The sequence below is a fragment of the Phocoena sinus genome, chromosome 16 (assembly GCF_008692025.1).
Source record: "Phocoena sinus isolate mPhoSin1 chromosome 16, mPhoSin1.pri, whole genome shotgun sequence".
Taxonomy (NCBI): Eukaryota; Metazoa; Chordata; class Mammalia; order Artiodactyla; family Phocoenidae; genus Phocoena; species Phocoena sinus.
This window is the reverse complement of record NC_045778.1, coordinates 50240028-50370084: the sequence shown is the minus strand read 5'-3', so window position 1 is coordinate 50370084 and position 130057 is coordinate 50240028. Positions and strand designations below refer to the sequence as shown.

General features: G+C 38.1%; 1 protein-coding gene across 1 annotated transcript; it reads right to left on the bottom strand.

Moving 5' to 3' along the window:
* Nucleotides 1–8685: 8685 nt before the first annotated feature.
* Nucleotides 8686–74956, bottom strand: TNKS2 (tankyrase 2). The gene is made up of 27 exons (XM_032608064.1): nucleotides 74467–74956; nucleotides 61844–62068; nucleotides 59342–59437; nucleotides 57190–57226; nucleotides 56936–57011; nucleotides 56464–56558; nucleotides 54405–54471; nucleotides 51667–51853; nucleotides 50470–50591; nucleotides 47818–47909; nucleotides 47652–47730; nucleotides 44535–44706; nucleotides 42190–42269; nucleotides 38118–38263; nucleotides 36936–37101; nucleotides 35958–36177; nucleotides 32885–32994; nucleotides 31992–32180; nucleotides 29862–30114; nucleotides 28775–28857; nucleotides 27574–27694; nucleotides 24491–24588; nucleotides 23567–23641; nucleotides 20629–20734; nucleotides 18385–18571; nucleotides 14985–15141; nucleotides 8686–14162 (listed from the first exon to the last, which is right to left on the bottom strand). Exons 1-27 carry the CDS (start codon nucleotides 74663–74665, stop codon nucleotides 14100–14102), a joined length of 3501 nt encoding a protein of 1166 aa, XP_032463955.1. The 5' UTR covers nucleotides 74666–74956; the 3' UTR covers nucleotides 8686–14099.
* Nucleotides 74957–130057: the final 55101 nt, after the last annotated feature.

Sequence of the window (130057 nt, the reverse complement as noted above, 5' to 3'; positions counted from 1 at the left end):
ACATGGGAATTAGTGTCAGAACAATGAAATACATACAGCTGACAAATATATATATATATATTTTTTTAAATTAATTAATTAATTATATTTTGGCTGTATCGGGTCTTCGTTGCTGCGCGCAGGCTTTCTCTAGTTGCGGCGAGTGGGGGCTACTCTTCGTTGCGGTGCGCGGGCTTCTCATTGCGGTGGCTTCTCTTGTTGTGGAGCACGGGCTCTAGGCGCGTGGGCTTCAGTAGTTGTGGCACGAGGGCTCAGTACTTATGGCTCACGGGCTCCAGAGTGCAGGCTCAGCAGCTGTGGCGCACGGGCTTAGCTGCTCTGCGCCATGTGGGATCTACCCAGACCAGGGCTCGAACCCGTGTCCCCCGCACTGGCAGGCAGATTCTCAACCACTGCGCGACCAGGGAAGTCCCCAGCTGACAAATATTTAACCCCCATTTTTCTCATCTATAAATTGGGCATCATTATAGATAAAACCTCATAGATCTGCTATGAAAATTAATGGTTATCATTTAGGTAAGGAGTCTGATATGTAACACTTCACAGTAGGTGGTATTTATTTCTTTTAATCTCTGAAAAGGAAGGCTGGAAAATGCTGTTTTATGATTTACAGATTTACAAATGAATCTACAAAGGGGTTACACCAATACACATTCCCACCAGCAGCTTAAAAAAATACTCATTTTTAGCACCTCCACCACAGAGTATCATTCTTAAAAAAAAAAAGTTGTCAATTTGATAGATAAAACTGGTATAAGTTATTTTAACTTTCATTCATCTTATTAGTTCTAGTGTTGAACTTTTTTTCCTGTCATATTTCTGATCTATTTTGTGTTCCTTTTTTTGTATCTATGTATTTTTTACATATCAAATTTAAATTTAAAAATGCAATCACATCTCAATCTTTTGATTTACAACTTTTGCTTTTATGCTTCTTCATCTTGAGATTATATATTCACCTTTATCATCTTTTAGTTCTATTTAAAAAAATATTTGACTTTTAGATCCACTTGGAATTTATTTTAGACTATGATGTAAAGATTTAACTTTAATTTTTCCTAAACAATTAATTACTTCTATTAGGAACACTTATATAATTCATTATTTCCCTATTGATTGGAAATATCATTTTTATTCTCTTTCAATAACTTTCATGGTCCCTTCTTATAATAATAGCACATATTTTAATTATTATCGCCTTGTAATATGTTTTAGAATCAGGTAGTGCAAATTCGGGGGGAGAGTCTTGACACTGCATCTTGCTGTGTGTCACACACTTATTCATGCACATTGTCCCCTGAATTAAAACGTATTACTCTGGGTAATGCAACCTAAGTTGAGATACTTTACATGGTAGAACAGGATGCAGTGATTAAAAAGAAGCTTTTCCAAAAGGAGATATTTAGCAACATGGGAAAATGCTCTGCATATAATATTAAAAGATTCAGGTTAAACAATATGATCTGGCTTTGTTACAACCAACAAATTTCCTGTCTATATGCATAGAAAACAGATTGTAAATAAATACACAAAAATGTTAATGGTAAGCTGTTTCTAAGTAATGGGATGGATGATGGGTGATTTTTACTGTTGAATGTGTAAATGTGAAAGCACAGCGAATGTGCTTTACTGTTATAAGCACAACAATCAGTAATTAATATTACTGAAATGGATGTTTTAAGGGCCACCCCCAGTACTTGTCAGGACGGTGGGAGGAGTCAATCCCACCCCAGAGAAGAGACTGGCTCTTTCTCTCCAGAGGGAGTCATGGACGGGTATCCAGCCCTGAAAGAGTTCAGTCCTTTTGATTGAGAGATGCTGCCATTAGAACACGTTAAATGCCAAATAACATCATCTGTAATCTCCTGGTGACCCTCTGTGTTGCCAGCTGGGAGAGGGCTGTGGGTGTCACCTCCTGCTCGCCCTCTCCAAACCCCACCCAGGAGGGCTGGGAAGACACAAAGATGGTGTGCTGCATCAGGGTGGTATACAAATGCTGGCATACCTCCGACCTTCTAATTCTATCAGGAATGCTTAGGGTGTGAATTTGACCATCTTTCTCAGCTCATAAATCTACTTGGGGGCACAACTGAGCTGTCAGATGCCATCAAGCAAAGCTCCTTCTGAGGTTGGCAGTTTGAGTAAAACAGCCAGGATCATGCCTCAGTAAAGTCCAGTAAAGAGCTTTGTATGTGGGGGCCTGGAAAGCAGCTTCTCACATTTTGATACAATAGAACAAAACAGTGGGAAATGTGAATGTCTGATTATCTGGACTGGTGGTCTCCCCTATGCCCCGCCTGCCCACTGAGCCATGGATCTTTATTCATTCACAATTCTTTGCATGCAGATGGATCTACCTTATTCCCAAACAACTGCTTGCAGAGAATCCCGTCAGATTGGTTTATTTAATCCCTGTCTATAAATACAAATCGCCTACATTCGCTTCCACTGGAATCTGCTAGCCTTTTTATAATGAAATCTACTAAACTTCAGGCAGGTCATTTCTGCCTAGATTAATTCTCCCTTTATTCAGTGGTCAGAACAGAAACATTCTCCTCTTTCTGGGACAGAACACTCTCCCAGAAGAGTTCCCACTATTTCCTCTTGACAAAAATGTAGGGTTGAAACTATCAAAAGAAATCAGTTTCCACTCTCCCAGAAGAGTTCCCACTATTTCCTCTTGACAAAAATGTAGGGTTGAAACTATCAAAAGAACACTCTCCCAGAAGAGTTCCCACTATTTCCTCTTGACAAAAATGTACGGTTGAAACTATCAAAAGAAATCAGTTTCCACCTCTAGGTTACAGCTCCATCCAGAATCCATCTGTTCCTCCAATTGTTCAGTTTACAACTCAGCTGATAAGAAGTTCTAAGTAAAAGCATACTTTCCAGCATCTGCTTCAAAAGGGGAGGCACTGAGGCAGGCAGTTAGATTTTCATCAACTTCCTTTTCGGGTCAAGCCTCCAAGCATGGTGGTGGTTTTCTGCCTTTAGAGTCATAAAGCTCCTCTGACAGATTCTGCACATCCATTGAGGTGAGGAGGAGTGCTGGCTCCAGGACAGGCACGCGGCCGTTAATTCCCCTGATCTGAGACTGGACGTCCCAGGAAAGACCTACCCACCCTGAATCTCCATATGGTAGAGGCAACCAGTGACACTCCCAAAGAGCCTACATGAAAGACTCCTGTCTCCCCAGGGCTGATTTACTGCTCGGAGCACAGCACCACTTAGGAGGGCTGAGAAACACAGGCAAAAGGGAATCGGAAAAGACTTACCAGCCTTGGCTTTGGGGAAGTTTCTTTAACTCTGGAGCTCCAGTTCCCTTCATGTGGGATTATCTGGTTTATGATGCAGGCATTTAATACATGGTAATTATGATTACTGATCCAACTGATAGTGAATTGAGAACTGTGATTATTGATATTATTATTACCAGCAGTGAATTTAAAAAATGATAGCTATGATTATTGGTGTTACTGCTGGTAGCGGATTTGATAAACAACTTTTTACTGTTGCTGCTGGTAATGCCAGTACTAACCATTTCTCCATATAATGGTGAGTAGACTTTAAAAGGACAGAGTGAAGATCATATAAGCCCACTCACTCACTTAACAATTGTTTATCGAGCACCACCTATGTGCCAGACACTGTTCCAGGCACTGGGGCTACATCAGTGGAATCCACCCTTGTGAAGTTTACCTTTTAGTGTGGAGAGACCGAGAATAAATATGTTAATTATATGAATTTAGAACTTTTTAGTTTAATAGGGAAAAACAGAGCAGGGTAGGGAGGACTGGGAGTGAGTTAAGGGAGATGGGGAGTATGCAATGGCATTTAAAATAAGGTAGTTTTGGGGCTTCCCTGGTGGCGCAGTGGTTGACAGTCCGCCTGCCAATGAGGGGGACACGGGTTCGTGCCCCGGTCCGGGAAGATCCCACATGCCGCGGAGCGGCTGGGCCCGTGAGCCGTTGCCACTGAGCCTGCGCGTCCGGAGCCTGTGCTCCGCAACGGGACAGCCCACAACAGTGAGAGGCCCGCGTACCGCAAAAAAAAAAAAAAAAAAAAAAAAAAAAAAATAAGGTAGTTCTGGAGAACCTTCCTGAGAAGGTGATACCTGAACAACCAGGAAGGAAGGTGGGGAACGAATTACAGAGAATGCTGGGGAAGAGCATTCTAGCTGCAGAAACAGCCCCTGCAAAGGCCCTGAGGGTGCAGGCATGCCCATGCTAAGGCTGGAGTGGCCAGGGGTCGAGTGAGAAATGGCATCACAGGGGTGCAGTGGCAGATCGAGTAGGGTCAACCTGGGTATTTTAAGCTTTTTACTCTAAGTGAAATGGGGAGTCACTACAGGGTTTTGTGACATAGTTGACTTATGCTTCAAAAGGATCACTCTGGCCCCTGAGTTGAAAGTAGACTAAGGGACCTGGGCGTGGGGTTGGGGAGGGGTCGGTAGTGGACAAGGGTGAAAGCAGGAAGGCCAGGTGAGCTGATGTAGGCTGTGAGGGAAAGAGGACGCTGACTTTCAAGGTTTTTGTCTTGAACAACTGGACGGATGGAGAGGTCTTTCACTACGAAGAGGAAGACTGAAGGCACAGCAGCATTGGGGGATTTCTTTTTTTTTAAAAATTAATTTTTATTGGAATATAGTTGCTTTACAATGTTGTGTTTCTGCTGTACAGCAAAAGTGAATCAGCTATACGTATACATATATCCCCTCTCTTTTGGATTTCCTTCCCATTTAGGTCACCACAGAGCACTGAGTAGAGCTCCCTGTGCTATACAGTAGGTTCTCATTAGTTACGAATTTATACATCGTAGTGTATATATGTCAATCCCAATCTCCCAAATCATCCCACCCCCCAACCCCCCTTGGGGGATTTCTCAGTTCAGTTTTGGCCACACTTTTCCAGACTTACAGCTTAAAAAAACCTCTTAGATATTACCTAACTCAAATCTCATCTTTAGACAAATATTTTTAAATGAGTGCACAAAGTACAAAATTCTAAGTATAACAGATACAAAACAGAAAGTTGGCTTTCATTCCACCCCTATGTCTCCTGCCACCTGGATCTCTTCCTCAGCATAAGTTATGCCTGTGTGTTCGTATTTCCTCTCTATATTTTACAATGGTAACTGACTCTACACACAGTTCTGAACCTTGCTTTTGTCTTTTCCACTCAATAATCTATCTCGATCAGTACATGAACGACTGGCTCATTCTCTTCATGGTTCCAGACTTTCTGGTGTATAAATACGCTGTAATTTATTTAACCAGTCCCCTATTGATGGAGAGACGTGCTGCTTATAACTCTGTCTTTCCAAATAATGCTGTAATGTATTTCCTTACCACAGGTCCTCTTCCTCAGAGGGTATCCCCATTTAAAATTTGGACAAGTACTGCTCGGTTTTCCTTCTAGAGGCTGTTTCTCGATGAAGCAAGAGAGGTATTTTCCTCCACCAGTGGGACTGTACTGGCTGTTAAATTTCGGCATGCTTCTGTGCCCGCTGGTAACTACCTGCCGCCCCCAGTCCTGAGTGCTCCTCTCTGCTATCTACAGCCTCCGAGACAGCCCAGAGGCCCTACTTCCCCCACAATCTCCCACCATTCCTCAACTAAAGGGTTAACACCAGGCAGAAGAGGCGGTCTTCAGTCTCTTCTGACTGGTCAGTGCCTGGGTGTTAAATATTCTGAATATCACTCCATCTTTTCTTTACTAGGAGGAGAAGCGGGAAATGGCACCACGGTACATAGTTAAGCTGCATTTCTCCTCTTTAAATGCCATTTAAAAAAATTTCCTTCTCTGTATACTGCTCATTTTCTATTGGGTTGTTGGTGTTTTGATTCCTGATTCTGAAGAGCTTTTAATGTTAAAAAAATAAATCCTTCGTTTACGTGCTGCAAATATTCCTTACAGTTTGCCATTTTTAACTTTGCAGACAAAATTTTTGTGAAGTTGGATTTATCAATCTCTGTTCAAAGTTTCTGGGTTTTGTTATAATCAGAAAGGTCTTTGCTATACCAATATTGGTAACATTGTTCTGTTTTTCTTCTTGTAATTTTGTAGTTTCACTTTCTATCATTACATACTTGACTCAACTGAAGTATTCTGATGTATGAAACAAGGGTCCAACTTTATTTTGTCCTGATGGCTCCTCAGTTGTTGCAAGACCATTATCTTCCCCACAGTTTCATAATATCCTACCTTTCCTACCGTAGATCTGAGACCATTTCTGGACTCCCTATTCCATTCCAGTAATTAGCTTATGTGCCAGTATTACTGTTTAATAGTTTAAAAATTTTTTTAATATGTGATATGGCTAGTAGCCCTTCAGTACTTTTTTCTCAGAAACGTTTTATAAGAATCCTTGTACATCTATTTTTCCACAGTAGCTTTAGAATCAGTTTGCATAGGTTCCCACCCCTTCCCTCAAAAGGGTTGGTATTTTTTGTTTAAATTAATTTTTATTGGAGTATAGTTGATTTACAAAGTTGTGTTAGTTTCTGCTGCACAGCAAAGTGACTCAGTTATACATATACATATATCCACTCTTTTTTAGATTCTATTGCCATATAGGTCATTACAGAGCACTGAGTAGAGTTCCCTGTGCTGTACAGTAGGTTCTTATTAGTTACCTATTTTATGTACAGTAGTGTGTATATGTCAATCCAGTATGTTACTAGGTCATGGCAAATTTATATACTTAAGGAGAACCAAAATCATTATAATACTGAACTTTTCTATCCAAGAATAGCATATAGTATCCTATTTGTGCCAGTCTTATTTTGTTTCTACGTGACATTATTTTCATTGCTTCCTCTTTATACACCCAGAAGTAGGCTCTTACATTTTACTGGTAATGTCAAATTGTTTTCCAAAGCACTTAGACCCACAGCAATGTGTAAGAGATCCACATCCTCTAATAGTTTGCATTGTCTCAAGTTTTTTACTTTTGTCAATTCCAGCAGGTGTAAAATGGTATTACCATGTTACCTAATTTGAATTTCCCTGATTACCAATACGGCTGAGCATTTTTTGGAATGCTTAGTGGTCACTGGGGTCTCCCATTTTGAGAAATGCCTGTTTATTTTTTTACTCATTTTTCCCCTTAGTTTAATATATCCTGGATATGAATCCTTTGCCCTTTAAATGTGTTGCGAATATTTTCTCCCACTTTGTGACCTGCCTCTTTACTTTCTTTACAAAGGTCGTTTGATGAACAGATGTTCTTAATTTTAATACAAATTTATCAATCTTTTCTTTTAGGGTTAAGTGTTCTTTGAAGCTCAGTTAAAAGCTCTTTCTTATCCCCAAATCAGAAAGTCTTCTTCTGTATTTTCTTAATATTTAAAATATTTTGATTTTCAAAAAAAAAAATTTTATTTTGATTTTCATATTAAGTCCCATATAAAATCCATCTGGAAGTGATTTTTGTGTATGCATCAGATATACAAATTTTTCCCATATGCATAACCAGTTGTTTCCTGACAATTTATTGAACAGCTCCTTCTTCCCACATGATCTGCAGTGCTACCTCTGGTGTATATAAAAATCCCATTTATACTCTGTTCAGTTGGTCAGATGAATCCATCCCTGCACCAATATTACTACTTAGTTACTGGCGCCTTAATGCTATTCTTGACGTCTGGTCCTCTCGTTGACGCCCCCGCCCCCACCATTCCAGGAATGTCCAGCCTGTTCTTACCCCTTTACAGATAATTTCTGACTTGTTTAGGATTCTTTCATACCTTTTGGGAGAAAAAAAGTACATGAGTCACCTCTGATCCCCACTTTTGCTGGAGTGTTCTTTTACCTTTTTTCATCTTTACAGTTCTATTTCTACTCTTTTAGTGATTATTCTTAAATTTTTAATATGCATACTTAAACTCTGAAGCTCATCAACACTTTTAAAGTTTCTCCTATCTCCCACATTATTGTCAAGTAGTACTTTAAATTCCACCTTGTTTTTATTTATTTATTTTTTTTAACATCTTTATTGGGGTATAATTGCTTTACAATGGTGTGTAAGTTTCTGCTTTATAACAAAGTGAATCAGCTATACATATACTCCACCTTGTTTTAAAAATCTCATATCTATTTATTACTCCGACGGTATTTTTATAGACAACGCTTATTTTATTATAGTTTAGTTTAAATAGATAAAATACTCCTGCTAGGGACTTCCCTGGTGGTGCAGTGGTTAAGAATCCAACTGCCAATGCAGGGGACACGGTTCGAGCCCTGGTCCGAGAAGATCCCACATGCCATGGAGCAACTAAGCCCATGCACCACAACTAATGAGCCTCTGCTCTAGAGCCCGTGAGCCACAACTACTGAAGCCTGCGCACCTAGAGCCCGTGCTCCGCAACAAGAGAAGCCACCACAGTGAGAAGCCTGTGCACCACAACAAAGAGTAGCCCCTGCTCGCCGCAACTAGAGAAAGCCCGCGCACAGCAACGAAGACGCAATGCAGCCAAAAATAAATATAAAAAAATAGTCCTGCTATAAAATTCAAAAGGAATAAAAGACTATACAGTGAAAAGTCTCTTCAACACCTCTGTACCCTGGCACCTAGGTGTCCTCCCAATAGTTTGTGTGTATCCCGGAGGTGTCTTACGCATAAAGAAGCAAATGTATATTGTACTTTTTCCTGTTTTATACAAATAGAGTACCAAATCATACATAGTCATCAACCTCTTACTTTTTTCATTTATTGTATCTTGAAGATGATTCCTTATGAGTTAGTACTTATTCTTTTTTTTACACGAGTATAATTTCAGTCTGTTTACCAACACGTTTACCAATTCTTTTGTTCGCCACGCTTCTTGCAGTCCACTCCTTCCTTCTGGATTCAACTGTCTTCTTTCTGGAATAAATCCTATGAGTTCTTTCAGGAAAATCTGAAAATGTGTTTTTCATCCTCTCTTTTGAATGTTAATTTGTCTCTGTATAGATTTCAAGGCTAACATCCTTTTTTCTTTTTTTTTTAACATCAATGCTTTTCAACACTTACAACTTATTTTATTGTCTTCTGGCCTATACTGCTGCCATTGAAAAGCCTGCTACCAGCATAGTCATTCCTTTGCAGGTAACTTTTCTTCTTAGTCCCTTTTAGATTTTTCTCTTTTCTTTTGTAGTTGTACTATATGTCTAGAAACAGACTTGTTTTTATTCACTCTCCTAGATATTTGTTACACTTTCTTAACTTGAGGATCCATACCTCCTTTAAAATTCTGGAAAAATCTTCAAATATCTTCCTTCCCCTATTCTTTATGTTGGATCTTCTCATTCTATTCTCCATGTTTCTTAGCCTTTTCCTATTTCCCATCCCTTCCTCTGCTATAACCAGGGTATCTTCCTGATTTATCTTCTAGTTCACCAATTCTCTCCTCATATATGCCCAATCTGTGGTTTAATCTGTCTACGGGGCTCTTAATTTCATTAACTATACATTTTTTTAGTTCCCCAGAAGAGTTAGCTTCTCAAATCTACTTTGCCTTTTTCAGCGTCATCTTTTCTAATGGTTTTTATGCTTTCCTCCCCTAGCCAATCATTTTAAATATTCTTATTCCATAGTTATCATCCTACATTAAGTTTGTGAGGGTGCTAAAGCTCTAAGGTTGTGTCTACTGACATGCTCACAGTGGATTGTTTTGGACGTTTGATCATGAGTTCATTTGAGTGGAGTTTGTTTCTTCTGTACTGTAGGAATATGATGCAGGCTTGGGTTATGGGTATGTCTTCCTTCCCCAACCAGGTTGCCATAATGTCTATGTGCTTTTGTCAGTCTTTTTCAAACTGAGATCCTCAGCCTCCTAGGGACATACATACCTCATATTTGAGCTTATTAAGGTTTCATTGGAACAAAGGGAGCAGTCCAGTGGCAAATAAATTTTGCTGTTTTAAAATTCTATGTTCTATATCTCCATGACAAGTGAGAAAACTCAACCACTCGTCCTGGGGATTCAGGGAAATAATAATATAATTACAATAACCAGTTTTTGCCAAGTACAGCACTTAGTGGCACATACAGAAGATCATTTAGTTCCCTCAACAAACCTATGAGATAAGTATTGTAAGGCTTATAAAGGTTATGTAATATCTTCAAGGCTGTAAAACTGGTGTGGGATAAGGTAAAATTCAAATCCAGATCCATCTAGAGCCCAATCACTTAATCACTATTCACTCAACAAAAATTTACTGAGGAATTACTATGTGTCAGCCTGTGCTAAGTGATGGGTCTAGTGGTAAAAAAAAAACAGATATCTTTCTTCTACCTTTCAAATTATCTGTGAGGGACTACTGTTTCTGTTTTCCTCTTAATTTCCAATTTGTTGCAGACCAATATTTTAGTTAAAGAAATTTAAGAGGACTTCCCTGCCAGGCCGGTGGTTAAAACTCCATGCTCCCAATGCAGGAGGCATGGGTTTGATCCCTGGTTGGGGAACTAAGATCCCACGTGCTGCACGGCACGGCCTTAAAAAAAAAAAGAAAAGAGAAATTTAAAACACTGCATCAATGTCAAACTGCTATAAAAGTTTCCTCTCAATTTTTGTTTTCATCTCTCCACGGGCTGGTAACAAATAGGCTGCAGACCAGCCCCATCTGCAGGCCACTTGTGCGTAGCACCGCTCCACAGTGTATTGGCAGGCCATCTGAGGGGCTTTGTGCAGATTTTTGTGATGATGATGACAACTGTGGGTGAATAACAAAGTGGAGAAGACACTTCTGACAATGGTGGCTTGTATATGGAGAGCAAGAACCTTCTAAGAAGGTATCATTAAGTATTTTATGTCAGTCTTCCTCAGCTAGTAAGCATGAAAAGGAGGAGGCGATAGAGATTCAGCAGATAGCGAAAAGGCCACATTACAGTCTAACTCTACACAAATCAGGCAGTTCTCCTGGTGAAGAATGTATATGACAACTTGCTTCCTCTGTTACTCTAGTCCTCTAATAGGACAGGACAGTAGGTAAAGGGCCAGTCAGGAATACTAATCACAAAAGCTTAGGGAAATTTATTTGCAAGTTTTCTTTCCTCATTACCCTGCAAACAACTGGATCACATCATACAATGGCATGCATGCTTAGGAACTAGCAAGCGAACACTTTAATATTATACCAAATCAAGCAGTAAGATAAAGCTGCTGAAAAATACTTCAAAGCCAGATGACTTACGGATTATTTGCACCATCATTCTCCTATTATGGAAAGCAGGGACCTGATCACACACACAGACACTTAGCATATTGAAACCTAAAATACATGTATCTTACTATACTTTCTTTTAAGAATACTAAATACTACTAACTTTAAGATTTGTAAAGTTATAAAGAAATTTTCTATGACATAGAATGCAAAAATATATTCTTATTCCTCTTTATAAGTTAAGATAGATTTCCCAGGGGAATTCCCTGGCGGTCCAGCGGTCAGGACTCCAAGCTCTCATTGCCGAGGACCTGGGTTTGATCCCTGGTCGGGGAACTAAAACCCTGCAAACTGTGTGGTGTGGCCAAAAAAAAAAAAAAAAAAAGATAGATTTCCCAGGAAACAGCTTTAAGGTTTGCCAAAACTTGTGTAGGACAGACTAAATGTCTAAAAGTGTCTGACAGCTACTTTCATCTTAAAGCATCTGAGCAGGTATGGTCACGACATTCAGTATTTCAAATTTTAAACTGCAGTCTTTATCACTATTAGACTCAGAACTACATTATTTTCCTGAAATTGTGGTTTATTGTAATCTTAATCCATTTTCTCAAAGACCATTCAACAACACATTTATGCTATTCCAGTAATTACCATGCTACCCAGAAAAACAAGTGAACAGTTTATTAAGAATTAAATGAGGGTATGGAATGTGATACAAGTAAGACACTCAAGATGGATATAATAGTACTACTCACACAAAAATTTAAATCTCTTAAAAAAAAATCACAAGACAAAAGAAAAAGCAATTCCATCATCATAAAGTAAGGTATTTCATGCAAAAACTTCAAAGAAATCCCCAATCACCCCCAACCCCCCCCAAGCTCCTAACAAAAAACTATCTGAAATAGTGCCATGCTAACATATTAACCACAATATAATCATTCATAGAAAAGCAACACACTAATTAAGCAATGGATTAGATGAAACAACACAGGCTGCAATATCGTAAACTCATAGACCATGATGATTTTACATGATAAGCAATTCCAGAGTCACTCATAGGGTGAGCAATATGGGCTAAATGTTGAGAGATAAGGTATGTAAATATAAACTCCATTAACTCATCTCATTATCTTCTAATTATAAAACCTAGAAGCTTCCAGAACCTGAAAAATTACATAAAATTTGGCATACTCCATTTGTGTTCCAAGAATGAAGTTAGGATATCTGCCATTATTAGAGAGCTGTATAAAGCACTTCATGGTCAGGAATTGACCTCTTAAATGATCACAATTTACATCATAGAAACACAACTCCAGATATGCAATACATTTACTGTGATTAACTCTTACTCAAGACAAGAAACATGATTTTCTAGCACTTTATGTACAAGTTACTGCAAAAGCCCAGTTAATTTAGAGACCGAATAAAATGTAAAACAAATGTGAACTGGTACAGAGTGAAGGGAAACAGCCTCATTAACAAAGATTTAATGGTTAACAATCTTGCGTTGACTTCTGAGAGAACTACAGTCAACAAACAGACTGCCAAGCTGTAACTCATGTCTCTGTACCAAGATGCTTTAGCATATTTCATGGAAAATATAGTTTTATGTTAAAAATAGGAATGGCATTTTATGGGATAGCATTCCCCTCCACAGCTGCCCAACAAGCCTGGTCACCAGGTGGTGCATAAACAAAGCGTTATTTCCAAGTGGGTGTACCATGTCATGATGAGGCAACCCAGGAGCGGAAGCACCATTTCACGGCACCTGCCTATTCAGGAGGCCAGGAGAGAACTGGGACACCTACATTTCATGGTTTTGGGTTGAGCTTACCTATGGTGTACAGACTGGCTATAAGTAAAACAGTAAGGCCAAAGAAAAAGAACAGGAGAAAAATAACTTCGGAGAAAAAACTACCCACTCCCATCTGCTACATTTTTCCGTTTAGATTTAAGCTAATTAGAACAGGCTGGAAAAATTTCAGGATTACCCTTCCCACATCTGAAAATTCAACTTCCTATTTACATTCCATGAAAAGAACACTATAATTGTTCAGTGGCAGGATTTAGCCTCTCTAAAAAATAGAAGCTCTTGCTCTAATTTTCACAAAATGACATGAGAAAATTTTCCAATGTGAAACCCAGAGTTTGAGGCTAGTAAAGAAGTGTCTTTAATAATCAGGACCATCATAGTTAGAGCTCTTTGGAATGTGTGTTATACGTACAAAGTTATCACAAATTAAACTCCCAGAGTATTTATGAAACAAGCTCTTAAATGGGAAAGACTTCTAATGAGACATAAATGCTTCCATCAGCAAATTAAATCTGATGAATCAATCCTTCCCAAGTGACAAGGTCTCTGCTAACGACTCAACATAGCCTCTGGAATCAAAGGTAAAAGATCATTCAATCATGATGATGCAAGATGAAGTACAGATGAGCAGTACATATGAAAAAAACCTGTAAACCGCTGCAGTTCTAAAACAGTAGATTTATATTACAAAGCAATGTAAATAAATATGGGGCTAATACAAAAGCTCTTATTTACAGTTTTACAAATGAAACTGTATTCAGTGTAAATGCTGTGTTTTAAAGAACACAGTACTATATTAGTAAAATGAGTTCTGTTGAGGGGAATTACAGTTTCTGTTAGAATCAATGTATAACGTATAAAAGATTCAAGTTAACTCTGTTTATAATTTAGTACAGACAAACCCAGTTTAACCTGGAATGGCATCTGTTAAAGTGCTGAAAAACAGGAAATATTTAGAAAACACTGTACATTATTAAAGCTTTATCAAGTCAGAATGTTAAAATCCTTTCACATTTTTAACCTTTTGCCACAGGCTTGTGGACAAGATGATTTTTCTCAGCAAAGGAGTAAAACTTACGAGGCCACCAGCTGCTTAGATGATTTTAGGTTCAGTGTTGCTAGTTTCCTAAAACAACTATTTATCCATCAACCATACCTTCAGGCCTTACAATCTGGTAAGTAATTAAATATTCAGGATAAGCCTAGAAGAGAAAGATTAATTCAAATATTGGTAAACAAATTTTTTGAAAGGAGACTTATTATAAGGATTCCTAGGGAAGAGGTTCTAAATTAGTGCTGTGGATCAGAATCATCAAAGGGGATTTTCCCAAAACAGCCTTACCTTGACTCCAATCCCTTAGACTCTCAATCAGCAGGTCTAGGATGAGTATTAAGCATGTGTTTGTTTTTAATAACTGAGGTGATCCTGATATGTATCCCCAGTACACAACGCTCTAGAGATGCTTTTGACTGGATCTATGTCACTAAGAGCAAGAGGGAATTATACATTTCTTTGCTACAGAGAGGTTAACTATTAAATATAGGAGTCTAATTATATTTTACAGAAGCTAAAAAAAAAGTATGGTTGACAAAATCTGAATAAGGTCTGTAGGTTAGATATATTACATTAATGATATTTTCCTGATTTTGACAATTTTAAGGGACTGTCCTTGTTTTTAGGAAATACACACTGAAGAATTTAAGGGTAAAGAAAGATGCCTATTACCTACTTCCAAGCAGCTCAGAAAAAAAAAAAAGTATACACACATACAGTAGGGAGAGCATGATAAAGGAGAAAGAGAGAATGCTAAAATGTTAACATTTGGAAGATCTGGGTAAAGGTTATAAGGGAATTCTCTTTATTATTTTTGCAATTTTTCTTTAAGCCTGAAATAATTTCCAAATATGAGTTAAAAAGAAATCCAGCTCTTAAGGCAATATGCCTTGTCAATTTAAAAGATTAGTAAGAGGTTAAAGTATGGCTCTAAAGCATTTTTGAAGATGAGCAAATAAAACTGAATTACCTGTTCTCCTCTGTAAATTACATATTCAGCTAATGCTAGTCCATTTACACTGGGTCGACCAGTGACTGAGTGATGTCCTGGAGGAGAATGTGCCATTTTCATTGCACTGAACTGCAGGAAAGACTTTCCCAAGGTTACCCGGCAAAAGAGCAGCTGCCTGTAACATGTGAAAAGGAAAAGATCTCCCTGAAGACAAGTCGTACATGACAATTTTATTTATGTACACTACATAAGCTTTTTAATGCATTTATACATGAACACTTATGGTTGTTTCTATCATTTTACCCTTTAAAGAACTTTGTAAGAATGTCTTCTACTACTCTCACTAATGAAAGAATTTGTCACTTTAATTAATCCTTATTTTAACTATAAAATGATATCTTATAGCGATTGTAATAATCTTAAAGTGATATAGACTCTGCCATCCTGTTTGTATCCCAGCAAAAGCACAAATCATAGCCCAAGTGGGAAGGAGGAGGAGGTTTTAAGGGGCTTCCATGAAGTGCCTTACAAAGTTGAACATTTACCCAGGTAAGTCCTGTGGATTCCACTTTCAAAATGTATTGAAATCCATTCTCTTCTCTTAACTCTACTGTCACTATTGAGTCCAAATCACCAAAATTTTCACCTGGACTGTAACAATGGCCTTTGAACTAGTCTTTCTGTTTCTACTGTAATTCTTTTTTTTTTGCGGTACGCGGGCCTCTCACTGCTGTGGCCTCTCCTGTTGTGGAGCACAGGCTCCGGATGCGCAGGCCCAGCGGCCACGGCTCACGGGCCCAGCCGCTCCGTGGCACGTGGGATCTTCCCGGACCGGGGCACGAACCCGTGTCTCCTGCATCGGCAGGCGGACCGTCAACCACTGCACCACCAGGGAAGTCCTCTACTCTAATTCTTGTCTAAATTATTTTCCATCCAAGCAACCAGTGATTTAGGGGAAAAAAACAACAAACAACAAAAACCATAAATCAGATTGCATCGCTTTTCTGCTTAAAACCTTTTAGAGGCTACTAACTGTGCCTAGAAGAAAATCCAAATTCCTTTTAATGGCTCTAAATTCTTGAATTTTACTCTGGTTCACTATGCCCAGGAGCATTAGTTTTTCTTCCCACAGGCCAAACTTTCTTGCCCTATGGCCATCAGACATACTGTTTCCTCTATCATCTAGAATGATATTATTCTACCACTCTTCTACTGGCTAATATTCATTTTTCAAGTTTCAGCTGAAATGTCACATCTCCAAATAGGTCTTCCCTCACCAGAAGTTTTAAGTATTACTTTCCCACTCCCCACAGGCATGATTGGCCTTCCTTAGATCCAATGAACTTTTTATTACTTCATTGTTTCTCTCTCTAATTTCCTTTTTTCTACATAGGAGAAGAGGAGATTTGATGGACTAATTGATGATTCTGTCTCCAAAGAAGACGGGCTATGTACTTTTTATTCTAAATATGCCCTATGGAAACCTTCTTAGAGCGGGGGTTACTCTTCGTTGCGGTGCGCAGGCCTCTCATTAAGGTGGCTTCTCTTATGGAGCACAGGCTCTAGGTGCATGGGCTTCGGTAGTTGTGGCTTGTGGGCTCTAGAGAGCAGGCTCAGTAGTTGTGGTGCACGGGCTTAGATGCTCCGTGGCATGTGGGATCTTCCCGGACCAGGGCTCAAACCCGTGTCCTTTGCATTGGCAGGCGGATTCTTAACCACTGTGCCACCAGGGAAGCCCTTCTTAGCATTTCTAATAGATTTTCTATTATAGTCACAATCAGTCCCATGATAATCCAGCATACAGAAATCTTAAGTTAATAAATAAACTTATTTCCAGACATACAAGCATTCTACTCCAAAGACAGCTGAGAAGAGGTACTCGAACAATGCTTACTACTAATATTAATAATCAGAACTATTTAGCCTCCAGATAATATATGACAAGTAAAAGTAGCAATGTTCAATTTACAGAATCTCAAGAAATTACAAGTCTCCTAACCATTCCAACTTATGATCTAAAATAGAAATGGGTGGGAGGTCATACCCAAGAGGACTGACTGTAGATACCTATGTGAGTCTAAATTTAGGGGGCAAACAACAAGAACAAAACATAAACAGTCTTTGTTTCCCTTCAGGACTACAGTCCTTTACCCTCGGTAACCTTTCAATGTCAGCTGGGAAGGTTTTAAAAATCCCATGCACAGACCAGACCCCAGACCAATTAAGTGAAAATCTCTTGAGGGTGGGACACAGGCATTAGTTTTTAAAGCCCCTTAGGTAACTCCAATGTGCTGCCAAAGCTGAGAACTACTGCTCTAGGGTTTCTACATCAGTGATCAGAAGCTTCAGCATCAGCTAGGAACTTGGTAGAAACTGGCAGAAATTCAAGTTCTAGGGCTCCACCTACTAAATCAACAACTCAGGACGCGTGGCACCGGAATCTTTGTTTTTTTTTTTTTTTTTTTTTTTTTTTTTTTTGCGGTACGCGGGCCCCCCACCGTTGTGGCCTCTCCCGCTGCAGAGCACAGGCTCCGGACGCGCAGGCCCAGCGGCCATGGCTCACGGGCCCAGCCGCTCCGCGGCACGTGGGATCCTCCCGGACCGGGGCACGAACCCGCGTCCCCTGCATCGGCAGGCGGACTCCCAACCACTGCGCCACCAGGGAAGCCCGGAATCTTTGTTTTTACTATAGCTGTCTAGGTGATTCTGAGCTTGCTCATGTTTGATAGTTACTGTTTTAGGTCTTCATAAGCAGTGTCCTAACTATAGAATAAACCTCAGTAATTAATCTTACTTGATTTTTCAAATGGTGAAAGATAATTTATTTACCTATAAGGATTTTATCAATTACCCAAGTCATTTGAATGATTTTAACAACTGAGTTAGACCAGGGTAACTGAAAGTAGGAAAAAAGTACAAAGTAGTTCTTTGATAATGTGCTTTCTAAAGGGGCTGATGTATTTTATTGTAACTTTTTGAGTAGTAACATCACAGATTGAGGATTAAGATCACTATCACACTGGAAGAGAGGCTCCCTCACACACTGCCATGAAATGATTAGGTGTTAACAAGTAATGCCATTTTAGCCTTTGAATACTAGATTTTTAAACAGTCCACAATAAAATCTCCTTCATGCCCAGTGATATCTTCTATTCCATATTCTAAAAGCACCATATGCTCTAATGATTGAATGAGTTGAAGAGGTCAAGTGTGTAGAACTGTGCTTGGTCCATACAGATCATTTAATAAATATTAACCATTACTAGAACTGGTGAGAGGACCAAAAGCAACCTGAAATATGACTAGCTTGGATTCCTAAAGTTGTCCGAGATAATGTTGTGCCCCCCAAATTTCTCAAATTTGAAACCAGTTCTTATCTGATTCTTATCAAAATAAAGAAGAACGAGTGATCTCTTACCTGTGGCAAATGTAACAAGATCTGTCTTTGTGTACTGGACACCCAGTACCTCCTCCGATTCCATACACATACTGATTGCTTTTGGAAGAGTTTTCAGCAAAATAGATCCCAGCTCCAAACATGCCACCTATGTAGGCATGCCTTTCGTCAAAGCCTTTATGAATAATTGCATTCACAAAGGGAGACCCTAAAATACATATAAATACATAACATTTTAAAATTATCTTAGAAGAAAAAGAACAAAAGCTAAAGCCTCTTAGAAGTTAAATTCTTAAACATATATACACCACCACCACAATAAAGCAAATTCAAAACACAAGGGTTAACAAGTTAACTGTCAGCTAGCTCACCACTTTAGAATAAATAGTTATTTTTGAAGAATTGCTAATATGAATGAATGTTTCTAACAGGGTGGTGGTTCAGATGCCAAAGTAAGGACACATACAGATTCAACTAGAAAAACAAACAGATCACCTGAAATATCAATGCTAGAGTTATCAAATTCCAGGCCCCAAATTCATACATATCCAGAACCAAGAGTCTCATAATTCACCTCTTATGGCAAGGCTGAATGCAATTAGGTCATGCAATGATGCCCACATCTGTGTACTTTTTCTAGATATCAAAAGTGGCCAAAGTGATCTTTTCATGTTCATTTTCTTCTTTACACCTCTTCTCTCCTATCCTTCTACTTCTCTGCCTTTTATCACTTGCTAGTACCAGATTTCAACTGTAAATGTGGTGTGTTCCTTCATTCCCTACATATTGACTTCTTTCTCCTCCTTCCTTGCACGTGTGCCAAGAAGGAGCTTAGCCAAAGGAGAGGAGGTACTAAGCATGGGTACCAGGCCAGGGAGTGGAGTGAGGCTGGGGGTTGGGAAAAGCCAGTATAACACAACTAACTGATCCATCAAGATCAGTGTCCCTGTTCACAAAGGGACAGGAAAATACACTGAATTCCACTTTACAGAAATACTGAAGAATACAATAACTTATTTGAATTTGGAAAACCCAAAACCATTTCTATTATAAAACAGAAAAAATTATTCATTACAACCATCAAGTCAATACATAAATAAATATGCTCTGTGCCAAGAAATTATCATGATGATTTTTAGGGTTTTGGAATGAGAAGTACCATTTAGATATTATATACCAATTCAGTCTGCTATAGCCATTCTTCCAGGGGACTGTGAAATTTAAATGTTGTGTTTTATAGAACTTTACCAGTCCCTAAAAATTTTCTGCAATCAAAGCCAACTGAAGGAACAGACTGGACCAATCATGGATAATGTGCTTGAAGACTTGATAAACACTACATTAATATCTATATTAATCTTTGCTATAAACACGAAACACCAATCATCAACACCTACTAACTTGCAACATAAACAGGAAATTTCAAGAATGACAAGTAATGGTGCTTGCAATTCAACAAAAGTTCTCATTGAACTCCATAGGTTCAATGACAGCGGCTCTTTTCGCTGAAGTTAAATGTGGCCTTGACACTTAGAATCAGTCAGAACAGGATGCATATATTCTTCCGAGGCAATTTTCAGATCTTATTTTAATTTTAATTCACCCAACCAGTTAAAAGTAAAACACCATTTTTCAGAGTAATCATCACACAAAATCAACTATATTAAAATAAAAGGGAAAATATGAATAGTCAACATTCTCATTTCTATACTTTTTCTGTTATAGTAATCCTATTTATACACGACCCACTGTAAAACATACAAACTCAAAAGACGTTAAAAATACAGGGACTTCCCTGGTGGCGCAGTGGTTAAGAATCCGCCTGCAAATGCAAGGACACGGGTTGGATCCCTGGTCTGGAAGATCCCACATGCCACAGAGCAAAAAAGCCCGTGCACCACAACTACTGAGCCTGTGCTCTAGAGCCTGCGAGCCACAACTACTGAGCCCATGCGCCACAACTATTGAAGCTCACATGCCTAGAGCCTGTGCTTCTCAACAAGAGAAGCCACTGCAGTGAGAAGCCCGCGCACTGCAACGAAGAGTAGACCCTGCTCGCCGCAACTGGAGAAAAGCCCATGCACAGCAACGTAGACCCAACACAGCCAAAAAAAAAAATCACAAAAAAATATAAATTTAAAGATTTACAGAAATACTATTTATTTTTTAAAAATAACATGAGGAATATACAGATTCATTATTATTTCAAACCTGACAAAAAATGCGGAGGAGGATGGTGGTAGGGTTGGGGGAGAGGAATCTTACCATGAAATAGCATTCTTTCATTTGCATGGTTGTGGTTTTCTTCAGAAACTTCTTTCCTCCTGTGAGTATATCTTTCCCATAGTTTCTTGTTACAAACTTTCTGAATCTTTAAAAAGAAACCAGAAAAATAAAATCTCTAGATCATAATAATTAATCTTATCCAAAAATGGGCCACATAGGGCCAGAAGAGAGGCAAAACTTTTCTCTGAAATATAAATTATGTGTTATTTTTAGTCAGCTAAAAAACTTTAACCCAACCATAAAAATGGAAATATAGGTACATTTTGGAAATCAAAAAACTACAAAGGGGAAAAAAGCTACATGTAAAGGTCAAGAGTACTGTTAATTGATTAAAATACTTCCATTCTCATTACTTTAGAATTATTACTAAAACATCTCCAAATCAGACATGCTGAGTTCTGTATGGAAGTATAAGAAAGAGAATACTATCCTTTCCCCCCTGCTTTATCTGGCTCAAAGTACCATCTTTATCTGTTTTTAATTAAAAATATTTGAAATACACAAGTCAGAATGGTCATCATCAGAAAATCTACAAACAATAAATGCTGGAGAAGGTGTGGAGAAAAGGGAACCCTTTTGCACTGCTGGTGGGAATGTGAATTGGTACAGCCACTACGGAGAACAGTATGGAGGTTCCTTAAAAAACTAAAAATAGAACTACCATATGACCCAGCAATCCCAGTACTGGGCATATACCCTGAGAAAACCATAATTCAAGAAGAGTCATGTACCAAAATGTTCACTGCAGCTCTATTTACAATAGCCCAGAGATGGAAACAACCTAAGTGTCCATCATCGGATGAATGGATAAAGAAGATGTGACACATATATACAATGGAATATTACTCAGCCATAAAAAGAAACGCAATTGAGTTATTTGTAGTGAGGTGGATTGACCTGGAGTCTGTCATACAGAGTGAAGCAAGTCAGAAAGAGAAAAACAAATACCATATGCTAACACATATATATGGAATTTTAAAAAAAAGGTTATGAAGAACCTAGGGGCAGGACAGGAATAAAGATGCAGACGTAGAGAATGGACTGAGGACACGGGGAGGGGGAAGGGTAAGCTGGGACGAAGTGAGAGAGTGGCATGGACATATATACACTACCAAATGTAAAACAGATAGCTAGTGGGAAGCAGCTGCGTAGCACAGCAAGATCAGCTCGGGGCTTTGTGACCACCTAGAGGGGTGGGATAGGGAGGGTGGGAGGGAGACGCAAGAGGGAGGGGATATGGGGATATACGTATATGTATAGCTGATTCACTTTGTTATAAAGCAAAAACTAACACACCATTGTAAAGCAATTATACTCCAATAAAGATGTTAAAAAAAATTGAAATAGCCACACCAAACACACACACACACACACACACACACACAAACACATACACCTACCTAGTACTCCCTCTATCCCTCCCTACCCCTCCAATTCCTAAAATTTGTCTGGAGAAGAGTTAAAGATGGATACTGGTTTCATTAGGAGTACTGTCAAAATTTACAATCCTAGTTCTGTTTCTTAGCTGTATTTAAGGGTGCTACAGCCCCCTGCTGGTCCTAGAACACATCTGGGAGCTGGTGGTTTTAGTCTTGGTTCAAATTAACTCAAAATACCATCACAGACATAATCAAGGCACACAACTGGCATAAACAGAGCTCATTAATGTTTAAAAATAAAAGGGAACAAAGTTTTATCAATGAAAAAACTTTTATTAGATATTACATTAAAATACCTTTATAGAGGAAGAAAACAGCATACCTCCCAAATTCAGTAACTTTGGAAATCAAACACATATTCTCTTCCCTGCCTGCACCCTTAACAAACCTCTACACATTCTGTTACTGCTTGCACACAAAAGGGACTTGACTGAAATTTGCCTGTAGTAGGAATAATTATTTGTCTTATTAAAAATTACTATATATATATCCATGAATAGAAATCTCAAGATGTCACTCAGGTCATACTATGATATGAACTAATAAAATACAGCTCCCAGAAGAATAACCGTTTCACCTGAATAATGTGTGCTTGTTTATATCATCTTATTTCTAAATAGTATGAACAGAGCAATCTCAACGAATAATTTTAGTATTCACTAATTCTAAAATATGACATCTATTAGTATACTCATAATAGTATATTATTGTGAAACAGTAATACAACACAGCTGAAAGATTTGATACTGTTCACCTTTGAGTTTAAAATTTAGGTATTAGAAAGATACTTGCCACAGTTTAATTATAACTCTAACTCTTATAATGATTAAGAATATATCAATGTAGTTAATAGAAAATCACTATGCATCTCAAGTAGAGTATGCAGTTTGGTTGCTATATAGCTTAAACAACAACAACACAAACTAGCAAAGCTGAAAAAGGTCCTGAGAAGAAGAAATGATATCAATAACAGTCAGGACTCTCTTTAAAACACTTTTTTTAAAGACTATTTTTGGAAAGATGGAAGGTATAGAAGGAGTACTATTAAAATTACCAAAAATTGGTGTATGTGGGGACTCACAGAAACCTGGAGTAGTCACAGTTAGGACAAACAAACCATGGTGCAATTATAAAGATGGGAGTCCTTCCGTGAGTCACAAAAAAATTCAACTTTGTTACAACAGAGTACCTTAATAGTAGTTTACATATTTAAAGTCCTAAACCTGCAGGATTTACCTTTACCCCAAGATAAAGCATAATCCCTAAACTTAAATATGTTCAACAGAGGCTGAACTAGTGTTTAGTACAGAGATTTGAGGATCTTAACCTTCCAAGGACATATTCTTTCCCAAAATATCCCCATATGCCCTGTGAAAGACTTATTGGGCTGGACAGATTACATTCTTGTGAAAGTTAATCATGGCTTCAGGCTTTGAAAACTATGGTCTCAGCAAACTTTATTTCCACTAAGTTATTACCTTGAGAATATTGTATCTGTTGAAGATTCCACCTGCATGACCTCCATCTCTGTGCTCTCGGACTGTACTCTGCATCTGACGGAAAAATATTCCAAATATACGTGCATTAGCTTTTGTGTTTTTTTTTGATTTAGGGAACACGGTTCTTGACTCATAGGATTCTATTTTTGAGAATACAAAATGGGTTTTTAACATTTTTGTTGTTTAAGGAATGAATTCTATAAGTTCACACATACTATTTTTCAGGGATAGCAGATAGCTAATACAATCAATCTAAAAATACATATAGGTGAAAATTATATAATGCAAACTACAGGAAGAAAAAGAAACAAGCAGATGCATAGGTGAGCTAAACATACAAAGCCAACCACTTCACATACCAAAAAAAACCCCAATGATTTGTTCCCATTTGTTTTGCTCTAATAAAGCACAATTTGTATTTCATTGAGAGTTGGAGTTTCCTGAGCTTTAGAACTAAGTCTCACTCAACTTTGTATCTCTGTGCTCAGCTCACACATTTAGGGTATGATGTTCTTCAAAGTGCAAGGCCGTATTCTAAGATTTTGGTGGATCCAAGAGTTTTATGGAAAGAAAGCTAGAAAAAAATTTCCTAGATAAGTAGCATTCACATGTTCTGGGTCTTGTCTAAGATACTGGGCTTTGCAATTGCCTTCATGAAGGAACAAAGTATTAGCAACCTCTTCTTCAACAGAATTCTGTGTATTAATTGTAGTGCTAAACCAAGTTATTAGAATTAAGGTTTACTGAGATAGTGTACTTCAAATGCTGATTTCAGAAGTTTTCCAGGTGGTAAAGAGTTAGGGACATTAAAAAACCCTGCTACATACATGTTCAAGTAGATCTGGAAACTTCTGGGAAATTTAGCCTACTGAACCAACATTTATTTAAGGTATATGAACATACCTCTTCCTCCACAGACTGAAACTCTTTATCATCAGGAGACAGATCTATGAGAATTGTTCCACTTCCAGAGGTGTTCAGAGTTAAGTATGGGTTAAGACCTATCAAATGAAATTTAAAGGTAAAAAAAAATTTGCCAAAAAAAACCCCCAATAAACATCAACCCAAAACAACCACCTAATTTATCTGATGCTTACTACCAATTTTAAAAAACTTTTTATTTTAGGATAATTTAGATTTACAGGAAGGCTGAGAGCACTGAGAGTTCCTGTGTGCTCTCACTCCACTTCCTAATGTTACCATCAGGAACATTAATGTTTCCTTAATGTTACCATTTTACACAATCATAGTACACCTGTCAAAAATTAAGTAAAGTTCAGATTTTATTCGGATTTCACCAGTTTTCCCCACTAATGTCCTTTTACTTTACCAGGATCCAAACCAGAATATCACACTGCATTTAGATGACTGTTTTTTTTAATCTTACAAGTCATAAGGGTTTTGTTCAGAAAATCTTTCTATTCTTTATTTACTATTTGTCACATGTTTTCTTCTTCAAATTATTTCCTTTATTAACTAGGCAGCCCTTTCAGCATTTGGTCCCTTTATTTTTTGTGAAACTGAGGAAGAAACTTGCGTGGCCTTAGGTAATTTTAAATCATCCAAAAATGAGAAGTCATAAAGTCTACTAACGATGGAATGCTTATTCTAACCCATGGTAGATTCTTTTAATTCAGCAATGAATTTGTCATATTTTCTGAATGTCAACAGTCAAGATAATCATATATATTTTTGTATCTTTACTCTCACAAAAGCTTTTTAAATGGAATCTTAAAACAGAATTTTCTAATTTCTTTGTTACAACTGTAACACAACTCTCCTTTAATCTCTACAAGATCTCCAGAGCTCCACTGTTTTCTGAGTTAGGGCTCAGATCCTTTACTGCTGGGTTAATGCATGATGGTTTGCCTCTGGAGACTAAGAGCACTGTTCTGGTCTGAGTAACAGCACTACCACCAACATGCCAAACTCTGATAAAGATGTATAGATATGGCTGAATTACAATGTCTACAGGAAGTATGGAAACTATACAGAGAAGGTATTTTATAGAAAAAAATACTTAATAAAGTCTGTGACAAACACTTGACTAGGCCATCTTCTAATGGCCTCAAGAAGACATTTATCAGTGCTGAAAGATGAGAACAAGTAATCTATTTAAAAAAAAAAAAATTTTATTTATTTATTTTTGGCTGCATTGGGTCTTTGTTGCTGCGCGTAGGCTTTTGCTAGTTGCAGCGAGCGGGGGTTGCTCTTTGTTGCGGTGTGTGGGCTTCTCACTGTGGTGGCTTCTCTTGTTGTGGAGCATGGACTCTAGATGCGTGGGCTTCAGCAGTTGCTGCGCGTGGGCTCAGTAGTTGTGGCTCGCGGGCTCTAGAGTACAGGCTCGGCAGTTGTGGTGCAAGGGCTTAGCTGCTCCACGGCATGTGGGATCTTCCCGGACCAGGGCTCAAACCTGTGTCCCCTGTATTGGCAGGAGGATTATTAACCACTGCACCACCAGGTAAGTCCCAGAAAAAGTAATCTACTGACTTGATGCACTGAATGATAGCTAAGGCTGTTAAGTCAGCGAGATGAGAGAGTGTCAGAAGCTTGCCACTGGTTCCATGTTGCAAATTGGGTATAATATAGGTATAGAATCTTGGCTTCAAATGAAAATGAGGAAGGTGGTAACTTTATGTAGGAAAGTGACCCTGATGTGCTAGATCAGACAGAGTCATTCTGTGTCATGATGTTTCTCCTCCATGTAGGAATGAATGTTCCTACTAAATTGTAGCTGGATGCTATCAGAATGACCAGAGGCAGCATGGAGGTACGTACCTGACACTTGAAGGCGGTGGTGTATCTGTTTCCATCATTGTTTCCTGAGCCTTTCAACAATCTTAACTTCTATCCTACCAGATCCAGTGTTTTCTAGTAGAGTCATGATGCCAGTCCACAACTGAGGGTTCTAGCTCCTCTTCATACTAACATTCCAGGGAGCCATGAATCTTCCCTCTTCTTTATCTCATAAAATTTTGTCTTCTATACTAGAAATATCCAAGACTATCTCGCATTTTAAATATTTTGCCCCAGTTCCTATCAGGCAAGTAAAGTGCATCTACCTTTAATCAATTCTATTCCAGAATTCCAGTTTAAAACATTCTTTAGCTTGAATCACCTGATTTTCAAAGCTCTCTTTTTTCTTCTTCAAGAGATGGACCTATCCTGGCTAGCATACATCCTTCCCTAAAAATGCTCTCATTTTTGCTAATGGGGGTTTGTCTTTAACCACAGTTGTACAGCCAGGTCTTCAATTACAGGATGTTTCTGACCCTGGGGTACATCACTCCCTCAGTTTAACAATGAACTTAAAATGTGGTTCGGACACCTAAAATAATTCATCTTTTATACTCAAGACCTGATATACAGGAAGTGTGAATATCTACTGAACAAATGCAATTTGCATTTTCCTAACACATCAACATTCAAGAGAAATAAAATATTATTCAACTTTGTTTTGCTAAGTTTCTTTAGTTGCAACATTACTATTCCCCAATATTTTTCTTTTTGTTTTTCTTTTGTTCCCCAATATTTTTACTGCAAGTGTTTAGAATTTAACTACAACAAAAGAGATTCACAACATTATTTTATGGGCAGGCCTGAACACCTAGTCATTACCTATTATATTACCATAAGATATTAGATATCCAAGTTTCAGATCTTTTAGAACCATACAATTTTTGAGCTACAATAACTTCAGAAATAAGTGAATGGAAATAACGGGAAAAACTTCAGAGATAAAGCAACACCCACATTTCTCAATGGCCCAGACACTTCACTTAGGTTCACAGAGTTAAAGGCAGCAGCTCAGGAAGCTTAACAGTGGCAGATTTAAGATTTGATCCCAGGTTTCTGGAATCCTACTCAGTACGCTTCTTATTAAGTAGACTCTCTGTTACAGATTTTAAAATTATCATTTACTAAGTTGAGGGCTGCCTTTGTGCAAGCTGTTAAACTGATGATAGCAATGACTTAAAATGAAATACCTTGTTGCCCAGAGATAAGTCTCTCAACTCCTTTAATTAGTTTGTGTCTATGTCCATAAGCATTGATTCCAATCTCCTTCAGCTCCTTGTGCCCCATCTCAACTAATACATCCAAAGTGATCTTACAAAAGAGAATGAAACTGTTTAGAAGACTTGTTTGGAAGACAGTCATATATTGGTGTTCTCACAATGTATTAGATTTATCCATTTATTTCAAATTATTCTAAACAGATTAGAAATGAAAGCATACCAGCTGTTAAACTGAAACTGAAAAGTTGCAGATAATTAAATAGAAAGTTGAGTCATGAACTACCAAAAATATCATTATTTTCATTTAATGTAAGAACCTGAGCAGAACTAAACTGTAAAACAAAAATGCATTTTCAAATTAGCCACATTTAGGCACACTATTTTACCATCACTCTGCAGCCAACCTATTTACACAACGTCTTAATGTAATGTTCCTACAGACTCTGGACTATGCTAACTGATAACTTGAGCATCATTGTTCAAACTAAGCCTTTTACCTCAAATATATTATTCCCATTTTGTGAAACTGAAGACATTCTTTAAAATCCTGTATTTTTTTTTACAAATCTTCCATGAAGCTTTCCCTGAACAGTCCAGCTTGTAGTAACCCTTTTTTTCTTATAATTTCTATGCCAAAAACTTGACTCTTTATATGTTCTTGGTATAGCTCACTAACTAGATCGGAAGTTCCTTAGGGGTGCAAGTCTATAATAATTATATTTTCTGGACTCAAAAAATCAGTGACTGTATTCTGACAGAACACTTTAAATTAGGACTGTTCTAGAAACGCCCAGATATATAGTTTGTGTGTCTATGTGTCTCCCCATAGTGGCTAGCAAAGTGTCAGGCTTAGAGTGGGTAGTGACTGACACAACAGAATTGAACAAACTGAGCTCAAGGATAACTTACTTTTAAGAAATGAACACGCTAAACTTACTCAAGAAAGCTATTTTACTGCTACTACATAAGAAACAATTTTTATGTGCTAATAAACTAAATGGATATTCCAAGAACAAACCAAATTAGAAGACTGACTGATTTCCAGTCTCTTAAGAAAACACCCTTTTCACTCCTCAATAGGCTGAATGGTTCAGGGCATTTCAAGTATGTTCTATTTTTCCCTTGAGGTTCCCCCAAACACCAAACCAAGCAAAACAACTCATGTACTTACCTGTTCTCTCTCAAATATATCCATTAGGTGTTCAAGTCCAAGGTTCCTTACAAACTGAGTTATGCTAAAATCTACTCCTGGAACTAGAAAATAAAAAAAATCACAGTACACAAAATTTCATATCAGAATAACGTGTATCAACATTATAACAGCCAAGTTTTGTGACATTATTACATGCATGAAGAATGTAAAGATGAAGCAAAATATTAATAGCCGTTTGGGATATAATATTAAACTTAACATCAAAAATTGCAAGGAGAAAGCTATAAAATTTCAACATTATTAGAAGAGAAGAGTTAACCAATGGGGAACTCTCATGTTACAAAGATATCTTTTATCTTTCCTTTTTAAGAAATTTTATTTTTAATTGTATCTTTAAAATACGTTTCCATACAGCTTAAACTAATAAAATGTTATATGTCAATTATATCTCAATTAAAAAAGCAAAGTCTCCCTATCTTTGAAGAGGTAAGCTATTTTACAAAAAAAGTTTATGAAAATAAGTTCCAGTGTTGCATAGGGTGAGATCAATTTTGACAGGTAAAAGGTAAAGAGACTGTAGGTATGTGTCTTTTTTTCTTTTCTTTTTTTTTTTGGCTGTGCCACATGGCTTGTGGGATCTTAGGTACCCAACCAGGGACTGAACCTAGGCCCACGGCAGTGAGAGCGCTGAGTCCTACCCACTGGACCGCCAGGGAATTCCATTTCTTTTCTTTTTAAAAAATGATATTCAAAATTAGGTATTTTGATGTGGGGTTAAAAGTATTTCATAATTCTGTAATAGTACACTGGAAGAGATAAATAAAGGCATAAGTACTCAACCAAAAGGACTTCTATACCTTTCAAAAAGTATGTTTACATCTAAAGAGTAGGTTAGCAGCAGAACGCTCATCAAGTCTCATCGCAGAGGGAGAAAGTTTCATTAGGAATTCTAATACTAATGTAAAGAAAACAATAAAAGGCTAAAACTTTTAGGCTATGTTAATCTGATACTAACAGTTGTATCTAAGGTTAAAAAAATGGCTTTTTAGTAATCCAAATGACGATATGTGGCTACAAGACCAGTTATTTTGGCTGAATGTCTCACCTTCCTTTTTCTCCAAACTGGAAGCACCCTCTGTTCCACTTGAACTAACTACTGAAGACAGTTCAGAAAAACTGCCGGATAAGTTGTCAAGACTGCTGGCTGCAGAAAGGCTTGATGGGCTGGATGGACCTGAAGACAGAGCATCTGCAGTGGCTCCTGGGCTTCTCACGCCATTGAGCACTTGAGATTTATAACATGAAGGCAGAGCAGAAGGGGGCATGGCTGCTGTCAGGAGAGCACTGACATCATCTGCCTAGGGTATATGTCAGAGAGATGAAATCTGCAATAAGCAAGTTTTAAAATTCTATACTATACCCAATAGAATGCATTAAAAAATATGAAAAAAACCCAGCAGATTTGCACTAGAATTGCTTATTATATAAAAATTATTTAAAAAAGTGAACCAAATAAGTAATATTCAGCTAAATAAGTGATATTCAGCTATTAAACATAAAACATTAATACACAACACATCTTCTGAGACATACAAAATAAAACTGTTAAATGTGGCAAAGCAAGAAAAAAATCCTAAGATATCATGATTGAAAAGCACTGAATTTTAGAAATATAAAATTTAAAAAGATTTAAAACCTTTTAAAGGCATTCTGAAGACGTAATTCAACCTACATAGAACTTTAGCAAACAGAATGAGGTTTTTTAGTTTTTTTTTTTAAATATCCAGTAATATATTTGTTCCTCAAAATTGAACATTTGGAAGGGTAGGAAAAAAGATAATCATTTTAATCAAATCTGCTAGAATGGAAAAAAAATCCCAACTTTACTGGTATATTAATTTGTTTAATAAGTAACAAATAACTATTCTTTAACAACGCTCAATTAAGACACTAAGTAATTAACATTCAGCAAGAAGTAAACAGTACTTGTTTTCATGGCTTTTCATTTATACTGCCTTTTCAATCCTCACCTTTTTCTTCCCCTGAATCTGAGGACTCCCATGACACTCATAGTTGGTATCTAACACTTAAAAGTAACATTAGCACAATTTTTTGGGTGCTTTTTATGTACTTGATACCACGCCGAGGACTTTAAATACATCACCTCATTTAATTCTCATATTAACCAGATATATTTTACCTGCATTTGGAGATTAGGTAACTGAGGCTTTGAGGTTAGGCAACTTGCAACACTGTACAACTGTAAGTGGTACAGCTGGAATTCTAAGGCAGGTCTGTTTGACTCTAAAACCCATGCATGTTTAGTGCACCCTGTTTCAATGTCACTTGATTATATCTCGTGGACTAACATGTGCAGACTGAATTAGAAAAGGTCACTTCTAAGGTAGTTTGGAACTGGAAGGATATTTCCCTTAAGAAATAATGTTGCAAATATGGTTGGGTTGTCAGCCTGCTGAGAAAATTCAATTCAACCCCCAATGCAGCTGAACTAAATCAGCTTCTCAATGTAACTTGCAACAGTGGAATCTCAGTAGAAAGCAGTGCGCAGAAGAGACTCCCCCTCCTCTCCACCTCAAGAAGAATTTCTTCCCCATTTCCCTCCACTGCTCTGGGTCAATGTCTTCAGTGGCAGAGGCAAGAGAAGCACTTGCATCACAGTGGCCAAAGCAGAGGTTGGAGGCCACAGTGGAGACACCAACAGGAGTTTCCTTGGGAGAGGAAAGAAAAAAAGACTTCCCATGGAGAACTGGAGGAACAAACTTGTTTCATGAACAGTTTTGGTGGGGTAAGCAATAAAATCTTTGGGATGAGGCAGTGCTGGGAGGGAAGAAAATCTCTATAAAGGCAGGCTTTGCGGCTGCACCCTGAAGGCCATGTTCCCAGCTGGGGAAGTTCATAAAGACCCGTGGGCCTGTAGCATCTTGTGCCCTATGCACTGTAACAGCATCCACTGAGGGCCTTGCCTGCTTGTTTCCTAACTAATGTAAGCAGCTATACCTTATACTTCTTTTTCCCATTTCTAAAAGTACTCAGCTTACAGTAACTGATAATTCTATTATTTACTCATTATGTTTTAATACCAAAGAGGTCTAAAATTTAAATTGGGCTAAAAGCCAGATTTTGCCACATTCACCATAAAGACATTTTATATATACCAAATGAATTTTTAAAAGTCAGGAAAGCACTGAGATTTTTCAAAGAGCCCATCACTTACTGAAACTAAATCTAAAGGTGTTTGTCCTTCCTGATTTTTAAGAGTTGGATCAGCTCCATGGGCCAACAATAAAGCACAAAGCTGTGTTCGTCCCTTTTGGGCTGCTTCGTGCAAAGGTGTGAAAGCCCATTTGTCCGTAGCATTGACACATGCATTATACTTTATTAGTAAAGCTGCTACATCTACATGCTGTAAAAGAAAATACTCCTGTTACAGTCGGAAATATTATTTTATTGTACTTTAGTTCTTAAAAAGAAACCAGCTATATACCTATTTTTCCAGTTTCAAACTTACTCTAGAATGAAAAACTGTGTTTTCCCCCCATCATCATAATTTATGGGTAGCTGATTAAAAATTACAGTAGTAGACATTTACCTAACTTGAGAAAATATCTAGAAAATCATTAAGAATTCTACACAGGAACTAAATTAACAGGACTTTAACAGTTTCTAATTTATTTAAGTGTTATAACTGCTAAACATCAATTTATAAACCAGCAGCTTTCCTTAATTAATCAACTGAAGATGGTCAATACTGATTGTTAACATTCAAGGCTATTATAAGTCAGGAACAACGCATCTCATCTCTACAGATTCGTATGAATCCCAATGGAGTTTCTGGGCACCAACAAATAAACAAAATCACCAACATCTCACTGAAAATAAGATATATGTGCTAAGGAAGGCAATACAACAGAAGACAAAACGTGCTGCACGTCACATGGCAAGCTACAGTAGATTCGGAATTGAAACTTGGAAGCTATTTAACCTCTTTCGTTCTCATATTTACTTCTCTGTAAAATGAGAAGGTCAACTAAATTCCTTTTGAATTGTAATACTGATTTTCACTTTAAAAATTTCAGACATTTTTAAAGGTAACATGAAAGAACTTACCCCATAAGATGCTGCATTGTGTAAAGGAATAAGTCCTCCTTTGTCTTGAGCATTCACATCAGCTCCATGTTGTAGCAGATACTCTGCAACTTCTAAGTTATTATAACCAGCTAATTTAGAAAAAAAGTAAAATTACTTGTTAATATAAAAAATAGCTACATATATGTATATATACAAAGGATAGGATTTTTAAAATAAGAGATTTTTATAGAAATCTGAAATTCTCCAACGGAGTCTATTAAAGATTTATCTTATGAAAAAAAAAATTGCCCACCGGCCTCAAGTTGGAAGCTCTCAGTAATGATACCCATTTGTTCTGGAGACTCTAAAGTTCTATTGACTGTTATACTTAAATCTTTCCTTTTAAAACCTTCTTACCAAAGTCCCTGCCTTCATAGTTGTTGTATACACAACTTCCTGAACTCAGGTACATGGTCTCAAGGCTGCAAGCAAAAGACATCCAATCATATAAAAGCCAAGTTAGGAACACAAGTGGCTAGCAGAGCAGAAGACAACACACCAGTGTGGGTCTCAGGGCCCCATTTCCCCGTAAGGCCACAAGGACATGCTTTTTGCTAGAGAGAACGTAAGGGTGCGTATCTCTACAAGCAGCAGAATCCATTGCTGCTAAAGCCATGAAGTAATAAAACCTAGTAGTTTATAAATGTACCGTAACCTCCCAGCTGTCATTTTGGGAACTGTCAGCTATCTTAGTGAATGCATGCTCACGGTAAAGTATGTATATTTTATTTGACACATAATCAATAGTTTGAAAGCAAATCTGGAACTTAATTTTGTGAACATAAAATCAGGTATCACTTGAAACTTTAAAATAGTTCAAAGTATTTAACTCATTCATTTTTACTGTAGTTTTCAGCCTTTTGCTGAAAGATCTAAAGCAAAAAAAAAAAAAATTTAGTAAGATCAAGTAAAGAAAAATGAAACTACAAAACTACCATAAGCTAAATACTACACCAAATCCAAAAGTCCTTCCAGATCTCAAGGTATAATACCGCCTAAGTAAGAAACATTTTGTGTATACAATGTATTTGCCACTTACAAAGAACACAAACTTAAATAGTAATATTAAATGTTCTAGGTAAGCTACCATAAAGATACAAAGCTGATATATGCAATTATGCACAGCACAATTCAAATCAGAGGTCAGGCCACATTTTGTCTTCCATGGACTAGAAACTCCTGATTGCCAGTGGAAGAAGAAAAGCTTTACCTCGCTTTGTTAGCATTTGTGGCTTATCACTTTTAGTGCACTTTTAATGCTCTAAAAGACACATAGATGGAGTAATTCTTTTCCTTTGCCAGTGGGGTTCCAACTTACATGGGGTCATAATTTAAAGGTAAAACCCACATACACTAAAATTATCTCTTAAGGGACTTCCCTGGCAGTACAGTGGTTGCAAGGGGCCCGGGTTCAACAAACCTGGTTGGGGAACTAAGATCCTACATGCTGCACAAGACGTGTCCAAAAAACACAATAAAACCCGCCCCAAAACAATAAAAACCTAGGAACATAGTTGCTCACACTGTGAGACTGAAAGGAACTGAGAGAAGAGTAAACTTACACCTCCTACATTACACAAAGCGGCAGAAACACCTGCATTCTTTTTCTCTTTTCAAACCACGTGTATTTAGATAAAACCTGTATGAGTCAAATGTGCCTATGATGCAACTCCACTAAAGTATTAGTTGTAGCTCAGTGATTTTAATGGCCCATTCCCTAGCATCTTTTTTTTTAAAGGAATATGCATTTGTAACTTTACTGTTTTTATTTTTTATTTATTTATTTATTAAAAAAATTTTTTTTTGCTGTACACGGGCCTCTCACTGTTGTGGCCTCTCCCGTTGTGGAGCACAGGCTCCAGATGCGCAGGCTCAGCGGCCATGGCTCACAGGCCCAGCTGCTCCGCAGCATGTGGGATCTTCCCGGACCAGGGCACGAACCCGTGTCCCCTGCATCGGCAGGTGGACTCTCAACCACTGTGCCACCAGGGAAGCCCTATTGTTTTTATTAAAAAAATATTTTTTGGCCAAGTGGCATGCAGGGTCTTAGTTCCCTGACCAGGGATTGAACCCATGCCTCCTGCAGTGGAAGCATGGAGTCCTAACCACTGGACCGCCAGGGAAGTGCCCCTAGCCATCTTCAATGCAGCTCAAAAAGCTGTGCTGAAATCACAATGCTGCATTACATGCAGTGAAGACAAAGATACACAGCGCCAATTTTATGAGTGAAAACTTAGAACAAATGTTTTGTAATCAACTGTATTCCCCAAATATCCTGTGTTGAAGCCCTAACCACTAGTACCATAGAATGTGACTGTATTTGGAGATAAGGCCTTTTAAGAGATAATTAAGTTAAAATAAGGCCGTTAGGGTCAGCCCTAATTTAATGTGACTGTTGTCCTTATAAGAGGAGGCGATTAGGACATAGACACACCAGTGATGCACATACACAGAGAAAAGGCCATGTGAAGCCCCAGAGAGAAGGTGGCCATCTGCAAGCCAAGGAGCGAGGCCTCAGAAGAAACCAATCCTGCCAACATTTCCAGAACTGAGAAAAAACATTTCTGTTGTTTAAGCCACCTAGTCTGTGGTAATTTGTTAAGGCAGGCCTTACAAACTAATATAACAAGTAACAAGAAGTTTATGTAACTTCTGGAAGTCTTTAAAGATTTTTTCTGCTTATACTTAACAGCTATCATCAGAAGAATGGAAAGATTTAGCGTTCCATGAGGACGGCCAGCTCAGCAGGCCTATTTTTAAAGTTTCTGTAGCCAAAACACACTCACCAAAGATGATTCAAACAATATGATGACCTGGAATAAAGGTTCCAAAGCACATGGTGACTGGCAGAGCCTCTTTCGATTGTTCTTAATGAATGTAACATGCTAGTGCTAAAGTGAACATGGCCCTGTACAAATACACTAGAGTATAATTGCTGTATTAGAAGATACTTGATTTGAATCTTTCAAATTTACTTACAGGAAATATTTTACTCAGGTAAAACGAATCTTAGATGTCACCAGCCTCAATCTGTGACACTTCATTCACTTACCTGCTAAATGTAAAGGTGTTGAATGTCGGCCTTGGGTATCACGGCAATTTACATTATCTGGTGAAGACAACTTCTTTACTCTGGCTAAACAACCCTTCTTGGCAGCATCCAACAAAGCTGCATCTCCCCTAAGTAGATCTTGAATATCTGTATCTCCATCTTTAACAAGATCCAAGGGAGTATTTCCATCTCTATTTTTCTTTGTAGGGTCTGCACCATGCTGGGCATGTGAAAAACAGAAAAGGAGGAATTACCTTAAGTTTGCCCTTGGTCAATGAGAAAATATTCAATGTAACGATACCAAAGAAAACTTTTTTTTAAAAACATCTTTATTGGAGTATAATTGCTTTACAATGGTGTGTTAGTTTCTGCTTTATAACAAAGTAAATCAGCTGTACATATATCCCCATATCTCCTCCCTCTTGCATTTCCCTCCCTCCCACCCTCCCTATCCCACCCCTCTAGGTGGTCACAAAGCACTGAGCTAAAGAAAACTATTTTATACAGAGACTATACCTTAAAGGTTAACATGACTTACTAATGCTTAATTCAATAAATAAAAAATTACAATAAAAAATACAGAGGCACTTAAATATTACTGGACTTTAACAATGCAATAATATAGTCAAAATTTTAAACTACATTCAAAACAAGGTAGTATTTCACTAAAAATTACCTTTCACATATGCTATTTTTAGTTTTCATAAACATATTTCAATGTTCGTATAAATTTAACTATACTCTTGTTTTTACTGCAAAATATCTACACTGGTACCAGTATAGATAAACAAGTACTATCAATTTCATTAGTACTAGATAAACCTGGCTTATACTGTTCATGACATTTATTCTGAAATCTAGGTACAGAATTAGATTTTTGCTTCCTACCCCCTAACTAGTTTAAGTTTATATTAGAATTATTAGAAATATCATAAACATTCTACATAATATACCCTATCCATAAGTACTTAAATATACCTGGAGCAGAAGTTTGCAAATTTCATATTTTCCTTTTGCTGCAGCTTCATGTAAAGGTGTAAATTTCCATAAGTCTGCTACATTAACTACTGCTCCATGCTTAACAAGAAGTTCTGCAACTTCATAATGTCCATAAGAACATGCATTGTGCAAAGGTACAAGGCCTCTGAAAAGTTAAATAAGCAACACAACACAAAGATATATTTAATTTAAATAATTACATACAGCTGATAAATTTCTTGACCTGCATAAGAAATTTTACTGATTTAAATTTATAGAACCTAAATTTATTGAAAGCAGAAATGGAATTACTTTGGGGCGGGGGGGTGGGCAGAGAGGACATTTTAAAAATATTTAAAATTGCAGAGAACACAACAAACATCTATTTTGCAACATCTAGAATTAAGAATATTCTATTCTATTCTATAGCCATGCAGCACAGCTTATGGGATTTTAGTTCCCCGACCAGGGGTCAAACCTGGGGCCACGGCAGTGAGAGCACTGAGTCCTAACCACTCAACTGCCAGGGAATTCCCAAGAATTATATACATATACTTTTTTTTTTCTTCTCTTTTTTTATTTTACATCTTTATTGGAGTATAATTGCTTTACAATGGTGTGTTAGTTTCTGCTTTATAACAAAGTGAATCAGTTATACATATACATATATCCCCATATCTCTTCCCTCTTGCGTCTCCTTCCCTCCCACCCTCCCTATCCCACCCCTCTAGGTGGTCACAAAGCACGGAGCTGATCTCCCTGTGCTATGTGGCTGCTTCCCACCAGCTATCAGTTTTACATTTGGTAGTGTATATATGTCCATGCCACTCTCTCACTTTGTCCCAAGAATTACATATTTTTAAAGAAAAATAATTTTAAGATAAACTGGAAGAATTCAAGTATCCTCAATGCAAACTGAAAAATTTACCACATTGAAAATCAGCATCACACTATGGTTGTGGTCTCCTTGGCCATTACAAAAGGCATTATGCAACTAAGCCTTTATATAAATGCTACTCATCATAAAATCTTAACTGAAATTAAGAAGCTTTATTTAAGCCAGTTAGGAAGCAGACTTCTCTGAAAATAAAAGAACTATCATCTATCATAAAACTGTTTTCAGATTTTCCTAAAAAGGTCAGATAAAGGAACAGAGAGGCCATGGCAATTGTTGGTACTTGCCCTTTATCTTTAGCGTGCACGTCAGCTCCGTGTTGCAGCAGATATTCCACCACAGACACCCGATTATAGCCAGCTGCAAAATGGAGTGGCGTAGACTGACGCCCTTCAATGTCTCTGCAGTTGACACTCTGAACAGTACACAATTTCTATAGGACGCAACACAGTATACACATGATGTTATATATTCCGACTTCTTTTCATTTAGTAGAAATTTCAAATGTCTGATTTATTTTCTTGTATCATCTTATCAGTATTCTCATACACATGATGCTACATATTCTGACTTGTTTTCATTCATTTAGTAGAAATTTCAAATGTCTGATTTATTTTCTTGTTTCATCGTATCAGTATTTTCAGAAACTCTTTGCTATTTATTCTTATTTCATCTTGTCATTTATTGAGAATCCCTCTGGTCCTCTTATCTAAAATCATCTACCTTTGCTAAAGCTAGTAGGTAAATTTTATTACTACCATTACTGCTATATACATAAAGGTAACGCAAGTACCTGAAAGCAATCATAGCTTTCATTTTGTGAAAAATGTATGTAGAGATACACTGGATCATAGAAGCACGATGGTATCACCTGGGAACTTGTTAAAAACTCAGATTCTCAGACTCCCACCTACTGAATCAGAATCTGCACTCTGACACGATCTCTAGGTGATCTGTAAGCACATTAACGTTTGAGAAGTACTGTTCTAGAACAGTCGTTCTTAAATTTTCATGTGCAGTGGGTGCAACCTCCAGATTTCCTAATCCAGTATGTCTGAGATGGGGCCTGAGAAGTTGCATTTCTAACAAGCTCCCAGGTGATGCTGATGCTGGCAGTTGAGGAATTACACTTAGAGAATTATACTATACTATATGGAATGAATTAACTAATAGAATGCTATTGGTTAGGTACCATCCTTGGGAGAATTAAAAAAAAGTCACTCAAAGAATTTTTTGTGTGTTTTGTTGGTTCAGATGAGGAAGTCTAGCTGAGAAAGGCTGTCAGAGTAACACTCAAAATACTCAACAGTATTTTGCATGAAAAGTATGAACATTTGGGGAAGGAAAGCAACATAGATAATAAATCATGGTGTTCAAAAAAAGTCAAGAGTATTTTAGTAAAGAGTATTAGTAAAAACCCTTCCCTCCCCCGCTTTTTAAAACTACCTTATCCTAAAAGCAGGGATAATTTTAAGCCTAATAAGCCAAAGGAGCCAGCTATCAGTGGATTTATCTCAACAGGTTTAGTAACAGGTCTGATAAAGCTCTTCAGTGCTTCCCAAACAAGATGTCCCACCACTGAGAAACAGTGTTTCATGGGTCTGAAGCCAGGCTCTAGGAATGAGTATTTTTAACACGTGTCAAGTGCTGCTAGGTTTGGTAGTTATCACTGGCCACTCTAACTCCCTAGCTCTCAAGTTTAATTTTGTCCACTCAGACAAGTTTTCTAATAGTAAGCTGTCCAAAACGTATCTAGCCTGATAGCTCACCAGTAAACAAACACAACCAAGCACATAATTAAGTGTTCATTGGGTAATATGTCCCAGTGATTCATACCAAGCCACCTGTCTAGAGATATACAAGGAATAGAAAGGTTGTTGGAGATAAATTTCCTCTAAGTGACTTTATTATTTTTTTAATTAATTAATTAAATTTATTTATTTGGCTGTGTTGGGTTTTCATTGCTGCGCGTGGGCCTTCTCTAGCTGTGGTGAGCAGGGGCTACTCTTCATTGTGGTGCACGGATTTCTTACTGCGGTGGATTCTCTTGCTGCAGAGCATGGGCTCTCGGCACGTGGGCTTCAGTAGTTGGAGTACACAGGCTTCGCTGCTCCACGGCATGTGAGATCTTCCCGGACCAGGGCTCGAACTTGTGTCCCCTGCGTTGGCAGGTGGATTCTTAACCACTGCGCCAGCAGGGAAGTCCCTCCTCTAAGTGACTTTAAAAGCAGAGGTAAGGGAAGACAGCCTAATGACTATCACAGGGATAGAGAAAGGTCTTCCTCAATTCAATGGCATTCTGTTATTCTCTAAGTCCAATTCCTGCCCCCAATCTCATCCTCTCTTCATCTATTTCTTCCTCTAGGCTTCTTCTATCTCTGTGAGAACAAAGCCTGGTCTTTAATATTAGATGGACTGAATGTGTAGTTTTATGCTCTTTAACATATGTAAGTAGATGAGCATTACAATTTTTTATCACTACCTCCACCCCACGCACAAAAAAATCAGCTAGTTGACTCTAACTCCACCTGCCCAACTTATCACTCCTCCAGGAAAAAACTCAGCTCACTACCCTTAACTCAAGTGATTTGTTTTTCCACAAGTCATTAGTCAGTAAGAGAAACAAAATCCCCCGTTCAATATCATGTTAACCTTCTAATTAAGGGCATGAGAACGTAACTATGAAACAAGTCAAACAATAAAATTGCATAATAGCATTTTTCTTTCAAAAAATGAAATTATTAAAAAAAAAAACCCTTAAATTATTTGGAGATGACTGTACTACCTACACACATAAAGCAATACGAAAAGATCACATGGACTTTTAAATCAACTTCCAGAAATCTCTTTATTTAAAAGGACAGTGAATAAATGTCCTCAGAGCTCAAGTTCTGATGAGGCCAACATTCACATTTTGTTCTCAGGAAATGTAAAACTGACTTTGTGGGGTGGTTCTGTTCAGGATTAACACCATATAGAAATATAGTGAAATTGGTTGAAATAGAGACTTCTGCCATGAATCAAATCAATAATTTTAGCTTTTTATAAAATTTCTTATTACCTATCAATGCCCCCTCAAATAGGACCTAGCACTGTTTTGAAAGTCTGTGGGGGAGGTGTTGGTGGGGAGGGAGGGCACAACCGGGCTCCCCCCCGCCCCCCGCCCCAGCTTTGGAAATTAAATTTAACATTATTGCATGACTAAAGAATTATCTGGGCTTCCCTGGTGGTGCAGTGATTAAGAATTTGCCTGCCAATGCAGGGGACACGGGTTCGATCCCTGGTCTGGGAAGATCCCACATGCCACGGAGCAACCAAGCCCGTGCGCCACAACTACTGAGCCTGCGCTCTAGAGCCCACGAGCTACAACTACTGAGCCCGCGTGCCACAACTACTGAAGCCCGAGCGCCTAGAGCCCGTGTTCTGCAACGAGAAGCCAACACGCAATGAGAAGCCCGCACACCGCAACAAAGAGTAGCCCCCGCTCGCTGCAACTAGAGAAAGCCTGCGTGCAGCAATGAAGACCCAATGCAGCCAAAAATAAAATAAAATAAAAGATTGTTAAAAAAAAATTATTTAATCATGAAACATGCCGAGTTAATTTATATTAGTTGACCTGAAAAGCAGTCTTGCTCTTTCAAAATTTTAATGTTCTGAGTTATTTAGCTGGATATACAGTTTCTGTAGGTAACAGAAATATCTGGTATAGGCATTGAGACGTTACATATGATTCTACAGTAAAAGCAAAATTTGAGAAAAGGTTATTCTAGGGAAGACTGTTATAGGAGATGGGGGCCATAGACGGGCTCAAGTTGGCTCTTCTGAGAAAGAAAAAAAATATTTCAGTCCAGATAAATTGAAGATTATTAGGAGACAGTGTCTCTGAAAGGTGGTGACACTATATTATTACTATATTTAAACACTGGGTCCTCACAGAGGTAGAGGGGGCAAAGAAATGAAGAAACCAGAAAAAACATATAGACAGAGGGATACATTTAGTTTTCTTCCTTTCCTGTTTTATGTGTCATATGTAAATAATAATGGACAATAATTTCATATACCTTATTCTTTTAAAGGGACAAATGAATAGGTTCTTTAAACAAAATGCATTCCCATAAACATGCAGCCACAAATTTAAATTTGTGACTATGATGCATTTATTGAGATGCATGTGAAACTAAAAAGTTTCTTTCATTACCCAATGATCCTTATTTGCAGAGCAGAACTAGATTAGCATTATTTACCTTTTAAAACAATGCACATATAAATAACTAGATTTTTCATTCTTACAGTATAGATTCATTAAACACTGTCAAAATAAAAACACAAAGTTAACAAAACTATAAGATTATGTCTTACTTTTACAGTTTCTACATCTCCAGCCTTTGCAGCCTCCAGCAACTGTCTGTCTGCCTCTGAATTACCTAATGGGATACCCTCTAAAAAGAAAGAGAAGTAAAGAGTGATTAACTCCCATTTGCAAGGTGGGACCAAGTTTTAAGGAAGGCATCTTATCTGAGAATAAAGTTCTTTTTATAGTTTGGTGATAATTATGTAGGGAATCTCCATGGTAGTAGGCAAAAAGCAGTAAAAACTTTTGAAACATTACATATGTCAAACGTATGTAGATGTGAATAATAATTATAAAATGAGATTTAAGCAATATAAAGGAACATAATGTAATGAAAGATGGCTTGCTCTATAACCAAGTCAGTTGACTGGGGGTAAAGTATTAAATTAGGAGAGCAGGGCTTCCCTGGTGGCGCAGTGGTTGAGAGTCCGCCTGCTGATGCAGGGGACACGGGTTCGTGCCCTGGTCCGGGAAGATCCCACATGCCGCAGAGCGGCTGGGCCTGTGAGCCATGGCCGCTGAGGCTGTGCGTCCGGAGCCTGTGCTCCGCAACGGGAGAGGCCACAACAGTGAGACGCCCACGTACCGCAAAAAAAAAAAAAAAAATTAGAGGAGAGCAACAGCTAGATATCTAACCATGGTTCTGCCATCGACTAGCTACCTGAATTGGAGCAAGTCACTTGAACTTTCTGGGCCTCTGATTTTTCCAGTTCTAAAAAGAGAGAAGTTGGACTAGAAACATCTGAAGTTATGTTCAGGTCTGAAACTCTATGATTTATAGCTCATTTAAAATCTCATAGGAAAGGAAGAAAACATGTACCTTGTTCTCAGAGCAAATAAACTTCAGATGGATTAAAGATGCTAAGTATAAAAAAATTAAACCTTAAAAATACTAAAAGAAAATACAGGTGAATATTTTTTGTCTTGGAGCAGAAAAGCATCTTAAAGCAGTATATCAAAGGCAGAAACAAAACTAATTTGGAAAAATATCTGTCAGGCAATAACACAGCATTAAACAAAATCATAGGCAAAGAACAAAATGGGAAAAATACTGCAACATAAATCTAAGAAATGCAAATTAAAATAATGAAATACTGGGTTTTTTTTTTCATCCATTAGTGGGCATAGAGCAAATGGGGAGTTACACTGTCAATATTTCTATAATTTGCATTTTAAAAAGAGTCTATTACTTCTGTAATTCACATACACGCACACAGACACACATTCACTCAAGGAAATGATTAAGAATCATAATACCTGGGGCTGACAAGGAAAACAGGTCCTGTCACATACTACTGGTAGGAATGTAAAATTGTACATAACAGTTTTTCTAGAAATGATTTAACAATTATGTTAACCTTGACTTGGAAATTCCACTTTGATAACCGACTCTAAGAAACTGGTTGGAAAGGTAAGTAATAGCACTTAGTATAAAATAGGAAGACTGTAAATGTCCATCACTAGGTAACTAAATAGGACTAATGTTATTACCCCCAAAACTGACACTGAAACAAATGCATGGTATACGGGGAAGTAAAGGCAATTTTGAGAGCAGTCTTGTAGTTAGTTCACAATTTTAGAAGTTCACAGGAGATCTTATTAATCTGCCTTCATCTATTCAAGCAGTGTTTTTCTCAAAATGTAGTTTCCAGACCATAGGCATAAGGATCATCAAAGGTGACTACAAAAGGTATAAAAGGCTTGATCTGTTACATTTCTTCTCATTTGAGCTTTGAGATGTCAAAGACACTCCATTAAATTCTAGTAAAATACAGAGATATAGGCAAAGACACTAAAATTTATGGGACCAGATTTCTAGGCTGAAATGTTTAACCTATGCCAAATGTGTAGATATCTGATCTAAATTTATTTGATTTTAAAATGTAATAAGTATCAGTCCATTCAACAGTTACATGTAAGTCAAATAGTTGGTTACCTTGTACAAATTCTATATGCTTTATATGAAGGATCTAAACAAGAGTGAAGAGGCAGGGCCAGTCTTTAGAGTACTATTTATCACTATGGTTGCTCTCCTGAGAGACTTCATCTACCCTTTTCAGTTTTCCTTTCTTTAAAAAGAAATAGCAACTGTTGTGTCTCAATTTTAAAACCTTTCTAGATAAAAACTTAAGAGACAGCTATATACTCACAGAAGCTGGGCAGCAAATGCTACTGGAACAAACTCATAAAAGAATTACAACATTTGGGCATTGAGTACAATTGAGTTGATTAAGAAGAAATAACAGCCAACAATTCTGAAAAATTTTCTTTTCACTACCAACTCCTACATGATATGTGAAAAAAACTTAAAGGTTAATTTAAACAATAATAATTTCATGGAAGTATTCAATACCTTGAAGAAGTTGCTGCACGTTTTCATTTCCCATCTGTAAGGCAGTAAAGCCCTGAAGGGATATAATGTTAGGATCACACCCATAGCTTAGGAGTAGGCGACAGGTTTGTAGATGACCACAATGCGCAGCTCTGTGCAGAGAAGTCTGACCGAGATTATCCAGAGCATTAACCTTAACAATCAGAAAAAGGTGAAATTAGCCTGCGGTACAAAATTTAAAATGATCTACTCATGTATCCAGCACTTGTTACTAATTTTAAAATCTCAATTAATTTCTTATGAAGCCCATTATCCAGTGCCAAAGAAAGTATTTTTGCTCAAACCTAGAGTATAAATTCACCAATTCATGAAGGTCCAATTTTTGATTAAAAATATTGAATAAGAGTTGTTTAGCAATGAAGTACTCAATAGATTCACCACATTTAGAGTGAGACACTGCCTAAGAAAGTCTAATGCATGTACTTTTATGGATCTCTGAGGTGCAGAAACGTTGAGAGACTAACCCCAAGATAACAGTCGGTAACAAAGCCAGACACTAAATTAGCATTAAAATACTTATTTCTATTGCCTTAATCTTCTATCTTATTTATCATGTAAAATATAATCTGTATGGATAAGGACACTATGGTATATTCACACAACGGAATACTTCTCAGCAATAAAAAGAACAAACTATTGATACGTGGTTCAATCTCCAAAACATTATCCTAAGTGGAAAAAGTCTTACATAAAAGAGTATATATTGTACGATCCCATGAAGGCCCAGAACAGGCAAGTCTAACCTATGTTAGAAAAATTCAAAATGATTGTTGCCTCTAGGCATGGAGACTGCCTTGGATGGGACATTGCCTCTGCCATGAGATAATGTTCTCTATCTTCAAGAGTTTTGGTTACACAGGTGTATGCATTAGGCAAAATTCAGTAAATGTACATTTAAGATTCGTACATTTCATTGCATGTAAATTTCACATCCAAACAAAGACTGTAAACAAATATTGATCTCTAGCTGATGCCTATTAAAAGAATTTAGGGAGAAGTGTGTAGTAACTTGCGAATTACTTTGAGTGTGTCAAAAAATAAGATATTGATGGATAGAGAGAGAAATTGATGGATATGTAAGAAAACAATATGGTGAAATGCTAACGGTAGAATTTAGGTGGTAAGTATATAGTTATACTCTGTAAAATTCTTTCAGCTTGGTTGTATTTTTGAAATTTTTCATAATTAAAAAAAAAATCACCTGTAAGACTCCTCCTATCTCATCCCCACCCCCCGGCCCAGGAAAATAATTCTTCAAAACCTAACTGAGAAATCAAATTCCTCAGTAATCAATCATGTGACCACTAGTGTTTTGAGACACTGTCCAATTCATATTCATGGAATCGGAGAAGACCTGAACAGGATTACATAGTAAGACTTTCGCAATGAATCTAAAAGTATCCTATAAAGAGCTAGTCTCCATGCTTACAGAATCAGAAAAATCAACTTAAAATGCCCAGATCAATTAATCTGTTTATTCATGTACCAAAATTCACTGCGATGTGAACTATATATCCACTTGAAAACTTTATTTGGGTGCCACTCTGTGTTAGGGTTATTAGGGTGACGAACTCGTCCTGGTTTGCCTGGGACTTTTCCGGTTTTAGCACTAAAAGTCCTGTGTTAAATCCCTTAGTCTTGGGACAAACCTGGATGGTTGGTCACCCTAGACAAGATTGTTTCACTGAGCTTCACAACTCAAATTTAATATGCAACCAGATATTCCTCAAGTAACGCACCACATGTAAAAAAAAGTGCAATCAACGAAAAGTTATAGGACAGACAGACAAATGAGATATGCCAAGCAGTCAAGCAGAAATAAACTTTATTTTTTCAATAATTTACAATAGGAAAGATTGAGATTATACATTATCAAGAATTCCCCCAAATAAAAGAGAAATTAGGACACTGAGAGTCAACATAAAAAGAAACTGTAGAATTCTAAGTGGTTCCTTGAGTGGAAACACAAGGAAGGACAGATTAGAAAATCATTCTGCAAAGTTTATTTAGAGAAGAGCCTCAGGGGTCCCCAAGGGGTAAAGGGATCTCTATTTCTTTCTTCTCCCTTCATCACAGCAGCTCAATTCTATTATATAATGAATTTCTACCACAGATTTTGTTTGAAGAAAGCAACAATCAATGGCTATAAACTGAAAACTGTTGAATTAGGTGACTGTTATCTCTTCCAATCTGAGATGCTATGTGTATTGTTTACTGAGTAATTTTTTTTAAGTTCCTGGGTAAGAAATAATGACTTTTAGCCTTGATGAAAACCTGATTATTCCATGAATAAAATGCTTTGTTTTCTTTAAATCCACTTGACTTTTTTTTGAGGTATAGTTGACATACATTATATAAGCTTCAGGTGTCCAACACAGTGAAATCACCTTGACTTTTAAACTTAAGTATACCGTTTCTACAAATAGGAAACCAATATTCTCCTAATAAAAATTATAACTCTTATAAAAATGTTCATTTGGGATATTCCCTAAAACCATCTTACACGCCACATTTTAGAATACATTTCTCTATTGAATGATCTGGAATGAATGACTTTTGTGATTGATTTTAAAAAAATGCTTTGTGTACAAATGCCAACTACAGAATTTCGCAATATGAGGAGCTACGTTTTTAGTCAAGTTACTTAATTTATTTCCTTCTGTTCCATGATCTCTGGCTTAGTTATGAAATAAGAGAGGGTAAGAGAGACTGTGGTTGGGGTAAATAACAGGAGTTATCATGGTAACCAAGCAACAGAAGATAATCCCAGAAAAGATGATAGGTCAGAATAAATATATCTGGCTGGGGATATTCTTGAGTGTACTGTTAGAAAAAGAAGGATAACTTGACCAGTGGGGTGTGGTTAAAAGGAAGGGAGAAGGAAAGATATATAGGAATAATGTTTCTTGAGTAAATCCACAGACTTTCTAGCAGAAAGATATAGAAAAAGTATCTGCAAAACTAATCTGAGGGAAAAATACCTATGAAAGAGTAAATAGCTTGGGAAGTCAGGCATTTCACCTGCTAAATAGAAAACAACTCACTGGATTACCAAAGATTACCAAAAATGAAGTATACCTTTGCTTCATGTTTCACCACTACTTCGACAACATCGTTATGAGCTTTCTCAGATGCAACGTGTAGAGGAGTCAAGAATCTTAAAAAGAAAAAGTCAGCCGGACAATGAATGTATTTTCCAAAAATAAAAGTGTCAATAATTTTTAATTATCAAAAGCATACTTACTCTTTAGTCTTTTCATTGATGTTTGCTCCTTTTCTTAGCAACAGTTCACATATTTGCTTTCTTTTGGGATATGGAGATGCGGCAGCACAATGCTAGATAATTTAAATTGCAGCATTAATCAAGGACTATACATAACTGATTTTTAAGAACTTTCGTGTTTCCCATCAAGAACATTAAGAAGTTATTTCATGTCTTTGTTTCATTTTTGACTTAACTTTGCTCTTCAAAGACTTTCTTTTGGATAGAATGTGCAATGATCACCAAATTCTGACAGGGCCTGAAACCCCTATTTAGCAAGTGATATGTTATTAAATATTTTGATTAAGGTTCATAGTTGTCCTATGTCTCTGAAAAAGCTACTACTGCTGTAATGAAAAACTTAAATTGTGACCAACAGTCCTTTCAAAACTGTTCCCAAAAAGCATGGTGTTTATGTTATTTTTAAAGGTTAACAGAACACCCCAAAGGTTGGGATTTCTTTACATGAAGAAATAACACAGCACTTGTCAGCTCTGGATTCTGCTTAGAAAAACATTGATGGAATAGCCAACAAACTGGGTGGTATTTGTATCTTCCTCAATGAGTTGCTCCAGCAGGATAAGGACTTTGAATTACTTGTTTGGTAAAATCAGTGGTAGAAAATTATATACTCTGAGTTGGAGGCTGCAGGATCTATGTCTATGATGTATCAAGGAGAAAAGGAGATAGGAGATAGGGATTTGCCAGTCATAAACCCAATAAGTATCTCATGGTCATGTCCCAGATCTTCCATCTCTCCACCATCCAGGATTATACCCATACACAACAGGTGTTCAATAAATGTCAGAATGAGTGAACGACTAAATTAATGCATGAAAGTTAAGTTAAAACTGAAACCTGAGATTTCATGGAATAAAAGTTCTGGTAACTGTCAAGCTAACTTGCTCACACATCTAAACACAGTACATATGAAATGTGTCTGATTTTAACCTATTGCTAATTATAAAGCTTATCTGATCTTCATGACTTTGCTTCAGATTCATTCTCTGATGTTGTTGCTGTCACCAAAATCATTCCTTTGCCCTCAATAAAATCATTTCTAATTGGTGAACACAGCTCTTTTGGTATGTTTTGAATAATCATCCCAGGACATCTATCAGGATGGCACAAAGAACGGAAAATAGTTTATAACCAAGAATTCTTGAGTTCATCCATTTCAAATTGCACCCTTACTCTTCTGCCCCAACCTGTTACAGACAGGGCCTGTAATCTCTGGAAACCTGGAAGACAATGCCTCTGCAACACAACTATCTACCAACAGTTAATTCCCTGTATTTTAAGGTTAATAAAAAAAATGAGTCGTTTAATGGTAGAATACTCAGAGGAAAACAACACATAAAATTAACTTTTCAGACTGGAAGATTTTCCAAGTCAGTTTTTCCAAGTTTCCTTGTACCATCTTGATACTGTTATGATTTAAATTTTGCAGTGGTATTTCTTATTAGTCTGCAACTTTGCTATTTTTTTTTAACATGGTTTTTTTTTTAAAGTAGCAAAAAGTTCTACAATGTTTTATAGATAGGTTTCTACGTAAAACTTCAGAGTTTATATCATGGCATAAGGAAGAAAATTAACCATAAAAGATATTAGGTAAGTAAGGCTATTACAAGTTAAATCTTCCCCTAAAGACATTAATTAGTGTCATCTTCCCTCACCGAAAGCACATTCTGCAACTCATACAGCTTTGTTCCTTTAAATTTCTACTTCTAAGGCAGCCTTTGATCACAACATTCCCTTTCCTATCTTCCACCACTTACCTCTACTAGCTTCCGTTCTTTTCTTACTGCTTTTCCATAGACTGCCCAATTCTCATCTACTTTGTTATAGCACCACAGAGCTGACATTACCTCTATCAGGGAAGCTGCCTCTACTCACACAGATACTTTACTCACACAGTATAAAGGGGATATATACAGACTTTAGATCTAATTCTGAAAAAATTACAATACCAAAAGGAAAATCAAGTGGTTTTTATCTTTTTTTTTTTTGGCTTTTATCTTGATGGCAAGATTATTTTCTTTTTCAGTGGGTTCCAAATTTTCAATCACAAACATTTATGCTCTTTATAATTAAAAAAAAGCAAATGATATATACGATTTATGATAATAGAAAAGTCACATATAATACATGCCAGTATGTGAATAAAATAGAAAAGTCACATATAATACATGCCAGTATGTGAATAAAATAGAAAAGTCACATATAATACATGCCAGTATGTGAATACAATAGAAAAGTCACATATAATACATGCCAGTATGTGAATAAAATAGAAAAGTCACATATAATACATGCCAGTATGTGAATACAATAGAAAAGTCACATATAATACATGCCAGTATGTGAATACAATTTTTGTCTGGACGGATGTGCAAATGAACAACAGTACTGCATTTTGAGCAGATGTGGTTGTCTATTTTTCTGTATTGTTTGAAATTTTTTCTTTATATACCTACAGGCATTAATTCTTAAAAAGCACATATTTTTAAAACAATACTATTATTAAAAGTAGGACATTATGTTAGTCATCCTGCATCACCAAAAGAAGATATTATGATTAACTTAGCATGTTTTTGGTTATTTCATTTTAAAAACTTAAATCTGAAACATTACCAATGCTGTTTCATGTGTTTGAGGATGCTTAAAATTCACCATTTCCAGAGAGAGATGTTTTTTGATTCGTGTAACATCAGCTTCCCGCGCAGCCTGAAGCAACGAGTGACCTTTAAATTCATCTAGATGAAGAAAAAGCATTTAAATCTGCATGAGAATTATCAAATTTATGGGACTTGCCAGACGTAGTATTTTTCTTGAACTTATTTTCAAAATTATCTACCAAGCAGCCAGAATGAAGCTCTAAAGATAGTCTCCAAATATAACCCTTGGAAAGGGAGACAGTGGTATGCCAGCTCCCCTCAGTTATGACCCAATTCATTCCCATGTGTATACAACATGGTCTATTCAAGGTCTATTTTGGTCTGATATAAGGATTATTGCTATATATTCCCAGACCAGAGAGTTCTGAGAATTTTCCAAAGCACAGAACTTTTCTCAGTGAAGAAATAAAAGAAAAGGTGATCATAGTCCCCATATTAACATTACAGCAGCAGGAGATGGTTCTGCTCACACATCAGAGAATTGGGGACTAGACTAGTGGGATATTTCTAAGAGCCACCTACTGATCAACAAATGAAAGAGGGCATTTTCTCAAGATTCCTAGCTATTATTCATCAGACTTGTGAAACCACCATTATATTTTACTATTCCAGAATAATACAAGCTTAACACAAGTTTCCTATTTATGTATAGTAATACTATATCTGAAATATGTGGCTATTTCTCACCACTGCATCTATTTCAGTTATAGACAGAAAAGCACAGAATTGCCCAGATACCAAAGAATATTAGATGGTAAGATCTGGGGACTATGTTTACAAGACAGCAATCCTACAAATAACACTTCAAAACTTCACAGCAGCTAATAAGAAAGTCACATCAAAGACAGGAATAAAACTCAAATTCTTTCTTTCCAAAAGCATACCATCTATAAGAGTAACACACACAAAAAGCATTTAACTTGACTTGAAAAAAGCAAATACAAATATACTTTCTTTTCATAGCATCTTAAGAGCAAAATGAGTAGAAAACATTCAAATGATTAAATATTTTAGTGTGAACAATAATAGATACCCATGGCTAAGGAAAATACCTTATTATTCAAAAATTTCCAAAAAACAAACAAGAAAGAAAAACTGTTAGTTTACTGATATAACAGCTTAGCTGAATGAACATTCATCATTTTATACTTACATGCTAATCTTTCTTTTAACTGTGGTGTGGGAGCCAAGTCTATAGCACTTTTATTGTGACAATTCAGCAGTGTTGGATCTGCGCCGTAACTTAGGAGAAGAGAACACACTTCAACTCTGTTCTTGGAAGCTGCCTCATGAAGAGGAGTGAACTGCCACAAGTCCATTGCATTTACGCAGGCACCATGCTGGGGGTGGGGTAGGGTGGGTAAAGCATATACTTAGCGCTCAATTTTTAAGAGAATTTAGAATTATCAGTGGTGTGTAATTTAACAGCATGCAAGCTTAAAAAGGTTATGTTCCCAAAGGTCACTTTTCAAACCAATTACTTCAGAAAGAGTAATTTTTTTCCCCACAGAAAAACAGTCAGTGGTTGCCAGGCCTACCCACAAGTGCCTATTTAACTTTTATTGTTAAAAATAGTTAAAAATGAAGCTTTACATTTAACCTGCATCCTTTTCAAGAACTATTTTTTCCTTTCCTGAGATATAATGTACATATGGTAAAATGCACAGTTCTTAAGTATACAGTTTGATGAGTTTTGACAAATGTATATATCTGTGAGACCATCACCCAATTCAAGAAAGAGGATGCTTTCATCACCCCAGAATGTTCCCTCATGCTCCTTTTATAGACAATTCCTGCCCCCATTCTGACTGTTAGCACTATATATTAGAATTACCTGTTCCTGAATTTCATAAAAGTAGAATAGCACAGTATGTACTTTTGTGCCTAGCTTCTTTCACACAATGTTTCTGAGATTCATTCATTTTGTTGTATCAAGTTTGTTTTTATTGGGGACTTCCCTGGTGGCACAGCAGTTAAGAATCCACCTGCTGGGGCTTCCCTGGTGGTGCAGTGGTTAAGAATCCGCCTGCCAATGCAGGGGACACGGGTTCGAGCCCTGGTCCGGGAAGATCCCACATGCTGCGGAGCAACTGAGCCCGTGTGCCGCAACTACTGAGCCTGTGCTCTAGAGCCCATGAGCCACAACTACTGAGCCCATGTGCCACAACTACTGAAGCCCGCGCACCTAGAGCCCATGCTCCGTAACAAGAAAAGCCTCCGCAATGAGCAGCCCGCACACCACAATGAAGAGTAGCCCCCGCTGGCCACAACTGGAGAAAGCCCCGCGCAGTAACGAAGACCCAGCCAAAAATAAATAAAAGTAAAAAAAAAAAAAAGTTTGTTTTTATTGCTGAGTAGCATTCCACTGTGTAGATATACCACAATTCACTTATCCATCATCCTGTTGATGGGCATTTGGACTGTTTCTAGTTTTTGACTATTATGAATAAGTTGTTATGAACATTCACAACAACTATGAATGTTGGATACATGCTGTGATTTCTCTTGAATAAATCCCTTGGGGTGGAATTGTTGGCTCCTGTGGAAGATGTATGTTTACTTTTAGTAGAACTGCCAAACAGTTTTCTAAAGTGGTTGTATTATTTTTGTATTGCCATCAGCAACGTTTTGAGTTCCAGGGCTCCACATCCTTGCTAATATTTGGTATTGTTAGTCTTTTTAATTTTAGACATTTCCAAGTATTGGATTTGAATAAACCACAGAGGTCATTCTAGCTCAACCTCTCATCAAACACAAAATCCCTTCCATAGCATTTCTGCAGAAGGCAAACCAGCTACTTACTCTTTTAATACTTTCAATGATGGGAAACTAATTCTCAATGAACACAGTGTTTTATAACTATTAGATAACTCCTGACTCTCCTGAGCTTGACTGCTCTGGTAACTGCACCCTCACCTCACTTAGCGTCCTCTCTATATATGACCTCCTCCCACTCTTATTTAGTGAACACTAGGTCTTAGGAAAACACCATTCAGTTGCCTGTAAGTCCCAATGCAATCTATCTCATATTTCACTCTCATCCACAATTAACATTCCAAATATTCTGTTAAATTCAAGATTCAGTTTTACAATAAGCAAAAGCATTACTGTTAAATGTGTAATATTATAGTCACCTTATACATTTTAAAAGGCTTATGGGCTACTCAGAGTATCTAATCATTATAGTAAAGTTATTTCTGTGGGAAAATATATTCGGTGGTAGCACATGCCCAAAAGGAAGCCGAGAGGCATTGGAAACAAATGCTCTCTTTCCCTTCTCGTGACAGCTGCTGACACAATGAGGAAGAGTTTCAAGGGCAGAATGAAAGCGGAGTGGGAGAAGCGTGAAGAATGTCAAATACATATGTAGAGACTGGGGGACAGAAAGAAATGGGTGTGGGTAACATCCTTGAATCCACTCTCAAAGAGAATATAGAGCTTCTATTCTCATCCAACAGGGAGCAAAACAAGAAGTTTCTTGCCAGTCCCTGGAACCTGCTTGTTAAACAACAGCTGCCCAGCATAACAGAGGAAGTGAAGCTTACCAAGTAAGCCTGTTCCAACCCAAAGTACAACTGGGCAGGTCTTGAAAATCTAACTGGTGGTTTTAATAACATATGGTCCACTAAAAATTACTTCTGATATTTTCAAGAGTTTTGAAACTTCAAAACTTTATTCTGATATTCACAAAATGGGACAGGTACTTTATATAAAAAATCTTACTGTATCTCAAAAATCTCAAAGCAGTCAGACGCTGATCTAGCAATCATCCACATTTTGTAATGATTGTAAATACTCTTTCTATATCCACCAAGCACTAAAAACACAAAGAAGACATATATACTACATATTTCAAGTAATATTTTATAAGAAAAGTATACAAGAACTAACCTTGACCAGAAGTTCAGTTACTTCATAATGACCATAGGAACAGGCATTGTGCAGGGGCACCAGGTCACTACAATAGGAGAAGGGGGAAAACCCTGTGTTATTACAGATTCCCTAGGCTTTAATTTAATTTTAATTAAATTTACGCAAATTTAACTAGCAAATAGCTTATGTGACCTTCTAACGAAAGTGTATAAAACTTAATAATATGTATTTGAACCCTAAGTCCTAACAATTCTAATGCCCAAGTCTCTTTCAAATCTACCCCCCCACCCCTGCCCCCACTGTTACTGCCATCCCTTTAGTTTGGGCCTTGTTTATTTCTCCCTGTACCACTGAAATGGGCCCCACTTCAATTTATCCTCCAAGCTATAGTCAGAGTTTTCTAAAAGGTAAATCTGATATGGTTAGTCCTCATTTTCATGTCCTTCACTGCTACTTCCTTGCTTTCAAATGATGGCTCCAACTGTTTAGCCTGGCATACAATGATCTGACTCTCTAGCCTTACCCTTCGATAACAGTATGCTAAACCATTTAAAGTTCCCTGAACTCCATAGTATCCCCTGGGTGCAATGGGATAGATTTCCCTTCCTTCTGATTTCTACACATCTTTTCCAAACTCAGAGCTCAAACACTGGCTCTTCTTTGAAACTTTTTTTTTTAAAGATTCTGTAAGGTAAATTGCTATATTCCGTAATATAAAACCCAATTCCTTCATGACGGCAATGGAGGAAGAACTTTCTATACAGGAAGGTACAGCAGAACCTTAAAATCCTGAATTATATCTCTAAGTTGCTCCTCCTTGGGAATCACTCACTAATCACCACAGACATCATCATGATGGCCGCTGCTGAGGGATGGCCGCTGAGTGATGGCTACCCATGGCTTAGTCTTTGGTTCTATCAGTCCTCTCTGTAGAGGCTCATGGCTTTCCTCACCATTTTGATTATGATTTCTTACTTACCTGAGCACCAATTTCATTCCCAACTATCTACTAGCTACCTCCACCCGAGTTCCCATCATCATCTCATAAAACCAAGACTTCTAAAAGTGAATGCAAGGTTTCTCCCCTCCAGGATAATTAATTTTCTCTACTGGATTTCAGTATGTGTATCATTGGGTCTCACTCATTCAGCTTCAGAATATGAAATGGAATAATCTCTACTATTCTCCCTCATCACATCCAGATATTTGACAAACCTTAACCATTCTTACACTGTAATATCTCTTGCATCTGTGCCTTCTTTTTATTTCCATTTCCTCTGCCACTACTATTGCAGACCTTAATACGCCTGAACCCCTACAATGCTCACTCTCCTAACTGCTCTTTTTGCCTCTAGTCTCCTTCTTCAATCTACCCTACACATCGCTGCCAGAGTGTGTTTCCTAAAACTCCTCTTTGCATAAAACTCCTCTTTTAGAAGAATCATTCCCCTTGCTTAAGATCCTTCAACAGCTATTGTGGCTCACAGAATCAAGCTTGAATTCCTTAGGCTAGAATACCAAGTTCTTTAAAAGCTGGTTCTTACCTACTTCTCCAACCCTAACCTTTACTTCTCCCCTATATTAATCATAGGCTTCAGCCACGTTGGTCTAGTCATTGTTTCTTAAGATATGCTGCAGTATCTGTTTTAGCACCTTCTCTCACATCAATTCTCTTGCACGGAGTGATGTTTCCTAAACTCTCTGCTTTCTTGAATTAAGTCCAGGTCAAGTATCATCTCCTCCTGAAGGATTTCTCAACCACTACAGCCAGCACTAAGCATTCCCTCCTGGGAACTCCTGTAAGTGCTATCCCTTTCTGTTTATCACCTCACACTTAGTAGAGAACTTATACTGTTAGGTATCTTTTCATGCCTCCTAGAGTACAGTGTAAGACCTATGGGTGGTGGCCTTAAGGTTTTATAATTCCCTGTGCTCTCAGAGCAATCTGCATATTATAAAAGCTCAATAAATGTTTTATGTTGTTTAGTAAAAAATATGATTTTTACAAGATTACAGAGATTATCACAAGTACAGTAACATTTAAGAAATCCTCATTTTTGTTTAAATGCTTATTTACCCTTTATCTTTAGCATGGACATCAGCTCCATGTTGCAACAACAGCTGTACAATCTTTACTCTGTTGTAACCTGCTGCCAAATGCAATGGAGTTGACTGAAATGTTAAACAACAAATTAATAAAATTCAATAGCTAAGAAATATGCATGAAAAGGTAAAAATCCAAATATAAAACCAGAAATTCAGAAAAACCTTTATAACTTAATTGTCTAAATAATAGTAATAGTATTAATCTGGTTTTACAAAATCCAACATATATACTGAAGGCATAGTATAATAGTTTATAAGTTCACTATTGCAAATAGGAAGCTACCTAAATGTTCATTAACAAAGTTTTACTAAGGTTAAGAATTAATCCAAATTATTGCTTAAAAGAAAATATCAGCATTTCTGTCAAATGTTTTAAGTTAAGAGATAAACACAATTTCATGTTACCAGGAGATGCACACAAACTTAGTTGCAAAAGGAAGTACCTTTCTGCCATCACTTGCATGGCAGTTGACATTTAATGGTGTAAGCAGAGCCATCATTTTTTCCTCATTGCCACTCCTAGCATACAAAAAAATGTATTAGCAATTTTTATTCTTTATCAGATCCTATCTGGAGACATGTATGTGACCATTAAAAAAAATTCATTTTTTAGAGAGTTTGTTTATTGTAAAAAAAATAAAATTAAAAATTAAATGGTGAAATATTTATGATACATATTTATAACACTAGTACACACCTGGCACTCTCCAAGAGTTCATCTTTCTTATATTCACCTGTGAATTAGGGAAAAAAAAAAAAGCAGAAATTAAAACAAAATTAATTACAGAAGTAATGTCAGTTTTATGCATAAAGATGCTCAGTGAACTATATTTAAAGTAGAAAAAATTGGAAATAAATGTCCAGTAAATGGAAAATAGTTAATCAACAGAATACTGTGCAGTTTAAAAATATTTCTATGAAGACAGACAGAACACCTCTGTTATGAAAGTGAAAAAAAGATTCACTGTTATATAATGAAACATTACCGCAACTATATGAAAACAATATGCACAGAAAGAGGAAAGCCGAGAAGGAAATAAATCAAAATTTTAACAAAGTTTGTCTTAGGGGGTAGGTTATGGGTAACCTTTTCCATTTTGTTTTTACTCCTCAAATTTCATAAAACCAATGTTATTTGTTTAACAGACAAAATGCATTCACAACTTCATTCAAAATCAGAACAAAACAAAATCCAATATAAAAATATAACAATATCACAGAAATTACAAAAGATACTCTATAGCATCACCAACGGAACATAATCATTAACATTTTTATGAATCCAGAAGATTTTTCTACACTAAAATTGTTTTATTACAATGCTGCTTTAAATATATACAAATAGGGCTTCCCTGGTAGCACAGTGCTTAAGAATCTGCCTGCCAATGCAGGGGACACGGGTTCGAGCCCTGGTCTGGGAAGATCCCACATGCCACGGAGCAACTAAGCCCATGCGTCACAACTACTGAGCTTGCTCTCTAGAGCCTGCGAGCCACAACTACTGAAGCCCGCAGGCCTAGAGCCCATGCTCCGCTACAAGAGAAGCCACCGCAATGAGAAGCCCACATACAGCAACGAAGAGTAGCCACTGCTAGCTGTAACCAAAGAAAAGCCCACGCGCAGCAATGAAGACCCAACACAGCCAAAAATGAATAAATAAATTAAAAAATATATATATATATACACACACAAAAACAGGACTAAATAAACTTCTTATGCCTACAGCCTTTATATTTACAAATGAATACAAGCAAAAACTTTAAAATCGATACAATTTAAATTAACATAATAAAGTGTTTATTTATCTGCTTAAATGAAATCCTAACTGGTGTCCATAATATGAATTGTATATTGATTGCTGTGCAAGGCTTCTTTTGAGCCCCAAGATTTTTAACAAAGGTACAAGTAGGGAATAGCATGGAATAGGGAAGGAGGAAATGAACACTGAATTGTTGGTTACAATAGCTTACTTTTCTAGAACTCTTTTAGGGGACTAGTCTAAATTTGCTCAGTAATACCAGAAGCAATATCACAAAGCCCAAGCACAAAAGCTCACAGCAGAGCCCCTCAAGCTCCTGACTATTAGACATAATTCTAATGGTGATCACACAGTAGATAAGAATACAAAAAATAATATGGCAGAGAGTTGCTTCAGAGGAAATACTCTGGTAAGGGAGAAAATATGTGAAGTAGATACTACCACTCAAAAAAGCCTGACAGTCTAAAATAAACCTAAACCTAGGGACCACAGCCTTATATATCTGAATATGTTCCAAGCACATGAATATGTTCTAGTAGAACACAATAATTCTCACTCTTCATGGTACTGAAATTGATGTGCCCAGAATCCTGTTTAGAAAAGCAAGAGAATGATTACTAACACACAATTATCTACCACCCCTGCCCCCAATAAGGCAGGAATCATAAATTTAAAAGCTAATTAAAAAAAAAAAACACAGAAAATTTTACCTTCCTTGGACAAGAATCAAATGTCAACTGTTCAGATGCAAAAAAGAATAGCAACTGAGGGCTTCCCTGGTGGCGCAGTGGTTGAGAGTCTGCCTGCCGATGCAGGGGACACGGGTTCGTGCCCCAGTCCGGGAAGATCCCACATACCGCGGAGTGGCTGGGCCCGTGAGCCATGGCCGCTGAGCCTGTGCTCCACAACGGGAGAGGCCACAACAGTGAGAGGCCCGCGTACCGCAAAAAAAAAAAAAAAAAAAGAGAATAGCAACTGAACTGATGCTATTTAAAAAATCTCATTGAGGTCATTAACTGACTGTCTACCTAGCAAGTTCATTCTTTATATTCTTCCCAGAATACCCAAAGAGAGTATGTAGTAGACTTACCAGTCAGCACTGCTTTGGCAGACGGGTCTGCTAAATCCAATGCTGTCCTTCCATCTGTATTTCGAATGGTTGGCTCAGCTCCATGCTGTAAGAGCACTGCAAAACAGCAACACTACCTTTCAAAATGGTAATTGTGACAATTTGATTTTAATAAATCATTTTCTCAAAAATTCTGGTCCAGGGGCTTCCCTGGTGGCGCAGTGGTCGAGAGTCTGCCTGCCGATGCAGGGGACATGGGTTCGTGCCCCCGTCTGGGAAGATCCCACATGCCGTGGAGTGGCTGGGCCCATGAGCCATGGCCGCTGAGCCTGCGCATCCGGAGCCTGTGCTCCGCAACGGGAGAGGCCACAACAGTGAGAGGCCCACGTTCCGCAAAAAAAAAAAAAAAAAAAAAAAGGAAAATTTCTGGTCCAGAAGTCTCAAAGTAATTTAAAGACTTTATATCCTGATAGTATGGTAAATGTTATAAAGATAAGAATATATAAAATATTCCATTATTTAATGTATTAGACACATTTAACTTATCTCCCCTAAGCTCAATGTCAGATTTTCCTTTGCTAAACAAGTGACTAAGGACAGATAAAGAACTAAAAGGCAAGTTTACTTGAAAGCTTGTTTTCTCACACCAAATGAACACTGTCTAGAAAGATTACTCTATAATAGCAAAAAAGAAATTTCTAAAGCTGTGAATAGCCCAGGAATAGGGATCTGAGGGATTAAAAAAAGAAAAGAAAGAAAGAAAAAGAAAAAAGCACTCTGTAGAGTTAACAAACCCCCAATCAAAACTGCTACATTACAACCCAAAAAGCATAAAAAGACTTGTGCTATACTCTGTACATATTGCTATTTGGTTATATAAAGATATTTCATCACACTGTATAAATAAGGAGCTGGGGAAAGACAGGCAAATACATGCAAAAAGGGAAGCTCAGCTCCTGTTCCTTTATAGGGTTAATGTTCATTCCACTGTACTCCTATCTCTAACAGTGATGTCCAACAGAAACAAAATGTGAGCCACATATGTAATTTAAACTTTTCTAGCAGCCAGATTATAAAAATAAACAGGTTAATTTTAACATATTTTATTTAATCCAATATACCCCAAATATTGTCATTTCAATATTTACATTTATATTGTAAGCAATATAAAATTGAGATATTTTGCATTCCTTTTCTTCGTACTAATCTTTGAAATCTGGTATGTATTTTCCCCTTACAGTACATCTCAATTTGAACTAGCCACATTACAAGTCTTCAACTACCATACTGGACAGTGCAGATCTATAACTATATTTGGAAAACCCTACATTATTAAAGCTAATTATTTATATGCCTGAAACTCAGGTACCAGAAAAGGATTCTGAGCAGAGGGCAGATAACACAAAGGACAAAAACAACCAAAAAAAGAGAACACACAGGAAAGGAGAACTGGACAGAGGTTACTAGGTAATCCTTTTCTTATCTTTATAAATTACCTAACCTAATTTAAACTAAGCTCATGACTTCAGTATAAAGTGATTTGGGTTGGTGGGGGGCTGGGAGAGAGAGAAAGAACAATTTAAGTCTAGCATAGAGCCCCTAGACTTTTCCTAGTGCACAGAACTGGTTTTCTATCTGTCTCAAGGATTTCAAGTGTCCCTGTTTTGCATCAGGAAATAGAGGTAAGGTAGCAGTCCAAAATCTCTGACTCTGTTAAGCTCAGAAAAGTCAATACCGGGTTAATGACAATTCTCAAATAAGCAGCCTTCTCACATATAATTTTCTGTCAGTGACCAAACTGTTAAGCAAATCCTATTTCATTCATTAAAGTATTCCTAAATGACTGACAGTTTTTCCTTCAAATGCTTCTTGACTTATCCTGCCATTTCTACTCTCCTACAACCACCCTAGTTCATGCCTTCATCATTTCTCATCTGCATTATTCTATAGCTTCCTAGCTAGTCTACCTGATGCCATCCTTTCTACTCAGCCCTCTACCACATCACTCTTTCTAAAATATACTGCTCTCACCACACTGTCCCCTCCTTAAAAGTTATCAACGATTCCAAACTATCTACGTAACAATATCAAGCTCCTTACCCTGGAATCCAAAGCTCCTTATAAAGAAGTCACAACCTACCTTTTTGACCTTTCTCCCCAGTACTTCCTGGGAAGACTCAGGAAGGAGTGACTCAACTCCAGCCCAGTCACTGCACTCATTATCCTCTACCACTCTGTTCACTTCCACCACGCCTTCATCTGGTTCTTTGTGTGTGTTATTCCCAAGAGAATCCATATTTCTAGAGAAGAGAAATTCTGTACTACTCTATTCTCTAAAATACTTAAGCTCGGTACCACATACAAAAAGACACTCAGTAAACAGTGGTTGGATTAATCACGAAATGTTCTTAAATACTTAAATTCAGCCTGGCAGAATTTGATCACATTAACAAATGAATTCAATTAAGATCAAGAACAGTTACAAACTATTTCAGAAAAATTCTGGAATGTAAACAGTCTTACCAATGCAAACATCAATCTTTCCTTTAATTGCAGCTTCATGGAGAGGAGTATAATTCCAATTATCACGAGCATTTGGGTCTGCACCATGTCGCAAGAGGAGATTGACTACTTCAGCATGACCAAAAGAGCATGCGTTATGAAGAGGAATAAGCCCCCCATCATCACGTGCTTGGACATTTGCACCATTCTGAAGCAAATATTCAACTACATCTTTCCGTCCAAAACCTAGAAGAAAACAAATGGTCCACATTTAAGTTCTCCAAAGAAAATATATCAAATTAGAATCAATAAGTACAAGCCATGCTAAAATGTTTTTGGATGCAAAACAGTAACAGATTCATGAAATATATCATTAACTCATCTTAATTAGAAAGTCAAAGGGTCTCTCCAATACATTAGGTAGTACTACTACTAACTTCAGAGGAAGGTTATGAAATTAGTGACTGAAAGCCCAAAGTTCAAACATTTCCCACTCTACAATAGCATTCCTAATTGCAAATGATGAGTTCTGCATATTTTGTGTGCAGACATTTTCAGGTATTCAAAGTATATACTAACCAACTCTTGCTAGAATCCCTTTCCCACATGTATCTCATGAAATGTTTCTATTGAACTGGGGGACTATGAGACAGCAACAAAAATGTTTGTATTTGTCTATGTAGTGAAGATCGAGAGAGGTGATACTAGGCAGAAGCGTGATATGAGGTGTCTTCAAAGGAGCCCTTACTTTGCCACTTGCACAACACAAGCAACTTCTGCCTAGGCAGGAGGCCTTCTTTAGAAACCCATGTCCCACAGTTCTGCTGCAATTGCCCCCGTAAGGAAAAACACCAAAAGACAACTCATTTATACTGGTTAATAGATTTAGTACCGATGAGTTTCAATCTTTTACCATTCCCACGTAACAGCACCTGAAATCTTTTTACACTTACTAGTAAAAAGAAAAGGATTTCAGGCATATGTTAAAGTAGTTGGGGAGACATACCTGTGTACTGGGAGAGAGACAAAAGACCTTTACATTCATCTGAAATTTTATCAGAATATTCTTAAAACCACCAAGCCTGAATATAGTCCTTCTAAGAAGACCAGAGTGGAGTTGAATGAGAAAGCAACAACATACAATGTTTCCAAGGTGTATGTCTGAGGCTGGCCTGGCTGCAACTGAGGGAAGAGTTACATGACTGAAGAGATTAACTGTCTTGTTTTGTTTTGTTTTGTCTAAACATTCTAAGCTCTATGTCACAGAGGTGGGCGTCTTTGATACTCCCTATTCTCGATCTTTGATTCTCCCTACTCTCAAAGAGTTTACAATTGAGGATGTGGAGAAACAGTAATCTCAATATACTATAACTGTCATAAAAGAGGTATATAGAAAATGCTACTAGAACTCAAAGAAGAGAATACCTAATTGGGGGAAAGCAGAGAACAGGAAGGACTATCCCAAAGGAGAGTCCAGTGATGCCATGTGAGCTGAAGGCTTACAGAAAAATGAAGGGATCATTAGGAAAATGAGAGGAGAGAAGTGAGGTGAGGAGAAAAGAGACAGGGAGTGGGAAAAAACTAAGCAAGGAAAGAGCACTGCAGTTGAAGCAGAAGAAATAAAATGTACACAGGCATTGAAGTGTGAAAGAGCGAATCATTCATGGTAGCCAGGACATAGAATGCCCAAGTAGGCAGAAGCCAGATGAGGAAGAACCTTACAAGCCACACTAAGGTAGTGTATGGATTTTGTCCTATAGACTAGTGTTTTTCAAGCTGCTTTCAGGCAATAGATTTAATGTAATTTTTTTTTTGCCTTAAAAAAATTGAGATATAATTGACATATAAGGTTATATTAGTTAACCTTAGTTATATTAGTTATATTAGGTGCACAACATAATGACTTGATACCTGTATATAGTGCAAAATGGACACCACAATAGTCTAGCTAACATTTATCACTATGCATAGTTAAAAATTTTTTCTTGTGATGAGAACTTTTAAGATCTATTCTCTTAGCAACTTTCAAATATATAATACAGTATTATTAACTACAATCATCATGCTGTACATTTCATCCCCAGGACTTAATTTCACGTAACATAATGCCCTCAAAGTCCATTCATGTTGTTGCAAATGGAAGATTTCATTCTTTTTTTTTTTTTTACAGCTGAATTATATTCCATTGTGTATATACACCTCAGTTTCTTTATCCATTCATCCCTTGATAGACACTTAAGTTTTTTCCCATGTCTTGGCTATTGTAAATAATGCTGCAGTGGCTCTATTTACAATAGCCAAGACATGGAAGCAACCTAAATGTCCATGGACAGATGAATGGATAAGACAAATATCATATGATATCGCTTATAGGTGGAATCTAAAATATGATACAAATGAACCTATTTATAAAACAGAAATAAACTCACAGACATAGAAAACAAGCTTATGGTTACCAAAGGGGAAATGGGGTGTGTGTGTGTGTGTGTGTGTGTGTGTGTGTGTGTGTGTGTGTGTGACAAATTAGGAGTTTGTGATTAGCAGATACAAACTACTACATATAAAACATAAGTAACAAGGTCCTACTGTATAGCACAGAGAACTTTATTCAATATGTTGTAATAATGGAAAAGAATATGAAAGAGAATATATATACATATATACACACACACATATATAATACCGAATCACTTTGCAGTAACCAGAAACTAACACATTATAAATTAACTATACTTCAATTTAAAAAAAAAAGAAAAAATAATGCTGCAGTGAACATGGGGGCGCACAAGCTTTTTTGAGTTAGCATTTTCTAATGAAATCCTATATAAAATTCCAATACATGTCTCGTTCACTGCAAAAATACCCAATGCCTGGTACATAGCTGGCACTCATATAAAGTTGCAAATTAACTGAATTCAATTTAAAACAATACTATTCAGGTTGAATCTGCTGCCTTCTCCTTCACAAAGACCCAAAGGAAATTACCCCCCTATTCCAGAGGCATCTTGTAGAAACAGTATGAAAAATACTGCTACATAACACATCAATGGTCACTGAAGGACAAGCAAATACTTACTAATATATTGTATATTTTAAACCCCTGTTTTGCATCTTCCTTAAAAAAAAAAAACAAAAAACTAATAACGTGCTAGAAATCAACTCCTATCAGCACACATTTTATTGACTGCAAGTACCAAAATTTAACAAGTTCCTTTCTCATGAATAGTTAGGTTGTGTCTAGTCTCTTGCTACTGCACACAATGTTGCCAGGAGTAACTAAAGACAGAAGAGAAAACTGACAGTATCTGGCAACTTCTTTAATTTGGGGAAAAGAGATGACTATCAGATATCTGACACACAAAGTAAAACAGGATATTTTGTGAGATAAGATTATTTGTTTTTGGAAATGCTTAGCTTGAGGAACAAATGCCTAGTAAGTAGAAGGTTCTGTGGATTTTGATCTAAGGAAATTAGTATGAGCTAGCAACTGACATTTTGAAGTCTTGACCATAAAGATGGTGTTTGAAGCCATGCAAGAAAATGAATGAAGTTGACTAGAGAGCACTACTAGTTTTCTGTTTTGTTGAAAGAAGTGTATTTTCTATCAAGGATCAATCCCTTCTACACTGTAGCCCTTGCTCACCTTCTCAAGGTCTTCCCACTCACATCAGTCTCTCCCTCTCCACCAGATCATTCCTGGAAGTATGTAAACATGTTCTATATCTTCCATCTTATTAAAAACATTCTCCCTGAATTTACTTTTCCATTTCTCTGCTCCCCTGCATATTCAAACCTCTAAGGATTGTCACCAGTTCTCTCATTTACTCTTCTCCCAAATCCAGTCTGGCTTCTTCCTTACAACTGCTTTCATCAAGGCCACTTACAATCTCCATGTTGCCAAACCCAAAAGACACAGGTCTGTCCTCATCTGACTAGACCTCTCAGCAACATTCGACAACTGACTACTTCCTCCCTTGTGAAACATCTCTCCGAGTTTCCATGACATTACACACTCCTGGGTTTTCCTTGTTTCATCTGTTCATTTAACAAATGATCAGGCAATATCAACCATGTAATGGACACTTTTCTGGGTGCCTGGGACATACTAGTGTACAAAACAGCCCAAATCTCTGCCTTTGAGGAACTTCTACGGAGGTGGGGCAGATGAACAACAAATGCACAAAATGAGTACGTTAGAAGGTAATTAGAGGGAGACTTCCCTGGTGGTCCAGTGGTTAAGACGTTATGCTCTCAATGCAGGGGGCCCAGGTTCGACCCCTGGTCAGGGAACTAGATCCCACATGCATGCTGCAACTAAGAGCCCGCATGCTGCAACCAAAGATACCGTGTGCTGCAATGAAGATCTGGCGTAGCCAAATACATAAATATTTTTTAAAAAAGGTAATCAGAGAAAGAGTAGAATAAGAAGTAATCAGGGTGTGTGTATGGAGTGGGTCATAAAATGGAACAGGGAGGTCATCACGGGCCTTACTGAGATGGTGATATTTGATGAAAGACCTAAAGAGAGAGTGTTAGCCCTACTGACCAACTGTTAGAAGGTCAGAGTAAATGGAGCCAAGTGAGAAAGGGGTAGCATAGCAGGAGATGAGGTTAGAAGTAACGAGGACCAGCTAGAGAGGCTTGAGGACCACTGTAAGAACTTTGGCTTTTTTACTCTGAGGAAAAAGGGAGTGTCACTGCAGGGTTTTGAGCTGGTAAATTACATGATATGACTTATATTTGAAAAGAACCCTCTGGCTGTTGTGTTGAGACTAGATTTAAGGGGGTTTAGGATAGAAGTAGATGAGAGATTATGGTGGTTTGGACCATACTGGGGTGGAACTTGTGAGAATATTAAGTAACAGATTCTGGGTACTCTGAAGGTAGAGCCTGCACAATTTGCTCACATATTGGATGTGGGGTGAGGGTAAGAGTGAGGAGGTTAAGAGAGGTTGGGGCCGAGAGAGGAGTCATGGATGACTCCAAGGTTTTTGGACTAAGAAATGGAGTGGTGGAGTTGGCATCAACTCAGATGGGGAAGGCTACAGCCAAAATAGGTTCATGGCAAAAGATGAGGAATTCAGGTTTTGGACATGTCCTACTTCCCTGGGGGCTTCTTGCTTATTCCACCCCATTTTTAATGCCAGGATTCCTCAAGACTCAGTTCTCTACCCTCTTTTCTCCTCTTAGATGATCTCATCTTCTCCTATGGCTTTAAGCACCACATAGATACACAACCCGCAAATTTAAATCTCCAGTCTAGACTTTTCACCTGAATTCCAGGCTGTTTACTGGACATATCTCCACCTGGGTATTTCAAAGGCATCTCAGACTCAACATGTTCCCTAACTTCTCTTCATTCCACCGACACTGCCCCAACCCACTGTCTCCAGCCTGAACTACTGCAAAAGTCTCCTTAATTGGGCCTCTCATTTCTACTCTGTCCCCAGAGATCTTTTAAAGACAATCATCATACCATACCCCTGTTTAAAATAATTCACTGGCTTCCCACTGCTGCTTAGAATAAAATTCAATCACGCGCCCATGGCCTACAAGGTCTGCTGCATGAACTGGCCGTTACTGCCTTCTCAAACTTCATTTCATACCACTCTTCCCTTTCTGAGCTGTGATCCAGCTTTCTTTCAGTTCATCAAGTATGCCAACCTTACTTCAGTGGTACATGCTGCCTGTCTGCTTGGACTCCTCCCTTGCTCTTTGCATCCCTCCTTTCTACTCACTGTCTAACCTGTTTAAATGTCTCCACCTTAGAAGGCATCCCTGAGCATTCTATTTACAGCAGACCATTTGGCACACCCACACATTCAATTCAGTTGGTTTTCCCCTCTCCTTCACTAGAACGCAAACTTCAGAAAAAAAACACAGGAGTTTTTGTCTTTGTTGTTCACAGCAGTATCTTCTGGCACTTATTAAAACTTGTAATTACTGTTTAGTACTTATCTCCTGGACTCTCAAGTTCCATAAAAGGGGATCAATGTCTATCTTAGTTCATCATTACTTCCCCAGTGTCCTTCACACTGCATGGCACATAACAATTTGTTGATATTTGCTGAATTAATATATCACGGTACGAGAAAAGGAGACTGAGAAATAAAACTAAGACAAAATGGCGGGCTTCCATGGTGGCGCAGTGGTTGAGAATCTGCCTGCCAATGCAGGGGACATGGGTTCGAGCCCTGGTGCGGGAAGATCCCACATGCTGCAGAGCAACTAGGCCCATGAGCCACAACTACTGAGCCTGCGCGTCTGGAGCCTGTGCCCCGCAACAAGAGAGGCCGCGACAGTGAAAGGCCCGCGCATCGTGATGAAGAGTGGCCCCTGCTTGCCGCAACTAGAGAAAGCCCTCGCACAGAAACGAAGACCCAACACAGCCAAAAATAAATAAATAAAAAAGCAGTTTCTTTAAAAAAAAAAGAAAGAAAGAAAGAAAGAAAATGGCAAAGCAGAAGCCACGAGGGAAAATTTCAAGGAGGGAAAGGCCAAATCTGCTGCCACTATGCTCTGACCTGAATCTTCCTTACCACAGCCTGGGTACTGTTGACCACACTGTCCTCCCAAGTGAGCCACCCACAGCTGCCCCAGTCAATGGCTCTGCTATCCCAGCCACGCAGCACCCACCTGGAAGAAAAGCTTTTAAAAAAGACTTAGGTTGGAGAGTAAGAGAAAAGGAATCAAAATAAAGAAAAATTAGTAAAGGTACCTCTTTCTTTGGAAAGTTACTTGATGTGCCCAAGCACTTTGAGAAGGATCACTATTTCTTCGGTGGTGATCGACACATGTGGAGTAGTCAAAATGGTGACTCACAGAGTAACTTCCCAAAAAAGGAGTGTGAGGTGGGCATAGAAATAGTTGTAGTAGAACATCTAGCTGTTACAACAGATAGTGTCAATTAGGAAGATATCTGTTCCAAAGGATCAGTGATCAAGCTGAAGAAAGGTCAAGTGTAGCCTTTTGTTAAAATACCATTGAGAAGAGAAGATGGCTGCCTCAAACCAGAGCTGAAGAGAGAGAATCGATACTGATGTGTCTGACTAAACACTGAAATTGAAGTTTTAGCTAGGGAGGAGACAGGGGAAGAAAGGGTTAAGGTGATTTTATCTACATAGTTACCAACAGTCCAAGACACAGATGACTTCTACTTCAATAACTGTATCATCATGATTTCCTAGCCATTAAGAGGTCTGACACCCATCTGGAGACTGACTGACCAGCATGTTTTCCAAGTCACAGTGTAAGGACTATTTATGCGTGCAGAGGTCATGCTGCTATCCTGAGACAGTAGATAAGAGTCTGAGATTTGAATGTTTGAAGCCACTTCTTGACATGAAAGGAATTATTTAGTGGGGGTCAGCAGGTAGCTAGCTCAAATTTTAAAATCTTCTACTTTTGGAAGTTTGGTGAAACCTTAGCTTTAAATGGCTTCCCAAACTCTGAGGGTTAATTCCTGATAAAATCCCCATTCTTACAGTGTCAAGAATAGTTCAAAGCACTTCTGTTAAGTACTCATTTCTTGAAGAAAAAATAGTTTTGCAAGGTATATTCTGTTCATGCTCTCACTGGCCAGGTAAAACATGAATAGGCATATCCTCAGAGTCAATGCCAATCTTCATATCCTAAGGATCTCTTTGTAAAGGAATCAGAAGCCTACAGTTTGCAGTCATGGCTGCTCAGGATACACTGTGGTTTATTTTATAACTATGGAATAGCACTCCTCTTCAAACATGAAAATCCTAATGAAATCATACACTGAGTTTGAATCCACTATAAAGCACTGACAATGAAACAAAACAGGCTTATTTGGAAAGTAAATCTGCTGATCAATAAACTGTGTTACTTAATGGCAGGCATTGTCCTCTGTTCATTTCTGTTTACTGGACAAGGCTAGTATCTGGTATATAGGAGGACTTGACAAACATTTGTTTGGTGCATAGCTAATACTTTGTTGGAACAGTAAGCAAACGACCTCCACAGAAAACATGAAGTTAATGATTTGTGATGACTAAGAAAAGTAGTCTATTCAATTTCTCTTTTGTCAAGTTTCCTTACAATCTAGATGCCATCAGTTTCAGCAGTCCCAGGAACTGTCTTGCCAACCATGACTATTGTTAACAGTATCATATTCTGCTGCTCTACTGGAAACATGCTTTCAGCTGCATGGCTTCCAGAAAGCTGTGAAGCACTGGAAGTCACTACAGAGAAACCAACTTAGACTCTTAGGAAGTTTCATTGAGAGCCACGACCTCCCCCTTTTTACAGTCCAAAGGTGGAATGGGCCATTGATGATGCAGCTGGTCCAATATGAAATGACAGTGATGTCTTGCCAACCTAAAGGTAGGCTGGTGTCATGTAGGGCTTTGTCAGAAGGAAACATTCAGAAACAGAATGTCAACCAATGCCATGAAACAGAGAAGGCTCCTGTGGCCTAGGAGATGGGAATGTATAATCAAGCAGCCTTCAGCTTGACTTACACAGCCAGGACTCTTGTCAGATTTTTTTTAAGGAATATCACTTTATACTTCTCATTTACTATTAACTTTAGTTTACTAAGATCTAGAAAAAGTACTTCCCATGTATATTTCTTGAGAATGAGGAACACAAGGGACAAGGTTTTGCCTAGCTCAACTTGGGACAAATAATCTGGTCAGAGTGGAAGAAACTTGGAAAAGGATGCCATGGCCTCTGGGGTGATGAAATTCTGACAACCTGTATGCGGAAATGCTGCAACAAGTACTCCAGACTGGTTGTTACTGAAGTCAACTGCCTACCTCTAAATCCATCAAGAGCTGAGGAAAAAGGTATAACTCAAGTCTTGATAATATACTGGGAGATCTGATAAGTCAAAAAAAATTCTGAATTCTTAAATAGACTGGTTTTTATTTGATACTGGAGTTTTCTACTGATGCAGAACTTAATTATTCCCCACAGCAAAAACCAATCCTGGAAACAAAAGTCTATAATTCTAGCCCTAGGTAAGAAATGTGGGTACATTTTGTGCATGTATTGTGCATAATTATGACGGTGACCTACAGCCAAAAGAAGGAAATGCTTTTGAAACATTACTGGAGGTCTTCAATAGCACCATTTTGGGAAAGGATATCAGTGGCAATCACAAAAGCTATTATATCTTTGGTAGCTGAGTTGTTAAAATCTACAATTGGAGGAATCATTCCACTTTCTTATACCAGTCAGAACCTGACTTACTGGTCCAATTGCCTACCCTATACAGAAATTCTTTCTACAGCATCTCTGAAAGATGCCAATCCAACCACTGTTTGGAGACTTCCAGCCAATCCCACAGTTGAACAGATTGTTAGAGGCAGTCTGACTCCTTGTAACCTTTCACCTACTAGCCCCTAGTTTTGACTGCCAAGGCCAGAGGAGTCATATCCTCTCACTTTTCTACTTGACTATCTTACACATATGTGTAGATAGAAACATTGTTTAACCTTAGCCTTCTTTCATCTCTAGAATAAGTAACTCTAGTTTTCATATCAGTTGCTTGTATAATAAGTTCCAGTTGCTCTAGTTCAATTTCCCTCTTCCAGGGGAAGAAAACAAACAAACAAACAAACAAAAAACCCCTCTTATACGCAATTCACTTAATTGAATATAATAAAGTTAAGTCTGACTAGTTCAATGTATATGGCTGAGTAGCATACTACAAATACAGAACAGTAACAACACGCTACAAATACAAAACAAAAGTTACCTTGTTTAACTAGAACCCTAACAATGCAAGTAAACCTGTCATTCTCTAGCTACACACATATGTATCACCTCCTTTCCACCATCTCTGTACCTGAATTCCTTGAACCTAATAAATTATTTTACATATTTTCCTACTGAATGATACCTCTCTGCACACTCCAAAGAATGTTTAAGATTCTCAAGCCAGGGAATTCTATTCCTCACAGCCCAGTCCCCCGAGTTCTAAGATTCTTGAGAATACTGTGTATTTCTTTCTTTGGCTATGATGGACAACAAGATGACTTTCTCCCAAAGATTCTGTCCCTCTTCATTTTTCAGAAATGAGCTCAGAGAAGCAATCTCCTTTACTGAGATTTGCTGTTTTCTAGGAGATTATACTGTCAAGAATTTCAGATGCAATTGCTTTTAGCAAAATTAGAGCTGTAGCCTTCCTACCACCAACCTGCCTCTACAAGTTTCATTCACATCCTGTGTGTGTGTGTGGGGGGGGGTGTAGGTAGGGGGCTGGTGGCAGAGCAGTTGAAGAGGGAACAATTTTTCTCGTTAAGAAGTGACTTCTTAAAGCATGCTTATCTAAGAAATGTAATCTAGACCAATAATAGGAGAAAAGTTCCTATTTACGTTGATTACTTTTTTCATTTGATAGAAGAACTCCTTTAGGACTGGCAATTGATTATTCCTTTAATCGAACTAAATATTTTAGATGAAAAGACAGACCAAATTTTTTCTAATCTGTTCTATCGTGATTCACTTTATTTTTCGTTCCTGTTCCTTGGAAATCCAAACAAAAGACAAAATCATGTCTACCCTACCCCCCAATAAAACCTCCAAGCTTTGATCAGCTTAAAAAAAAATTTTCCCTCCCATAGCTTACCCCACAATGTACAAACACAAGAAACTGCTTGGTCAGGCAGTTACATAGTCCCACCTACACTGAGCTTCCAATAACCTGCTTACATGCATATTAACATAACGAATAACTCACCACCTACGAAGAGTTCATAAAATATATTCTCCATATATTAAGAAAAATGCAGCTGGATGCACTTACTTAAAAATTAAGAAAACAGGTTCTCTCTCATTAATCTAATAATAATTTAGATTGAATTTACCGAGCTAATTAAAACAAGTTTCTAATACACCTGAGTTTAAATGCAGGGCTTTAAAGATCTGATTTAATGTAGACTATTAGTAATTTTTATTTTATTAGTTTCATTTATACCTTGACTTCTTAAGCTTATAACCTGTACCTGAGAATTTGGATAAATTGTGAGAGGTAAGTTGGTTCCTAAAATAAGTTTTCCATTTCAGTCTAAACAAACCACATGAAATCTATGTAAAAAGTACTTTGCAATGTTGGGACAGAACTCAGGGTGGGATGGTTGGGAGGAATAAGGTCAATAAGAAGCTAATCCATAATCTTAAGCCTCTAAATATTACTATTTTCAGATATGAACTCATTAATACAACAAATTCTTGAAAGGTAGCAACTAAGATCTTCTTTGGTTATTTTTATCCCACAGATCAAGTGAACAAAATATAAGTAACACTACCCCTTGGATTACGTATCGTTGGTTATGACGGTTTGCCAAATCAGTTATTTAAATGCTTACTACACGGACAAGCAGGACAATCCAAATTAGCTGAGGACAGGCAGCACTGATCATCAAAATTTTAGGCAAAATGGCCAAACAGAAGATTAGACTTTGGTATTCTTCATCTTTCCCTTTCTGCTGCCCACAGGCTGTTTACAGTTCTCCCACCGACGGTCCCCCAAACCTTCTCCCTTAAAAAGCTCCTCAATGGAAACCCAACAAATTTGTAATTGATGGAGAAAGCATACCTCCCAGGAGTATTTACATTTTCAAACAGGTACAGGTTAAAACAAACAAATCTCCCATTGGTAGAAGTGTAAAAGCAATGCCTGTGAACAAGGAAATCTTTCTTATGCTCCTCTGCTCATCATTCCTACTCCAAAAAAACCAGAGTGCTTTAAAACATACCCTTCTGCTTTTTCAAAAAATCATTTTAAACAATCATGTAACGCATCAAGTGAAAAACCAGCATTATCGGAAGTATGAGACTCTATTCCCGCTTTCAACTGTGCATGGCTCACTTGAGGATAGAGGTAATCACGATCCTTCCTCAAAGTGAAAAGTATAAATGCTTTATAGAAATAAGATGTAAATTTTAAAAAAACGTAATTCAAACGATCTAAATCTCAGAATGAGGCGAGATTAGTCCCAATTTAAATTGTAGATCCAAGCTAGAGTACCTGCACCATCTTTCCTCGCATTCTACTACTTTCCACCCCAACTTGTACGTGTCTGGCAGAGATTACCCGCCCGCACACAACCTAAGTCAGATATCAATTCTCCCAAACTTGACTCTTTCCAGCTCTAGTCTCCAGAAACTTGCTAATGACGGCTACCCAGGTAAACCTATTAACGCTAATGTGTCAATGATCAATTAAGCTGCTGCTCTTAAATCACATCCCTGCATTTTACAAAAGCATTAAGAACGTAACCCAAAGGCTTTTTAAGAGTTACAGTGGAACGTGCAAGAACGATAGATTTTGGAGGTAATTGGCCTTTAAATCACAAGGTCTACTACGTCCCTACTCTTTCTAGTATGTAGAGGCCTTTTAGGGTAGTAAGACCGGAAGTTGGTACAGGTATTGTCGACACAAAACAAAGCAGAAAAGCCCAAACAAACAAACGAACAAAAAAACCCACAGCTTCCAGTGAGTGCGGCACACTCGCCCCCTAGTCCCCACTCGACGACATCGAGATGACCAGGACCGGAGCCCCGGGGGGGAGGGCGGGGGCAGAGGTGCACTGTGTCTGGTTTCGGGCCTGCGAGCCGGGGTGCGCAGGTGGAGTCTGGGGGCGAGGCGAGGCGGCGCTGGCCCCGGTTACCTGCGGCGAAGTGGAGCGGGGTGGACTTCCTCCCCGCCGTGTCGCGGCTGTTCACCTTCTCTGGCGTCACCAGCCTCTTGACTCGCTCCACGTCCCCGTTGCGGCACGCCTCGAACAGCTCCCGGGCGGCCGGTTCCACGCCCTCGGCCGCCGCGCCCGCGCAGGCCGCGCCCCCGCCAGCACAGCGGCGGCCCGACATGATCCTGGCCGCCGCCGCCGCCAGCAGCAGCGCCAGCAACGGCAGCAGGAGCCCCGGCCCCGCGAGCAGGAGGGCGAGGCCCCCCTCAGGAGACGCGCTCAGGGCCCGGGCCGCTCGGATCCCTGCTGTCACCGGGCTCGGCGCAGTTCCATGGCCGCGCCCCCGCGCGCCTCTCGCTTGGCCTCGCGACTCCGGCTGCCCCGCGGCGGCGGCGGAGGCACCGCGAACGCGCCGTTCGACCTCCGAAGCGACGCGGAGGCGGAAGCTGGCAAGGCTCCTCCTGCCAGCTCCTCTGAGCCCTGGGAGCGCACGTGACGTCGCGCTGCGCGTGCGCACTGGTCGTAGACGGCCGGGCAGGTTTCGGCGAGCTGGGCGGCGCGGAGGGGTTTGTGGGAAATGTGAGGCGAGAGCCTCCGGCTTTGGGAGGAGAGGGGGCTTCGTCCCACCGCCATCTTTGTGGTGGGTTTTGCTGAAGTCGAGCGCCTCTGCTTATCGTCTTTTTTAAAGAATGGATTTCGTGATCTGAATTTCATTATTACACTGAAAAGAGCTCTTGAAAGTTTTCCCCCGATCTTGCATATTATTTTGGACTTCTTTTGTGGAAAATTTCCATTTTTTCAGCTTCCACAATCCCTTTTTCCTGGGGGTTTCTTTTCTGTTTCGCTTGTTTGTACACCCCCTCCCCCATCCCCACTGTCTCTTCCCTTCTCCCCGCAACTGCTAATTTGCTGTTTCTTGTGGGCCACTTCTCGGAAATGAATGAGTTGCTTGATGGGAAGTTTGGATGAGCTGCCCCAAGGTCATTTGAAGAAAATTAGGAAAGCAATGAAAGTTTGTTCCAATTTTAAATTAATAATTGAGAGGCATGGCTTAGATTAATTACTGTTTCCGTAGTTATTAGTTTAGGAATAAGTGAGTGACCACTCGTAACTCCATATTATGCTGCTTTGGCTGAGGTGTGGATATACTGGTGACAAAGTTCAATGAGTTGCGATTTATTTATTTTTTTGCTATGAAACAAGAAAAGCACATAATTCTCACGCTTAAGGTAGTGATCAGCTGGGTTTCTTTAAATAAAGATTTTTTTGGTGTGGACCATTTTTAAAGTCTTTTATTGAACTTGTTACAATATTGCTTCTGTTTTATGTTTTGGGGGTTTTTTGGCCAGAAGGCATGTGGGATCTTAGCTCCCCAACCTGGGATCGAACCCACACCCCCTGCATTGGAAGGTGAAGTCTTTTTTTTTTTAATTAATTAATTTATTTATGTATTTATTTTTGGCTGAGTTGGGTCTTTGTTGTTTTGCCCGGGCTTTCTCTAGTTGCAGAGAGCGGGAGCTACTCTTCATTGCAGTGTGCAGCCTTCTCCTTGCGGAGCATGAGCTTCAGGCGCCTGGGCTTCAGTAGTTGTGCTTGTGGACTCTAGAGTGCAGGCTCAGTAGTCGTGGCACACGGTCTTAGTTGCTCCATGGCACGTGGGATCTTCTCGGATCAGGGCTCGAACCCGTGTCGCCTGCATTGGCAGGCGGATTCTTAACCACTGCGCCATCAGGGAAGCCCTGGAAGGTGAAGTCTTAACCACTGGACTGCAAGGGAAGTCACTCTAGACAGTCTAATCATCTGTGAATGTGAATGTTGGAAAAAGTTTCTCCTTTTCCCATCCTAGGCCTTAGGCCTTACTGGGTTGGCTAAGACCGCTAATGTAATATTGAGTAAAAGTATTAATATTGGATATGCTTGCCTTGTTCTAGTTTTTAAAAGGACATCTAACATTTTACTGTTAAGAATGATGTTTGGGGGATTTCCCTGGTAGCCCAGTGGTAAGAATCCGCCTTCCAATGCAGGGGACGCTGGTTTGATTCCTGGTTGAGGAACTAAGATTCCACATGCCGTTGGGCAACTAAGCCCACGCACCACAACTACTGAGTTCTCGCGCCTCAACGAAAGAGCCTGTGTGCCGCAAACTACAGAGCCCACGCGCCCTGGAGTCTGCGCGCTGCAACTAGAGAGAGAAAACCCACATGCCACAACTAGAGAGAAGCCTGCGTGCTGCAACAAAAGATCCTGCACACCTCAACGAAGAACCCACGTGCTGCAACTAAGACCTGATGCAGCCAAATAATAATAAAAAAAAGCCACCACTAAAAAAAAAAAAAAAATTCTTTTCACCTAGAAGAGAACATAGGCAAGACATTCTCTGACATAAACCGTAGCAATATTTTCTTAGTCTCCCAAGGCAAAGGAAATAAAAGCAAAAATAAACAAATGGAATCTAATCAAAGTTATAAGCTTTTGCATAGCAAAGGAAACAATAAACAAAATGAAAAGACAACCCACAGACGGGGAGAAAATATTTGTGAATGATACGACTGAAAAGGGCTTAATTTCCAAAATATACAAACAGCTCAGACAATTCAATATCAAAAAAACAACCCAATCAAAAAATGGGCAGAACTAAATAGACATTTCTCCAAAGAAGACATACAGATGGCCAACAGGCACATGAAAAGATGCTCAACTTTGCTAATTATTAGAAAAATGCAAATCAAAACTACAATGAGGTGTCATCTCACATCGGTCAGAATGGCCATCATCAAAAAGTCTATAAATAATAAATGTTGGAGAGGATGTGGAGAAAAGGGAACCCTCCCACACTGTTGGTGGGAATAGAAATTGGTGGAGCTACTGTGGAAAATAGTACGGAGGTTCCTCTGATAATAGAGTTACAATATGATCCTGCAGTCCCACTTCTGGGCATATATCTGGAAAAGATGAAAACTCTAATTTGAAAAGATACATGCACCTCAATATTCATAGCAGCACTATTTACAACAGCCAAGACATGGAAGCAACCTACGTATCCCTCTACAGATGAATGGATAAAGAGGATGTGGCATATATATATATATATATATATATACACACACACACACACACACACACAAAATGGAATATTACTTAGCCATAAAAAGACTGAAATTTTGCCATTTGCAGCAACATGGATGGACCTAGAGATTATCATACTAAGTGAAGTAAGCCAGATAAAGACAAATATTATATGATATCACTTATATATATGGAATCTAAAAAATGAACTTATTTACAAAACAGAAACAGACTCACAGACATAGAAAACAAAATTATGGTTACCAAAAGGGAAAGGAGAGGGGGTGACAAATAAGGAGTTTGTGATTAGCAGATACAAACTACTATGTATAAAACAGATAAACAAAAAGGATTTACTGTAATACAAGGAACTATATTCAATATCTTGTAATAACCTATAATGGAAAAGAGTTATAGATATCTGAATCACTGCTGTACACCCGAAACTAATATTGTAAATCAACTATACTTCGATTAAAAAAAAAAAGAATGATGTTTTCTAAGATGTTGTTTTCCATAGTGTTTTGGTAGTTACACTTTTTTCAGGTGAAAGAGGTTTCCTTCTGTTTGCACTTTGCTAATGATTGTTGTCATGAATGGATGTTGAATCTTTATAAAATGCTTCCTTTTCTGTTAAATTTTTATCATAATTGGATGTTGAATTTTATCAAATGATTTTTTTCCTACACCTATTGAGGTATATTTTCTTCTTTTATCCGTCCATGTAGTTAATCTTATTTATGGATTTTCTAATGTCAAACCAATCAATAATTTAAAATTTTCCCACAAAGTAAACATCAAGTCCAGAGAGTTGTTTAGGCAAATTCTACTGAACTTTCACAGAATAATTCCAGTCTTGTTCAAACTCTTTCCAGATACTAGAGGAAGACAAAATACTCACTAACTCATTCTATGACACTGTTATAACCTTGAAACCAAAGCAGGTAGGGACAAGAAAGGAAAATTACAGACCACTTTCAATCATGAACATAGATGTAAAACTTCTAAATAGACAATAAGCTAACAGAATCCAAAAAGGTGATGTAGAACCAGCTGGTGCTTGAAAAAAAAAATACTCAAAACAAATACAACACACAAAAATAACTCCAGAGGTGTTTATATGTATAACTAAAGCAACTGTGGGACTGAATCTGACAGTCATTTTCTTAATTGGAAACAAGATACTTTCCCTTACCTATCTTTATTTTTCCCTTCATTAAAAGGGAAGTGATGGACTTCCCTGGTGGCGCAGTGGTTAAGAATCTGCCTGCCAGTGCAGGGAACACGGGTTCGATCCCTGGTCTGGGAAGATCCCACATGCCACAGAGCAACTAAGCCCGTGTGCCATGACTACTGAGCCTCCGCTCTAGAGCCCGCAAGCCACAACTACTAAGCCCACATGCCACAACTACTGAAGCCTGTGCGCCTAGAGCCCGTGCTCCACAACAAGAGAAGCCACCACAACCAGAAGCCCACGCACCACAACGAAGAGTAGCCCCCGCTCACCGCAACTAGAAAAAGCCCTCATGCAGCAGCAAAGACCCAATGCAGCCAAAAATAAATAAATAAATAAATAAATAAGTTAATTAAAAAAAGGGAAGTGAACAGCTTGGACGTAGAGATAGTGAGTTAAAACAGAAATAAGGAGCTGCAGAAAAAGACTATACCAGGTTGAATTGTGTCCCCCCCAAATTCATATCCACCCAGAATCTCAGAAAGTGACCATGTGAGGATGGAGGCGGAGATTGGTTTGATGCATACACAAGCCAAGGAATGCCAGGGATTGCAGGCAACCATCAGAAGCTAGAAAAGGCAAGAAAGGATCTTACCCTAGAGAGCCTTCAGAGACAGCACAGCCCTGCTAATTCCTTAATTTCAGACAGCTAGCCTCCAGAATTGTGAGAGAATAAATTTCTATTATTACAAGACACCCAGTTTGAGGTACTTTGTTATCATAGTCCTAGGGAACTAATAACAGATTATGATGCTATAAAGTGGGGTGCTGCTGTGACAAATACCTAAAAATATGGAAGTGGCTTTGGAATTGGATAGTGGGTAGAGGCTGGAAGAATTTTTAAGTGCATAATAGAAAAAAGCCTAGATTGCCTTGAAGAGATGGTTGGTAGAAAAAGAAATTAAACATAATTCTGGTGAGGGTCTAGAAGGAAGAGAAAACTGTAGAGAAAGCTTCTGTATCTGAGGGCATACAAATATCACTAACAGAATGTTACCAGAAATATGAATGATAAAATGCTTCTGATGAGGTGCCAGATAGAAATGAGGAACATATTAATGAACACTATAGGAAAGGTAATCCTTGTTATAAAGCAGCAGCAAACTTGGCTGAATTATGTTCTACTATTGGGTAAAAATAGAATTTATAAGAGATGAATTTGGATAGATTTCCAAGCAACAGGTGGAAGGTGCAGACTGGTTTCTCCTTGTCACTTACAGTAAAATAAGAGAAGAGATCAATTGAGAAATAAACGGTTAAGGAAAACGGAACCTGCAAATGATGAATTGGAAAATTCTTAGCCTACCCAGATAGCATACTCTGGAAACAGGGCCAAGGGTGTGAGTGGACAACTCTTTGCTATAGAGATCAGGTGTGTGTCATTTATGGCTCCAATTAACCATCTCAGCAGCAGCCAGCAATAGACAAGTTTACCCAGGAACGCTTGCGTCTGATGGTGTGGTTTCTCTTGACATCCACAGAAGATTGACAAGGTTTTGGAGAATTTTACACCAACAGAAACACTGCCAGCCCGGATGGAAGGGGACAGAGACAGGATGAAATGAATACCCTTGAGGGCAGAGCCATGAAGGCAGAGGCCAGAGAGGGTGGGGCTTCCACCTAGGAGGGCTGAGAGGATGGAGCATCAAGCCACACAGGATTACTCTTAAGCCTTGAAGCCTAATAGAATTTGTCTTTCTGGGTGGTGAACTGTTTTAGAAAGGTAATCTCTTTACTCCTTTTTTTTTCTTTTTCCAGTTTAGGAATGGCAATGTCTATCCCATGGCTGTCCTGTATTTTGGAAGCAGACAGTTTGTTTTCTAGTTTCACAGGTCTGTGGACAGAGAAGAATTTTGCCCCATGATGAACCATACCCAGAGTTTCACCCATACCTTATTTAGATGATTTAGATGACAAGATTTGGAATTTTTTTTAAGTTGACAATACTTTGGAATTAGATTTAATGCTGCAATGGGTTAAGACTTCAGGGGACTTTGGGATGGGGTGAATGTATTTTGCACATGGGATGGATGCGAGTTTTGGGGGAGGCGGATGGCAGACTGTACTGAGTTGATAGTGTCCCCTCTAAAATCATGTCCAGTTTGAACCTCAGAATGTGACCTTATTTGGAAATAGGGTCTTTTCTAATGTAATTAAGTTGAGGTCGTATTGGATTAGGATGGGATCTAAATACAATCACTGGAGTCCTTACAAGAAAAGCCAAAGACACACAGACACAGAAACATATGGAAAAAGGTAATTTGAGGATTACTGGCAACCACTAGTAGCTAGAGGAGACAAGAAGTATCCTCCATAGAGTGTTTCAGAGAAAGCATGGCCCTGCCAACACCTTGATTTCAGACTTTCAGCTTGCAAATTTTGAGGGAATAAATTTCTGTTATTATAGGCCACTCAGTTTGCAGCACTCAGTTCAGCAGCTGTAGGAAATGAATACACAGGGCCACTGACACTTGTGAGAAATGCTTGTCAAATATAAGTGCTCAAAGAACTGAAAGCTCACAAGAGCATGGCAAAGTGGGCAAATGGACTAAATGTACAACTTGTGAGGGAATGAAAAGGGTTACCAACTGACCTCTGCTCAAGGGTTATGTTGTAGGAGCTTGGGAAGGAGACAGAAACAGCAAAATGATTTAGTGGAAAAGCTTTGCCTTGGTGTTTAACTTGCTGCCTAATGGAAACAGATTATATGCCTATTTACTATTCATCTTTCATAGCCCTTTGCATTTCCCTAGATAAATAGTGAAAGTATTTTGGCTGTTCAGTTTCTATGGTACTTTCAGCTATTTTATGTTCATGACAGAAAATTTGGCATGTTTTGTTATGACTAAAGCTGACAGAAATGCATTCTCATTTTTTAAAAAAAATTTGTTTTTTCTTTTCACAAAATGTTTGTTGTTGAAAGTTTGAAAAATAGAGGTCAGCAAAAGGAAAAATATGCTAACAAAAGTCAACACACACACACACACACACACACACACACACACACATTAACGTTCGTGTCACAGCTTGCGTTCTTTGGGAAGCTGACTCTGAGATGGAGACTAGTGTGCAGGATGTTTATTAAGGAATGGTCTTGGGATCAATACTTGTGGAAGGGAGGAGAAGGAAGCAGGATTGGGTAGAGGGAGAAGTTGAACTGAGATACAGTTCCAATCAACTAACCTGATGACAAACTCTGGATCTCAGATGGTCCTTAAAATTGTCCCAAATTTGGGCATGAGGAACAGACACCTACACCTCCTACGTTGATCAGTCATTGAATAGGAACTACCCTTCTAGGGAGGTATGATCTTGGGCCAGTCTTATTTAGGCAAAGTAATCCCCAAAGAGGGCTGAGAACAGAGGGCTGTCTTCCTGAAGTACTTCCAGTGGCTGGGGGAATGAGTCCACCCATTTCTGGGTGGCACATTGCAGCATCTACCACATATAGGTATAGAAAACTGAGTTAATCATATTCTGTAATTCATGGCTGCTATGGACTGAATGTTCGTGTCCCCCCTAAATTCACAGGTTGAAACCCTAATCTCCAGTCTGTTGGATTTTTGGATGTGGGGGCCTTTGGGAGGTAATTAGTTCTTGAGAGTGGGGTCCTCATAATGGGATTAGTGCCCTTAGAAGAGCCATAAGAGACATGATCTCTCTCTCTCTACCACGTGAGGATACGGCAGCAGGTTCTCCAGAACTGTGAGAAATAAAAGTTTGCTGTTAAAGCCACACCTTCTATGGTGTTATAGTAGTCCAAGCTAAGATGGTGGCACTTTATCATCATCTGTTTTGGCAGCAATCTCTTTTATTTTTTTTTTTTCTCTTTCGACTGATCCCTAGATCCATTCTTCTACCCTGATACGTTTGGTGTATATTCCTTGATTATGAACTATTATTGAAAAATATATAATACTGTTTTGTGTATTTATGTGTTTTTCATTTATATCAGTGGCACTAAGCTGTAGTTCTTTTCAGTTTTCCATCAGTTACATTGATGATACTATGCTATTGCCGTCTATAGTTGTGCTCCTTGCTGTTTTTCCCAATATTATCTTCTTCAGATTTATATATCTTACTGTATGTTCATCTAGTACATTGCTTCCTGATGCTTCATTTTACCTCCCCATCTTTTTTAGTGATGAAAACCCAAGGTAATTCCAACTCTCACTACCATAAGCAATTTTGGTACATATTCCCTTCAGGTAAAAAAGTTTTAAAAAAAGGTATTTATGGGTTAAGGTGGATTCATATATCAATTAAAATAAAGCTAACTGCTGTAATAGATAAGCCTTAAAATCTCAGTGGCTTTACATAATGGAAATTTCTCACACATATGAAGTCCAGCTGGTGGTGGGGCATGCTCCATAGAATCATTCAGCGCCTAGACTGGTGGAGGCTCTGCCATCTTTTGCCGTGGTTCTATATGTTGATAGCCAACCAACATATGCAGAAAGAAAGAGAGAGAGTAGAGGACTGCATGGGAGATTTTTATAGGCCAAGACTGGAAATGGCATATATCACTCTATTCACGTTCCACAGGCTTAAAGTCGCACAGTTGCTCCTAACCAAAAGGGAGGCTGGAAAATATGGTGTAGTTGAGGGTCCAGGAGAAAAAGGAATTAGGTCTGTTGAGTGGGTGGCCAGTCTCTGCCATAGTTCACTCTTCTGGCAACCGATATCTGCTTCATGCTTCTTCCCACATAGTTTACACCACATCTTAAGAGAGACTACCCAAACTCTCCTTCAGTCACTGCATGCAACTCAAGTTCCAGAATTTCCTGGTGATACGCAATTCTTTCCATCATAGGTGGTCAAGGCACCTATGAACTAAAGAGATAAGTTATTTGTACCTCTTCTCATCCCTACTCCCACACATCCAATATATTAATGGGACAGGGCTAGAATAGCTACAATTAAAAATTCTTATTTGGAAAAGGAAAAGATGGGAGACAGCAGTCAGGGGTTCATAATAATTACGAAATCCTCTGGGACTTGCATTGTGAATACCTCCTACCCTTGGGTGTGGGGTAATTTTTGATTAGATACTGATCCTGTTCCTGTTGAGGAGTTCCCTTGTCCACTGTTTCTCATGGTCCTTGAGTTAACCCTCCTGGATATTCTTCCTTGTCCATTTTCCTTCCTGGCCACAGCTGAAGAGGTAGTTGGGGAGTAAACCCTTCTTGGGGACAGCAGAGTTTTCTCAGTCTGCTTGCAGCTATGCAGATTTGAAGACCTGAATTTTGAAGACCAGGAGGATCAATGCTTCTTTAGCAGACTCTGTTTTTGACTCTGTTTTTGGTTTTGGCCAGATAATTCCTTCAAAAACTTATTAGGTTTCTGATCAGTTTGCATCTAGTCAATTCCTGGTGCCTGTAACCACAGTTAAATTCTTTCACAAACACAATCCTCAATCCTAATTTAATTTTTGCTTCCTTGATGCCACGCTTCTTTCTCTTACTATAATGATAGCTACATTAAGTCCATAAGGCTTGAGAAGGAGGGCCAACCTCTTAATTTATTCTTTGCTACCTGGCTAAGTCTTAATGCTCCTTGATTGCACAAGAGTTTTCTCAATGCTATTTCCTTCTGTTTAGCTTTTGTGACCCTCCGAGGCCTCACGTTCTGGATTCTCTTTATTCCCTTTCATTTCTGCTTGAAATTAGCTAATTCTTACCTGAGATTATCTTGTTTTCTAATATCTTGCTAAATACAATCAGTAACAACCATAACACACAGTTAACTTTTTGTTTTCACAATGTCTTCCCCTAAGCTATGGACCTGGTAAATACCTGGTCTGTCTTTCAAGTTATCTCTGATAACAGTTTACCATATATTTTGCCATTGCATATATGGGTCTCTATATCCATTTCCAACACTACCCCACAAATCATAATATTTTCCTCACTGCCTATCCACCATTAAGCCAATGCCACACAATTTAGATTTTCTTTTACAACACTCAACTTCAAGGTTCTAATTTCTGTATTAATTAAGGTAATACAAAACTACCAAAATTTCGGTGGCTTAATACAACAGAAATTTATTTCTTATACCATAAAGTCTATGTGATTGGGCTGTGGGGAGGGAAGGTTTTTTTCCACATGGTCATTCAGGGATCCAGGGTAACAGAAGTTCTGACTTTCCAATGAATTTCTTCTAAGGTTGCCCTAGCTAGTTCTGTGCCGTGAGCCTAAAATACACATACATAAATATATCTCATTAGTATTACATGTTAAATGAAAATATTTTGGATATATTAGGTTAAATAACATGTATTATTAAAATTAATTCCCTCTGTTTCTTTTAACTTTTTAAATGTGGTTACTAGAAAATTTAAAACAACAAAGACTTACCACTTTATATCCATCAGAATGACAAAAATAGGAAGTCAGATGTGGGGATGATATGGAGAAACCAGAACCCTCTTGCACTGTTGATAACATATGGGACTTGTTCAGTTTTTACTGGGGCACAGTCATGCCCACTCATTTACATCTTGTCCATGGTTGCTTTTGTGCTATAACAGCAGAATTGAGTAGTTGCAACAGACATTCTGGTTCCCAAAGCCTAAAACATTGAGTATCTGGATTTTCACAGGAAAGGCTTGCTGACCACTGGCCTAGTTGATTAAAACCTGTTGTTGTCGACATTACAAATGTCTTCTGCAAATGCAATCCCTGGCTGTTTAACTTTCTCTATGGTTTTCTTTGTTGAAAAAAAAATCCTTTAATTTAACGTAGTCAGATCCTTTAATTTTTACCTTAAGATTTGTGCTTTTTGGGTCTTTTTAAACAAGTTTTTCCATTCTCAAAGATCATAGAGATATACTCCTTCATTCTCTTAGCATTTCACACTTAGGCCTTTGATCCATATCAAATTTACCTTTTTAAAAGTTGACGTGGGGGTTTCCCTGGTGGCACAGTGGTTAAGAGTCCGCCTGCCAATGCAGGAGACATGGGTTCGAGCTCTGGTCCGGGAAGATCCCACATGCCACGAAGCAACTAAACCCGTCCACCACAACTACTGAGCCTGTGCTCTAGAGCCCACGAGCCACAGCTACTGAGCCCGCAGGCCACAACTAATGAAGCCCGCACGTCCTGGAGCCTGCGTGCTGCAACAAGAGAAGCCACCACAATGAGAAGCCCACGCGCCTAGAGCCCATGCTCCACAACAAGAGAAGCCACCGCAATGAGAAGTCTGTGCACCGCAATGAAGAGTAGCCCCCACTCGTTGCAACTAGAGAAAGCCTGCACGCAGCAACGAAGACCCAATGCAGCCAAAACCCCCCCCCCCAAAATGATGTGAAATTATTATCAAAATTAGTAGGATAAACTATTTTCCTTACAGCATCCATTAAATAATCCATTTTCCCCATTGTATTATGGTATTACCTAGAATTCCTATTTCATTCTATAATCTTGTGCAAGTTCTATGTTTCAGTTGCCTCATCTGTAAAATGATGATAATAACATTACTTACCCCATGAGGTGACTGGGCAGATTAATTGTGTTATTACAACTAAAGTACTTAGGATAGTACCTGGGATAAAAAGTCTACAGTAAGTATTGGCGATTGCTATTTGTATTACCTCTTTCTGTGATATGTGTATTGTGTGTGTGTGTGTGTGTGTGTGTGTGTTTCATGGCAGGTGGCAGATATGCAAGAGAAGACAAGCCACGAAACACATGTAAAGCCTCTGCTCATGTCACATTCACTCACATTCCATTGACCAAAGCAAGTTCTATGGCCAAGCCCCAAAACAGTGGGGTAAGGATATCTGTCCATAGTGAAACTATGGCAGGGGCCAAAAAGAAAGGAAGAATTGTGACAATATTGTCTTCCACATTATTATTGTTGCTGTTCTTATTATTTAAAAAATTCCCATATATCCGTGTTCTGTTTTTGAATTTCAATTCTGTTTCAATGGTCTATTTGCCTGTTCCTGCAATAGAAGCATATGTTTTTATTATTATAACTCTGTAATATACTTTCATATCTTGTAGGTTAGGTTTCCTCCTCTTTGCTCTTCTTCTATAAAATTGACTTTTCTATTTGTGGAATTTATTTTTCTACATAAATATTAGAAAAAGTTTGAGTACCTCAAAAATTCTGGAATTCTAATTAGAATTGCTTTTATTGATTAATTGGGGGAAAGACTGACATATTTCCAATGTGAATTAAGATGAGAGACTACCTTATACTCATTAGATCATTAGATAATATTAGGAGAGGGTGGGGAAACCGGGAAACCATTTATGGTTGAATGATATAGTGCTGCCATTCTGGAGAGCAGTCTCTCAACGTTTAATAAAATTTATGTGTACATGCTATGATGTAGCAATTCCTCTCAAGAGTTTTTACCTGATGCACAAGTAGACATGCACAGGATGCTCACTGCAGTTGCTTATGGTAGTCAAGAGTTGGAGACAACTTACATGTCCTTAATAAAGGAATGGATAAGGAAAATATATAAGCATATGCTTGAATATGATGCAATGATCAGAAGAAGTGAACTGGATTTTCATACAGCAACATAAATAAGACCTCATAAACAAGATTGTACAAAAATTGAAAAAGAATGCAATTGATAGAATAGTTTCATGTATGTAAATTAAGAAATACACAAAATAATACCACATATTTTCAAGGACAAATACATGTATTGAAAGGTAGATTGGAAGGACATACATTATATAATACATAAGAAAGAGACCTTATGATGGGATGTAGGAAGAACATGGAATTGGAGACTGGGGACAGAAATAAAGGAAAAAGATAATAAATACTACATTTTTAAAAATGTTAATGGGTCTTAACTTGAATGGATAATGATAGCTTGCCTGCCATGAAATTAATATTATCAATTCAATTCTATACATCTGAGGTAAAAAAGAATGCTCTGCTAATAGTTTACTAAGGTATAACACTTTTTGAAAGGATTCTATTTTTATTTTGTAAATATTTTAGTTTACCTATACCAATATGAAATAAATGAAATAAAATTAACATTTTGCTTCCATCTTTTAAAATTGCAAATTACTTTATTAGGTTAGCGCAGCATATGTTTACTTAATAAGAGCATTCCTATTCCTATGAAAACCTTACCACATTCTCTTTTTGCTTCAATCTTGAACAAAATTTATTTTCAATGTCCTTTATTAATTGCATGTTTGTTTTTATTGTGTATATTTATTTTTCTCATTTGTTTCTTGACAAAATAGTCAAATGGCAAGTTCTCTTAATTAATTTAAATCCACATTTTGTCAAAAGGCGCACTAATTACTATACAGTTAGTATTTAGAGATCATAATATACCTGATTAAAAAAGAGAGAGAGAAATTCTCTTATTCAGCATTCTAACTTCCTTAAGCAAAATCAATAGCTTCACTGAAGGGGAAGCTCTAAAACTCTGTGGTTGCGACTTCTACTTTTAGCATCATGGAGTAACTTATGTCAGAAAAATGCATCCTTTCAGAATAACTAGAGAGAAGTTGGATAAAACAACAACAAAAACAAATAAAATCTCTTTATGGGTATTGGAAAGCTGATAAACAACTTAGAACTTGAGAGGTCAAGATTCTGGAGGGGAGAAAACCACGGAGAGCTGAACTAATATTCTGCAGGCGTTTTTCCAAAGGGTATTTCACAATTCTGGGCTCAAGGAATGTGGCTGAACATGCAATAAAAGTCTTGGGCAAAGGACAGCTGCTGGAAGGCAGAAAAACTATCAGAGCATCTGGTAATCCTGTGGGTCTAAAGCAACATAAATTAGAGCCTGGAGGGGTGGAAAAATGAACTCAACTGGTCAGGTTTTTTTTTTTTTTAAAGCATTTTGCTGAATTCTGAAGCTGTATAATATAGGAGGCAGAAAGTTTCTGAAAAGCAGAGTGGGGTTTCTGGCTGTCCCAGGCTACTTAGCAGTCAAGTATTAGAGTTCAAGACAAGCCATGGGAGAAAGGCCCTGGGGAACTAGTCAGGCTTTTAGTTGGAACTTTGCAGGCTATGCTCTAGGGTGGGAGTGATGAAGAGGTAGAAAAAGCTTTAGTAAAACTGCAGCATAACCTCGAGTTAGCTCAGTCTGTGACTGGATTAAGGTGACCAGCCCTAACTCTACCTACCTAGCAGATGAAATGGTGAATCCTCTCTAGAGATTCCCTCCTCATCCAGAATTTCTACAACTTTTCAACACAATATCTGACTGTCAACTAAAGAGTACTAGGCGTGCCAAGAAATAGGACACAATAACCAAAAACATAAGGGAAAAACCAGACAGGTGATTCAGAATTATAGATATCTGTAAAATTTTTAATATAATTATGGTAAATATATTCAAGAAAATAGAGAAAAAGAAGGAAGAACTAGATTAAGAAAAAGAGAATTTCACCAGTGACAGATAGGACATAGCAAACAGGTCTAACATATACGTAACTGGAGTCCCAGCAGACTAGGAGAAAAAGAGAAAGAAAATGCTCCAAGATAGAAAAAGAAAATGTGGAAAAAAAGTGAAGGGTAGTGAAAAAGCTAAATATATGAATAAATACATAGATAAACATGAATGGATTCTGAGTGTATAAAACAACAGTAATGTTCTTTGCAATTTTAAAATATGTGGAATTAAATCCACGATAACAATAACACAGCAGGCAGGAAATGGTACACGGAATTAAAGTGTTCTAAAGTCTTAGCATTGTCAGGGAAGTAATAAAAGTAATCATTAATTTTAGACTGTGTGGTGGGTTAAATTGTGTTCCTCCAAAAAGATATGTGAAATGCTGACCCCAGATACTCAGAATGATCTTATTTGAAAACAGGGTCACTGGAGAATTATTAGTGAAGTAGAGATAAGGTCATACTCCAGTATGGTGTTCTTATAAGAAAACAGCCACGTGACAACACAGAGACATAGGAAGAATGTCATACGAAGATGTAGGCAGAGATTGTAACGATGCATCTACAAACCAAGGAATGCCAAGGATTGCTGGCTATCACCAGAATCTAGAAGAGAGGCATGGAATAGTTCTCTCTCAGAGCCCTCAGAAAGAACCAACTCTTCTGACACCTTGAGTTTTGGACTTCTAGCCTCCAGAACTATGACAGAATACATTTCTGTTGTTTTAAGCCATCTAGCTTGTAGTACTTAGTTATGGCAGCCTTAGGAAATTAGTACATGTGGTAATAAATTATAGTATTTAGGCTAACCACTAAAAGAATAGCTTAAAAAGTATAAATAAATAATAGATGGAAAATATAGCATTATTTAATAATAATAATGTAGCATTATTTAACTAAACCAAAAGAAGATAAGAAATGAAAGATAAAAACCATCTGGGTGAGATGTAAAACAAGTAATAAGATAGTAAACATATTATAATATTATGCATTAATCATTACATTACATTAAGTGTACATTTAGTTACATTAAATGTAAATGAACTAAATATTTCAATGAAAAGATTGTCATATTGGTTAGAAAACAGAATCCTATTATATGCTGCTTAGAAGAAACATACCTTGATATAAGAACACAGAAAATGTGAATCTAAAAGAATTAATGAAATAAAAACTGATGTAGCTATATCAATATTAGACAAGAACACGTTACAGCAAGAAATATTACTAGGAGTAAAGGGAAATATTTAATAATTTTAAAGACATGAATCCTTCAGGAAGATATAACAATTTTAGATTTACATACACTCAATAAGATAGCTTCAAAGTACATGAAGCAAAAATTTGACAGAACTAAAAGGCAAAATAGGGAAAGCCACAGTCACAGTGAAACACTTTAATGTGGATCTCTCAACACCTGTTAGAACAAGCAGACAAAATATCATTAAGTATAAAGATTTGAACAACGTGATTAACAAAACAACTGACCTACATAGAACACTACACACAACAACATAATACACATTCATTTCAAATGCATGTGGAACATTTATCAAAATTGACCATATGCTGGATCATAAAGCATGTGTCATAAAAATTTCAAAGGTTTGCAATAATACAGAATGTGTTCTTTAACCATAGTGAATTCAGTTAGAAATCAAAAACTGGTAACTAGGGGCTTCCCTGGTGGCGCAGTGGTTGAGAGTTCACCTGCCAATGCAGAGGACACGGGTTCGTGCCCTGGTCCAGGAAGATCCCACATGCTGTGGAGCGGCTGGGCCCGTGAGCCATGGCCGTTGAGCCTGCATGTCTGGAGCCTGTGCTCTGCAATGGGAGAGGCCACAACAGTGAGAGGCCCGCGTACCACAAAAAAAAAAAAAAAAAAAAGGACTCAAAGAATGTGCTAACCATAAAGAAAAAAAATGATAGGGACTTCCTTGGTGGCACAGTGGTTAAGAATCCGCCTGCCAGTGCAGGGGACACGGGTTCAATCCTTGGTCTGGGAAGATCCCGCATGCTGCTGAACAACAAAGCCCATGCGCCACAACTACTAAGCCTGTGCTCTAGAGCCCGTGAGCCACAACTACTGAGACTGCGTGCTGCAACTACTGAAGCCCATGTGCCTAGAGCCCGTGCTCCGCAACAAGGGAAGCCACCACAATGAGAAGCCTGCATGTCACAACAAAGACCCAACGCAGCCAAAAATAAATAAATAAATAAATAAATAAAAATCTTTTTAAAAAATGATAAATTGGATTTTGTTCATCAAAGATACCACTATAGAGTAAAAATCAAGCCCCAGAGTGGGAAGAGATGGTTACAATATATTTATATCTGACCACCGATTTGACAAACCTCAGATATATAAACAACTCCTACACATTAATTATAAAAAGGATATAAAAAACTATAGAAAAATGAACAAAAGATTGTAATGTTCTTAACCCGTAAGCATATAAACAATTTCAGTAGGAAATGCAATTTAAAACCACAATGAGATATCACGCTTACTTATCAGAATGGCTACAATATAAAAAGACTGGCTACCAAATGCTGGGGAAGAACTAGAGCATTGGAACTCTTATACCCTGCTGGTGAGATTGTAGATGGTTACAACCGTTTCAGAAAACTGGCAATGTCTACCAAAGCTGAACATATGCAAATCCCATGACCCAGCAATCTCACTTCTAGGTATATCCCCACCCCAAGAAATGCATATGCATTTTGGTTCCAGAACTTCATAGAAGCACTATTCATGATAGTTCCAAACTAGAAAACACATGTGTCCATTAATAATAGAATGAATAAAAAGTTATATTCCACAGCAGTGAAAACAACACGGATGAGACCCACAAACACAATGGAAAGCGAAAGAATTGAGAAGATTCATATAAGTTTCAAAAACAGGCAAAAGTCTAATAGCATTAGAAGCCAGGGTTATGGTCACCATCTTGGGCAGGTAACCAGGGGGGAGAATAATGGGCTTCTGGGTGGCTGTAGTACTCTTAGTACTCTAAGTCTTGATCTAGGCGCTGATTACTTGGGTGTAACCAAACAAACAGAAAATAGAATCTAAAAAGATAAAATCTACAATTGCACAAAAACATTTATATTCATTTCACTTTGTGAAGATTTATCGAACTGTACGCTTACAATTTGTGCACTTTTCTTTAGTTATGTTATACTTCAATAAGAAGTTTTCAAGGTGCTCAATTTTTCTACTAATCAAATAACAAATTATCAAATACTAATAAATAACAAAGCATGTAAGGGGGAAGAAACAATCTCATTGATGATCAGAGTAGAAATTGCAGCATATGATAAATTCTACTCAATGGATTATGTTTTAACTTAAAGGTATCTTTATCACCTGGGGAAAAAATGCAACACTAATGTCAACTATAAATATCAGTAGCCAATCTTTTCTCCCAAATATCAAACACTTAATTTTTATAATCAGCAAGTACTTAAAAAAAATTTTTTTTACATCTTTATTGGAGCATAATTGCTTTACAATGGTGTGCTAGCTTCTGCTTTATAACAAAGTGAATCAGTTATACGTATATATATGTTCCCATATCTCTTCCCTCTTGCGTCTCCCTCCCTCCCACCCTCCCAACAAGTACTTTTTGATCTGAGAATATGAACAACAATTACAAAGAGATAATTTTTATATATGTCTTTCAGTCTTTCTTTTGGGTAAAATTCCTTATTTCTTTAAGAAAAATTTCAGTTGTTGTTTAAGGCTACAAACTTGCAATGAGTAGTAAATAAGTCCTAGAAATTTGTGCATTAGCATAGTCTAGTGAATATAGACAACAATATTGTATTATAATCAACAAACTTGATAAGAGACTAGAACTTAATTGATCCAACCACTAAAAAGAAATGATAATTACGTAATGTGATAGAGGTGTTAATTATTGCTACAATGCCAATCATATTACAATATATAAATATAACAAATTAACATGTTGTACACCTTAAATTTATACAATACTATGAGTTCAATTAAAAGGAGAAAAAATTTAACCAGAAACAAAAATAATTTCTCTATTTTTTAAAAACACATTACGTTTTTAACATTTATTGACTTTTTTCAAAGTGGTGTCTAAAAAAAATGGAATCATAGATAAAAGCTTTGTATTAGTAAGTCTACTAAATGGCTGCATATATATATACTTTTCTGTAAAAGGTAGGCTTTAAAATTTGCAAATTGCTACAAGCTGGCATGGCTCTTACAGTTCTTGGTAAAGACAGCCATCTAGTGGAAATGGCTTTACTCATTTTTAGAGACTGGCAAATAGCATGAATATGAACCTTCAGCCCAACTACAAAGTGCAATGTTGGTTTAAGGCTTAAAAAGAAGTATAAAAAAAGCGTTCAGTTGCTTCCTTATGTCCAGGTCTGAAAGTGAAGTGGGGGAGGGGAGGCAAGTTGTGGGGTAGGGAGAGAAATTGGTGCTTTGCACATAGTCTGGGGAATAGTGTGCTATTAGAGTAGAGAGAGCTCTGGACCCAAACATGCACTGCTTTGAGCTGCATCGAATGCTCTTTCAAGGAAGTAGGAAGAAGAAAATTTTGCAGGATAGCAGGAAGTTTCGCAATGAAAGCTGAACAACTAGCACCTAGTTGTGATGTCAGAAGTTCAGTTAGTTAGTAGTCATCAATCCAATTAGAGTTCCAGGAGAGTATTCCTTTAAGTTGATGGTTTAAATAACGAAAGCATTGTACTATACCAAATGTACCCTAAAGGCTCCAATTCTGAGAAGGAATGGTGTAAAGCAGAGTCTGAATTAGGGGTGAGGAAACCTGAGTTAGGTCTGCTTCTCGTGTGTACAATCTATAAGACTCTGCTCATTTTACTTACCCAAATTACAGTTTTCTTGTTTAAAAAAATAGACAGTACAGTATAGTAATAATACCCGTTTCCGTGACTCATACCTAGGGAGAGAAAGAGTCTCTCCTTTTGATTCCTGTCTGAAACCTTGGATGCTAGTTGTAAATCAGTGCTACCCAGAGGCACAGAGTAAAACACTCTCTCATCATAGCTTACCATCAAACTGTGTTTTTCTAACTTTTGATGTCCACAGACCATTTAATGGATTTTTAGAGCATATGCAAATCACCAAATTTAGCCTTAAAATCTATTAGCATTAAAAAATAAAGCATAGGGACTTCCCTGGTGGTGCGGTGGTTAAGAATCCGCCTGCCAATGGAGGAGACACAGGTTTGTTCCCTGGTCCGGGAAGATCCCACATGCCATGGAGCAACTAAGCCCGTGTACCACAACTACTGAGCCTGCGCTCTAGAACCCGCTAGCCACAACTACTGAAGCCCACGTGCTTAGAGCCCACGCTCCACAGCAAGAGAACCCATAGCAATGAGAAGCCCGCGCACCGCAAGAGTAGCCCCCGCTCGCCGCCAACTAGAGAAAGCCTGCATGCAGCAATGAAGACCCAGCGCAACCAAAAATAAATAAATAAAATTAATTTAAAAAATAAAGCATATTAAAATTATTAATAATAATCTCTGACCGGTTTGATCATGGATAACTTGAACTGACTACTGAGCACGTGCTCTAGAGCCCGTGAGTCACAGCTACTGAGTCCTCGTGCCACAACTACTGAAGCCTGTGCGCCTAGAGCCTGTGCTCCGCAACAAGAGAAGCCACCGCAATGAGAAGCCCGCACACCACAACGAAGAGTAACCCCCACTCGCCGCAACTAGAGAAAGCCTGCGCGCAGCAACGAAGGCCCAACGCAGTGAAAAAAAAAGGTCATGAAAAACATAGGGGCAGGACGGGAATAAAGATGCAGACTTACTAGAGAGTGGACTTGAAGATACGGGGAGGGGGAAGGGTAAGCTGGGACAAAGTGAGAGAGTGGCATGGACATATATACACTACCAAATGTAAAAATCGATAGCTAGTGGGAAGCAGCCACATAGCACAGGGAAAACAGCTCGGTGCTTTGTCACCACCTAGAGGGCTGGGGGAGGGAGGGAGACGCAAGACGGAAGAGATGTGGGGATATATGTATAGTTGATTCACTTTGTTATAAAGCAGAAATTAACACACCATTGTAAAGCAATTATACTCCAATAAAGATGTTAAAAATAAATAAATGAAATATTTCTTCTCATTGCAAACTTAAAGTATTTATTAGCTGTCTTTAATCATTGGCATAATTCACTATTTTCTTCAATGCTGAGTGAAGACCCAGAGGTATATGTAGATTACCCGCTGAGCTATGGATCTGTGTTTAGACACCGGTTCTTTTATTTGCATAGCAGCACATCCCTTGCTCTAACATAGCTGGTACTCCATCATTACTAAATCCACCACACCTTTTCCATTTCACATCACAGGTTCACAAAATAATTATCAATCATAAACTCTCCCCCTGTAGCATGAGGTTTCAGTGTTAAATACATAAAGCCATCAAGTGCGTATCTACTGCCTGTATAAAATATATAGAGTTACGAGGTGACTCATAATTTCAGTGCTTTTAAGCAACCGTAGAGTGAAGTAGCTTCTAAACTGGGTATGTGATAGTAATTGCCTTCCACAGCTATATTCCAGATATTCAAAATTCAATAGTGTTATTTGATAAATAAATTTTGCTAGGGGCTTCCCTGGTGGCGCAGTGGTTCAGAGTCCACCTGCCGATGCAGGGGACACAGGTTCGTGCCCCGGTCTGGGAAGATCCCACATGCCGCGGAGCGGCTGGGCCCATGAGCCATGGCCACTGAGCCTGCGCGTCCAGAGCCTGTGCTCCGCAACGGGAGAGGCCACAACAGTGAGAGGCCCGCGTACCGCAAAAAAAAAAAAAAAAATTTTGCTAAATGCTTTCTAAGAGGAAAGTATCAATTTTACTGATATGGCTCTTAGTACAATCATCGTACTAATACCATAACTTACAGCTGTTTTTACCATGAGGAATGAAATTTTGAATGATGTTTCTTTAATTTTGTCCTCTTTTTCGCCTCTAGCAACTCAAATTCCTCAATTTAAAGCTGGGAAGCATTATTTTGTGCGTATTTGGCTTACTAGAGGGATCATGGTATTTTAATTAAAAATGACCCTTATGTTTCCATGGCATGAACCATTTGACAAGTTTCCATAACAGATAATGCTCTGGAGACTAGGACAACAATTCTAATAAGAAAATGTGCAAAGGATATGAACATGAATTTGCCTAACTTACAATGCAGGGAACTCCAATAAGCAAATTAAGAAATGCTTAAATGCATCAATAATCAGAGAAATTCAAATTAAAACGACGAGATATCAGTTTCTATTTCTTAGAAAGCTATATCATGCCAAATTTGGAGTTACAGGAACTCTCAGGGACAGCTGGTACCAGTAGACAGGTGTAATCTAGCAGTACTTGATAAAATTAACGTTTTATCAAGTATAATATATAAAATTATATATTATATACATTAATATATAACTCTGCTCCCAGATATGTGTGCCAAGGAAATTTCACATAGGTAAATGTGGGAACTCATTTAAGAATTTTAATTTCAGCATTATTTGTAGCGGTAGGTGGTGGGATGCTCCCTCGAGTGTCCATTACTGGGACAGGGGCTAGGTGTGGTGGTTCCACACCACAGAACAAGGCAATAATCAGAAATAGCTAAGCAGATTTACACATGGCAGTATAGATGAACTTAAAAGCATAGTGTAGAGTGAAAAAATATATAGCAAAATACTATTTAAGTAAATTACAATTATCTTTACACAAAACAATATATTTTGTAAGTACAGTTAACAGCCAAAAAGATATCTGTTCAACTCATTGCCATGGTTGCCTATGAGGGATGAAGGAGAAAGGCATGAGGAATAGGGGTTAAAGGAAATAAATAAAATAAAGGCGAGGCCGTGCACAAACCAATGATGATAATGGGCCATGAAGTGGAGAATATGATTAACTCAACCCTGTGCACCTGGGGCATCCACCCCACCTTCCCACCTCCACCAAAAAACCCAAAAAAGACCTATGATTAAAAAAAATCTGCACCCTTACAATCATGTCTTTGTCTTGCATGTATATCTCATCTCTTCAGATAAAGTTGTTCCAAGCAAGTTTGGACATACCTGACTTAGAAAATCTTGCTTTTGAATTTGCCTTTGAAAAGGAGCTGTGAAGGACTAATATTTAACAGATTTTATGCTTTTCCCAAATCACAGTAACAAGAATTAAAGAGCTCCTCCAAGCTGAAGCCAAAATGGAAATAGAATAAAACTAGAATGAGATATATAATACTATTTATAGAAATGAAAATTACCTTCACACAAAACAATATATTTTGCAAGAACACTTATAAACAGAAAGATACTCATTCAACTCATTGCTGTTAAGGAATGAAAGGGATGCTCCCATATACATCCCTACTGGCTTGCAATAGTAAGAATGTTTAGAGATGGGGAGAGGTTCAAAGGAAATTCACTAGATTCTAGGCACTGAAATAGATATTTCATATAGGTTCTCTCATTTAATTCCTACAACAGCCCTGTGAAGTAGGTTATTATCTCTATTTTGTAGGAAATAGGAAAACTGAGACTGAAAAGCATTCTAAATATCATGTAGCTCTTGAGTGGTAGAACTGGGCCTCAAATCTTGATTAATTCTGAGGAAGAGCATAATAAAAATCATGGATATGCTTGAATCTGTTTGGTTTTGTCCTCACACTAGACAATCATGGCTTAAATGATATAGATACTGGGCTTCTCTGGTGGCGCAGTGGTTGAGAGTCCGCCTGCCGATGCAAGGGACACGGGTTCGTGCCCTGGTCCGGGAAGATCCCACATGCCGCGGAGCGGCTGGGCCCGTGAGCCATGGCCGCTGAGCCTGTGCGTCCGGAGCCTGTGCTCCACAACGGGAGAGGCCACAACAGTGAGAGGCCCGTGTACCGCAAAAAAAAAAAAAAAAAAAAAAAAAAATATATATATATATAGATAGATAGATAGATAGATAGATAGATAGATATAGATAGATAGATAGATAGATAACTGGTAGAGAGATCCTAAGGAAAAATCAGGCCCAGACCCTTGAGAGTAACTTAACCTGTAATTAGAAGCGTTTAGTTTTTCAATTCTCCTAGCTATGTGGTATTTTTCCATGGACTTTTAAAACATATTTGTTACTCTTTAACTGTGTTAAAAGTAGAAAATGCAGTGGTCTGGTTTGTACATATCATGCTGCATCAAGCTGACATCTTACCCTCTAGCTAGTTACTCATTAAGTAGAGCATATGATAATCAGACATTTGATACTGGAATTGATTGAAGCTGGAGCTCTGGATTTCCTGTTAGACTCATGTCAATGAATCCAGTAGAAAAGAGTTTATAGTAGCTCATATTTATTGTCATATCATAATGTGATATTGGCATAAAACAAGTATGCAGCCTTCCAAAATAAGTTTCCTGAGAAAAAATTTTACATTTCTCCTTAAAACACTTTATAATGAATACTAAATACATCTGTATTCAGATTTATAAAGAAATAAATGATCTATTGGATCTATTCATATCCAGTTTTAATATACTGACCTTAAAACTTCAATTATAGATTACCCACAGTTCACTTTTTAAAATTTCTGTTGTTCAGGAAGAGGACAGGAAAAACGAGCCAGCGGACAGAAGAGGGAAAGTGGGCAATGTAGTAATGACTGGTGACAAAAAAAGTTGTTTTTGTTTTGTTTTGTTTTTGTAAATTGAGAAGAGAAAGAAAATAGGCCAAAAGGAGAGGTAGAAATCTAAATGATTTGCTATTGGTAACGGGACAGAAGGGAGTATGAATTTGACTTGCTTGGTTAAAAAAATATTTGAAAAAATGAAGTGTGTTGGTGGATGTGTGGGTACAAACAGAAACAGTTAGAAGTTGGACTTTTTGTTTTGGAAGATTTATTTCCAAGTCTACAGGCTCATCCTGGAAAAGCTTACTTGGTATGTTCACTGCCAACGACATCAGCTAATGACTACAATAAAGGAAATAGGCAGGGTCCACATTTGGAAGAGAATATATAGTCTTCCCTTTACATCATGGACTGGCACACTTTTATTTATTTATTTTATTTTTGGGCCCTGCTGAGCCACATGTGGGATCTTAGTTCTCTCACCAGGGATCGAACCCCTGCCACCTGTAGTGGAAGCGTGGAGTCCTAACCACTGGACTGCCAGGGAATTCCCACTTCTTCCTTTCTGATTTGGATTCCTTTTATTTCTTTTTCTTGCCTGATTACTCTGAGTAGGACTTCCAGTACTATGTTGAACATGAGTGGTGAGACTGGTGAGTGGACACCCTTGTCTTGTTCCTGATCTTAGAGGAGAAGCTTTCAATCTGTCACCACTGAGTATGATGTTAGCTGTGGGCTTGTCATAGATGGCTTTTATTATGTTAATGGATGACCCACATCCATTAAATCAGAATTATTTTAGATTGGGATCAGCCACTGGCTCGGCTCTGCAGATGGGCAGAACTGCTGGCTGAGATCTCTGCTCTGGCACTGCTGCAAGCAGGAACATGGTCTGCCAAGATTGGAGACTGGTTGCTGGAAGCCCTGCTCTCCTTCGCCATCTCTATCTGATCCCCAGTGGTTGAGCCCTGAAGATCCCCCCAGTGGTCCCTGCGAGATGAGAACTGAGTGAACCTCCTGGGAAGAATCCTGCAATGCTGGGGGAGCTGGATATCCACCTTGGGCTCTCTTTTCCCACTGGAAAAATTGTAGTCCTAGGGGAGTCCTCTTGGTGCAGTGCTATGCTGGCCTAGGGGAGGGGTGACGTGGTCAGAGTGCCCCCTGACACTTTGAAAGGGGTCCTTCTCAGTCTCTGTGGTCCGGGAGTATGCTTTAGCCTCAACCCCAGTTTCTGGGATTTTCACAGTGGTGCCATGTCTATGGATGGTTGCTGATGGTGTTTTGTGAGAAGGACTGAAGTTGGGAATGATTATGTGGCCATCTTGATGACATCACTTTTAGCCAGGCTTCTGATATAAGAGAAGGTGCATTTAGATATCAGAGAAGTACATTCTCTGGCATGAACTTAAAAAGCAAATCTTTTGTGTTGGTTCTTTGAAGGGAGAGTCGTATTCTTGTATAAAACATGCAAGACTCATAGTTGACAAGTTAGGAGCCTGGTCTGAGAGCCTCTTTACTCTGTACTTAGATCAGCTACTGATGAATGATGAAATTTGGGGAAGTATGACTCTTCAAAGGACCTTTTATTTTCATTATTTAAAGAGCAGAGGCTAGAAAATAAGATCTACCAGTGGAGTGACAGGGAGCTGGATCTCACTGGTCAGGTGATCTAAGGCAGAGCCGGAAGTCCTTAGTCAGTTGGTTGCAACCCTGACTGCTCACTTAAATTATCTGGGAAGATTTAAGAAAGTGAGTAAGGGAGAGTGTGCATGTGTGTGTGTCTGTGTGTGTCTGTATGTGTGTATGTGTGTGTATCTGTATGTGTGTGTGTGTGTGTGTGTGTGTGATCCCACCACCCTAAAATAGTTCTGATTTAATTGCTTTGGGGTAACGTGGACTGGCACCCTTTTAAAAGTAGGGTGCCAAAGTTCCTACTCCCTTCCCTTTGACATGTTGGAGGCGGCTGGCCATGATTTCCAAACAGGGAGGAAGCAGGAGAGCTCACTGACACCGAAGTGGAGGAATAAGCATGCTGGCTGCCAATTTTTGTCACTGAGGCAGGTAGCAGACTGTCGTAGGCAGCGGGGAGGTAGGCATGTGATGGCAATCAACTTTGGTATGGCATAAGTGCTATTCGTTGCCGTTCTGTATTCTGATTTAAAGCATATGCATTTTTGATTTGGCGATGGGAATAGCAGTGATGCGGGGTGAAAGGGGAGGAGTGGGACTGGGTGGCGATGGCTAGTGGCTGACCTAGTAAGTTCTTGTGTTAGGAAGAAGGAGTTCTTGTGTTGTCTTCCCTTGCCTGTTAGGAAAGACTTTGCAAGGAGCATATGGTTAAAATTGATAGAGTCCTGCAGAACTTCTCGAAGGAGGATTTGGGTCTTCATTTATTGATGCTGATTATAGTATCCTACTTTCTAGCTTAATCCAGGATTTATCTTTGACCCAATAAATTGCTGATAACTCTTGAAACATAAAGAATTTATATTCAAAGAGTCATCTGCACCTCGGTCACATAAACTGGTAAGTCAAGGGTTTGTACTCTTCCCATTCAACAAGTGTTCATTACATTCTTGCTGTTCTAGCTGTGATGTGGGAGACTGAAAAAAAGTACAGTGTATTCTAAGGATTTACTCGTGAGTAGGAAACTCTGAGTCTAATAAGAGAGGTAAGCTATAACTTAGATCAGTTTGCAGTATAAACAAATATATATTTAAGAGAAAACTTGGATCTAAAAACTGCAAAAATTCATCAAAAAAAAGGAGCCAACTGTGGTCTGGAAAGGTTACTTGGTGAAGGTTAGATTTTGACTTGGTTTCAAGGGATGGAGCCAGATTTAGATGGGAGGAGAGAAGATGTGTTCTAAATGGTCAGGGCCTGATTTAACTTTTAGAAGCAAATTTATGATGTGTGTATACCATATGCAATTCAAAATAAAACAATTCTAAAACTGTAAGCACAAAACATGCATGCATGATGAAATTAAACAGTTTATTTTAGTTTTCTGGTTGCAAAATTCTGGATAAATGCACTATAGTTGAATCTCTCTTTCTCTCTCTGCCCTCTGTTTTGCTAGTGTTTTAAATACCTACTTACTTTCTCTATTAGGTTATCCAGCAACTTGGAATGGGGAGATCAAGGCTTAGATATAATAAAGAATAAGAGAACAGTAAGGACAGTTTGTTCTTATTTATTTGTTTTTATTTGAGTGGTAAGATTGAGATTAGGAAAGAGTAGGAGATAAATTCAATGGATTGGTGTGACTGGATTTTAGAATCTTTGAATGCTAACTAGATGAACATTACCTGGTAGATTATGAGAAGTCATTAAAGGTTTTAGAGTGTGATGGTATGAAATCACTGTAACAGATTTATCAAAGAAGTGGCTTACTTTATGATCTTTATGTACTAGTGGAAGGTTCAGATAAAGATAGACTGGAGGAAGTTGAGACTAGGTAAGATATTGGAAAAAAATATATATATTTGCTTCTTTATCCTTCCTGTAATTTACTCCATTTCCAGGATTATTTCATCCATAAGTTAGCTGAGTTTGTTTCTCTCTTCCCTCTCTCCGTCTTTCCTTCTCTTTTCTTATCCAGAATGTTCTTCTACATAAAAGAAAAACATGTTTGTCCTCACAAACATTCATAAATAAAATAATTGAAAGAGTTATGATTTCAGTTGGCTGTTAATAAAGGAAAACCTAACTAACAATAGCCTAAACCATAAGAATATCTATTGTTTACTTAATAAGAGCATCAGAAGTGGGCAGTTCCAGGCTTATTCACTGGCTCAATGATGTCATCAGGATTTACGTCTTCCTGTCTTTCCATTGTACTATTCTCATTGAGTTGACTTTTAGTCTTCATGAATGTCACCTCATTGTTGCAAGACAGCTGCCACAGCTCTGAGCATTATATCTTCAAAGCCATGTTCCAAGAAGGAAGGAAGAGACAGGTACAAAACATTAGTTACTTCTAAGACTTGGTCTTTTTATTTGAGATGTGAAATATTTTAGTTAATTTTCCCTTCCTTTGAAAAAAAATCAGATGACATGTTTACTGTATAACAGTCTATGCCAAAGTAGAATAGGATTACCATGACTGGTTTAGGTGAATCATGATTCATTGTTGGGGACTGGGATAGATCAATGGCTCTATGGTTACTTGAAAAAAATCAGCCTTTTATTGTCATGGAAGTGGGGTATGAGGCTTAAGTGATGGGTGGAAAATGAACCATGTGTGTCATAATTATTAATTTAGAAAAAGTAGAAGAAATGGTAAAGAATGGTAATATAGGATAACTCAAATTTGGGCAGAGGTATATGGGAAGCTTATTAATTCTACAAATACAATAACTGAGCTCCTACTACATGTCAGGCACTTTTTTAGATGCTAAGGATACAGTTGTAAATAAAATAGCGTCTGTGTGCCTGTGCATGTGTCAGTGTTGGAGGGACAATATAGAAATAAACCAATACATATTAATGATAAAGTCGAGTTGTAATATGCGCAATGAAGTAAGAAGTATGTGCATAATGCGATTTTAGATACAATATTTGGAGAAGGTGTCTCTGATAGGGTGATGATTTAGTAAAGACCCGAATAAATGAAGGGGAGACGTATCTGGTGGAAGAGTGTTCCAGGAAGAGAGAACAACAAATAGAAAGACCCTGATGAGGAACATGCTTGGCATGTTTGAGTAACAGCAAGGAGGCCAGCAATGCTGACGCAGAGTGAGCAGGCAGGAGAGTGGTGGATGTGGATGTTGATGAGGTGGCTGGAAATCAGATCATACAAGGCCTTGTCGATTATGGTAAGGAGTTCTGCTTTATTCTGTTTAAAGATGTTGGAAGGCTTTGAGCAAAGAAGTAATATGATGAGGTTTGCATTTTAAAAGAGATAACTTCAGAGCTGTTCTTTGGGAAATAGATTGTAGGGGGTAAGAATGGCGGCAGAGAGACTATGGCAATGGCCCAGGCAATAGATCATGCTGACTTAGATGAAGATAGTAGTGATGGAGATGGTGAGAAATATTTAGATTTGGAATACATTGTGGAGGTGGAGCAAGCAGAATTTGCTAACAGATCAGATGTGGGGTGTGGGAGAAATAGAGGAGTCAAGCTTGACTCCAAGTTTTTTTTTTTAAATGATAAAAGTGTCAATTCATTAAGAAGATAAAACAACAATAATATGTATGCACCCAACAACAGAGCTTCAAAACACATGAAGAAAAACTGACAGAACTGAAGGGAGAAATAGACAATTCAACAATAATTTTTGGACACTTCAATATCCCACTTTCAATAATGGACATAACAACTAGACAGATCAACATGGAAATAGAAACTTGATCAAATTATAAACATAGTAACAGACACAGAACATCTATAAAACACTCCCTCAACATCAGAATATATATTCTTCTCAAATGTGCATGGGACCTTCTCCAGGAGAGATCATATGTTAGGGCTCAGATTTAAAAGAATTGAAATCATACAAAGTGTGCTCTCCAACTCCAATGAAACAAAGTTAGAAAATCACAATAACAGAAGGAAATTTGAGAAATTCACAAACATATAGAAGTTAAACAACACACTCCTAAATAATCAATGGATCTACCTGGCTGGACAGCTGGATTGGGAGATGTTAATCCTGTAGATGATTGATGGTGATAAGCCTTAAGGCTAGAGGCAGTGTTAGGTAAGGCCTAAGAAATGCTGCTGTGTTCAACTCTCAAATATTTCTTGGATCTGTCTTTGTCTGCAAACAAACATACATTTAATGGCTTCTGAGATAAGCTCCCAATCCCATTATAATCAAACTTTGTGAATCTATTAGACTATTACTCATTACTGCCAGTCCAACTGCCCAGCAACTCCAAGTTTTTGACTTAGGCAATTGAGGGAATGCAGAAGGCTTCTTCAGCCCAAACTGTTCATTTAGTTATCCCTAGTTTCAAAAGAGGCCGAGAAAGTAATAATTTCGCTTTCCTAACTTCTATACTAGAGGAAACAAAGAAAGAAAAGTAGGGATGAATGCCAAGTGAGCCAACCTGTGATGCCCGCAACATAGTTATTATAAAAAATGGCACATGTTGGGACTTCTCTGGCGGTACAGTGGTTAAGACTCCATGTTCCCAAAGTGGAGTGCCTGGGTTCAATCTTTGGTCAGGGAACTAGATCCCACATGCATCCCACAACTAAGAGCTCACATGCTGCAACTAAGGAGCTTATGAGCTGCAACTAAGGAGCCTACCTCCTGCAACTAAGGAGCCCGCGAGCTGTAACTAAGACTTGGCGCAACCAAATAAATAAATAATTTTTAAAAATGGCACACGTGATACCACTGATGACTGAGTTTGTTTTGGCACAGGCCAGTCACCCCTTTCTCACGTACTCTCTGTTCTCGGGGTACATCTTTACTTGGTCAGTGCCTATTAAGGCCTCCCTGGTTTCCACTTGGTGATTTAAGCCGTATGTCAACTTTGAGGTTGCTGAGTGTACATTACCAAAGCAATTGATTTCTGGATACTTTCAAGACTGTTCTTCTGAAAAAGCCAATTGACTATGTGGAAAATTAGGCGTTCTTGCCTTATGTAACCATTGTTTTTTGTTTTTTTTTTTTTTGCCTGAAATTTTGTTAACACAGATGGCATTGACACCGTCCTTGAAGCCATTTCAGAGAAACTGGTTTATTTATTTCTACTCCATTGGTGGGAGATGGAGTTAAATCTGTAGTATTTTCAGTGGCAAAGTGTGATTCTGGGGCCAGTAGTAGGTCATTTTAGAACTTCCTCTTCCTAATGTGTTTTTCACATTGAAAGGTGTTGGTTTAAGAAGGTAGAAGCAGGTCTCCTCTCACCTTCCTAGGGAGGGAGGGAATGGTTGGAGCAGGTTCTTAATTCACTCTGTAACATTAACTGACCCTAATCATGTGAGCTGGATCATTTGGCTAAGTGAGGAAAGCAGTGTTCCAGTTGGAGTGATTAGCATGTGTGAAGGCCTAGAAGCGATATGGAGTGTTGGCTCATTTAAGAACCAAAAAGAAGTTCAGTGAGACTGTTTGTCATGTTTGATTACAGGTACTCAGTGGGGAACAAGGAAGCACGTGCTGAAATCTACCAGTGTTGGGGAGCAGGGAGGGTGGTTGAGAAAGGAGTTATAGAAGAAGTGAGGCTTGAGCCAAAGCTTCATGTATTCATTAATCTGATTGTTGGAAAAAAACCCAAGATCATGTGCCAGGTGCTGGCAGAGTGCTGGGTATAAAAGTGATGAGCCAAACAAATATTCCCTGGCACCCTTTCTCATGCAGTGTATGATCTAGTTCTAGTGGGAAAACACACTAGAAATAATCAAATAAATAGGTATATAGCACAAACCAAGTAAATTATACAAAGGCAAAGTACAAGATGGTATACTAGAGAGACCTAATTTAAAGGGAGATTAGTCTGCACAGTTGTGTGATATTCCAAGCTATACCAGTTACTTGGGGGCAGGCCCAAAGATGCAGGGTCCTGGCTGGGGTTTTCCAGGTGAGATGTTTGCCTGTGCAGGTGAGTGGATAGGGTGAGAGTTGGTGAAGATGTGGGGGTCTGGGATAATGTCGGGGTGGGAACGGATGAGAATTCTAAGCCAAAGGAACAGGCATAGGGTCGAGGAGGTTCTGCAAGAGATGAGGCTTGGAAGTTTTAAATGGAGGTATAAAAAGTCACCTTCTCTTTCATGGACTTTCCATTCATGCTCTTTTCTCACTGGTTATTATCCTTTATACATTAATAATATAAACCTTTTGCTTGTCTTGTAATTATGTACATATTTTTGTTTTTCATATACATTTTCATTTAGTTTTGTTTGTGGTCAGTAGAAATCATATTTTTAAATGTTAAATTGATTCATCTTTTTCAGACTTTCCCCTCCTAAACTTCCTATGGAATTTATAAATTGCTTTCCCTCAGAGATTGTATAAATTTTAATTTATATTTTCTTTCTTTAAAGTTTTAATTTTTTTACATGCAGTTTTTATATAGTCTGTATAGTGAAGGTCTAATTGAAGTTTTTGTATAAAAACTAAGCAAAGGCATTTTTTTTTTTTTTTTTGTGGTACTCGGGCCTCTCACTGTTGTGGCCTCTCCCGTTGCGGAGCACAGGCTCCGGACGCGCAGGCTCAGCAGCCATGGCTCATGGGCCCAGCCGCTCCGCGGCATGTGGGATCTTCCCGGACCGGGGCACGAACCCGTGTCCCCTGCATCGGCAGGCGGACTCCCAACCACCGCGCCACCAGGGAAGCCCGCAAAGGCATTTTTTAAAATAAATCTTTCCTACATTCTTTATTATTTATTGAATTTATATACGTAGAAAGGTATGTGTATATACATGTGTGTGTTTCTAAGGACACATTTTGGTATATATACATTCTGATATTTTTCTGAGTGTCTCTACCTATGTCTAAGTCTACATTTGTATCTGCGCGCGCGCGCACACACACACACACACACACGGAAACTTAAACAATACATTCATACTGTAGGGTTGTGTATCAGTCAGGGTCCTGCTAGGAAACCGCACACAAGTTGGTTATTATAGGGTTTCAAGAGTTTAACAGAGGGAGCATTTACAGAGGTATGAGGCCAGGGTTAGAGGAACTAGCAGGTAGAGCGCATCTAGAAACTAGATATCTCAGGAAACCTTTTCCACCCTAGGCCTCTGGGGTTTGAAAGAGTCTGGGGAGGGAGCTGTTATTGGAACCTGGTGGGAGCTGTAGCTGAGGGAAGGACCATTTAACAGGTACTGTGGACTCAGGTATGGAAACACAGCATGGCACACCACAGCCCAAATGCAGGAAATAAAAATTCCAATCTCTCTCCTGCTTCCTGTCTCTTGCTGGTGACTCCCATTGGTCAAATGCAACAAAAAGTCACTTTTGCAAATATTTACTATTGTTATGCTTTGATACTATCTTTAATCATTTGACAGGTGGAAATATCTTTATATCATTATTTTAATATGCATTTCTCAGATTAATAGTAATGTTATGTTTGTTCTTTGTCTATACAACATTTGTATTTCTTAAAAATACAGTTTGAAATGGGCTCACAGACATAGAAAACAAACTTATGGTTATCAAAGGGGAAAGAGGGGAAGCAATAAATTAGGAGTTTGGGATTAATAGATACAAGCTACTATATATAAAATAGCTAATCAACAAGGACCTGCTTGCTATATAGCACAGGGAACTCTACTCAATGTTCTGTAATAACCTATATGGGAAAAGAATCTGAAAAAGAATGGATATATGTATATGCATAACTGGATCACTTAACTGTACACCTGAAACTAACATAACATTATAAATCAACTATACTCCAATATAAAATAAAAATTAAAAAAAGAATATATGTACGTATAATGGAATCACTTCGCTGTACACCTAAAACTAACACAACATTGTAAATCAACTCTCCTTCAATAAAAAATGCACTGTTTATGATTTTGCATGTATTTCTAATGAAACATTAGTTTGTTAGAGATTCTTTTATATTTGAGCAACTCTTTCTCTGTCATAACATATTACATTTTTCTCCCCACAATTTGCCTTTTCTTTTTTGTTTGTGTTGTTTTTTCTTGTTAGAAAGAAATTTAAGGCTGTGTGGGGTTTTTGCCAGTTTTTATATTTTGACTTCTTTTGATTTGTGCTTAGAATACCATTTGATTTGATTTGAGACGTTACTGCTATATTTGGGTCTTTTTGGGATTTTATATTCTGTTCCACTGACCTGTCTATGATTGCCCAAATTTCAGCCTAACGTTTATGTTATTGTGGCTTCTTAGCACATTTTGTTAGCTTGTTGGACGGGTTTCCCTGCGCTGATATTCTTTCTATATTGTTCTGTGTTTTTTTCTTGTATGCTTATTCTTGCAGATGAAATTTTGAATCATGTCAAATTGGAGGAAAATCCTGTTGGCATTTTTATTTTCATTGTGTTGCCTTGGATTAATTTCTACAGAATTGACATCTTACCACTGAGCCTTCCTAGTCCAGAAACACCTCTTACAGTTTTCCAAGACTACTTTATGCCCCTCAGTAAAGACCTGTAGTTTTCTTTACATTAGATCTGCATATTTATTTTAAATGTATTTTGAAATACTTTGTATTGTTGTTATTACAATATATAAAAACCATTATTTTGGTATGTTTTACAACCAACCACCAACTTATTGGAATTTCTTCCACTAGTCTTTCATTTGATTTATTTTTGTAAATTCTGTTGGAAAACCAGTTCATCTACAAATAATGACATTTCTATCACCTCCTTTTCAATATTTATATTTCTTATTCATTTTACTTACTTAATTCTACTAGCTAGAAATGTCAGATTAATTAAAGAAACAATGAAGGTAGTAATAGTGGACATTCTTGGCTTTATGGGAACCCATCTAGTATTTTATCATTAATAGCATTTTGGATATCAGCTTGAGAGACTTTTAAAAAATCATTTTATGAAACATTTACGAAATTCTCTTAGAATGAAAAATATCAGGCTTTAAAAATGTTAGCTGAAAATTTAAATTTTAACTAATTAATATAATTTATCATATTAATACTTTTTCAATATTATGTAATCTTTGCATTCATTGCATTAAGCTTACATGATTAAAATATTCTAAAATATACTGCTGGGTTAAAATTTTCAATATTTTCTTTAGGATTTTAAAAAGAGCGTTTTAAAGGTACAATTGAAATATACTAAACTGCACCTATTTAAAGTTTAAAATCTGATAGGTTTTGACATATGCACATGACTGTGAAACTATCATCACAGTCAAGCCCCGAAGTTTCCTCATTCCCATGTGTAATCCTCCCCTCTCTCCCCATCCCCACCCCTTTCCACACTCCTCCCCACACCCTATCCCCAGGCAATTCTGTTCTGCTTTCTGTCACCATAGATTATTTCCATCCTCTAGAATTTTATATAAATGAAATCATACAGCAGGGATTTTATCGGCAGGGGTTGACTTCTTTCACATAGCAAAATTATTTTGAGTTGCACATATTGATAATGTATTCCTTTTTACTGCTTAATAGTAGTCTATTGTGCGGATATACCACCTTTTGTTTATCCATTTACCTTAGTGGACATTTGGGTTGTTTCCAGTTTTTTGTCATTACAAATAAAGTTGCTTTGAATATTTGCGTGTGGGTCTTTGTGTGGACACATACTTTCATTTCTCTTGGGTTGATACCTAGGAGTGGAGTAGGATAGCTGGCTCCTATGGTAGATTTATGTTTTATCTTTTGCTCAGTTTTAGCATTTTGGTTTGAAATATTTTAAACACACAGTGAAGTTGAAAAGACTTTTAAGTGACCACCTTTATACACACTATAAAATTGTATCATTAACATTTTATGCTCTTGCTTTATCAGATGTCGATCAATGCAATGAATTCTCTATCCACCCATCAATCTACCTTTTTTCTGATGCATCACAAAGTAAATTGCAGACATCAGAACAATTCACCCTAAATATTTCAGTAAGCATTCATTAGCTATTCAAATCATTAGTATTCAATACTTGTTTACAGCTTTTTCTTATGATATGAAGTTTACATACAATGAAATGTATACAGAATTGTTCCTTTGCTGAGTTTTTGACAAATGAATGCATGTGTGGAACCCAAACCCATACAAAGATATAGAACGTTTCTAGCACCCCAGAAAGTTGCTCACGACTGTGCATAGTCAGTCCCCAGCTCTGCTTCACCCAAAACGAGAGCGTCTATACAATGCTGGTGAGAATCTAAAATAGTACAACCACTTTGGGAAAATTTCTGGCCATACCTTATGAAAGGAAACATATGCCTACTTTATGAGCCAGATATTGAATTCCTAGGTATTTACCCAAGAGAAATGAAAGCGTGGTTCACAGAAAGACTTGTATGAGAGCATTCATAGCTTTACTCATAATAGCCCCAAGCTGGAAACAGCTCAGGTGCTCATCCGTAAGAGGCTGGATAAACAAACTATGGTTTATTCATACAACTGAGTACTTCTCAGCTATAAAAAGGAAAAAACTACTCATGTATACAATAATACAGGTAAATTTCAAAGTCATTGTGATGAGTGAAAGAAGATTTACACAAAATGGTAAATACTGTGTGATTCCATTTAGATGAAGTTCAAGGACAGACAAAGCAATCTATGGTGGAAAAACTGAGAATTGAATTTTTTTTTTTCAAGAAGCAGCCAAACAATTTTCCAAAATGGTGGTACCACTTAACATTTCCTTCAGCGTTATATGAGAGTTCCAGTTGCTTCACACCCTTGCCAACACTTGGTACAGACTTTAAAATTTTAGTTATTCTAATAGGTATATAGTGGTTTTAATTTACATTTCCATAATGACTAATGATATTGAGCATCTTTTTATGTGTTTATTTGCCATCCATGTATCTTTTTGGTGATGTATCTGTTTAAATATTTTTGCCCATTAAAAAAAAAACTGGGTTCTTTGTTTTTGTACTCTTGAATTTTGCGAGTTCTTTTTATATTCTTGATATAAATCTTTTATCAGGTACATGCTTTACAAATATTTTCTCCCTGTCTTGGCTTGTCTTTTTCATTTCTTAACAATGTATTTTGAAGAATAAAAGTTTTTAATTTTGATGAAGTCCAATTTATTAATTTTTTCTTTTGTGGATTGTGCTTTTATGGCATATTTAAGAAATCTTTGCCCAGACTAAGGTCACAAAGATATTCTCCTATGTTTTCTTCTAAAAGTTTTTTTTTTTTTTTTTTTGTTTTTTTGCGGTACGCGGGCCTCTCACCGTTGTGGCCTACTCCCGCTGCGGAGCACGGGCTCCGGACGCGCAGGCCCAGCGGCCATGGCCCACAGGCCCAGCCGCTCCGCGGCACGCGGGATCCTCCCGGACCGGGGCACGAACCCGCGCCCCCTGCATCGGCAGGCGGACCCCCAACCACTGCGCCACCAGGGAAGCCCCTAAAAGTGTCATACTTTTAGGTTTTACAGCTAGGTCTATGATTCATTTTGAATTAATCTTTGTATATGGTGCAAGGTATGGATCAGTTGTTTTCGCTGTTTTTTACATATAGGTATTCAAGTTTTCCAGCACCATTTGTTGAAAAGACAATTCTTTGAAGAATTTTTTTCATCCCTTTGTACCTTTGGCAAAAACAGGTTGTTCATGTATTTATTTTTCCCTGGATTCTCTGTTCTGTTCCATAGATCAATTTATCTCTTTTTAAGCTAATACCATGCTGTCCACACTGTACCACAATAATAAAGTAGTGCTTTAATAAATCGTAAAGTCAGTTAGTGTTAGTCCTTCAACTTTTTTCTTTTTCAGAGTTGTTTTGCCTTTCTAGGTCCTTTGCATTTCCATGTGAATTTTAGAATTAGCTTGTAAAGTTCTTAAAAAACTGCTGAGATTTTGATTGGGATTGCATTGAATCTATAGACCAATCTCTCCATGTATTTAGTTCTTTGTTAATTTTTTTTCTCATTATATTTGAACTTTCAATTTTAATTGTTCACTGCTAGTATGTATAAAAATACAATTGCTTTTTATGTATTAATCTTAAGTCTGCAATATTGCTAGGCTTATTTATTATTTCTAACAGCTTTATTTTTTGCAGATTTCATCATATTTTTACATAGACAAACATGCCATCTCTGAATAATACAGTTTTACTTCTTCCTTTCCAATCTGGATGCTTTTTATTTCTTTTTCATGGCTATTGCACTGGCTAGAATCTCCAGAACAATGGTGACTAGAAGTGGTGAGAGCGGATATTCTCATTTTGTTCCTGATCTTAGGTGGCAAACATTTAGACTTTCACCACTGAGTTTGATATTATTTGTAGATTTTTCATAGATATTTTTTATTATGTTGAGAAAATTTCCTTCTATTCCTAGTTTGCTGAGATTTAGATGTCAAATGCTTTTTCTGTGTGTGTTGAGATGATCACACAGCTTTTACATTTTTAGTTTGTTAACAGGTGAACTACATTAACTGAATTATAAATTAAGATATTCTAAAAATATACTTCTGGATTATAATTTTCAGTATTTTTAGGATTTTAAATCTCTATATGTTAGATAACTATTTTTTTGCATATTTTCAGGTTTAAATATCAAGGTTATATCATCTGGTAAAATGAAATGGGAAACATTCCTTTTTTTTCCCTATATTCTTTAGCATATAAATTATGGATTCCTCTTTGTGATTTGTAAGAACTAATCTGTGAAACCACATGGGACTATAACCTGGTATCTTTTGGGGGGATATTTTTAGACATGTTGAAAAGTTTTCCCCTTTGGTTATTATCCTACTAGGTTTATCACCTTTTCATCAAAGATTTTGTCATATATATACATAATATGTATTCAGAAAATAGAGATTAAATAAATTTATTTGTGTTTGTGCCTCCTTTCTCATTCCTTATGTTGTACATTGGTGTTTTTTCTCCTTAACCTTGATAATGATTGCCAGAGCTAAGTTTTCTTAGTCTGTAAAAGTGAACCATTTCTTAAAAATAATTGATACTTTGAACTGATTATGCTGTGAGCTGCTGCATTCTGTCTTTCCTCATATTTTCCTTAAATTTATTTTTTTGGTGCTTTTTAGAGCTTCTTGACTGAGCTATATTTAAGTTATTTTGATTTTTTTTTGTTTAATATAAATGCTTGAGGCTTCATGTTTTCCTCTGAGTACTTTTCTCCACAAGTTTAGATATGTAGTGTTTTCTAAAAACACTAGACTTTAGTCTTTTAGACTTTTCTAAAAAGTCTGTAATTGCAATTTAATATTCTTTTGTGGCCCAAACTATTTAATATAGTGCTTAATAATTCCCAATGGTCTACTTTTTTGTTTGTTTTCCCTTTTATTAATTGCATTGTGGTTAGGAAATGTAGCCTGTACAACTTTTTAGTTTTTGGAATGTATGGAGATTTTCTTGTTGGCTAGGATGTGAAACAATTTAAAACTTATGGGATACAAAGTATGATATATATTATTAACTCAAGCTTTCCATTATATTTTTATACATTAACTGTGTTTGCTTTTAATTAGATCTATTAAGAAGGGAGAGTATGTTAAAGTCTCCTATTATGGTTACAACTTTGGACTTTTCCCTGTGCTTCTAGCAGCTTTGGTTTTATCTATTTTGATGCTATCTTATTTGGTGCATAATCATTCGTGACTGTATTCCTGGTTGAATTTTCCCTTTTATACATCTAACATTACCCCTTTTCCTGTTTAAAAAAATATTTTCCATTGAATTCTATTTTGTCTAAGTTTAGTGTGTGTGCACACACACTGAGCTTCAAATTTGTTTCAGACATTTAAAAAAAATAAATTTATTCATTTATTTATTTTTGGCTGTGTTGAGTCTTAATTGCTGTGCACCGGCTTTCTCTAGCTGCGGTGAGCTGGGGGCTACTCTTCGTTGCGGTGTGCGGGATTCTCATTGTGGTGGCTTCTCTTATTGTGGAGCATGGGCTCTAGGTGCGTGGGCTTCAGTAGATGCAGCACGCCAGCTTAGTAGTTGTGGCTCACGGGCTCTAGAGCACAGGCTCATTAGTTGTGGTGCACAGGCTTAGTTGCTCTGCGGCATGTGGGATCTTCCCATACCAGGGCTCGAACCCATGTCCCATGCACTGGCAGGCGGATTCTTAACCACTGTGCCACTGGGGAAGCCCCTGTTTCAGACATTTTTAGATGAGTCTACCAGTCAGTGAGATCAAGCATCTCTTCTGCCACAATGCCTTCTGATATGTGGATGGCATCCTTCTCTGATTTCCAACAGTAATACAAAGTATTTTCTTTGGTACTTGCTTCATTATTCCAATGGAAATTGGTAAGTGAGTGGTGTTCCGATTACCACCTTGAACTTGAAGGCTCTGCCTCCAGGTTTGACTTCTTTTTGTACACTCCATCCTTCACGTGGATCCTCAGGCATCTTTCTAAAATGCAAATCTGATTCTGGCTCTCCCCAAAGACTTTAATCATTTGATGTCCTTATTTGTGTACAGTATACTACTCCTGACCACCAAACCTCATTGGCACTCCAGCCATCGTAAAAAAATAGCCCTTTTTTGATGCTTCACTTTTGCACAGGTTCTTCTCTCCCTCTGGAGTGCCTTTTGACTTTTTCTTCACCTTAAAAAAGCCCTCCTAACTCTCATTCAGTTTTGATCCAGCTTAAATGTATTTCTGGGATGAAGCCTCCTCACTTCCTTCAGACACAGTAAGTTTCTTCTTTTCTGTGTTCTCATAGTATGTAGTTTATGCCTCTGTAGTAGTGGTTAGGACAGAGTTCTCAGGAATTAGACTCTTCTTAAACTAGCCATACGACCTTTAGGGAGTTAATCTTGCTAAAACCTCACTGCTTAGAGCTGTTGTGAGAATTAAATAACTCATGTAAAGAGTTATACAGTGTTTGGCACATAGGAGACACCTGGTAAATGTTAGCGTCACTATTACTCTGAACTTTAATCTATGTGCTTAAATTTCTATGTCCTTCACTGTCCTGTGAGTCCCTCCAAGGTAGAGGCTCTGTCTTTTTCACCTTTCTATCCTCCAATGCTTAGCACAGTTCCTTAACAATCATTAGTTAAATGAATGATTACTTCCCTATGTACTACACTTCTGTGTGCGGGGAGGCAGTCTTTAATAATGTAAAACTCCCACTCTCCCCTACTTACATATCAGTGAATGTTAAAGTTTTGAATAAGAAAGAGTTGACATCGGTTTTTAAAAATTATGGCTTACTTAAAAGATCTGTAGTTCTTCCAGAATTCAGCAGTTTGAATTTAGATTTGCTGTCCTCAAAACAGCTGGAACTGTTTATTTTCCATTTTAAACATGCAATTTATGGTAAAATTCACAATTAAATGCTTGGAAAAATGCAACATGGCTTATTTAATTATTGGCATGAATAGATCCGGCACTTCATAATAATATAGCAACAGTATAGAAGACAGCGTTTTGATGAAAGGCAGTATTTTGATAAAAACTATAAATAAATATACGGCTCTTCCCATACAAAGATGATATACTGAGTATTTGGTTTGACTATTTTTTTTTTTACATCTTTATTGGAGTATAATTGCTTTACAATGGTGTGTTAGTTTCTGCTTTATAACAAAGTGAATCAGTTATACATATACATATGTTGCCATATCTCTTCCCTCTTGCATCTCCGTTCCTTCCACCCTCCCTATCCCACCCCTCTAGGTGGTCACAAAGCACCGAGCTGATCTCCCTGTGCTATGCAGCTGCTTCTCACTAGCTATTTTACATTTGGTAGTGTATATGTGTCCATGCTACTCTCTCACTTTGTCACAGCTTACCCTTCCCCCTCCCCATATCCTCAAGTCCATTCTCTAGTAGGTCTGTGTCTTTATTCCTGGGTTTGACTAATTTTTAAAACAGCAGTGTCGGGTTTAGGGTAAGCTGCCTATACTCTTTTACTCATATTAAAAAATAATGAAGATAATTATAATAGAAACAATAGCTGCTATGTACTGTATACCTACTGTATGCCAGAGATTGAGGTAGTATTTTGCATTTGTTAATTTTTGTTATCAAAACAGCCTAGCAAGGTATATGTTATTTCTGTTTAATAGATGAAGAAACTGAGGCTTAGCAGGTATATTAGTTTTTCACGGCTGCTGTAACAAATTACCACAAAGTACGTTACTTGAAACAACAGAGATTTATTCTCTCACAGTTCTGGAGGCTAGAGGCCTGCAGTCAAGATGTTAGCAGGGCTGGTTCCTTTTGGAAGCTCCAGGGGAGCATCCGTTCCTTGTCTCTTCCAGCTTCTAACTGCCGTTGCATCCTTTGGCTTGTGGCCACATCACTCCAATCTCCACCGCCACCTTCACATCACTTTTTTGTCTATGTGTGGCATCTACTCTCCCTCTTTCTCTTTAAGGACACTTGTGATGGCATTTGGGGCCTACTTGGATAGTCAGGGTAATCTCCTCATTTCAAGATCCTTAGTTAATCACACCTGCAAAAACTTGACCATATAAGTAAGGTAAGATTCACAGGTTCCAGGTATCAGGGTGCAGACATATCCTAGGAGCCATTTTCAGCCCAGCACAGCAGGGTTAAGTAACCTGATCAAAATCTGTACCTAGTAAGTGGCAGTTATGAGAGTTGAACTCTGATATACTTGACTTCAGAGTTTATACTCTGCACTATTTCAAAAAGGAGGTATTTGCAAGATAGCTACCTTGTCAGGAAATGGTGGTGATGGGACAGAAACAGAAGAGTTCAGAACTGGGGATTCATCCCAGTAGGAGGGAAGGGTGTAGGTAGGCATCTAACTTCTCTCAGAGTCAGTTTCTTCATTTAAAATGGTGACTCTCTAGAACAAGGTGGGTGACTGTGGGCGCTTAGTGCAGGTGACTGCAGCACAGGAGAGGGCCAGGTCCTCTGGGGGGATCCACTGGGTCTTACACCAGGGGTCTCCATAAAAGAGCCAAGTGGTGAGAAGGCTGGGGGGGGATCCTCAGTTTTGGGAGGCAGGCAGTGTGTGCACCCAGGAGGTCTGGGCTCCTCAGAAGCTCTTGGGATTGTGGTGGCTGAAATGATTCTATGACAGAGACTGTTTTCCTCCCTGCTCCAATTTTTTGTCTTCTATGGAGAATGGTTGTCTCTAAGGCCAGAATTGCTTTATAGGCCTAAAGAAAAATTCTGTCAGGGAAAAAGACACTATGATTGCCTCCTAACGCTGGTTTGGATTATGAATTAAGCCAGTGACTATGACGCAGAATTTTTTCACACAGGGAACTTCCCTGGCGGCACAGTGTTAAGAATCCTCCTGCCAATGCAGGGGACACGGGTTCGAGCCCTGGTCTGGGAAGATCCCACATGCCACAGAGCAACTAGGCCCGTGAGCCACAACTACTGAGCCTGCGCGTCTGGAGCCTGTGCTCTGCAACAAAAGAGGCCGCGATAGTGAGAGGCCCGCGCATCGTGATGAAGAGTGGCCCCCGCTTGCCACAACTAGAGAAAGCCCTCGCACAGAAACGAAGACCCAACACAGCCAAAAATAAATAATAAATAAATTAAAAAAAAAAAAGAATCTGCCTGCCAATGCAGGCAACACGGGTTCATGCCCTGGTCCAGGAAGATATCACATGCTACAGAACAACTAAGCCCCTGCGCCACAACTACTGAGCCCACACAGCACAATTACTGAAGCCCACGCACCTAGAGCCCGTGCTCTGCAACAAGAAAAGCCACCGCAATGAGAAGCCTGCGCACCGCAATGAAGAGTAGTCCCCGCTCACCGCAACTAGAGAAAAACCCACCCACAGCAACAAAGACCCAACGCAGCCCAAAATAAATTAAAAAAAAAAAGGCTACACAGATCCTAAAGGGTGTCTTATGACCTGATTGTCATCTTGTTCTGTCTAGCAGAGCTAATACTATAAACACCTCAAATTTAGACTCCATTTAATGTTTTAAATAACCAGTGTCACAACTGTCAGGAAAAGTAGTTTAAAAAATCCACATTGTGAAGAAAATGAAAATATGTCAGATTATATTAAGTACCATGTAGATGGAAAGAGTCAAAGGGAAATAATATAATGTGAAAAGTCACTGCTGTCAACTTTAGATAATGTCAACTTTAAATAATAGAACGTCTTTAAAAGGTTGGAAAAAGGCATATACACTGTATACAAAATAATAGTGCCACGAAAACATCCACCTCCCCTTCCCTGACAGGAAAGGAAAGGTCACGATTAAGTGGAAAGTCATTGCTACACAGAAAGTCACTGGGGCGGGGTGGGGTGGGGGGGGAGAAAAGCAGGGAGGCAATTTTTCTTCTTATTATTACCAAGGACCAATCATTTTGGATCAATCATTCCTGTTCAGGATGATTTTAATGCCCGAATCTAAGGATATTTCAGAAAATTTGGTATTAAATTGTTTACCATCTGAAGGCTGTATCAAAGAACATGTATAAAAACAAAAACATGGGGACAATATATAAGCTTTTAATCTTTAAATATTTGCATAGTAGTTAAAACCTTTGGATAATCCATAGATATATTTCCCCCCCAACATTTTATTATAAAATCTTTAAAAGATACAGAAAAGTTGAAAGAATTATATAGTGAATATCCATATATGCATCATTTTGATCAGGGGTTGGCAAACTACAGTCCATGGGTCAAATCCAGTTGCTTGCCTGTTTTTGTAAATAAAGTTTTATCAGAACACAGCTATGCCTATTAGTTCATGTATTGTTTCTGGCTGCTTTTGTATTATAACAGCAGAGTTGAGTCGTTGCAATGGGGATTGCAAAGCCTAAATACTTACTATCTGACCCTTTACAGAAAAAGTTTATCAAGCTCTGATTTAAATAATATAGTTGTTAACATGTTGCTGTATTTGCTTATCATCTATCTATCTATACATCCATCTATCTATCCATCCACTATAAGCTTACTGTTAACAGGAAAAAAAAGTACGAAATGGTCATTTGGTGGTCAGGTTCATTTCTCAAATAGTTAAAGATTATTACTAAAATTTCAAAAGAAAAAAGTATTCAAAAAGGAAAAAAAATCACTTAACTTTGCTATTTGTATTATAATTAGGCTTATTCTCAGCCATCATGTAGATAAAATTAGTTACAATGTTAGACGCAAAAAATCATATTAACTGAACTTTTTTAACTGAATTTTTGAATGTTACATTATTTTTGCTTGAATCATACTGATTTATTTAAGCTTTGATGTCTCCAAATCTATTACTAGGTAGTTTTTATCAAGGCGGTATTTATATTCTGAGAGGAAAACTTCCTCAAGATAGTTGAGTAAAAACGAATTTTTCACTCTTTAATAGTAGAACTATATATTGTTGCTAAGTTGTTAATGAAATTGTATATAGTTAGGATTATTACCATTTGTGCATTAAAATCTACAAGCATTATTTATTGACTTTTTCCTATGCCTTAGACAGAGTTAGAGTTCTAGGTACTTTGGGGGGTGTGAAGATTAATCAAAGATTCTGTCCTCCAAATACCATATGATATCACTTATATGTGGAATCTAAAATATGACACAAATGAACATATCTATGAAACAGAAACAGACTCACAGACATAGAGAACAGAGTTGTAGTTGCCAAGGGGGAGGAGGGTGGGGGGTGGATTGGGAGTTTGGGATTAGCAAATGCAAACTATTATATATAGGATGGATAAACAACAAGGTCCTACTGTATAGCACAGAGAACTATACTCAATATCCTGATAAACATAATGGAAAAGAATATGAAAAAGAATGTATTGGGTGGGCCAAAAAGTGCCTTCAGTTTTTTAAGTAAAAATAAAAGACACATAAAAAAAAAAAAAAAAAAAAAAAAAAAAATAAAAGACACATTTTTCATTTTCACCAAGAACTGTATTGAACAACATATTCACCCTTTTGTTCCACTACCTTCTGCCATATTTCAGGCAATTTCATAATTCCATCTTCCCCAAACTTTTTATCTTTTTGAGCAAAGAACCATCCTAGGTGCCTTTTACAGTCTTTCAGAGAATTGAAATTTTTTCTATTGGGAGAATTTTGTAAAGACTGAAATAAACAGAAATCTGAAGGTGCAATGTTTGGTGAATGTGGCGGATGAATCAGAACTTCCCAGCCAAGCTGTAACAGTTTTGCCTGGTCATCAAAGAAACATGCGGTCTTGTGTTATCCTGATGGAAGATTATGCATTTCTGTTGACTGATTCTGGATGCTTTTCGTCGAGTGACGCTTTCAGTTGGTCTAATTGGGAGCAGTACTTGTTGGAATTAATCGTTTGGCTTTCCGGAAGGAGCTCATAATAGAGGACTCCCTTCCAATCCCACCATATACACAACATCAACTTCTTTGGTGAAGACCGGCCTTTGGTGTGGCTGGTGGTGGTTCATTTCACTTGCCCCATGATCTCTTCTGTTCAACATTGTTGTACGGTATCCCCTTTTCATCGCCTGTCAAAATTTGTTTTAAAAATGGAAAGTTTTTGTTACATTTAAGTTGAGAATCACAAACAGAAATATGGTCAAGAAGGTTTCTTTTCACTTAACTTACGTGGAACCCAAACATCAAAGCAATTCACATAACCAAGCTGGTGCAAATGATTTGGATATTTTGAGTATGTCAGCTAACTCCCAAGTGGTATAACGTTGATCGTTCTCAATTATTGTTTTAATTAGATCGCTATCAACCACAACTGGTCTACCCAACAGTAGAGCATTGTCCTGTGAGAAATCTCCAGCATGAAACTTGGCAAACCACTTTTTTTTTTTTTTTTTTTTTGGCAAACCACTTTTGACTTGTTTGACCAGTCACAGCAACCTTCTCCATACACTGCACAAATCTCTTTGTGTGTTTCAGTTGTTTTTACCTTTCTTGAAATAATAAAACGTAATATGTCGAAAATGTTGCTTTTTTCTTCCATCGTCAATATTAAAATGGCTACACGAAAATTCACCAATTTTGATGTCTTTTTAAAAATGCACGCTGATATGACAGCTGTCACATACAATCTAACAAAATTGTTTCGAATGAAGTCAGAGAAAACTAAGTGCTACTAGAGCCACCTTACGGAAAAAAATTGAACGAACATTTTGGCCCACCCAATATATATATGTATAACTGAATCACTTTGCTGTACAGTAGAAATTAACACAATCTTGTAAACCAACTATACTTCAATAAAATAAATTATAAAAAAGATTCTGTCCTCAACGAAAACACTAACTCAAAAAGACAACTGCACCCCCATACTCATAGCAGCATTATTTAAAATAGCCAAGACATGGAAACATTTCGTGTCCATTGATTGGTAGAGTGGATAAAGAAGTTGTGAGTGGAATAGTGGAATATTATTTATCCACAAAAAACGAGGAAATCCTACCATTTGCGACAACATGGATGGACCTTGAAGGCATTATACTAAGTGAAATAAGTCAGAGAGAGAAAGACAAATACTGTGTGATCTCACTTACATGTGAAATCTAAACAAAACAAAACAAAACGAAAGTTACCAAACTCATAGAAAAGGAGGTCAGATTTGTGATTATCAGAGGTGGGGTGGGGGAGAGGGGGGATTGGAGGAGGGTGGTCAAAAAGGACAAGCTTACAGTTACAAGATAAACAAGTCCTTGTGATGTCATGTACAACATGATGACTATAGTTTACACTGCTGTATGATATATAGGAAAGTTGTTAAAAGAGTAGATCCTAAGTGTTCTCATTACAAGGAGAATTTTTTTTCCTTTCCTTTTATTGTTATCTCTATGGGATGATGGATATTAACTAAACCTTTTGTGGCAATCATTTCACAGTATATGTAAATCATATCATCGTGCTGTATACCTTAAATTTACACACTGATATATGTCAATTATTTTTCAATAAAACGGGGAAAAACAGATCCTGTTCTTAAGGCATATATAGCTGAGTATGGGAGATGGGCACAACGACTGTAAGACAGAGTGGACAGTGTTTGATGTTGTGAGAATATAGTAAGTGCTGGGGGAGAGCAGAGGAGGGTGACATTAGGCATCTTTTTCTCCTGATAAGGTGGGATCCTGAAGGTAATGGCATTCGATTTGGATCCTTATAGACGGATGACATTTGGAAACGTGGAGCAGGAAATGAAGGGCTGTCTTTGAAAAGGAAGTTGGGAGATTGCATGAAAGCAGCAAACTGCATTTGGCTTTCTGGTGGTATAGGCAAAGCTTGTGAAATTTAAACACACTTGTGAAACCCATCTAGGGTTTTCTTTATCATTAGTTCCTAACGACTTGCAATCAAGAGACAACTTTTCGTAAAACAAACAATAATCTTATGAAATTGCGGTTTACTGGAGGGTAGTTGCTAATCATTCTCTTCCTGCTGGCACATTAGCCAGTTCGGTTCTTGGCAGTGATACAATTTAAACAATCATTTCCCATGTAGTACACAGACTTGAATGAGTTAATGCAACTCCCCAGTAAAGACATTTCTATGAATATATCTTAAGGAAATAATAAAAACATGTGAACAAATATTTAAATAGGATGATAATCATCATAGTATCATTTATATAAAACATTGGAAAATATGTCCAAGTTCAATATAGAGTAATTGTTAAACAACTTATGATATGCAGTGAAATAATACACAGGTCCTAAAAATCAGGGGTTTTTGAATGAATTTTTAATGATACAGGAAATGGTAATTATCTAATGTTTTAAGATAAAAACAATACATCAAGAAGGCAGTTTATAAAATTTTATATACAACATATGGCCAATTTTGGCTCCACTACTTACTTTCAAAAAAGAAATTTCAGCTGGGGAAATGAACCAAAGTTATTTGGGAAATGGAAACAACATTTTCTGATAAGAATTTTGCCAAGATAATGTATGCTTTCCATTTAATAGAAAACTTTATAAAAATATATTTTCTGGGTTCTGGGGATATGGCTTACTGAGATAGCCCATATTATCTTCTTTCCTCATTCCAAGCACGTGTAAATGCAGGACAAAATATTGAAACAAAAAATTTAAATGCAATACCCGAGCTCAAAATGAAGAAAGAGAATTCCCTGGGAGCCAAAACCAATGAGGAAATGTGAAGCCAGATGTGTGACTTTGAGATCTGGTGCTACTATGGCTCAGAAAGATATTAGTCTGGAAATAGACCAGAGGGACTAGTCACTGGGGGCTTAATATTTATGTTCATTTGAGGACAGAGGTGTGGCCTTGGGCTTTCGTAAGAGATGAAACTAAATCTGAGAGCTCTCCTTAGAGACAGAACGCTTCCAGGGCTGCACCTTTAGTAAAATAGGACTAGAAACAGTTTGCTCACTTAGGGAAGTGATCTAAAGCATTTCTATGCCTTTGAGAAATCAGAGACCCAGGCATGAGAGTTGTGTAGGTGGCGTTCAAATTTATATTTACCCAAGTAGTCCCAGAATCTTCGATCCAAGAGAGAACATTAAAAAGGCAACTCAGGGCTTCCCTGGTGGCGCAGCGGTTGAGAGTCCACCTGCTGATGCAGGGGACACGGGTTCCAGCCCTGGTTCGGGAAGATACCACATGCCGCGGAGCGGCTGGACCCGTGAGCCATGGCCGCTGAGCCTGCGCGTCCAGAGCTTGTGCTCCACAACGGATACGTAACTCAGTGTAATTTGTAGAAGAAAATACCAAATTTCCCTGTAGCAACACTTCTGTAACAGGATACATGGGATTTCCATAGGCATCTCTCCACCCCCGCAAAAAAATCCCTGCTGAAAATGTGCTCACAGGAGAAAACACAAACACATAAGGAAGAAATACTCCATGAGGGAGAGTCGACAGACCAAGCAAGAGAATTGGTGTTATATTTGAGATCAACAAGCTGAAAGATACTATGAAAAGTATGTTTAAAGTTATAAAATAGGCAATAGAAGAATTAAAACCATAATGAAAGCATAGGACAATATGAAAACATTTTTTTAGATCTGAAAATGGTTCATTGGAGCAGTTTAAATATTTTAAAACTTTATGACCTTTAGGGTAACAACTTAGATGACTTCAGGATAATCAAAGATCATACTCTGGGTTGGCTCTCCAGGAATTAGGATGGATTTATGTTGCACCAGCTATGTGTGTGTGTGTGTGTGTGTGTGTGTGTGTGTGTGTGTGTGTATATATATATATTTTTTTTCCCCCCCCTTTCTTGGCTTGATGTAACCAATGCCGTGAGTAGGTGGGAGGACTGGTCAAGACTGAGAGTGAAATGTGTTATTATAAAAATAGGATGGTTGCTCTTTTGTCCTTAATCGCTTCAACACTATTTTAAAACCAATTGAACTAAATAGCCACAAAAGTGGTGTGATGCCTTCAAGTTACTTATTTAGTACAGCAGCAACTTCAATCAAAATAGTTTATGAACTTATTGGCAACTCTGCAGAAAATTTGAGTTACAAAGTCCAGAGATGTGAACCAAGGGCTGGGGGCCAAATTCAGCCTGCAAGTGTGTTTTATTTGGCCATAAAATATTAATAAAACAATTTTTGAATTATTTGTCTTTAATTAAAAACTGGGAGATTTCACATAAACGCGTGGATCTCCGGCTTCATTTGAAAAGCTGGATGATCTGGCCATGCTGAGAATGGGTACTTTTGGTTGGCAACAATGACCTGGAACTAAGCAGCATTGGCCCCTTCTCCAGTTCTATCTGGACCCTTCTATTCCCTATTGAGTGTTTAGCACTGTGGACCAGTATCAGTGCTGTTTATTATCACCCTTGAAGTGTATGGGTTGTACAGTTCAGATCACCTGGCTTTATTTGTCTTGTCTATAGGGATGCTGGGAATCAGGACAAGTTAACATGATTAGAAGCTGGGGTCAAGCAGCTGCTGGGCTCAGGGCAGCAGCACTGGTGTTGCCATCTGACAGTCTGACCCTTGCTCAGTCCTCAAAGACTTGATCCATCGTCCCTCCCTTCCCTCCTACCTTCCTTCCTTCCTGACACACTCATTAAACAACTATGCTGTGCTAGGCGCAAGGACCAAAGCACGCAGGGCCCACTTCAAGCAACTCAAAATTTAGTAGGGAAGTTAACTCCATGATGGAGGGGTGTGAGGTCAGTGGTTATCTCTGTGCTCTGGGTAGGTTGCGAGATTTGGCAAATAAAAATATAGGATGCCTATTAAATTTGAGTTTCAGATAGTGATGTAATATTTGGGACATACTTGTACTGAAAATTGTTTATCTGAAATTCAGATTTAATTGGGCATTCTTATTTTATCTGGAAACTCTAATTCTAGGGCACCTGGGCCTTTGTCTAGTCAGGGACTTGGTTGGTAAACTGAACTGTTCACATTTCCCCTGGAAAAAGAAAGCGAGGGGTAGTAGTCTTTTCCTTTTAGAAATTTCTGGTCAAGTCAAACTTCTGAGTAATGTTCGGCCAGCCTGATGAAATCCAAACCTAGATGTTGGTCACTTTAAAATCTAACCACTACCCAGAGAATACTAGTCAATAGATAGAGATCTGTTAATCATCCTAAAGTATAAAATTTTAGTGAGCACAGCATAAGAATTAGCAGCAAAGCATATGCGACTATAACACATGTTTTACCAACAAAACACAAGCCTACCACTACAGGGCAAAATTTTTGTGTGTCAAAGGTAAGGGTATATCTTCTCTTCTGGAAGAGTCATGTAATTAAAGCTTAAACATGTGTATTTAAAGGGTCATAAGGACTGGCAATTGTGAGGAATGTATTGGTAAGGTGATGGGTATGAAATCGCATTTAGAATCCAACATTTTATTTTATTTTATTTTATTTTTTTGTGGTACGTGGGCCTCTCACTGTCGTGGCCTCTCCCGTTGCGGAGCACAGGCTCTGGGACATGCAGGCTCAGCGGCCATGGCTCACGCGCCCAGCCGCTCCACGGCATGTGGGATCCTCCCGGACCGGGGCACGAACCCGTGTCCCCTGCATCGGCAGGCAGACCCTCAACCACTGCGCCACCAGGGAAGCCCTATTTGTTTTTTGAGAGACATGTTCTAACTTCACAAATGACTGTAGCTACCCCCAAAATGATAACAATCATAAAAATACCCGCTTCTTATTGACACTTACTCTGCTGTATGCACTGTGGCAAGCATTTTACGCCCCTTACCCCATCTAACCTTTACAACCCTGTGAAGTAGGTTCCATTACACCTGCCACAGAGATGAGGAGCTTGGGGCCAGTCCTCAGAGCAGGGAGATCTTTCCACAGTTACACCACAGTACGTGGTGAGCTTGGTCTTGAACCCAGACCGGGGTCTCTAACTCTGCATTCTGAATCTTATTTACTTGACTGTGCCAGTGATTCAGTCGAACCAGTGAGAGGACTCAGCAGCAAACTTGCAGGTGAAGTCCTTCGAGGGACCGAAGAGAGTGGGTGTTTTTGCTGTTAATACCTGTGGATTCCTTTGTGAGGAGCTACTTGTCTTTTCAGAAGAAACTGGGTAAGAGTACACTGGTTACAGCGAATTTAACGTCCTCAAAATGTGTAGTTTTTAGACTCTCTAAAAGACCTGTACTTTAACAAGATTGTCTAACCTTTCATTCTTTAGCTTTTTAGATTTATTTTTAAAAATTTATTTATTTTTATTCACTTATTTTTGGCTGCGTTGGGTCTTCATTGCTATGCGTGGGCTTCTCATTGCGGTGGCTTCTCTTGCTGCCGAGAATAGGCTCTAGGCTTCAGTAGTTGTGGCGTGCGGGCTTAGTTGCTCTGTGGCATGTGAGATCTTCCCGGACCAGGGTTCAAACCCGCATTCCCTGCATTGGCAGGTGGATTATTAACCCCTGCGCCACCAGGGAAGACCTAGGTTTAAATAACTGAAAAATTTGAGAAAACAAACGAAACCCACCACCCATTAAGACAGTATGTTCTTTTGGTTATATTCTTTCTTAATGGAGTTTGCCCTCATTTCAAAGGTTCTTTTCTTGGGTAGCACCCTGGGGAATCTTCATCTTCATGGGTAAGGAAGTGTTCTGCCAGCGAATCTCCTTTACTTTTTCCCAATGATGTCAGTTCCCTGTTCTTGGACCACCCTGTTGCTTCATTAGGTTGAACTCAGAGGAACTTTTGAAGGACAAGTGTACAAAAGAGTAACCCACTTGGAAAATTTCAGGCATAGTTAATCCTCCAAGAGCTATCTCAATGTGAAACATAACAAAGTAAAAACAAACAGGCAAAAAAAAAAAAGTGAGGATTTTTCTAAAAGACTTATTGGTCATTAACTTTTTTTCATGTAGTCACACACATGCAGACACACACACACAATTTGTTCATATAGTCAATTAACAGTACCAGCCACTGTTCTAGGTGATGGTATTTATCAGTGAACAAAACAAGGCCCCTGCTCTTAGGAAGATTACATTGTAATTGGGGCAGACAGAAAAGAAGCAAAATGAATAAGAAAATTATATAGAATGTTCAATGGTGATAAGTGGTATGGAAAGAAAACACAGAATGGGGAGATGGACGTCACTATTTTCAATAGTGTGCTCAGGGAAAGCCCGAAGGAACTGAGGGAGCCAACCATGTGGATATGTGGGGGAAGAGTATTCCAGCAAGTGCAAAATCTGAGTACAGAAACTATTATGGTTAAAAAAAATCAAAGAATACAGAAATATTTATAATGAAAAGCAAAACCCTTGTTTTACACCTTCCTCTACAGCCCCACTGCCCAAAGACGACCATCCTATTTCTTTTTTAGTTGTTTGTGTTTTAAATTATGTTGGTTACTTCCAGCTGTCTAATTTATATGCTCATATAATTCCATCTCCATTTATCACCTTTAAATGTTACATATTAACCTCTGCATCAGATGAAGATTTAGCTCACCCTGTCCCATATTCCCTCCTTGCTCCTCCAATATTTGACAGATACAGATGATTTTTTACTCATGACATTAGTTACCATTATGATTTTAATATACTTGAACCTCTATTTATGGCTCCATTGATTTTGGGAAAGAACAACTGGAATTGGGAAGTGCAGACAGATCCATGGGATTGGACAAAGGTCACAAGTCCGGATATTGGCTCAAAGTCCACAGCCTTTGCAGAGGCACACGGAGTTCAAAGCTGGTCAGGGTCTAGATCAACCTCTATGGACAAAGATGATGAAACGTGACATCGGTCAAGGTGCAAACAGAGATTAAGAGTGGGAAGTACAAGTGGGTCTGGGGCTGGTGTGGGGGACCTATTCATGGGGAAGCTAGAGTTGAAAGAGCAATAAATGTGAATATCTGGAGAGACTGAGGCACTGGGCAGTCTTTCATGAGCAGAGAAGTAACCTCTTCATGGCAAAATACTAGCTCATTGCTGGTGCCCTGGGCCATCACTGCTTATTTGATCTGAGATCTCATATCTATTTCCTCTGCTCTGCTCTAAATCCCAGCAGGGCTGCCCTTGTAGATTGCATTTCCCCAAGCTTCCTTGCCAATTGGTTTCTGTCTGCATTTCACAGATGGAGAGTCCAGGAGGGAGACTGTAGAAAAAAAGAAAAGGAGAAGCCAGGGTATTTCATCAGGGGGTGTCTTGAGTTTCCAGTTTCTGCTTTGTAGCTCTGGCTTCTGGGTTTTGATAATATGGTATAACAACTCCCTGCTGTTGTGAATTGCTGGGTTATCTCATTGTCCTTTGTTTAGCTGCTCAATTTTTCCAATACCTCTATAACTGGTTCCCTGTATTAACTTATCTCTATTGAACCATCTGGCAGGAGCTCCATTCTCCTGAGAGAAGTCTGATTAATATATGCTCTAAGCATTGAAGAGACTTTCCTATTACTGAATTAAATCCATTGACTCCAGATTAGTAAATGAAGACAGTATTGGATTTTAGGAAGGTTCCATATTATGATTACTCATTTTTTTTAACCTTAAATTTGACTTCCATTCCCTTTGGTGGCATTTTTTTCCACACGTGATTTTGTCTAGTGTCTCTGAGGCACTCCAGCAATGGCATCTCGGACAAGATGCTGGACACTTAATTCCAGTAGCTGCCAAGCCAAGCCAGATGGCGCATGTCAAATGATGATGCACGCACAAAATGTTCTAGAACAAAATGATAATTCAGATGTAAATAAATCACTTGAGCATATGGCATCCACCCAGGTGTTTCTGGAGGTAAAACTGTGGGACCATTGGCTAAAATATAAACCTTAACATTACTAAAGGTTACCAGCTAGCTGGTGGATTAGTGACATAACACATCTATTAGGAAGTTCCAGAGGTTACCATAGGAATTATGGGCTAGTAAGTTATTCTCACTGTAATTCTCAGCAATATGGTAGAATGACAAAGTATAGGGTCAGTAGCATAAAATAAATATAACCTACTGTGAAAAGGTACGTAGTAAAGAACTTTGCATGTAATAGACACTAAACAGACAAGTATAGAACATTGGAGAAATATGCTTTTTGTTTTGTTTTGGTTTTTTTGTGGTACGCAGGCCTCTCACTGATGTGGCCTCTCCCGTTGCGGAGCACGGGCTCCAGACGCGCAGGCTCAGCGGCCATGGCTCACGGGCCCAGCCGCTCCGCGGCATGTGGGATCTTCCCGGACCAGGGCACGAACCCGCATCCCCTGCATCGGCAGGCGGACTCTCAACCACTGTGCCACCAGGGAAGCCCGAAATATGCTTTTTGAGGGGATAAATAAGTGAAT

What these genes read in the sequence shown, in the direction of transcription:
- TNKS2 (XM_032608064.1), bottom strand. Translation starts at nt 74,665, where the DNA reads ATGTCGGGCCGCCGCTGTGCTGGCGGGGGCGCGGCCTGCGCGGGCGCG. An exon ending in AAAGATTGATGTTTGCATTG is followed by an intron (nt 59,438 to 61,843) that starts GTAAGACTGTTT and finishes GCTGTTTTGCAG; the next exon opens with TGCTCTTACAGCATGGAGCT. An exon ending in ACAATGCAGCATCTTATGGG is followed by an intron (nt 32,181 to 32,884) that starts GTAAGTTCTTTC and finishes TTTCTTTTACAG; the next exon opens with CATGTAGATGTAGCAGCTTT.